This window comes from Tamandua tetradactyla, chromosome 24 (genome assembly GCF_023851605.1).
Source record: "Tamandua tetradactyla isolate mTamTet1 chromosome 24, mTamTet1.pri, whole genome shotgun sequence".
Taxonomy (NCBI): Eukaryota; Metazoa; Chordata; class Mammalia; order Pilosa; family Myrmecophagidae; genus Tamandua; species Tamandua tetradactyla.
Genome location: NC_135350.1, coordinates 22,682,474 through 22,815,569, shown reverse-complemented (window position 1 = coordinate 22,815,569; position 133,096 = coordinate 22,682,474). Strand labels below are relative to the sequence as shown.

General features: G+C 36.6%; 1 long non-coding RNA gene across 1 annotated transcript; it reads left to right on the top strand.

Moving 5' to 3' along the window:
- The first annotated feature begins 12,678 nt into the window (after positions 1-12,678).
- Positions 12,679-130,315, top strand: LOC143668415 (uncharacterized). Its single transcript, XR_013168433.1, has 3 exons — positions 12,679-12,777; positions 43,681-43,776; positions 130,248-130,315. It is a non-coding gene; the product is annotated as an uncharacterized LOC143668415 (long non-coding RNA).
- The last annotated feature ends 2,781 nt before the right edge of the window (positions 130,316-133,096 follow it).

Below are 133,096 nucleotides of genomic sequence, written 5' to 3'. Positions count from 1 at the left end.
AGCAATATTTTTTGATTATCTACTTAATAAACTCTAGGATGTTTCCAGGTATTACATTAATCTATACAGGATAAAAGGACCTCTTTCATATTCTGTGCTTCCTGTGTTTCAGTTATTCAAATGAGCTATACATATAGATTGAATTGGATTATACACTACAGTATAATCCAAATAAACCTTTCTTCCATTGGTCTCAAAGAGAATGTGTGGTTCTAAATTATAGACACTGTCTTCCTTACCCCTATGTTCTGAATTTCTTTAACCCCAACCTGTATGGCTTCATTCTTATCTCTAAATATCAGGTTATATATATAAAACAGCCTCTCAAAATCCAGAAGTAATAATTACCACTCCGGATTTAATGTGTCTGCTCTAAAAGCTTACAGTCTAGGCCCCTGTTTTCTTATAAACATTTTTGAAAAGTGACCATACCATTGTTGCTGCTTTGTTTCTGGCTTATTTTGTCTCACCAAATGTCCCATATGTTCGTTCACATCATTGCATGACTCACGAAGTTGTCCCTTTTTGTAGCAGCACAACTTTTGTTCATAAGTATACACCATCATTTGCCATTCTACTTCTCCATCAGTACATCCTTCAGCCACTTTTATGCTGGTCATAAAAGTAGAATCATACAATATTTGTCCTTTTGTGTCTGGCTAATTTCGCTCAGCATTATGTCCTCAAGGCTCATTCATCTTGAATGTGCTTCAAGACATCATTTTGTCTTACTGCTGCATTATATTCCCTTGTATGTATATACCACATTTTGTTGATCCACTCATCTATTGATGGGCATTTGGTTTGTTTCCATCTTTTTGTTTGCTTGTGTTATTGCTTTCAGCTCTTCTGGGTATATACCAATTAGTGCTATTGTTGGGCCATAGGGCAGCTCCATATTTAGTTTCCTATGGAACCGCCAAACAGTCTTCCATAGTGGCTGCACCATTATACATTCCCACCAGCAGTGTGTAAGTGTTCCAGTTTCTCCACATCCTCTCCAACATTTATAGTTTCCTGTCTTAATAGCAGCCGTTCTTATAGGTGTGAGGTGGTATCTCATTGTAGTCTTGATCTGCATTTCCCTTATAGCCAGTGAAAATGAGCATCTCTTCATGTGCTTTTGAGTCATCTGCATTTGCTCTTCAGAAAAATGCTTATTCATATCTTTACCGCATTTTATATTTGGATTGTTTGTTCTTTTGTTCTTGAGTTGTATGATTTCTGTGTATATACAGGAAATCAAGCCTTTGTCTGATATGTGATTTTCAAATATTTTCTCCCATTGAGTTGGCTGCCTTGTCACCTTTTTGACAAAGACATTTGAGGTGCAGAAGCATTTGATTTTGAGGAGTTCCCATTTACTATTTTTTGTTATCGTTATTGTTGCTTGTGCTTTGGGTGCAAAGTTTAGGAAGCTACCTCCTAATGCTAGGTCTTGAAAATGTTTCCTTACATTTTCTTCTAGAACTTTATGCTGCTAGTTCTTACGTTTAGGTGTTTGATCTACTTTGAGTTAATTTTTGTGTAGAATGCAGATAGGGGTCCTATTTCATTCTCTTGGCTATTGATATCCAGTTCTTCCATACCCAGTTATTCAAAAGACAATTTTGTCTGAGTTCAGAGGATTTGGGGCCTTGTCAAAAATCAGTTGGCCATAGATTTGGTGGTCTATTTCTGCACTCTCAATTCAATTATATTAGTGAATGCTTCTATCTTTGTGCCAGTACCATGCTGTTTTGACCACTGTGACTTTATAATAGGTTTTAAAGTCAGGACATGTTAATCCTACCACATCGCTCTTCTTTTTTAGGATGCTTTTAGCTATTTGGGGTCTCTTTCCCTTCCAGATGAATTTGGTAGTTAGCTTTTCCAAATCTTCAAAGTAGGTCGTTGGAATTTGGATTGATACTGTGTTGAATTTGTAGATCAATTTGAGGAGCATTGACATGTTAGCTATATTTAGCTTTCCTATCCATGAACAGGGAATGTCTTTCCACCTACTTAAATCTGCTTTGATTTCTTTTAGCAATATTATGTAATTTTCTGTGTACAAGTCCTTTACATTCCTAGTTAAGTTCATTCCTAAATATTTGATTCTTTTAGTTGGTATTTTGAATGGATTTTTTTCCACAACTGACTTCTCAGCTAGGTCATTGCTTATGTATAGAAACATTACTGATTTTTGCACATTAATTTTATATCCTGCCACTTTGCTGAATTTGTTTACTAGCTCAAGTAACTTTGCTCTAGATTTCTCAGAATCTTCCAAGTATAGTGTCATATCATCTGCAAATAATGAGAGTTTTACTTCTTCCTTTCCAGTTTGAATGCCTTTTATTTCTTTGTCCTGCCTGATTGCTCTAGCTAGAACTTTTAGCACAATGCTGAATAATAGTGGTGACAGTGGGCATTCTTGTCTCATTCCTGATCTAAGGGGGACAGCTTTCAATCTCTCTCCATTGAGTACGATGCTGGTTATTGGTTTTTCATATATTCCCTTTATCATATTGAGGTAATTACCTTTGATTCCTACTTTTTGGAGTGTTTTTATCAGAAAAGGATGTTGAATCTTGTTTAATGCTTTTCAGTAACAATCGAGTTGATCATGTGATTTTTATCTTTCGATTTGTTAATGTGCTGTATTACATTAATTGATTTTCTTGTGTTGAAACATTCCTGATATAAATCCCATTCACTTGTGGTGTATAATTCATTTGATTTGTTGTTGGATTCTATTTGCTAATATTTTGTCGAGAATTTTTGCATATATGTTCATTAGGACGATTGGCGTGTAGATTTCCTTTCTTATAGCATCTTTACCTGGTTTTGATATTAAAATGTATTAGCTTCATAAAAGAGTTAAGTAGAGTTTCTTTTCCCTTAATTTTTTGGAAAAGTTTGAGCAGAGTTAGTGTTAGTTCTTTTTGGAATATTTGATAAAATTCTCCTGTGATGCCAACAGGCCCTGGGTTTTCATTGTAGGGAGATTTTTGATGAATGAAATGCCTTACTTGTGATTGGTTTGTTGAGATCTTCTATTTCTTCCTGAGTCAATGTAGTTCATTTGTGTGTGTCCAGGAATATGTCCATTTCATCTAAGTTGTCTAGTTTGTTTGTATAATTATTCACAGTATCCTCTTATGATCTCTTTTATTTCTTAAAAGTCTGTGTCAACGCACCCCTTCTCATTTCTGATTTTGTTTCTTTGCATCCTCTCTCTTTTTTCTTTGTCAGTCTTGCTTGTGGGGTCATGTATAGTGCACACAGTCCACAGTCCATCAGCACTCTCAATTTTAGATCATTTTATTGTTCCTAAGAGAATGAAAACCAATAAACTCACCCTCACCAAAATAGAAAATCTAAACCTCCTCTTAACTCTTGTCCCTCCCCCATTATTTACCTCTGCTGTTGCTATGGTAGTGCTGATGGTTTCCTTTTGAACATTGCTCATAGCATGAAATAGCAGTTTTCTCCCTGTACCCTGGACTTCAACATTCTTTGTACAAGAATCATATCTTTGAAGTAGTTCTTGTGAGAACTAATTCATATTTCTAGTGTTAATCAGTCTATTAGTTCATTTGTAAAGTTGCTTAACTTCTCTGCTGACCTGTCTGGTTGTTCTAGCTATAAAGGAGAGTAGTGTATTGAAGTCTCCTACTATTATTGTTGAAACATCTATTACTCTCTTCAGTTTAGCCAATGTCTGTCTCATGTACTTTGGAGCTCCTTGATTGGAAGCATAAACATTTATGATCATTACATCTTCTTGGTGAATTGACCCTTTATTAGTATATAGTGTCCTTCTTTGTCACTTATGATGTCTTTACATTTAAAGTCTATTTTGTCTAATATTAGTATAGCTACAACAGCTTTCTTTTGGTTATAACTTGCATGGAAAACATTTTTCCATCCTTTCACTTTCAATCTATTTGTATCTTTGTGTCTAAGATGAGTTTCTTATAAGCAGCATATAGCTGGATTATTTTCTTAACCTAATCTGCCAATCTGTATCTTTTAATTGGTAAATTTGGTCCATTAACTTTCAAAGTTATTAATGAGAAGGCGTTTCTTGATTCCACCATCTTATCTTTTTTATTTTATTTGTCAGATCTATGTATTCATTTCCCTCTTTCTCTTTGTATTCTTTAAATTACCCTTAGTGGTACTCTTTAATTCTATTGCTTCCTCCAGACCTCCCTCTCCTGTCTGTTTTTTTCAGCTGGCACAACTCGTTTAGTATTTCTTGTAGGGCCAGTCTCTTGTGGATGAATTTCTTCAGGACTTCTTTGTCTGTGAAAACTTTAATCTCCCCCTCAGTTTTGAAGGACAATTTGGCTGGGTATATAATTCTTGGCTGGAAGTCTTTCTCTTTCAGGATCTTGAATATATCATACCACTGCCTTCTCGCCTTCATGGTGCTAGTTGAATAGTCTGAATTCAGTCTTATTTGACTTCCCTTGTATGTAGTAGATTGTTTTTCTCTTGCCTCTTTCAGGATTTTTTGCTTCTCTTTAACATTTGACAGACTGATTAGTATGTGCCTTGGGGAAAGCCTATTTGGATTTATTCTGTTTGGAGTTCTTTCAGCTTCTTTTACTTGTTATGTCCCTTATGAGGGTAATATCCTCAACTACTCTTCTTAGCCCTTTACTCCTCTCTTTTTCTGGGACACCAATGTTTCTCATATTTGAACACTTTATTTTGTCTGTCATTTCCCTGAGTTCCCATGCAGTTTTTCCCATCTTTTGTTGTTTTGAATCTTCAAAGTAAATTATCCTGTCCTCTATACTACTTATTCTTGCATCTGTCTCTCCAAATCTGGTGTTGTGTGCCTCTAGTATGTTTGTTATTTGGTCAACAGAGTCTTTAATCTCTGTAATCTCTGCTATTTTTCTATTTATTCTTTAAAATTCCTCTTTATGATCTTCTACTGTCTCCTTGTTCTCCTTTATGTCATTTGCTGTCCTAGTTATTTTGTTAAATAGAGTTGTATGAACATCTTTAATTAGTTGTTCCAATGTCTGCATCTTCTCTGATGTTTTAATTTGGTCATTAGGCAAGGCTATATCTGTCTGCATTGTGATACACTTAGTGATCTTCTGCTGTCTTCATGGCATGCTAATATCTTGATTGATTTACTTTGGGAGTTGATTTCTTTCAGTAATCTAAGGCTTTGTGTTTGTGGGATGGTTGTACAGCAGAGAACAAGGCATGGGGTAGAGCACTCAATAATTTGATTTGTTTCAGGGCAAGTATGAGCGCATGCTGGGATTGTTATGCTGTTGCTTGTGTACATGGGTGCCCAGTGGCAAGGGAGGATGTAGCTGTGTGGGTGCAATGGTCTGGGGGCATAACCCTGGTGTGCACTGGTCTAAGGCATGGGGCCTTTCGTGCACATGCATAGAGCTATGGCAGCAGGTTGTCATTACACATTCATGCACTGGGGGCAGATTTGACCTGGCTGTGCTGTTCAGCACTTTCCCAGAGCTGAAAAGTGATTCTGAGGGCTGTGTGCATGTGCAATTCTAGGACTGCTGTAAAGAGCGGTTCCCAGAGCTGAATTACATGATTGGGTGTCCATGTCATTGTGTGGGCATGGGAGTACCATAAATGAATGCACTCAGCTCAGCAAGGGTGGGGTAAGGCTGTACAACATTATGGGTAGGGGGGCAGGTGTAGCCTAGGTATGGAGGTTAGTGCCTGCAACCTTTATGTGTTGGCAACAGCCTACAGGGAACAGGCAGGGGGATGTAGTGCTTAGTAGGGTTGCTGGAGAGGTGGGTTGGGCTGCACTTGGGGTGGGAGTGTGGGGTAGGTACGTGCACTGGGGTCTGGTGGGGCGAGGACAACTGGAGCTTGGGGAATGGGATGGTGATGGGTTTCAGGTGCATGGGGTATGGGGTGAGTAGCTGGTCATGGGGCTGTACTGGTGAGGGTAGTGCTCCTAAGGAATGCGGCCTGGCTTACTTCCTAGTTCTGGGTTCCTGTCTGTGAACTCCCAATGGCTCCACACCTCCATACCTCCGTGCCAAGCTCCAGCTTTCTGCCTTTCAGTTCCTCAGCCTCTGCAACCAGGGCTGCCATATGTGGTGCAGAAGGCTCTCCCAGGTCAGCCACACTGTCGAATTTGCACCTCAGTTGCCCTCCTCTCCCTTCTCTAACTTTTCCGTGAAACAGGTCTAATCTCAAGCTACTCTACTTGGCCATCTTCCTTCTTCATGCTTTTCTATGCCTTTATTTCATGCCCATGTGTGCCATTCTAATTCTTTGCCATATCAGATCCTGAAGTGAATATCTCTTTCACTGTTTCCTGAAAAATTCAATATCAGTCAGCATTTTGTGATTGCGTGAACTTAATGAATACTTGAAGGGTTTTGAGGAAGGACCGCTTCACACATTTCACAATATTCTACTATCTTGCTAGCTCCTTATTTCTCCCTTTCCATTTTGGCATCATCCAAAGCCTGGACCTCCTGCATTGGTTCCCCTCTTTGGCATCATAGCTCCCTTCTCCAAATAAGAAAGAGAACTAGGGCTGTCAGGTTTACTGCCTTCCCATCCCCACCTAGAATTCCAGTGAGTTCACTTTTTTCCCTTCTTCTAATATTTTAATTACATTTTTTAAAATAATTCCTTAATATTAGGCAAAAATCCTTTAAACCTTTTAGAGTAAATATTACCTTCTTTTCATTTAAATCAATTCTAAAATAAGACATCTGAACAGAGAAAAACACATAAAATCTAACCAAAATTATTTAATAATGTAAAAGTCACAAAAAGAGGTGGAAGTATTATCCGATTAAAAATAAGATCTCAGTCTTAAGAAATATCCACAACTATGTTTAATTTTCAATAAGGAGAGAAAAAAAGACTTCGAATAAAGGGCAAAATGAATGAAAGATTGTGAGATGCTGTGACCTATGGAGTAGGAAAAGAAGACTGACTTTTTCTGTGGGCAGACAGAATGAAATACATCTTGCAAGGTCAAGTTTCTTTCTGCAGCGATTAAAAAATAAATTCAGAGAGACCAAAAAAAAAATCCCACAAAGTACTAAGAATAATAAAGCAAACCTTCATGCAGCCAATACAGATATGAGAAATAAATCATTATAAATACAATTGAAGCCTCCTGTGCAATCTCCTTATTACATTCCCCTGAATTTGGTATCACTCTTCTGAATGTTTTATCTTTCTAATACATATACATGAATGCCATGAATGTATATATATATATAGTGTTATTTTGCATGTTTTAGAAAATATAGAGATGCTACTATCTCTATATATTCTTTAGCAGCTTTTCAACATTGTTTTTGAGCTTTATCCACATTTATACATTTAGTTCTAGTTCTTTTATCCTAACTACTCTATACTTTTCTGGTATATGAGTAAATGGCTGTTTATCTATAGTCCCACTGATAGACATTTAATTTCCTGGTGGGTTTTGTATGTGTGCAACACATTTTTACTACAAACAATTTTTTAATGTTAAAACCAACATTGTTGTGAACATTATGGTAAAGTCCTTTTTATGTTCACATATGGATAGTGTATACCTAAAAGTAGAACAACTGGGTTGAAAGGTAAGTACATCTTCAATTATATTTGATATTCCAAATTTCTTTCTAATGTAGCTGAACCAATATATACTCTGCCAGGAATTTATACACCTCATTAACACTTTTAATTTTACCTAATCAGATGCATGTAAAATAGTGTCTTATTGTGTTATGAAATTGCAGGGTTTTGTTTTTGTTTTTGTTTTTTAGTAAATGTGAAATTCAGCATCTTTTAATATGGTTACCAGCTGTTTGGTTTCCTCTTTGTCATATCCTGTGATGGTTTTGTACTATGTCAACTTGGTTAGGCTAGAATTATGTTTCCAGAATCTCCTTCCCTATATAGTTCCATTTAGAATTGGCCAAAAGGGAAATTTCCATGAAATCTGGAAGGTTAGAAATAAGTATCAGCTATTTTGCTTTGAAAGTCACCATGATTATAAGTAGTAAGAAAGAGACACAAAGTACTGGTGGATTCCAGCTTGTCTGACCACGTGATTCCTGACCATGATGACCAGTGACGATCCTAAGCCACCCGCCAGATCCAGAAGCAACAGCCATCCCTAAGTCCCTTTACCAACACATCTTTGTTCTCACTCCAGCAAATGGACACGCCTGGCTTCTGGAAAGCTTGTCAGTGACTTTTTTCTGATTCTCTTTGATCAACCAACCAACCACTATGTAAGTTATTATTACTGTAATAAACCCTCAAATAGACAAAATAGTAGAAAAACTGTAAAGAATAGAAGACATGATGACCAAAATGATCGATATTGTATGATTCCACTTTTATGACCATGGTAAATGACCACAAGCTTATAATACAGAATATAGGGGACTTAGAGATACATGGATGCTTGAGATGGGTGAACAGTTAGCTAATGAGGTTGAACTTAATTGGAATAGATAGAAATGAAGGCAGTTCACAAGTGAATTTATAAATAATATTACCATATTGAAGGTGAGCATGAGGGTTGTACAGACTCATGTGTCTCACCAATTAACACTACAAACATAAATAAGTTCTTGCATGAACTACTGCAAAGGTATGAAGCTTGTACAAAGATTCATATTTATTATATTTGCGGTATGGGGGAAAACTGCTATTGCATGCTGTGGGCTATGTGTAACAGGAAACATCAAGAGTATCTCAGCAGCCAAGAGGCACATGAAGAGATGCTCAATGTCCCTGGCCATTAGAGAAATGCAAATCAAAACCACAATGAGATATCATCTCACACCCACCAGAATGGCCATTATCAACAAAACAGAAAATGACAAGTGCTGGAGAAGATGCGGAGAAAGAGGCACACTTATCCACTGTTGGTGGGAATGTCAAATGGTGCAACCACTGTGGAAGGCAGTTTGGCGGTTCCTCAAAAAGCTGAATATAGAATTGCCATACGACCCAGCAATACCATTGCTAGGTATCTACTCAAAGGACTTAAGGGCAAAGACACAAATGGACATTTGCACACCAATGTTTATAGCAGCATTATTTACAATTGCAAAGAGATGGAAACAGCCAAAATGTCCATCAACAGAAGAATGGCTAAACAAACTGTGGTATATACATACGATGGAATATTATGCAGCTTTAGGACAAGATAAACTTATGAAGCATGTAATAACATGGATGGACCTAGAGAACATTATGCTGAGTGAGTCTAGCCAAAAACTAAAGGGCAAATACTGTATGGTCCCACTGATGTGAACGGACATTCGAGAATAAACTTGGAATATGTCATTGGTAACAGAGTCCAGCAGGAGTTAGAAACAGGGTAAGATAATGGGTAATTGGAGCTGAAGGGATACAGACTGTGCAACAGGACTAGATACAAAAACTCAAAAATGGACAGCACAATAATACCTAATTGTAAAGTAATCATGTTAAAACACTGAATGAAGCTGCATCTGAGCTATAGGTTTTTTTGTTTTGTTTTTTTACTATTATTATTACTTTTATTTCTTTTCTCTATATTAACATTCTATATCTTTTTCTGTTGTGTTGCTAGTTCCTCTAAACTGATGCAAATGTACTAAGAAACGATGATCATGCATCTATGTGATAATGTTAAGAATTACTGATTGCATATGTAGAATGGTATGATTTCTAAATGCTGGGTTAATTTCTTTTTTTCCGTTAATTAATAAAAAAAAAAAAAGAGTATCTCAGCAATACCAAGGATAAATAATGAGGGGAGGGACAGAGTTAGGGGGACGCTTGGATTTCCTATTTGGTGAGGGTGTGTTACTGGTTAATGGAAGCAATGAAATTATCTAAAATTGAGAGTCTTGATGGACTGTTAACTTTGGATGTTATGCATGAGGCCCAGTAGATGGAGGTGGCTGAAAGATGCACTGACTGAGAAGTAGATTGGTGAACAATGGTGTGTATATATGATCAAACATTGTGCTGCTACAAAAAGGAATAAAGTTATGAGGCATGCAAAAAAGTGAATGAACCTGTGGAATATTCAGTGAGGCAAAACAAGCCAGAAACAAATGAGCAAATATTATATGATCTCACTTAGAAAATACTTATAAGAAACCTGGGGCCTAACTTGTAAGCTCTTATAACAGTCACGTTTAGTCCAGAGCAGTAATCGCTATTTCTGGATTTTGAGAGGCTGTTTTATATATGTGTAACCTGGTATTTAGAGATAAGAATGAAGCTGATCAAGTCAGGATTAAGGTAATTCAGAATACAGGATTAACATTGTTGGTATTTTACAGCTTCACCTACTCTTTGAGAACAAAGGAAGAAAGGTTTATCTTGTTCAGAACCTAACTTTTCTGTAGCACATAATCTAACTCAACCTGTCTGGATAGATCATTTAAGCAATCCAAACACAGGGAACCCAGAATAAGAATGAGGGCCTTTAATCCTGTATAGCTTAAAGTAACACTTGGGTACATTCTAAAGAATATTAAGCAGATGATCAAAAAGTACTGGCAAGGTCCCTTCAGGGATGGGAGAGAAAATGTGGAACTATTAAACTTTACCACTGGGGAAACCCTGGATACTGTGTCAAATATTAGAGACACCCAAATCTATAGGTCAAGCCCTTGATCTTGAGGCTCACTCTTGCAAAGCTTATGTATGTAGTAGAAAAGCTTAGTGTACCTATAAGTATACCTAAGAGTCACATACAGAGGACCTCTTTTTATTGCTCAGATGTGGCCTTTTACTTTCCAAGCCTAACTCTGCAAGTGAAGTCAGTGCCCTCACCACTACATGGAACATGACATCCAGGGATAAAAGTCTCTCTGGCGGCTTGGGAGATGACTCACAGGGGTGAGCCTGGCACTGTCACCATGGTATCAACAATGCCATCTTGACCAAAAGGGAGAAAAGAAGTGTAGCAAATTAAGGTATCAGTGACTGAGAGAGTTCAAATAGAGTCAAGAGGCCATGCTAGAGTTCCCTCTTATGCAACCTTCAGTTAGACATTGCTACCTATCATAACTAAATTCTAAAGAACACCTAGGGAGTTATATAAGATTCTACAAATGTTCCATGCACTAGGGTAACATTCCAGAAACCTACAACCTCCAGATGGGTCCCTGGACGAGATAACTCTTGAGATGCAGAGAGGTCAGCCTTTTCAGAAGATCACCTAGTTCTATCCCCCATCCCATATTACTGACAGTCCCTTCCAACATGAAAAAGATAGGATGGGCATAGCCCAAATACCCCTAAATAGTGGAGAAAAGATCAAAGGTGATGGTGGAGTTATACAGAGAAGATAGGATTTAACAAATAAGTATGATCCCTGAGTCATTATATTGATTTCTTTTAGTCTCCAGTACCTTAGAGCAGCTGAAGTGAAAACCTAAAATTATGGCACTGTAGCCCAGACCAAACTCTGAAATCTGTTCTACAACTAATTGTTGCAATGTTCTTTGAAATTTATTGCTTTTTTGTATATATGTTATCACAAAAAGGAAAAAAGTTAGGAGTATAACAGAGAAGATAGGATTTAACAAATGGATATTACTGCTGCATCATTATATTGGTATTTCTTTTGGTCTCCAGTGTCTTGGAGCAGCTAGAAGAAAAAATTTAAAATCATGGAGCTGTAAATGATACCAAACTTTAAAATTTTTAAATATGTTCTATAACTACTTGTTAAAATGCATTTGGAAATTTATTGCTTTTTTTGTATATATGTTATATTTCACAATTAAAAAAAAGTTAAAAAAAAAAGAGTGGAAGAGGTGATGAGGTAGTGAGGATCCAATAGGCCAAGATCTGTGAGAAAATTAAGCACCTGAAATAAGCCCAGCACTTGGTACTCTATAGTCTTTTGCCTCAAAGCATTTGTGAAGTCATAAGTATTGGTCCAGATCTCAGGGAGATGACTGTATTGCAAGCAGAGTGGAGAAGCCAGGTAGAAAAAGCCATGAGGATAGCAAAGTTTTAGGCAGTCTTGTGGAGCTGAAGAAGCATCAATAATTAGAGTTCAGGTTCTCCAAGGAGAAGGGACCATTGTAAAAATGAACTTCATTTAAGATAACTGAAAGGCACAACTTAAGAATAACTGTTAACCAGAAATAGAAATAGAAGAGAATTTTCCAACTGAAGCCCAACTTCAAATTAATTCAAAGACAGATCACATTAAGGTAGTTTACATTATGCAAATTATCTGATTGAAGCAAAAATAAATCCTTTGTAGAGAAAGATAGCATTATCCTGCTCCTCAAATTATCTAAAAATTTTCATGCAATATACCCCACATACCAAAAAATATAACCAAACAAGCAAAAACTGATAGAAAAAATAAAAAATAGAAACAAACCCACATATATATACACACACACACACACACACACACACACACATATATATACACATATTTATAGTTATCAGATAGGACTGTTAAAATAACTTAAAGATATTTAAGAGAATAGAAGAAAATGTGAAGATTTCATCAGAAAATGAAAATTTATCAAAAGAAATGACAAAAATATTATAGCTGGTTTCTGGGAAGATGCCCAATTATGGTAGATCAAGTTCAGTCCTGCTCCAAGGAAATGTTAGAGAAGGGACAGGAGAGTGATTGAGATGGCAATTCAATAGTGCAACTGACTGTAAGAACCTTCTGTACCACATAGTTGCAAAAGCTGAGGAACTGAGAAGCAAAAAACTGGAGCCTAATGCAGAAATGCAGAGTCCACAGGAGTGCACAGACCAGAGGACAGAGACTAAGAAGTAAGTCAAGCTGTGTTCCTTGAATACACTACCCTCATCAGTGCAACCCCGTGACCCATGACTCAACCCACACCTCATGCACCTGAGCCCCGTCACCTGTCCCCATTCCCTGTGCTCCAAGCACCTTTGCCCCACCAACCCCCAGCGTGGATACCCACCCCACACCCCCACCCCAAGTGCAGCCCAGTCCACCTTCTCTGCACCCCTCCATAGCACCGCCTCCCCCTCCTTGCAAGCTGTTTTTTTTATTTTTAATTTTTCAATTTTTTAAAAGCATAGCAACACACAAACATGAACTTTCTTACCATATGGTCATTCAACTTTTGGGATATAACCAGTAACTCACAAAATCGTCACACAGTTGTATGTTTATCACCAGGATAATTTCTTAGAACATTTGCATCAATTCAGAAAAAGAAATTAAAAAAAAGAAAAAAACTCCTACATACCATACCCCTTACCCTGCCTTCTCATTGACTGCTAGTATTTCCATGTACCCAATATATTTTAGCCTTTGTTTCTCCTATTTTTTCTATACCCCTTACCACTTCCTTTCATTGATCACAAGCATTTCAATCTACTACATTTATTTTAACATTTGTTCCCCCATTATTTATTTATTTTTAATCCATATGTTTTACTCATCTGTCCATACCATAGATAAAAGGAGCATAAGACACAAGGTTTTCACAATCACACAGTCACATTGAGAAAGCTATGTCATTATACAATCATCTTCAAGAAACATGGATACTGGAACACAGCTCTACATTTTCAGGTACTTCCCTCCAGCCCCTCCGATATACCTTAACTAAAAAGGTGATATCTATATAATGCATAAGAATAACTTACAGAATAACCTCTTGACTCTGTTTGAAATCTCAGCCATTTATTTTGTCTCATTTCTCTCTTCCCCCTTTTGTTGAGAAGGTTTTCTCAATCCCTTGACGCTGAGTTCCAGCTCATTCTAGGATTTCTGTCCCATGTTGCCAGGAAGGTTTACACCCCTAGGAGTCATGTCCCATGTAGAGAGGGGGAGGGCAGTGAGTTTACTTGTCATGTTGGCGGAGAGAGAGAAGCCACATCTGAGCAACAAAAGAGGTTCTCTGGAGGTGACTCTTAGGCCTAATTTTAAGTAGGCGTAGCCTATCCTTTGTGGGGATAAGTTTCATATGAACAAACCCCAAGATTGAGGGCTCTGCCTATTGCTTTGGTTGTCCCCACTGCTTGTGAGAATATCAGGAATTCTCCACATGGGGAAGCTGAATTTTTCCCCTTTCTCCCCATTCCCCCAAGGGGAAATGCAAATCGTTTTTTTTCACTGTTCAAATCACTCTGGGATTTATTGGAGCATTACTCTGGATAAATCTACAACATCTCATGCCTTACTCAAGGTTCCATGTACTTATAGTGCTCAATTAAACTGTCCACATAAGTTATATTAGGAAATGCTGTAGTCAAAATATAAATTTTGTACCAAATAAACATCTCTTGCTTTAGTCTCACACATAAGTTAAAGTTTTAAAATATGAGTTACCATCTATTTCAACACCCTGCAATATTGACATACCTTTGTTCTTCCTCATGCACAAACATTTTTTAAATTTGTACATTTAGTCACTATCATTGTACACTCTAGGCATTCCTAGATTATACCATCTCATCTTTATTGTTTATCTTTCCTTCTGATTTCATTTGTACCCTCATCCCTCATCCCTCTATCATTCTCACATTCAGCTTCATTCAATGTACTAACATTATTGTATTACACTTAGGTAGCATTGTGCTATCCATTTCTGAATTTTTACAATCAGTCCTGTTGCACAATCTGTATCCCTTCAGCTTCAATTACCCAATATCTACCCTATTTCTATCTCCTGATGGTCTTTGTTCTTAACTGAAATCTTCCAAATTCATTCACTAATGTTAGTTGACATCAGTGAGACCATACAGTATTTATTCTTTTGTTTCTGACTAATTTCACTCAGCATAATGTCCTCAAGTTCCATCTATGCTGTTACATACTTCATAACTTTATTCTGTTTTATAGCTGCATACTATTCCATCGTATGTATATACCACAGTTTGTTTAGCTACTCATCTGTTGGTGAACATTTTGGCTGTTTCCATCCCTTGGCAATTGTAAATAATGCTGCTATAACATTGGTGTGCAAATGTCCATTTGTGTCCTTGCCCTCATGTCCTCTGAGTAAATACTTAGCAATGGTATTGCCAGATCATATGGAAATTCTATACTTAGCCTCCTGAGAAACTGTCAAACTGCTTTCCACAGCAGTTGTAACAGTTTACATTCCCAACAACAGTGAATAAGTGTGCCTCCTTCTCCACATCATCTCCAGCACCTGTCATTTTCTGTTTTATTGATAATGGCCATTCTGGTGGGTGTGAGATGATATCTAATTGTGGTTTGGATTTGCATTTCCCTAATAGCCAGGGAAGTTGAGCACATTTTCATGTGAATTTTGGCCATTTGTATTTCCTCTTCTAAGAAGTGTCTGTTCATGTCTTTTGCCCATTTTGTAATTGGGTTGTTTGTCTTTTTATTGTTCAGTTGAACAATCTCTTTATATATTCTAGATACTAGAACTTTATCTGAAATATCATTTCCAAATATTGTCTCCCATTGTGTAGGCTATCTTTTACTTTCTTGACGAAGTTCTTTGGTGCACAAAAAGTGTTTAATTTTGAGGAGTTCCCATTTCTTTCTTTTTATCTTCAGTGCTTGTGCTTTTGGTGTAAGATCAAGGAAACTGCATCCTATTATAAGATTAATAAGATATTTCCCTACATTTTCTTCTAAAAGTTTGATAGTCTTAGATTTACTGTTTAGGTCTTTGATGCATTTTGAGTTAATTTTTGTATAGGGTATGAGATATGGATCCTCTTTCATTCTTTTGCATGTAGATATCCAGTTCTCTAGACACCATTTATTGATGAAAGTGTTCTGTTCCAGGTGAATTGGCTTGACTGCCTTATCAAAGATCAATTGTCTATAGATGAGAGGGTCTATATCTGAGCACTCTATTCGATTCCATTTGTTAGAATATCTATCTTTATGCCAGTACCATGATGTTTTAACCACTGTAGCTTCATAATACGCCTTAAGCTCAAGAGGTGTGACACCTCCAACTTCATTTTTATTTCTCAGGATACTTTTAGCTATTTGGGGCACCCTGCCCTTCCAGATAAATTTGGTTATTGGTTTTTCTATTTCTGAAAAGTAAGTTTTTGAGATTTTAATTGGTATTGCATTGAATCTATAAATCAGTTTAGGTACAATTGTCATCTTAACTATATTTAGTCTTCCAATCCATGAACCCAGTATGTCCTTCCATTTATTTAGGTCATCTGTGATTTCTTTTAGCAATTTTTTGTAGTTTTCTTTGTATAGATCTTTTGCATCCTTAGTTAAATTTATTCCTAAATATTTTATTCTTTTGGTTGCAATAGTAAATGGCATTTTTTCTTGATTTTCCACTCAGATTGTTCATTACTAGTGTATAGAAACACAACAGATTTTTGAGTGTTGATCTTGTAACCTGCCACTTTGCTGTACTCATTTATTAGCTCTAGAAGTTTTGCTGTGGATTTTTCAGGGTTTTTGACATACAGTGTCATCATCTTCAGACAGTGAGAGTTTTACTTCTTCCTTTCCAATTTTGATGCCTTGGATTTTTTTTTTTTTTTTTTTTTTTTTTGTCTAATTACTCTGGCTAGAACTTCCAACACAATGTTGAATAACAATGGTGATAGTGGGCATCTTTGCCTTATTCCTGATTTTAGGGGAATTGCTTTCAGTTTTTCCCCATCAAAGATGATGTTAGCGGTGGGTTTTTCATATATTCCCTTTTTCATGTTGAGAAGTTCCCTTCTATTTCTATCCTTCGTAGTGTTTTCATCAAGAAAGGATGTTGAATTTTGTCAAATGCCTTTTCTGCATCAATCAAGATGATTGTGTGGTTTTTCTGCTTGATTTGTTGATATGGTGTATTACATTAATTGATTTTCTTATGTTGAACCATCCTTGCATAACTGGCTTTAATCCTATTGGTCATGGTGTATAATTCTTTTAATGTGCTGCTGGATTTGATTTGCAAGAATTTTGTTGAGGATTTTTGCATCTATATTCATTAGAGAGATTGGTCTGTAATTTTTTTTTCCTGCAATATTTTTGTCTGGCTTTGGTATGAAGGTGATGTTGGCTTCATAGAATGAGTTAGGTAGTCTTCCCTCCTCTTCAATTTTGTTGAAGCGTTTGAGCAGGATTGGTACTAATTCTTTCTTGAATGTTTGGTAGAATTCACATGTGAAGCCATCTGGTCCTGGACATTTCTTTTTTGGGAGCTTCTTAATTTCCAATTCAAATTCTTTACTTGTGATTGGTTTGTTAAGGTCGTCTATTTCTTCTCAAGTCAATTTTGGTTGTTCATGCCTTTCTAGGAAGTTGTGCATTTCATCTACGTTGTCTAGTTTATTAGCATAAAGTTGTTCATAGTATCCTCTCATTACCTCCTTTATTTCTTCAGGGTCAGTGGTTATATTTGCTCTTCCATTTCTAATTTTATTTATTTGCATCCCCTCTCTTCTTCTTTTTGATAACCTCACTAAGGGTCCATTAATCTTATTGATTTTCTCATAGTACCGAATTCTGGTTTTGTTGATTTTCTTGATTGTTTTCATATTCTCAATTTCATTTGTTCCTATTCTAATCTTTGTTATTTCTTTCCTTTTGCTTGTTTTGGGGTTGTTTGCTGTTCTTTCTCTAGTTCTTCCAAGTGGACCGTCAATTCTTCAATTTTTGCTCTTTATTCTTTTTTTATATAGGGATTTAGAGCAATAAGTCTCTCTCTCAGTACTGTCTTTGCTGCATCCCATAAATTTTGACAGGTTGTGTTTTCATTTTCACTTGCCTTGGGATATATACTGATTTCTCTTGTAATTTCTTCCTTGACCTACTGGTTGTTTAAGAATGTGTTGTTAAGCCTCCATATATTTGTGGATTTTCTGGCCCTCTACCTATTATTGATTTCCAACTTCATACCTTTATGATCTGAGAAAATGTTTTGTATTTCACTCTTTTTAAATTTATTGAGTCTTGTTTGTGACCCAGCATATGGTCTATCCTTGAGAATGATCCATGAGCACTTGAGAAAAAGATGTATCCTGCTGGTGTGGGATGTAATGGTCTATAAATGTCTGTTAAGTCTAGTTCATTTATTGTTTTATTCAAATTCTCTGTTTCTTTATTGATCCTCTGTCTAGGTGTTCTGTCCATTGATGAGAGTGAGGAATTGAAGTCTCCAACTATTATGACAGATGTTTCTATTTCTATTTTCTGTGTTTTCAGAGTTTGCCTCATGCATTTTGGAGCATTCTGACTTGGTGCATAAATACTTATGATTGTTATGTCTTCTTGTTGAATTTTTACTTTTATTAATACATAGTGTCCTTCTTCATCTCTTTTAATTGCTTTATAGTTGAAGTCTAATTTGTTGGATATTTGTATAGCTACTCCTGCTCATTTCTGATGTTGTTTGCATAAAATATCTCTTCCCAACCTTTCACTTTCAACCTATGTTTATCCTTGGGTCTAAGATGCATCTCCTGTAGACAGCATACAGATGGGTCTTGCTTTTTAATCCATTCTGCCATTCTATGTCTTTTGATTGGGAATTTTACTGCATTAACATTTAATGTTATTACTGTAAGGGCAGTACTTTCTTCTACCATTTTGCCTTTTGGATTTTATATATCATATCTAATTTTTCTTCTTTTTACCTTTACTGATAGTCTTCATTTCTACAGTCTTCTCCACACCTCTCTCCTGTCTTTTCATATCTGTCTCTAGTGCTCCCTTTATTATTTCTTGCAGAGCTGGTCTCTTAGTCACAAATTCTCTCAGTGATTTTTTTGTCTGAAAATGTTTTAAATTCCCCCTCATCTTTGAAGAACAATTTTGCTGGATATAGAATTCTTGGTTGGCAGTTTTTCTCTTTTAAAATTTTTAATTTATCATACCACTGTCTTCTTGCATCCATGATTTCTACTGAGAAATATATGCATAGTCTTATTGGGCTCCCCTTGTATGTAATGTTGCTTTTCTCTTGCAGTTTTCAAGATTCTCTCTTTCTCTTTACATCTGACATTCTGATTAGTAGGTGTCTTGGAGTATGTCTTTGGATCTATTCTGTTTGGGGTATACTGCACTTCTTGGATCTGTAATTTTAAGTCCTTCATGAGAGTTGGGAAATGTTCAGTGATAATTTCCTCCATTAATTTTTCTCCTCCCTTTCCCTTCTCCTCTCCTTCTGGAACACCCACAGCAACGTATACTCATGTGCTTCATGTTGTCATTCAATTTCCTAAGTCCCTGTTCAAATTTTTCCATTCTTTTCTGCATATTTTCTTTTGCTTGTTGGATTTCAGATGTCCCAACCTCCAGTTCACCAATCCTATCTTCTGCATCTTGAAATCTAATATTGTAGTTTTCCATTGTTTTTTTTTTTTGTCTTTTCTACTGTGCCTTACATCCCCAAAAGTTCTGTGATTTGTTTTTTCAGACTTTTGATTTCTTTTTTTTTTTTGTTCATTCTTTGCCTTCTTTATATCCTCCCTCAATTCATTGATTTGACTTTTGGTGAGGTTTTCCATGTCTGTTTGAACATTCTGAATTAATTGTTTCAACTCCTGTATCTCATTTGAATTGTTGGTTTGTTCCTTTGACTGGGCGATATCTTCAATTTTCCTAATATGATTCATTATTTTTTGCTGATGTCTAGGCATTTAATTCTAAATTAGTTTATTCTGGGGATTGTAGTCACTCTTTTACCTAGGATTTTCTTGCTGGATGACTTTGTTGTCTATCTGTTCTTTGACATTCAGTACAGCCTATTCTAGACCTCTAACTCAGGTTTTGTTTAACAGATCAGAATTTTTCATTTTGTTTAACAGATCATAATTTTTAAGTGCCTTTTTTTCCCTCTTAGTAGGGTCTACTTAGGTATTATAGACTCCAGCCAGATTTTCCCAGACCAAAGTGGCCTCCTCTCAAGAGGAAAGAGTCACCTGCATCAATTTTCCCTGAAGGTGAGATCCAACAGGTTGAAAGACTTTCCTATAAAACCTCTGACTCTGTGTTTTTCCTATCCTGCCTGGTATGTGGTGCTTGTCTGCCTGCAGGTCCCACCACCATAAAGTGATGTGGTACCTTTAACTTCGCAGACTCTCCCCGCTGGGGGTGTGGTTGAGTCAGAGGAGAGGTTGTAAGCTGGCTTTAATTGCTTCAATTTTCCAGACTCTGGGGTATGAATTCCTTGAGGGAGGGATTCTACCTGAGCTGGGCCCCACCCCTCTCCTGGGGAAGGCACAGTCTCCAGACAAATTCTCAAACAAGCTTAATTCTGCCCATACCTGGAGCAATTAGAGCCTGAGAAATCCTGTAGCTGTATTCAAAGAGCAGTCTAGCCACAGAAACACAGCCACAAGAAAGGAAAGGAAAAAAAAATCCTTTTCAGAGCAGGACCCCAGTTCCTAAGTTTTGCCAATCAAGAGCTTAAGTGGCACATTGCTCTGTATATCACCAGGTCCTGTGTGAGCCCTCCTTGCCTTCAGGCCCCAGATCCTTTCAAGTATTTTGTGCTGTCCAGTCCAAAAAACCCTCTCTTTTTTTTTCCCATCAGCCCTGCCCTTTCTGCACTGGGGCAAAAACCAGCAACCTCAGCTTTTACTCGAGGTTCAGCTGAGCTGGGGGCCTATTTTTAGTAGTCAGAATTTGCTAATTAATTCCACAATTGGAACTTGGTTGCACTCAGCCCCTGCTGCTGGTAAAGTTTCTTTCTTATCCCCTCTGGAAAGTAGCCTATGGGGGAGGGGTGCCAGCTCCATAGCTTGGGGAACTCACAGTTCTAGGTGGGGTCACAGCCAGTCCAGCTTTTCCAGACTGTGCTATGCTGTGTCTCTGGTCACTGATGCGCCCCCAGCAGTTGTTCTGTATCATTCCTGGCTATTCACTAGCTGCTCTGGATGACAAACTAAATCCCACACCTCACTAAGCTGCCATCTTGGCTCATGTCCCTCTCTGCAGGCTGTTACCAGTGCATAAATGCTGTGGGTGCAAACTTCCACACCCAGGCTACTCCTACCCTCTGCCCATAGTATCGCACAGCCTCACTCCACCTTCCTCTTTGAGCTCTGCACATCAGTTTATGGGACTCCTAGATGTGAATGGACCACAGTCATGTCCTTCAGCTTTGGGAACTTCAATTTATAGTACTGTTAGATGCGAGCATTAGCACAACCCTCTGAGAAAGTGCTGACCTATGCACCTGGGTCACATCTGCCCCCAGTCCATGAAGGCATAATGCTGACCCACTGCCATAACTCTGCACATGCATGCAAAGGGCCCCATGCCCTAGACCAGTGTACACCAGGGTTATGCCTCCCAGACCTGTGCACCCACTCACACAGTGATATCCTCCCTGGTTACCGGGCACCCACATTCACAAGCACCAGCATAATATCCCCAACCTGCACCTATACCTGCACTGCAAAACATCCCTGCATTGTTGTGCCCAACTCTGTACCCTGTATCCTGCTACACATTCACCCTGAAAACACAAGGGTTTAGGCTATTGAAGGAAATCAACTCCCAGAGTAAATTGATCAAGATATTTACATGTGACAAAATCCAAAGAAAATCACTAACCATATCCAATGCAGAGAGATATAGCCCCATTGGGACAACCAATCAAAGATGTTTGTACAACTCCACTTAATAAAGATAAGTGGGATGGCTAATGACATAAAGGAGTTCAAGAAGACAGTAGAAGAGCATAAATAGGAATTTGAAAGATTAAATAGAAAAATAGCAGATATCACAGAATTACCGGCTCTGTTGACCAAATAAAAAACATACTAGAGGTACACAACAGCTGATTTGAAGAGACAGAAGAAAGAATAATTAATATAGAGGACAGGATGACTGATTTCAAACACTCAAAATAGTGAATGGCAAAAAAGGTGGAAAAATTTGAATTGGACCTCAGAGAAATAATAGCCAAAACAAAGCATACAATTATAGGAATCATTGGTGTCCCTGAAGGAGAAGAGAGGAGTAAAGGGCTATGCAGAGTAGTTGAGACATAATGGGGGAAGACTTCCCAAACCTTATAAAGGACATAAATATACAAGTCATAGAACCCCAAAGAACTCCCAACAGAATAAATCCAAATAGGCCATCCCCTAGACACATACTAATCAGTCTGTCAAATGTTGATGAGAAGAAGAAAATTCTGAAAGTGGCAAGAGAAAAACAATCTACTACATACAAGGGAAACCACATAAGACTGAATTGATACTGCTCAGCTGGCACCATGGAGGTGAGAAGGCAGGGGTATGATATATTTAAGATCCTGAAAGAGAAAGACTTCCAGCCAAGAATTATATACCCAGCCAAATTGTCCTTCAAAACTGAGGGACAGGTTGAAATTTTCACAGACAAACAAATCCTGAAAGGATCTGTCAACAAGAGACTGTCCCTACAAGAAATACTAAAGGGAGTTCTGCCAGTTGACAACAAAAAAGAGGGAGGTATCAAGGAAGGCACAGAATTGAAGCATGCCAATAAGGGTAACTTAAAAGATATAAAGAGAAAGAGAGAAAAAAATACATAAATCTGACAAAGTAAAAAGGATAAGATGGTGGAATCAAGAAATGCCTTCTCAGTAATAATTTTGAAAGTTAACAGACCAATTTACCAATTAAAAGATACAGCTTGGCAGATTGGATTAAGAAACATAATCCAGCTATATGCTGCTTACAAGAGACTCATTTTAGGCACAAGGATACAAATAGATTGAAAGTGAAAGGATGAAAAAATATTTTCCATGCAAGTTGTAACCAAAAGAAAGCAGGAGTAGCTATACTAATATCAGACAAAATAGACTTTAAATGTAAAGACATCATAAGAGGCAAAGAAGGACACTGTATACTGATTAAAGGGTCAATTCACCAAGAAGATATAACAATTATAAATGTTTATGCTCCCAATTAAGGAGCTCCAAAGTACATGAGACAGACATTGGCAAAACTGAAGAGAGTAATAGATGTTTCAACAATAATAGTAGGAGACTTCAATACACTACTCTCCTTTATAGCTAGAACAACCAGACAGGTCAGCAGAGAAGTTAAGCAACTTTACAAATGAACTAATAGACTGATTAACACTAGAAATATGAATTAGTTCTCACAAGAACTACTTCAAAGATATGATTCTTGTACAAAGAATGTTGAAGTCCAGGGTACAGGGAGAAAACTGCTATTTCATGCTATGAGCAATGTTCAAAAGGAAACCATCAGCACTACCATAGCAACAGCAGAGGTAAATAATGGGGGAGGGACAAGAGTTAAGAGGAGGTTTAGATTTTTTGTTTGGTGAGGGTGGGTTTATTGGGTTTTGTTCTCTTAGGAACAATGAAATGATCTAAAATTGAGAGTGCTGATGGACTGTGGACTTTGTGCACTATACATGACCCCCAATGAATACAGGTGGCTAAAGGATGCACTGACTGAGACATAGATTGGTGAATGATGGTGTATACTTATGAATAAATGTTGTGCTACTACAAAAAAGGAATGAAGTTGTGAGGCAAGCAACCATGTGAATGAATGTGTGGGACATTTGGTGAGGCAAAATAAGCTGGAAACAAAAGAATAACCATGGTATGGTCTTCTTCAAAAAATGCTTACAAGAAAACAGAGGCCTAGATTGTAAGTTTCTATAGCAGACATTTAGTCCAGAGTGGTAATTATTATTTCTGGATTTTGAGAGGTTGATATATGTAACCTGATATTTAGAAATAAGAATGAAGACAATCAGGTTGGGGTTAATGCAATTCAGAACATAGATAGGGGTAAGGAAGGCAATGTCTATATTTTAGAACCACACATGCACTTTGAGACCAAGGAAGAAAGGTGGAACCAAAATTTTCTGTAGCATAATCTAACTTAACCTATCTGTATAGTTCATTTGAACAACTGGAACACAGGGAGCCCAGAATAATAAAGAGGTCCTTTAATCCTGTATAGATTATTATAAGGCCTAGATACATCCTGGAGTATATTAAGCAGATAAAAGTATTGGCAAAGTCCCTTGAGGTATGGGAGAAAAAATATGAAACTATTAAACTTTACCATCAGGAAATCCCGTGATACTGTGTCAAACTATAGAGACACCCAAATCAGTAGGTCATGCCCTTGATCTTGAGGTTTACTCCTGTGAAGCTTATGTAGGTAGTAAAGAAGCTTAGCCTACCTATAGGTATGCTTAAGAGTTATTTCTGGAGGACCTCTTTTGTTGCCCATATGTGGCCTCACTCTCTCTAAGCCCAACTCTGCAAGTGAAATCATTCTTTCCCCCTACATGGGATATGACATCCAGGGATGAAAGTCTCCTAGAAATGTGGGTGATAACTCCCAGGGATGAGTCCAGCCCTGGCACCATGGATCAACAATTCCATCCTGACCAAAATGGGGAAAAAAAGTATAACTGATAAGGTATCTGTGGCAGAGAGAGTTCAAATAGAGTCAGGAGGCTACTATAGGTTGCTCTTATGCAAACTTCAGTTAGACATTGCAACCTATCATAGCCTGCCAAACCCCAACCAGGATACTTAAATGTAAGCCAATCCTAAAGAACACCGGGGGCAATATATAAGATTCCACAAGGGTTCCACACATGAGTGTAACTTTCCAGAAACCTACAACCTCCAGATGGGCAAAGTAAGTCCTGAAACCTAGAGGGCCCAGCCTCTCCAGGACATCAGATAGTTCCATCTTCCTACCCCATAGTAGTGAAAGACTCTTCCAACATGGAAAAGTTAGAATTACCGTAGCCCAAATACCCTTAAAGAGAGAAATGGAAAGATCAAAGTTGATGGTGAAATTATACAGAGAAGATAGGATTAACAAATGAATATGATTGCTGAATCATTAAATTGATATCTTTTAGTCTCCAGTATCTTAGAACAACTAGAAGTAGAAACCTAAAGTGGAATTGTAACCCATTTCAAACTCTGAAATATGTTGTACAACTAATTGTGGAGCTGTGCTTTGAAATTTATAGCTTTTGTATTATATGTTATTTTTTGCAAAAAAAAGTCGATTGTGATGATAAAAAATATTTAAGCGCTCTAGCTTCCTATATTCTGGAGCAATGAGAAGGGAAAATCCAAATATCAGGCATTTTTTTGCTAAGCATCTTCATTATTATGCTTTAAAGAAAAATGTATAATGTCAAAGTATATAATGTCCAATTTTATTTCCTCATTTTAAATTGTATGCCTTATTTTAAAATTTTGTTTGTATATTATATTGGTTAGGAACTCTGAAAAAAATATAAATCAAATTACTGAGAGCACATGTCCTAGTCTTGTTCCTAATTTGCAAAGAAATAATTCTATGCTTCACCATAAAAATTGTGCGTGATCCAATATTTTGTAGATACATTTATCAAGTTGTGGAAATTTTCTCCTGTTCCTAGTTGTTAAGAATTTATTTATTTTTTGTCATATATAGTGTATCAAATTTTATCAAACAATTAATCTTCATCTGTTGCATTATTTATTTGATTTTTCTTCTTTAAAATATTGTTAAGAATCATTGAATGAAGAAATTATATAGATTAATGTTAAAGCAACCCTGCATTCCAGGGACGAACCCAGCTTGATGACATGATATATCTACAAATAGTGCTCTGTGTGTGTGTGTGTGTGTGTATGCATGCATGTGTGTATAATAACACATTTCTGGGTTCAATGAGCTAATATTTTTTAAGGATTTCTGATTTTTATATTTATATTTTACATGAGACTGGTTATTTAATGTTTTTCTTTTTTCTCCTAGTCCTGGCATCAAGGTTATACTAGTCTCAAAAATAATTGGGAAATTTTTCATTTGTTTTTATTATCTGGAAAAGACAGCGTATTAGCTAGGGTTCACTAGAGAAACAGAATCAGCAGTAAATATCTGTAGTTGTAAAATTAATAAAACTGTCTCACATAACCATTGGAACATAGATTCCAAAATCCTTAGGGCAGGCTGTGAAGCTGACAACTCTGATGAATGGCCTGGATGAACTCCACAGGAGAGGCTCGATGACCGAAGCAGGAAGAGAGACTGTCTCTTCTGAATCATCCTTAAAAGCCTTCCAGGGATTAGATTGTGTCAGTCATTGCAGAAGATACTCCCCTTGGCTGATTACAAATGCAATCAGCTGTAGATGCAGCCAACGTGATCGTGATTTAATTCTATGAAATGCCCTCATAGCAACAGACAGACCAGCACTTGCCCAACCAGATGAACAGGTATCACCTCCTGGCCAAGCTGACACATGAACCTGACCATGACAGTCCACCCCTTGTCAACTTGGCAGCTATACACATCACCTTAAACCATACTTAATCTCTAAATAGGAAACAATAAACGACACATTTTTTTCCTCACTTAACAACACTCAACTGTCCTGCGTACAACTGGAAGCACATTAAATACCCCCACAATAGGGTGCAAGTCCTTGGTTAATGTTCATTCTTAATTTGATATCTTACAACTTAAATACTATAACATGAACAAAGCAGCATTTCAGTCCTCATTTCTGTAACTGATTACTTGTTCGTAGTTCATATTTATCACTACTTTCTTCCACTACCCATTCCACGTTCCCTTTACCCTCAGCAAGCAATTCAGCTGGCCATAGTTCTTTGCCTGGTGTGGTAACTCAAACCTTCATTCCTGAAGTTTCAGAGCCATTGATAGTCCTGCCTGGATTGGGTTGTTGCAGTTTCCCATCGATTTTAATCACAGGGCCTTGTAGTACTAAAAGAAGCCCTAGGGGATCTCCTATACTCCAGGAAAGCTCTTCTTTACCTCCATTGTGTAATTGCAGTCATATTTCCCCCTGATAGTCAGGGTCAATCACCCCAGCCAGTAAAGTAATGCCCTTCTTGGCTTATTGATCCTGGGGTATGAGTAGCCCAAAGTGACCAGGTGGCAGTCTTAGACTCCAGTTCAATGGAAACATTGTTGCCTCTCCTGATGGAAGCACTTCCCCTTCTGAAACTAAAACCTGTAGACCAGCAGAGCTCAAGGTCACAGGGATAAGAAGCAAAAATTTTCTTAGTAGGTTGCTAGGGGTAATAGTGAGTGACGCTACTCCCATTTCTACCCCATGGATCCTGGCTATGGGAGAAACAGCACCATACAGTAGGCATTGATTCAGAGCATGCACAGCTTCTTGGAGAACATTACCCCAGCCTTGCAAGGTATTGCCGCCTAGTTGGCACCATAATTGAATTTTCAAAAGGCCATTCCACTATTCTATCAATCCAACTGCTTCTGGATGATGGTGAACATGGTGAGACCAGAGAATCCCATGAGCATGTGCTCATTCCCACACTTCATTTGCTGTGAGGTATGTTCCTTGATCAGAAGCAATGCTGTGTGGAATATCATGATGATGGATAAGGCATTCTGTAAGTCTATGGATGGTAGTTTTGGTAGAAGCATTGCATACAAGGGAAACAAACCCATATCCAGAGTATGTGTCTATTCCAGTTAGAACAAATCACTGCCCCTTCCATGCGGGGAGTGGTCCAATGTAATCAACCTGCCACCATGTAGCCAGCTGGTCACTTCGGGGAATGGTGCCATATCAGGGACTGAGTTGGGTCTGCTGCTGGCAGATTGGGTGCTCAGCAGTGGCTGTAGCCAGGTCAGCCTTGGTGAGTGGAAGTCCATGTTGCTGAGCCCATGCATAACCTCTATCCCTCCCACCACGACCACTTTGTTCATGAGCCCATTGGGCAATGACAGGAGTTGCTTGGAAAAGAGGTTGACTGGTATCTGCAGAACGGGTCATTTTGTCCACTTGACTATTAAAACCTTCCTCTGCTGAAGTCACCCCCTGGTGTTCATTCACATGGGACACAAATATTTTTAGCCCACTCAGAAAGGTCTATCCACATACATCTTCCCCTGACCTCTTTGTCACCAATTTTCCAATTATGGTCTTTCCAAGTCCCTGACCATCCAGCCAAACCATTAGTAACAGTCTATGAGTCAATATACAAATGCACCTCTGGCCAATTCTCCTTCCAAGCAAAATGAACAACCAGGTGTACTGCTCAAAGTTCTGCCCCTGGGAGGATTTCCCCTCAGTACTGTCCTTCAAGGACACCCCAGAAAGGGGCTGGAGTGTTACAGCTGTCCATTTCATGTGGTGCCTGCATAGCATGTCGAACATCTGTAACCAGGCCCAAGTTTTATCTTTCTCAGTCAATTCACTGTAAAGAATTCCCCAAGTGGCCATAACTCTGGTCTGGAAAAGAAAAGGTAATGTGGTAGGAGTGGAGACCATGGGCATTTGGGCCACTTCCTCATGTAACTTACTTGTGCCTTTAGGAACTGCTCTGGCCCTATCTCATATATACCACTTCCATTTTATGATGGAGTGCTGCTGTGCATTCTGAACTTCATGGCTTGGTGGGTTAAACAACACCCAGCTCATGATAGGGAACTCAGGTCTCATGGAAACTTGGTGTCCCATAGTTAAGCATTCAGTCTCAACTAAGGCCCAGGACCAGGCCAAAAGCTGTTTCTCAAAAGAAGAGTAGTTATTTGCAGCAGATGGTAAGGCTTTGTTCTAAAATCCTAAGTGTCTGCATTATGATTCTTCTATAGGGGTCTGCCAAAGACTCCAGACAGCATCTCTATTTGCCACTGACACTTCCAGCACCATTGAATCTGCTGGATCATATGATCCAAGTGGCAAAGCCGCTTGTAGAGCAGCCTGGACTTGTCATACAGCCTCCTCTTTTTCCAGCCCTCAGTCAAATTAGCAGCTTTTCTGGTCACTTTATAAATGGGCTAGAATAGCACATCCAAATGAGGAATATATTGTCAACAAAATCCAAGAGACCAACTAGGTGTTGTACCTCTTTTTTGGTCATAGGTGGGGCCAGACGCAGCAACTTATCCTTCACCTTAGAAGGGATATCTTGACATGCCCTACACCACTGGAAACCTAGAAATTTCACTGAGGTGGAAGGCCCCTGTATTTTTGTTGGATTTCTCTCCCATCCTCTGACACGCAAATACCTTACCATTAAATCTAGAGTAGTTGCTACTTCTTGCTCACTAGGTCCAATCAACATGATATCATCAATATAATGGACAAGTGTAATGTCTCGTGGGAGGGAGAAATGATCAAGGTCCCTACAGACAAGATTATGACATAGGGCTGGAGAGTTTATATAACACTGAAGTAGGAAAGTAGGACAGTGAAAGTATATTGCTGACCTTGCCAGCTGAAAACAACCTGTTTCTGGTGGTCCCTACTAACAGCTATTGAGAAAAAAGCATTTGCAAAATCAATAGCTGCATACCAGGTACCAGGGGATGTATTGGTTTGCTCAAGCAATGATAGCACATCTGGAACAGCAGCTGCAATTGGAGTTACCACCTGGTTAAGCTTATGATAATCTACTGTCATCCTCCAAGACCCATCTGTTTTCTGCACAGGTCAAATAGGAGAGTTGAGGGGATCTGATAGGAATGACCACCACTGCATCCTTCAAGTCCTTAAGAGTGGAAGTAATCTCTGCAATCCATCCAGGAATCCAGTATTGCTTTTGATTTACTATTTTGCTAGGTAGGGGCAGTTCTAGTAGCTTCCACTTGGCCTTTCCCACCATAATAGTCCTCACTCCATGAGTTAGAGAGCCAATGTTGGGATTCTGCCAGTTGCTCAGTATGTCTATGCCAATTATGCATTCTGGAACTGGGGAAATAATTACTGAATGGGTCCAGGAGCTTACTGGACCCACTGTGAGATGAACCTGAGCTAAAACTCCATCCATCATCTGACCTCCGTGAGTCCCCACTCTGACTGGTGGACCAGAATGACATTTTAGGTTGCCTGGAATTAATATCACTTCTGGACCAGTGTCTAATAATCCCAGGAATATCTGATTATTTCCTTTACACCAATGCACAGTTACCCTGGTAAAAGACTGGTCTCCTTGGGGAAGACTTGGAGGAAGATTAACAGTATAAATTTGTGGCTGTATAACAGAGTCCTTTCCCAAAGGGACCCGGCTTCCCTCTCATTCCAGGTGCTCTGGGTCTGTAAACTGTCTCAAGCCTGGAAATTGATTAAGGGGCCATGACTCTCCATTTGGATAGAGATTAATGTTCCTTAATTCTGAAAGAACACTGTAAAATCATGTGATCTAGAGTTTTATTTATAGATTTAAACTATTGTGTCAATTACTTTAATGATTATGGGCCTATCCTCCTATAAGTATGTTTTGTTGACAGAGTTCTGGTAAGAAATTTTTTTTTCTAGCAATTTGTCCATTTTGTGCAATTTTGAAATATGTTGGTATAAATATATTAAGGTTAAATCTCATCTATGTATTCCTTTTTAATATATAATTTTTATGAGTGTCTTCTCTTATTTCTGGATTTTCTTTCCAAAAGTTTGAGTCTTTAATAGTTTTCTCAAAGACTCTGTTTCTGGCTTAATTGACCTCTATATTGTAGTCTTAGCTTTATATCTCTTTTTTTTCTCCCAGTATTTTTATTATCATTTTCTTTTTGCTGTCTTTAGAATCATTCTTATGGTATGTATTTTAAATATCTGAGTGCCCATTTGTCTCTAATTTTTATTATGTTTTTCTTTCTTATATATAGTTAGGCTATACTTTTTATCTAAATTCCACACTAACTTCTTCTCAGAAGTTTTTATGGATACTACTTACATTATAAAGCATTTATACTTTTATATTTCCATTATAATTTTTCCTTTTATTTTTTATTTTAAAATTTCAAAATGTGTGTTATTTCATTTTGTTTCCTATTTGCTGCTAATTTTCCCACCAGTTTGTACTGGGGTCAGATACCCATTTTAATGGTCTAATATTTTGGTCAGTTATTGTTAATGTTTCATGTGTGCTGGAAAAGAATAGGCATTCTTTTTTGTTGACAGCAGAGTTGCATATATTTCTATTAAATCAAACTTGTTATTTGTTATTCCAATCTCTATTTATCTTATGAAAGAGGTATGCCAAAATATACCCCTATGTTTGGGAATTTGTCAGATCCTTATTTTAGTCTGTCAGTTTTATATATATATCCATGTATTTGAATTGTTATGTGTTTCTGCTTAGTTTTTCTTTATTCTATAATATAGAACTAGTGTTTACCTTTAAAAATCTTCTTTGGCTGAATGTCTATTTTTGTCTGATATTAATATCACTACCCGCATAGGATTTGCTTAATATTTTTTCATTCTTTTATATTCATCTTTTTTTGTATCTTTAAGTTTTAGTAGTTGCTTTTACAAGATCACATACTGTTGTAGTTTGCTAGCTGCCGGAATGCAACACACCAGAGATGGATTGGCTTTTAATAAAAGGGGATTTATTTTGTTAGTTCTTTAGAGGAAAGGCAGCTAACTTTCAACTGAGGTTCTTTCTTATGTGGGAAGGTACAGGACGATCTCTGCTGGCCTTCTCTCCAAACCTCTGGGTTCCAACAACTTTCCCCGGGGTAATTCCTTTCTGAAACTCCAAAGACCTAGGTTGAGCTGCTAGTACTGAGATGAGGTATGCTGAGCTGCTTTTGCTGTGCTACATTGAGCTCTCTCATTTAAACACCAGCCAATTAAATCAAACGTTATTCATTACAGCAGGCTCGCCTCCTAGCCGACTGCAGATGTAATCAAGAACAGATGAGGTTCACATGCTATTGGCTCATGTCCACAGCAATAGAACTAGAACTAGATACCTTCACCAAGTCGAGTTGACACCTGAACCTAACTACCACACATATCTTTCAAAAAAATCCAATTATATAATTTTTCTTTTTACGATGGAATATTTATTTATATTTATTGTGATGGCTGATACAGTGTGATTTAATTGTATTTTATTTTATGCTTATTACCTGTTTTGCTATGTTCTTTGTCTTAGTCTAACTACCTTTGAATTGATCATGTTTTATTTATTCTCTTTATTTTTATCTGTTATGGTTATGGCAGTTACACCTTCTGCTTTTAATTTGGTTATCTTAAAATATTGATATAAAGAGACAAAGTTTAAATTTAATCACTCTCCAGAACAATGTAAAGCCTTTTAAACTTTCTAACTCAATCACCTTTGTATTGTCTTACATTTTTTTTTACTCATTATTTATTGCTGCTATGGGTTTATTTTCTCTAGTTTTTAGTATGTGCTTAGCTACATTTAATATTTGTTTAGATTCATGATTGCCAGTTTTTCTTTATCCATTCTTTCTTGCTTTTTGGTCCTTCCTTCTGTGATTGACTTTCCTTGTCCTAAATTACATTTAGAGGATTTGTTTAAGCTAAATTCTCTTTTTTTCTGAGAATATATTTATTTAGTATCTTATTTTTAGGATAGTTTAGTTGGATAAAACATGCTAACTTAGTAGTTATTTACTTTTGGACTTTGAAAATATTACTTGCACTTTTTCTGACCATTGTAGCATTGAAAAAATCTATTGTAATTCTAATTTTCTTTTCCTTATAGAGAATCTACCTTTTTTCTTTAAGATCTTTTCTTTGTTTTCAGTGATCAGGACTTTCACAAGGTATTTAGACTGTATGCAGGATTTGGCTTTGTAAATCATCATTGAAACTCATTGTGTTTCTTGAAACTGAGGAATCATGATCTCCACTGTTTTTGGAAATTCTTGGCCATTATCTCTATGAATATTGAGTTTCATCACTCTTCATTTTCACTCCTTTTGTAATACCTAATTAGATGTATATTGGACCTTCCATTCCTATCTTTCATGCCACTTATTTTCTCTTTCACACTTCCTATTTCTTTTCCTGCATTATGTTGCATTCTGTGATTTATCCAAATGTACATTCTACTTCATTAAATTATTTTCAATTTGAATTTTAGTCTAATCCTTGCCTCTGAATTTTTATCACTCATTACATTTTTCATTTCTTACAATTCTATTTATTATTACAAATTCCTTTATCCTTTTGGACAATATTTTATTTGTTTCCCATTCTTTAATCTCTTCTGTCATTTTAAATATTTTCATTGATCATATATATATATATATATATATATATACGATCAGTCTTTCATCTGAATGCGTTTTACGAGTTGTTTCTTTTCTACTGACTCTGGCTCATGGTGGATTTTTACTTTATGTAATTGTAGACAGTGTACTGACGTTCAACTGATGTTACCTGTTAGAATTCCAGAAGGATGGCTCAATGACAGAACTCCACAGAGAAATTTGGGGTTTGCATTTCCTAGACTTCTTAGCAACATTATCACTTTGGGAAACGCTTCTTATGTTAATTTTCCAAATCATGAAAATTGTGTATATTTGATCCCAAATTTTATTAAAGTATATCTTTGGACACAAAGTTTCAGTGGAGATATGTTTTTTTTTCATTCAGCACCAGAAAGGATATACAGTTCTTTTTCTTATATCCATTTTCAAGTAGACAGATTTTATTAAAGTTCACAACGTTCATCATGGATTATGTCTTTCAATGTCTTAGTTGAATGAGTCATCTTCATTCCAACTCATCAACTCACAGGCGCCCAAGGCTCCCTGTGGCCTTTAAAGGCCAAGCCTCTTGATTACTCAGTCCAGAAAATCCTCTAGGACTGCCAAATTGCCAATGACTGAATATGATACTAGTTTTCAATTCTTTTACTTTGGGAGGCATTAGAAATTTTCTTTAGTTACTTCTGAGCTCAAACATTTATTTAAAAGAAGTTTATCCACTAAATGAGGGTTGCTTTTATATCATCAAATACACAAAATTCCTGGAAAGAAAAGTTGACCTTTTCAAAACTCCTCAGTGCAAAACATAGACTAGGTTTTTCAATACTTCTTGATCATTGCTGAGAAATATAAAGTATTGCTGAATTAAGAAAATGGCAATATATTAAGCCTTTTTCTTGTACTACCTACTGTTTTTACTGGGCAGTAATAAAAAATAACAATATAATTTATTAAGATTGTAAAGTCTTAAAAATTATTGAGAACCTTAAACATATTTTGTTTTTGTGGGTAATAGTGACCACTATATACCATATCATAAATTAAAACTAAGAAATGTTTAAAGTTTTAATTTATTAGTTTGTTTAGTAATAACAAGCCCACTTATTACATATTAACTTAAAGAGAAACAAAAAGCACATTCTTATGAAAATGAAATTACATTTTCTAAAATTAAAATAAAGTGAAAAGAGTGAATTGTTTTACATTTTTGCTTATCTCAATGTCTGGCCTAATAGAAAACATCTAGATTCTTATGTATTTTCTGCATTCACTGTGCTGCAATATGTTTTTTTTATTGAAATATATAAGGAAAATCTAGTTTTTCTTACTACTTACATGCAATTAGAAAAGGGAAGAATATTTTAATTGCTTTCAGATAAATATGAATAGTCTACTTTGACACAATGCCACATCTCCAAAGATAGCAGTTTCTTTAATCTCAGTTGTAATTGTGAAATCTAAAACCCTATCAATAAAAGTTTTTGTCTTGTTACGTTAAAATCCACTGGTATATTCTAATATTTCAATGGCTCTTTTACCCACCATGATTTGATAGCATTAGGAATGGATCAATTAGTAAAAATTAGTTCTTGTTTTTTATGCAGATCTTTCAAATGCTGACACATTATATAACATAAAAATTCACCACCTAATCCATCAGCAAAGTGAGGGGTTTACATCATCCATTTTTGAGTAAATAACACCAAATACCCAAATCTAACGTCTTTATCTGCTAGTCATTCTGTAAAGTAAAAATGGTATTCAATGAAAAAAGTTATCAGTTTAGCTCCATACCTAGAATGATAACACAGAGGCTTTTCTCTGAGATGGCTATTCATTATACCATACTATGCAGCAGAAGTGCTTTATGTGTACTTCTCATTTTGGCTCAGAATATTAAAAAGACCTGTAAATATTTGACAAGATTAATACTTCCTACTGCATCATGAAGACAATTCTTAAGCAAAACTGACTTAAAAATAAACAACTGTGAGTATATAGAAGGTGAAAAATACAACTACTAATATAGTTAGTACCACTACCTTGATATTTGCTATGACACCAGCAAATTTACCACCATTAGTTTTGCAACAAGCATAAAAATATGAACTTGATAAAAAAATCACTTTTTAGCATTATTATAAAAATATTTCTGACTTGATGGACCCTCCAGAGTCATAGGAAATTCCATTAAACTCAAAAACAATATTTGAGAATTCTTCTTCTAAAAGAAGACATATGCATCCATACCAAGAAACAGATATTTTAACCAAGAATTCAAATACATTTTTATTGGACTTTCTCATTTTTTTTTTGTCGGCTCAAAATCTGTACCCTTTCTTCTGTATGAGAAATTCATCTATTTGTTTGTTTTTTGGGTTATCGTTATTGTTGGAAGGTAGAGCCTATATTAGCTAGGGTTCTCTAGAGAAACAGAATCAGCAGAAAATATCTGTAGATATAAAATATATAAAAGCATCTCACATAGCTGTGGAAATGTAGAGTTCAAAATCGTTAGGGCAGGCTGCGAAGCTGCCAACCCTGATGAAGGGTCCGGTTGAACTCCACAGGAGAGGCTCACTGGTCAAAGCAGGAAGAGAAACTGTCTCCCCCGAATCCTCCCCAAAAGCCTTCCAGTGATCAGATTAAATGTCCCCCACTGCAGAAGACACTCCCCCGGCTGACTACAAATGCAATTAGTCGTAGATGCAGCAGATGCGATCATGATTCAATTCCACGAAACGTCCCCACAGCAACAGACAGGCCAGCACCCGCCCAACCAGACAAACAGGCACCACCACCTGTCCACGTTGACACATGATCCTGACCATGACACAGCCCATCTCCAACTAGAAAGTAGAAAGATAGTGTTCTTTTTTTTCTTAGTTTCCCTTGCAGCTTGAGCTAGACTGCAGAGCTGGTTCAGTCAATCAGAAGTACTCAACTAGACTGTGGATTGGGAGCTAATGAAGCCAATGAACAGCAATGAAGAAGAATGAATTTTGACCCCAAGGCTGTGGTAACATTGCTCCATTTCAAAAGGCAACAGAGATCACAGGGACTGAAGAGTCTGCAGGACAGGGTCCAGGGTCCACAGGGATATCAGCATTGCCATCATCAGACAAGTTAGAGACATGGTGTGGCTGTGATGCTGGCTGAATAGCTTCCCTCGTTTCTAGAATTTTCTGAACCTGGTTCTCCAGCCTTACTAAAATATCAATGAGTTGAGCAACATTCTTTCAATAAATTCCTTTTTTTAAAAAACACCAAACAGATCCCCGACTGTGGTGATGATTATGAGGTTACTGCTACTCCTGAACAAATTAAGAAGCTAATTTTAGGATAGTAAGTTGCCAAGAAAATAATGAATGATCTTAAGTGTTATTCCCAGGTGATTAAAGAGCATTAAGAAGAAACAACTAGTCTCTGTGCTTGAGTTCACATTCACATTCAGAAGCAGATAAATGTGTTTTTTCCCTTAAGAGGAAAGATAAGAGGAGAAAAATCCTTGATTGACTTGAAGAGAGGCAAAGTTGTTTTGATTTGATGTTTATAATTTATACATTGTAAATTGTCATTTTATCTCTTACTTTGCCCGTTACCTCCTTACTCTTTTTCTATATTTTTAATCATTGAACATGCACATTGATCAGGAGGCCAGGTATAGTTCAAAAGGTGTCACTATATAAAACAAAGCAAAGAAAAAATAGTTATCATTTTTGATTTTTTAGTTCTTTTTTTTTCTTTCTTTTTATACAGGCAGGCACTGAGAAATGAACCCAGGTCTCTGGCATGGCAGGTGAGAACTCTGCCCGCCCCCTTTTTTTTATTTTTTCATGGAAGTTTCAGAGAGGTCATCCCATGCACTGTTATGCTAACTTGTACCTTCCTAAGTAGTTACTTGTGATGGAGATGTTAATTTGTTAAAGAAAACATATATCAGCTTGGAAAATAAGGGAGTTGAGATCATTGTTCTGGAAGAGAGAAATACTGAAATGAGTCCACTAGAATTCTTCTAATGTTCCTGACAACATGGAGAATAGAATTTTGAGGCAATAATAGTTACTTATGGGGATCAGGTTTTTGACAGTCTAATGCCCCTCCAATCTTGGGTTACCTTCTACTAGTCATCATTTGTCTGTGCTGGCTACTACTAAGAGACCTGTTGTTGCAATTCTTGTGGTATTTCAGGTATGGTGGATCTGCTTTTTATTTTTTGAATCTGGGAGTGACTCTGGACCTAAGACCTACACTTTCTAAGTGCATTTAGCAGTTTTCCCTCTCAGGTCTTTTCACAATTCTTGGACAGTACATCAAGTCAAATGTGTGTTCCTGAGAATCTAGAGCCTAACTTAGACCCTTAGCCCACTTCTCTCCTTGCCTCTAAAGGAATTAATATTTTCCTTTATATCTTTCTAAGACCCCTACCAACATTTTCAATGAGTTTATACAATTTCAGAAAACAAGAGCCACTGCATTCAAGTAACCTCTTTCCATCCTACAGAATTCGTGGGGACATGGGTAGTACTGGGCTGCCTATTTAGAACAGTGTAGAGAGGGAAATAGAGATAAAATTACCCTACACTATTTGTCCCTGTAGTTATGTAAAAAATGGATGTTGCAAAGGTTTCAAAAGCTTCTTATTCACTTTAAAGCTTTCTCTTCTCTGTCTTTTCCTCTATTCCTAGAACAAGTCCTGAAACAAGACAAGAAGGCAAGGAACTAGATGGTAGAGAAGCAAGAGAGAAGATAGTCACAAATACACAAAGGATAGAAGAGGGAAGTTACAGATACACATAAGGAGAAATGTTTTTCTTAAATTCATCATAAAGAGAACTACTTTCATAGAATATCAAGTACTATAATATAGAAAATGTTAGCAAGGTATATTCACATTATTTTGTTGGTAAATGAGGCCTAAGGAAAGGATGGTAGATACCCCTGCCTATCCTCACTCCAAAGATGGAGGTCTGCCCATGGATTTTTCCATAGAAAGTAAATCATCATATGATGATCATTCATGGAGGCGTCATGACTCTTTCAGAATTTATTTATTTTCTTAGCCTGTTTTAGCTTTTAGGATATAATAAGCCATACTTTATTTCCCTACTGTATAAACTAAATCATTTTTCATTCTATATGTTTACTTATATCACATTTCAAAGTGAAATACTATTTCATACTAATATCTCATTTCTACAAGTTAGGTTTTATCTTTGGGCTCCAATCTAATTCAGCATGTCTTCTATCCATGAATTCATTCTAGATTCTCATTCCTGGGCTTCATTTCTCTTGTGTCTTTGTTTTTCACTTTGGGAAATACCAAGATTTTTTTCTAATTTTATTTTAAGAATAAATTTCGTGGGGGGAGGGTTAAATATCATAGAGAATAAATTTCTTTGAGAGAGTGTTTATAATGATGGTCTAGTCCTTTTTCTGGATAGTTGTTAGCTCCAAGCTAAAGTCGGGATTATCTTTCCATAGAAAGTTTCTTTCTGGATTTTGTTATATAGAAATACATTTTCCATTTTTATACTCTTTCATATGAAAAGATGTTTCTTCAGTTTATCTCCTTTAGCCTAGAAGTTCACTGCACTAGAAGCTTCCACTGGGTGATGTCATTGACATGGTAACATAAGATATCCCCTGGAAAAGCCTCCCTTCAGAATCAACCAATAAAAGGGCAAATCCCACTTGTTTCGAACTGGAGGATGGCAGAGACTGGGGATGGACTACAAAATGCTGAATCTAAGAAGAAGAAAAATAATCTTCAAGACAAGTTAGGAGAATTCCTTCCCAGACCCACCAGTCCACAACCCTTTCCTTCACCTGGTCCTGTGCAGCTTGGGAATTGCACAGAGACAGCAAGTCCCAGGTCTCTCTTGCCACAGATGCAGATTATAGAGCCATTCACAGCAGCAAGTTAAAACCTCACACATATCCAGGCATAGGGACCCAAGTCCACAGAGACCCAGGTCAGAATGCAAGTGACCGAGGAGTACCACATAGAAAAGTGCCACTGGTGGGGAGGGGAGAGACCTTGGCAGAACTGTAGGTAAAAGGAGCAAATAGTCAATACAGTCTCCATTTGCTGGACCACCTGCATGAAAAACAGACCTTTTTAAATTCACCCAACTTTCTGGATTGATCCCATAGGAGTTCCTGGGGCAGGATACCTAGAAGCGGGTGAGCCACTGTGGCTCAGCAGGCAGAGTTCTCGCCTGCCACGCCAGAGACTGGGTTCAACTTACGGTGCCTGCCCATGTCAAAAAAGCAACCAGAAGCAGAAAATCTCACAGTAAAAAAAAAAAAAAAAGAAAAAAAAGAGGAAAACAGAGCTACTGTAAGATAGGATAGGTCCATTAAAAGGAAAAGGGGACCCTGAGTGAGCTAGAGAATTTCAATAAACCATAGGAGCTGGGGAGAAAATTCTACACAAGCACAAACAAAATAGATCAAGATTCCCAGAGAAGCAACAGAAGAAAAGAAGCTTTCTGCAGGATCTGAAACTACTGTACAAAAAAGGTAATGAAAAAATTACCAGGGCAAGAAACAGTTGAAGAAGAGCTGAGAAAATCTGAACACTTAAACATGGGCTACTCTGAAAGTCTAGAATAAGTTGGACCAAGCATCAAAGAGCCTAACACAAAGCCAATTAGCAATAAAATCTTAGACATAAGGGATAAACTGACCTTCAGAGTTAGTACATCAAAATAATCAGATGCCCAGACAATAGCAAAATTTACAAGCCATACTAAAAAAATAAGAAGATATGGCTCAGTCAAGGGAATAAATTAAAAGTTCTGAAAAGACATATAATTTGAAAGAACTACTCAAAGAAGTTCAAGCAAATCTCCTAAATAAATTTAAAGAGATAAAAGAAATATGGATATAGAGATAAAGAATATAAAGAAGATAAAGTGTGAGTAAGAATTTGAAAGTTTAAAATGAAACATAGTAAATTATAGGGATGAAAGACACAAAAATGGTGAGTAAAAATACAGTGGATTTGAACAGACAGAAGAACCACTGAACTAGAAAACAGAAGAATCAAAATCATACAGTCAGAAGAATAGAGAGAAAAGAATGGAAAAAATTGAGCAGTGACTCAGGGATTTGAGTGACAGCAAGAAGCACGTGAACATATGCATCATGGGTGTACCAGGAGAAGAGAAGGGAAAGGGAACAGTAAGAATATTTGAAGAAATAATGACTGAAAATTCCCAATTTTTATGAAAGGCATTCATATGCATATCCAAGAAGTGCAACGTACCCCCATAAAAATAACCCCCAACAGACATACTCTGAAACACACACTAACCAGAATGTCAAATGCAGGAGATAAAGAGAATTCTGAAGGCAGCAAGAGAAAAGCAATTCGTCACACGCAAGGGATCTGTAAAAAGATTGTGCTGATTTCTCATCAGAAACCATGGAGGTGAGAATGCAGTTGTATGATGTACTTAAGGTGCTGAAAGAAAAAAACTGCCAGTCAAAAATTCTTTATCAGGCAAAACTGTCCTTTAGATATGGGGGAGAGTTAAAAAATTTTCATGGTGGGGGTGGTGGTAGTGGTGCAAGGGTAGTTCAGTGGTAGTATTCTCACCTGCCATGCAGGAGACCCGGGTTTGATTCTCTGCCTACGCACTTCCCCCCCCAAAAACACATAAGTAGGCAAGCAAACAAACAAAAATTCAACAAATGGTGCTGCAGTAATGGGATACTCACATGGAAAAAGAATGAAATGTGACCCCCGCCATTCTGCATACCTGTGAATATATATAGGTAAACAGAGATTGAAAGAGTTCATCAACAAAAGACCTGCTGTACAAGAAATACTGAAGGTTGAAAGAAAAGGCCAGGAAAGTGGTTTGGAGTAGTGGGAAGAAGTGAAGATCTTTAGTAAAGTTAACTAAAAGATTAAGTGCAAAACAATAGCATTGTATCCTCAAGATATAAGTCTATATTTCATTCCTATATGTGTCAGAATAAAATTGAACAAAAAAGGGCATATTTCCTGATAATGAACACATGAAATATAAAGAAGTAATGTGCAATGAAATCAAGATGAAGGGGGGAAACAGAGGGAGATAGGAGCAGAGAAGGTGTATGCTATTGAAACTAAGTTGGTATATCATCAAATTGATGCATTACAGTGATAGATTGTATAATACAAACCCCAGAGTAACCACAAAGAAAGTATTTTAAAAACACAGAGAAAAAGAAATGAGAAAGAGACCATTCAAATAAATCAGAAAAGATCAATAATACAAAAAAAGAGGTTGCAATAAAGGAAAAGAGAGCCAAAAAGAAGACACGACATATAAAAATCAAGGACAAAATGGCAGAAATAAGTAATGCCTATGTAGTGATAACACTGAGTGTTGATGGACTGAACTCCCTAATCAAAAGACAGTAATTGGTAGAGGAGGTAAAACAAGCATGCTCTAAGGATATTTTGTTTACATGATACTAACCTTAGACCCAAAGACGCAAATAGGTTGAAAGTGAAAGAATGGAAAAAGGTATTTCATGCAAATAGGAATAAAAAAAGAGCTGGAGTAGCTATACTAATATGAGGCAAAATAAACTAAGTCAAGGGACAAACAAGGACACTATATATTAATAAAAATGTCAATCCACCAAGAAGAAAAAACAATCATAGACATTTATGCCTCTAACTGGTGCCCCAAAATACGTGAGGCAAACACAAGCCAAACTGAAGGGAGAAATAGGTATTTCTACAATAATAGTTGGAGAATTCAATGCACCACTCCCATAAATACTCAGAACATCTAGCAAGAAGATCAATAAAGAAGCAGAGAACGTGAATAATATGATAAATGGACTATACCTACAGACATATAAAGAACATTGCTCCCCAAAAGAGCAGGATATACATTTTTCTCAAGAGCGCATGGATCGTTCTTCAGAATAGACCACACATTGGGTCACAAAATAAGTCTCAGTAAATCAAAAAAGATTGAAATTATGCAAAGTATCTTCTCTGATCATAATGGAATGAAGCTGGAAATCAATAGCAGGCAGAGAACCAGAAAATCCACAAATATACAGAAGTCAGCATACTCTAAACAATAGTGAGTCAAGGAAAAAATTACAAGGGAAATGAGTAAATATCTGGAAACTAATGAAAATGAGAACACAACATATCAACACATATGGGATAAAAAAAAAAAACTTATGGGATGCAGGAAAGGCAGTGCTGAGAAGGATATCTGTAGCCCTAAATATTTACATCAAAAAAGAAAGAGGAGTTAAAATAAAAAAACCTAGCTGCACTCGAGAAAGGAACTCGAGAAAGAACAATAAACTAATTCCAAAGGAAGCAGAAGGAAAGAAATAGTAAATATTAGAGTGGAAATAAAGGAATTAGAGAATAAAAATAATAGAGAGCATTAATAAAACTGAAAGTTGGTTCTTTGAAAAGATCAATAAAAAAAGGCATATATGAAAAACCCACTGTGGACCTCTTATTCAATGGTGAAAGACTGGAATCTTTCCCTCTAAGACAATGCTCACTGCCACCACTGTTAATCAACATTCTACTGGAAGGTTTTGCCAGAGCAGTTATGCAAGAAAAATAAATAAAGGGCATCTAAATTGGAAAAGAAGTATTTGCAGATGATATGATCTATATGAACTATTTGCAAATTTTATGGTACTACATAAAATCTGAAAAATCTGCAATGCTATAAGAGCTAATAAACAAACTCAGCAAATTGGCAGAGTACCAGATCAATATGCAAAAAATCAGTAGTGTTTTTATATACTAATAATGAGCAATCTCCTCTTCCTTGAGGAGAAAATCAAGGAAAAATATTTCATTTACAATAGCAACAAAAAGAAGCAAATATCAAGGATGTTGAGGACTTATGCATAAAAATCTACGAAACTTTCCTAAACAATCTAAGATCTAAATAAATGGAAGGACATTCCTTGAGCAAGCATTGGAAGGCTAAATATTGCCAGGATGTCAGTTCTACCCAAAATGATCTAAAGATTCAATACAATCCCAATAAAAATTCCAACAGTCTACTTTGCAGAAATTAAAAAGCCAATTATTAAATTTTTTTGAAGGGTAATGAGCCCCAAATAACCAAAATCATCTTGAAAAAGATGGTGATGTTAGCACAATTTTGTGAATGTAACTAACCACTGAATTATATATGTGAATATAGTTAAAAGGGAAAAATTTAGGACATATATGTGTTACTAAATAAAAATTAAAAGATAAAACACAGGACTGTATCACACAGTGAATTCAATTGTAAATGATGAAGTATAGTAATAGTACAATTATAAAAATGTTTTTTTCCTGAATTATAATAAATGTACCACATTGATGGAAAGTTTTAATGATAGGCTGGTATATGAGTAAAAAATACTCCTTCATATAAACTATGGACTACAGTTAATATTATAATTAAACTATTCTTTCATCAGTTACAACAAAGTTACCACACTAATGCAAAGTGTTAATAAATGCGGTGGTAATATAGAAATGCTATACTTTTAACATGATTTTTCTGTAAACCTACAACTTCTCTAATTTAAAGAAATTTTAACTTTTAAAAAATCCAAAGAACTGAACTACACAAAGAGTGCCCTAATGTAAACTATGGATTTAAGTATTAATAATGTATCAATGTTTTGGTTTACTAAAGCTGTCAGAATGAAATATAACAGAAATGGGTTGACTTTTAATAAATTGTGATTCATTAACTTATAATTTACAATTCTTAGGCTGTGAAAATGTCCCAACTTAAGGCATCAACTGGATGATACCTGGACTTTGAAGACAGCATGCTGGCATCCAGGACACCTCTGTCACATGGGAAGGTACCGGCATGGCATCTGCTGCTCCTTCTCTCCCAGATTTTGTTGCTTTCAGCCTCCAGCTTCCTCTCTGTTTTCAGTGTCCTCTCCCAGTTCCTCCAGGGACTTCTCTTAAATTCATTTCTAGCTTCTGTATGTGCTTTATGCTCTTATAAAAGACTCCAGTAAAAGGCTTAAGGACCACCTTGAATGAGGTAGGTCACATCTCAATTGAAACAACCTAATCTAAAGTTCCCATCTAAAATAGGTCTGCACCCAGAAGAATGAATTAAAAGAACATGGCCTTTTCTGGGGGTACATAACAGCTTCAGACTACCACAATCAATTTTAGTTCATCAATTGTAACAAATGCACCGCACTAATGTGAAGTTAATCATAAAGGTAACTGTATGTGGCTATACGGGAATTCTGTAAAACTGCTGTAAAAAAAAGTTTATTTTATACATAGAAAAAAAAAAGCTTACACCTTTTATGGACTTAGAGATTCGACAATGGGCTACTTCATCCAAATTATTTATAAGTTCATTTAAAAAGGCAATAGGGATGAGTCGATTTATCATTTTTCTCTAATTCCTGTACATTTTAAAACCATCACTCTGATCATTTGGCGATTCAATGTATTTTCATAATATTTGGTGTACAAGTATACCTAAAAATCTAAATCAAATATAAATAATGGTTCTCATTTTGCTTATGCTATTCCAAATAAGCACCAATTTCTCTTAAAAACCCCAATGTTATCTTTTATATAATACATACATTATATGGTATATAAAGTATGTATATATGTCACTACCCTCAACTAGGCCCTGGTAACCTATATTCTAGATTCTAACCCTATGAGTTTGTTTATTTTAGTTATTTCATATCAGTGAGATCATACAATATATATATTTTAATATATAAAACCTTATATTTTCAATGCTCCAAGACTTTAAATTCTAACAACCTGTGTGAAAAGGGAAGAGAGAGCCAGTAATCAGTAGCTCTTGGTATTTCCTCTGGAGTCCTTGTTATAAATGGTTACCATATTGGAAACTCACCAGCTGTCTTTATAAAGCTTCAACATTATGGAAAATACTCCACAATTACACACCTTAAATATTTCCAATTTCATAGGTCAGTGCCAAACAGTTGAATTATCTGTATTTTATTAATGATTTGGTCTGTAATAATCTACAGTCTTATTTTCACATAATTTAGAAATTCCAAATGTCATTTTCCAGAAGCAATTTGGGAATGAGCAGCTTCTAAACTTTGCCTTAGTAAAGACTTAGACAAATAACTTCTTATTCTCTAGCCATTCTCTCTTTTCAACCCCAAATTCTCCTTCTATGGTTTGATCTTCAAGTAATTCCATGAATTTCCTGCCTGAATTCCTCTTTTTATTAAATTATTATTAATTTAGAAAGTCCTATAATAGATTTATCAAATTATATTTTGTTCTACCTTATTTGAAATTATAACTATTTGAATTAAAAATGGAAGTGAAATTACGGTATTGACACTGGAAGAAATAATAAGGGCAGAGCAGGGATCTCAGACATCCATCCCCACCTCTCTACCCTGATGCTCACTAGAGTTTGGAAACCACTGATTTAGAGACTCATTTCCACTAACTGAAAAGTAGGCAATGTTCTAGAGTAATGCTTTTAAAACATTATGTGCCTAGACATTGTAAGTACAGGGTGGGACTAAAGAGTCTACATTTCTAAGAAGCTCCTGGGTGCTGCTTTAGTCTATCTATGAGTGGAAAGGCCAGTGATGAAAGCTAAGGACAGAACTTATAAAGAGGTGCCAAGAAAAACAGGCTAAATGGAGTGACCTTGATGAGTTTAGTTCAACACCAAGGGACATTGCCTAGACTTGACGTTATTAGGAATCTTGATAGCTGACACAAAGGAAGGCCTTATCCTGAATCCAGGATTTTAAGAAAGGTGATCTGGCACAAATGGTCACTAAATAAGGAAACGAGAGTGTGTAGAACTTTGATCCAACACCAGATTATGTTGTCTGGCTTGATACTGCATGGTGTACTATATATCAGTTTATATAGTACTTTATTCAACTTTCCAGAAGCTATACTAAGTAAACACAGTGAAATAAAGTCTACTAATAGAGAAGGTGAAGCAGACCTAGGTAGTGTGGATGGAATCCAGTTTAGAAAGACTTTGGTTTGGGGACTGTTGATGACCTTGGGCAGATTACTTAGCAGCTTTGTTCTTGAATTTTCTCATGTCTAATATGTGGATAGAAATAATATCTATATTACAAAATTTGTGAAGGGTTAAATAGTTAACATTTCTAAGGCACCCAAAAGAGTACCTAACACATAGTAAAACTTAATAAATTATTTCTTCTCCTTCATCTGCATCTTGCTTTCACTTTCCTATCATCATTATTATTATCTCTGCCATGTACATCTTTCCTAGTGAATGTAGCAATGAGGCTGAAGAAATTATGGGTATCAAGATAATAAGAACTTAGATGGTATAGAACAAATTAAGATGCTTGAGAAAGTACTCATTGGGAAAGGGGAACATTTACCAAAATAAATTCTTATGTCAAATATTTTCATATAAAAAACTGAAAAGCTTTTATTTTATGATGAGGTCCCATTAATGCAAAGTGACTGCCATGGGAGTTGCATTCAGAATTGTTGAGGGGTAGTGTTTTAATGATACATAAGAGAAGTAGCAAATCTTACCATTAGTTCACTTTTTTTTTGACTTTCCTCAGGTCATCCATGGGTCAGATTACCTCTCCAATTGAACTCTTGACATATGAGCTGCTAAAGAAAATGAAGGTTCCTCTGGGGAGTGTATCTGTTGATATAGTTGCTGATTTTTCATTCTTTCAAGCAGAGTCATTAATATATCAGTCTGCTGCAGGAAAGGACTGGCAAAACTGGTTCTGTACTCACCTCCCAGAAAATGAGAATATAGTACGTTATGTTAATAGGGAGAAAAAGAGGACTTTTCTTAAAATTTTGCCCTTAGTATTTATGTATCCCTGATTATTTATTTACTATTGAAGTCACCAGACTTCATTTCTAAGAAGAGAAATTTATTGCCACAAAATAGAACTGAGAATTTTTTATACTCAGTTTATTGATCTCTTAAAATTTTTTTCTATTCAGAAAATATTTCAGTCTGAAAATAACTAGCTTAATAAATGTACATGTGCCACTAGTCTCCCACTCTCCCTTTCCCTCTTTTTCTCTCTCTCACACACACACATTTGAACACATAATATTATTGGTGAACTCTTGGCAAGGTGCACAAGTGCTTTCAGCATATTGTGTGTTTGAAATCTCAATAAAATAAAATAAAACCAAAAATTCTTGAAAAATATAAATCAGTCAGGAGTTTTTAGACTTCATTAAATTCTACACAATATAGGACTTTAAAACTAATTTTCAGCATTTAATGTCTTTAAGAGATGCACATGTTTGATGCATTGTTACAAAGAATTTCCTCACTGCCCTCAATGAAAGCAGTGGAAGGTTAACAATGCACGTAAATCTTTTTCACCCAAGCAGAACTGTTGCCTTGCCCAGTGGTTCAAACAGCCAGTAATATTTAACTTGTATGCTTCATGTAGCAATAAAACAAATAAATTGCTCCCTTAAAAGTTACATCCTGTATTATATAAACATTCCTCTCCAGCACGTTGTAACCTACCTAGCCACAGAATGCTGTAGCCTTCCTAGCCACAAAGTAAGCATTCTCCTTATTGAAGCCTAGACATTTTCATCATAACACAGTGAAATAGTCTGTGCCAATAAGTTAGGCAATAATATTTGATTAAGATCCCCCAAAGCATCTTATTACCAATTAGTCTTTAGCAGTAGCAAATGCAATGGATGTTGCTAAATGTTTGTACTTCATATATATAGGTGGAATGGTGACAAAATAATCTGCTCTGGTACAGCATTTATTTAGTTAATGTCCAAAGCTCCCACAAGTTCAGCAGAAGAATTTTGAGCAACTCATAGCACCTGGCTATACGAGTCAGGTCTGGTTCTACCTCCCTTCTGTCATGCATTGATGCCAAGAAGAAGCCTGAGGCCACAGAACATAAAACAAAGAAACTATGGCCTCTTTTTCTTTGTAAAGAGAAGCTAATAAGAGTGAAAGTGTTTAGGAGATTCTCCTAGTGGTCTGTGGAATTATAACAATGAAATCTGATGGGGGTGGGAGGAAGGAGGGGTGGAAAACAAGTGATATCCTGTCTGTAGCCCTGGTCTTCTGTGACTCATTATTCTTTTTTCTTTTTCTAACTTGGTTTTACTCATGGACATAAAATATGCAAAACAACACCTACAACCATCTCTTCCTTGGTATTAATAAATATAAGTAAAATGGCTTGAACTTCTCAAACTATATATAAAAAATGGAGTAAGCTTTGCTGCTAGAACTGTTTATTTTATTTAGGCCTTGTGACTTTATTGCTTGTTTATTTTAAAACATTTTTTATTGTCAAATATGACATCTATATAAAGAAAAGAAAGAAAAAGCAATGATTTTCAAAGTACACTTCAACAAGTAGATACAAGGAGATACAGAACAGATTTCAGAGTTTGTTGTGGGTTACCATTCCACTATTTCAGATTTTTCTTCTAGCTACTCCAAAACACTGGGGGCTAGAAGGAATACCTTATTTATAAAAAATAGCATATATACAAAAAAGCAATAAATTTCAAAGCACAGCACAACAATCTAGAACAAATTTCAGAGTTTGTTGTGGGTTACCATTCCACTATTTCAGATTTTTCCTTCTAGCTACTCCAAAACACTAGGGGCTAGAAGGAATACCTTATTTGTAAAAAATAACGTATATACAAAAAAGCAATAAATTTCAAAGCACAGCACAACAATCTTTAGAACAGATTTCAGAGTTTGATATGGGTTGCAATTCCACCATTTTAGGTTTTTACTTTAACTGTTGTAAGATGCTGGAGATTAAAAGAAATATCAATATAATGACTCAGCAATCATACTCATTTATTAAATGTTACCTTCCTGCAAAACTCCACCATCACCTTTGATCATTCTCTCACTCTTTAGGCGTATTTAGACTATGCCTACTCTAACTTTTTCATGTTGGAAGGGGCTGGGATATTATGGGATAGGGGATGGAACTAGTTGATGTTCTGGAGAGGCTGGCCTCTCTGCATTTCAGGACTTTTTCTGATCCAGGGACCCATCTGGAGATTGTAGGCTTCTGGAAAGTTATCCTAGTGTATGGAACTTTTGTAGAATCTTATATAATGCCTTAGGTGTTTTTTAGGATTGGCAGGAATCATTTTGGTTGGGGTTTGGCAAGTTATGGTAGGCAGCAATGTCTAACAGAAGATTGTGTAAGAGTGACCTCCAGTGTAGCTTCTCAACTCTATTTGAGCTCTTTCAGCTGCTGATACCTTTTTTGTTACACTTCTTTTCCCCTTTTGGGTTGGGATGGCATAATTGATCCCAAGGTGCTAGGACCAGACTCATTTCTAGGGGCCTTCTCCCACGCCATTAAAGCATCATGACTTTTGATCTACAAATAACCAAGGTGCTAATTAAAGTAATAGCACCATTCTAGAATACCAAGAATGCATGGCAAATTTATAAGCCTGGGATAAGATCAAATGATCCATGTTTTTAAGAAATCATTAAAGATGAGAAAAGAAAAGCATATGGTTATTAAATTATCAGGTTCAGCTTGGTCACTACCCTCAAGACTTGGGTTCATGTTTGGTACTTCACGCAATGGCAGCTATTAATCCTCTGAAGATACCCCATGTTAAGTCTGCTTATGTTATACCCTAGTTCTGTAAATGGTGCTTCTGATTTGTTCCTTAGTATCCTATCTGCATAACATCTCACTGAGCCTTTGTTTTTGTGCTAGCTACCAAATCCTTTGTGAGTGACCTGTTTGGGACTCCAGCACACTCCCAGGCTTGAAGACTGGCCATGCTCTCAGCCCATCTCTAGCGGTCCCTTTGAGTTGAGATCCTGCTACCCAATGATTGGTCTTTTTGAAAGAGAAGCTGTAACAGATCTGGGAACCAGTCTTGGCCTTACCAGCTACTAACAGTATGACCTCAGACCAGTTACCTATCTCCAAGTCTCTTTCTTCTGCTAAATTGAATTTACAATACCTAACTCACAGTGAAATTGTAGGTTTTAAATAATAAGTAGTAGGTAAAGTTGACCGGCACTATAATTGGCATGTAGTGCTCATTTTATTATAATTCTTTCCCCAACTGCTGCAGCTAAGCTTTTCCTGATGCCAACTGCTTTCTTGGATTTTAAAATATTGTACCCTGCATTCCTTGTTGAGGCTCTTTGCTCTCTTCTAACCATCTTGTACTACTTAATCTTGCATACTTTTCCCCAACAGCTTGCTTATAATTTGACCTGGATACAACTTTTGATGTTAGGTCTTACACTGGGTTGATTAGTGTCTCCCCAACTTTCATGTCCACTCAGAATCTCAGAATGTGACCTCATTTGAAGAGGACTCATGGAGACACAGCCAAAAGTGTGATGTGAAAATGGAAGCAGAGATTGGAGTTAATTAATATAAAAAGTTAATTTAAGAAATGCCAGGATCCACCAGGAGATGGAAGATGCAAAGAAGAATTCTCCTCTAGAGCCTTTATGAGTAGATGACTCCTTGATTTTGGACTTCTGGCCTCCACAACTGTGAGAGAATAACTTTATGTGGTTTTAAGCTATCTGCTTTGTGGCAATTTGTTATGAAATGGAACAGTTTTAAAAGTGGGTTTTATAAAGTTGCAAATTTAATTTTCAGGGCATAAAAATGTCCAAATTAAAGCACCAAGAAGAGGTTACCTTCACTCAAGAAAGGCTGATGTTGTCTGGAATACCTCTGTCAGCTGGGAACACATGTGGCTGGTGTCTGCTGGGGTCTTTGGCTTCTGGACACCTCTCTCAGCTGGGAAGGCACATGGCAATGTCTGCTAGCTTTCTCTCCTCATTTCATAAGTCTTCCCTGGGGGGTGTTTTCCTTCTATATCTCCAAAGGTCTCTGCTGCATGGGCTGTTGTCCCTAAAGCTTTTCCCAAAATGGTTCCTTCTTAGAGGACTCCAATACGCAATCCCATCTTGAATGGGTGGAGACAAATCTCCATGGAAGCCACCTAATCAAAAGTTATCACTCATAATTGGGTGGGTCACATCTCCATGGAAACAATAAAAAAGATCCCACCCTGCGATATTGAACAAGGATTAAAGAACATGGCTTTTCTGGGGTACACAACAGTTTCACACTGGAACATTTTACCCTCTGGAACCCCAAAAGACATCTTCTTTCCTTATACAAAATACTTCTTTCCATAACAGTATCAGAAAGCCTTAAGCCATTTCAGTAACAATACAAATACAGTACAAAGTCAAAAAATGGTACAAAATCTCATCAAAGTCAGCTACAGGCATGGTCTGTTCTAAGGCAAAAATTTTCTTCTGGCTCTGTACCTGTAAAACTCAGAACAAGTTATCTGTCGCCAATAAACAAAGGAGGGACAGTCATAGGATACATGTGGAACACTGTTCAGAAAACTTGTAGAGCAAACTCTATTAGATTTCAAAGTCTTAGAGTCATTTATCCTCAGGGCTTTAGGAAGCGGCAGTCCCACCCTTTCCAAGGGCCTATGCAATGGCTCACCCATCTCCATATGCAAACTTTGGGGACACTGGGGAAACCAACTTTTTCTAAGCTCTGCCTTCTCCAAGCATCAGGCAGCACCTGGGCTCTGCTATCTCTGGGGCACTGCTCAACCTACCAGTACAATGGGGTTGCCACCAGGCTCTCCCCAACCCCCAAGGAATGTTTTCCATCCTCTCTAAGGCCTGGGGTGGTACAACGCTTCCTGAACGTTGAAGTTGAAGGGCCACCCTCTCCTTCGGGGCAAACCCACTCTTTCCGAGTACATGGGTGGGTCTGCTCTTCTGGCCAGAGGTTTCCTGGCTTCAGACCTAGGCTTCCATGGTTCTTCCTTTGAAGTTATTTTCCTCCAATTTGTCCCTTTTCTGTCCCTTTTAGTCCAGACTGGCAGTGGTTCCATTTATTCAGAACCCACAAAAATCTTGTTTTTCTATTCAGTGTGCAGAGATAATAACCATCAGACATAGGACTTTCTACAAATTCTTCTTGGTTAACTCCATCTCCAATCCTGGCTTTTTCTGAAAAGGCTAACTGGTTCCATGTTTGGTTAAATCTTAATATGAGGCAATATTTTCTGGGGTCTCCCTTTCTGGAAGCCCAGAATTTTCAAAACCATTAATTATTGGTTTCTTTGTACTCAAAATTTCAGTTCTCAGCTTATCTCTTTCCTGTAACATTTTACTATAAACTGCAAGGAGAAACGAGGCTGCCCTTTCCACTTTTAATTTGGAAATCTTTTCTGCTAAATATCCAAGTTCATGACTTTTAAAATCTGCCTTCCATCCCAAACCAGTAGTCAATTTTGCTAAATTTTCTGTCACTTTAAAACAGGGATCACCTTCTTTCCAGTTTGCAATAACTCATGCATCATTTCTATCTAAGGCCTTATCAGAAGAATCTTTAGAGTCCACATTTATACCAACAGTCTCTTCAAAGCATTCTAGGCCTTCTCTATCAAACTCCTCACAACTCTTCCAAAGTTTAAATTTAAATTTATTCATTTAAAAAGCCATTCCAACATGTTTTATATTTGCAAACCCCAGCACCCTACTTCTTTGGTACTGAAATCTGTTTTATCTTGCTAAAGCTGCTGTAATGCAAAATACCAGAAATGGAATGGTTTTTAAAAAGGGAATTTATTAAGTTGCGAATTTACTTTTAAGGCCATAAAAATGTCCAACTTAGGGCACCAATAAGAGGTTACCTTCACTCAAGAAAGGCTGATGCCGTCTGGAACACCGCTGTCAGCTCGGAACACATGTGGCTGGTGTCTGCTGGGGTCTTTGGCTTCTGGACACATCTCTCAGCTGGGAAAGCACATGGTGACATCTGCTAGCTTTCTCTCCTCATTCCATAAGTTTTCCCTGGGGGGTGTTTTCCTTCTATATCTTCAAAGTTTCTGGCTTTGTGGGCTTTTGTCTCTAAAGCTTTTTCCAAAATGGTTTCCCCTTAAAGGACTCTAGTAAGCAACCTCACCCCGAATGGGTAGAGACACATCTCCATGGAAACTACCTAATCAAAAGTTACCACCCACAATTAGGTGGGTCACATCTCCATGGAAACAATAAAAAAGATCCCCCCCAGCAATATTGAATGAGGATGAAAGAACATGGCTTGTCTGGGGTATTGACAGTTTCAAACTGGTACAGAAGCCCGCGTAAACTAATTACAGGTTACTACTATATAAAAAATAATAATTTAAAAAAATTTTACTTAAAATGTCTGTACTAATCTCCCAAACTTGCATTGATGTTTGTAGCCATATCATCCTCTAGTTACTTTAAGTTTCCTATGTAATAATAGACTTTTTTTCCTCTACACTGTTCGATACATACCAAAAACTGGTATGTATTGTATTTTCCATCGATGGTAGGTGAGTTACCCATACCATTCTGTAGTGTATCAATGACAGCAAACTGTTTGCTCAGCTTCTCGGAAATCATTCACTCTGAAGCATTTACTGAATATGTACATTTGGAAAATGAGCTGTATTGGGTAGGGTGGATTAAAAATACTGACTCTGCTCTTAAGACTTTATTGTCTTTTATGGGTAATAGAGCTTTAATTTAGCTTCCTAAGCCACTTAAAGCAGATATCATGAAGTGAGTTTGCTTAAACAATGGGAATTTATCAGCCAACAGTTTGAGACCAAGAAAATGTCCAAATCAAGGCATCATCAAGACAAAGATTTCTTCCTGAAGACCGACTGCCAGTGATCCTTGTCTCCTCTGCCGCATGGCAAGACACGTGGCAGTGTCTGTTGGTCTCTCCCTTCTCTTCCATGTTTCATCAATTTCAGTTTCTTGATTCTGTGGCTTTCTCTCTTTTTGTCTGAATTTTATTCTCTTATATAGGACTCCAATAAAAGGATTAAGACCCTGTTATCCACCTGAATGAGGTGGATAACACCTTAACTGAAGTAGCCTCACCAGAAGGTCCTACTTATAATGGGTCCACACCCATAGGAATTGATTAAATTTAAAAGCATGTTTTCTGGGAGTCATACAACCTCAAACCATCACAGACATGTACCCAATTAACTCTATTACTAGCAAGAATGTGGTAAGTACAATGAAAGAGGTATGAACAAATGTGTTACAGTAATTCAGGGGAAGGAGATATTGCTTCCAGGAGTTGTGATGATGGTGGTGGGGAGTGGTATGGGAAGGTTTTTTTGGAGGTGGTTTACTGAGAAGTAAACATGGTACCTAGAATTTTAGTAGGAAAATGAAAAAGAAGACACATAGGAGCTAATGCAGACTGTCAGAGATGAGCAGAACATACCCAGAAACAATAAATAGTCCAGTTTAACTGGAATACAGGATAAATGATTATGTGTAAGGTTTGTGAGTTACAGACCATATAGGACTTTGAATGCCAGGATAAAGTTGCACTTTATCCAGTTTATCGGAAAAGGAAAATTATTTTGATCAAAGTTGTAGGGTATTTAAAGTATTATTTGATTAGATTATATAATGGGTTGATTGGTTGGTAGAAGTGGTAACAGGCAGAAAACATTTGCCTTAGACTAATCTTTTAGAGAAATTTATTCATTATATGGTACTTCAAACCAGGGGTTATGTGCCCTGAATAAATCGAAGGCTGTTACCGATGACTGCTGATGGGAAATTGATGTCGGAATTAATGTAACTTGGCCCCTGATAAGTGGTAGGTGACTGGCAGGATGAGAACGAGAAAGGTGACATCACTGTCTGCATTTGAGGCGCCAGTGGGTTACCAAGGATTTTAGGGCCTTTGAAAGTGTGTGTCTATGTGTGTGCATGTGTCTGTGAGGGAGTGGGCAGGGCAAGGTGAGTGAGGGGCTTAAGGGAAAAGTCCAGGAGGTTATGATGAATGGAAGTTATGCTGCAAAGGGTTAAAGAATAAATGAATGAATGGCAAGGAACAGAAGACAGCAAGTATGGACTCCCCTTTGGAGAAGGTTAATAATAACAGGAATTAAAAATGGGATATTAGGACAGAGGAGAGGATAATAGTGTTGAATGAAAATGATGTTTTTATTAATAAGGATAACGAACAGTTTTGAAGGCAGAAAGCCAGAAGCTAGTAGAATATTCAGCTGTTAGTATAATTGTTGCTTCTCTGTAGATGATCTATCTTTTCTCTCATGCTGCTTTTAAGACCTGACCTTTTCTTTGTGTTGTTCTGCTGTTTGATTATGATGAGTCTAGTTGGATATTTTCTTTCTTTCTTTTTTCATTTTCTTGAGGTGGTGGGGAGTAGCTATTATGATTTCTAAATTAGAGAAGCCATGTCTTTTATTCATGTTTGAAATTTTCTAACTGGTTACTATTTAATTGAATAGTCCTTTGCCCTATTTTTCAATTACCTTTTTTGGTAAACCCTGATTAAACAAATGATTCTGATAAGTTTTGGCTCCACTTTCCATGTCTGTTGACTTCTTTTCTGTTATTTTCCATTTCTGTTTCTCTGTTTGGATTCTGGGTAATTGTTTAGAACTATGCTCCTATTTATGAATTCTAAATTCAGTTACATCAAAAGGGCTGATTAATGTTCCTAATTATTCCTTTATTTGAATTATCTATATTTTTAATCTCTAAAAGGTTTGATTCTTTTTTATATTGTCCTGGCTATTTTTAATAGTTACTTGGTGTATTAGTCAGGGTTCTCTTGGGAAATAGAACTGATAGGAGATATCTGTAGATACGTGACATTTTTCTAAGAATTGTTTCATACAACTGTGAGGCTGGGTAGGTACAAATTCTGTAGGGCAGGCCACAAACTGGTAACTCTGGTGGTTTTTGATGAATTCTCCAGAAGAAGCTCGCTGGCTGAAGTAAAGACAGAAATGCTTTTTGCTGAAATAGTCATTTCTTATAAACCCTTAACTGACAGGGTGAGACTTTTCTGATTATTGAAGGCCATCTCCTCAGTTGACTGTAGATATAATCAGACATAATTGCAATCAATCACCTTACTGATTATTTAAATCCCTGGAATATCCTCACTGTAATAATCAGTCCAGCGCTTGTTTTACCAAGCAACTGGACACCATCACCAGACCAAGTTGACACATAAACTTAACCATCACACTTGGTTCTTGTGTTTTCAATTTTCTTTTATTTTTAAATGTTTTAAGTATAATCATTTTATGTTCTCTATTTGATTACTTCAGCATATGAAGCTTTTATAGAGCTAAATTTCATGTTTCTTTTTTTTCCTGATTCTTGCTTATGGTGACTTTTTCCGTAGGTCTCTCTCTCTCTCTCTCTCTCTTTCTCTCTCTCTCTCTCTGTGTGTGTGTGTGTGTGTTTGTGTGTGTGTGTGTGAGAGAGAGAGAGAGAGAGAGAGAGAGAGAGAGAGAGAGAGAGATGGAGAGAGAAGTGGGAAGAGTTTTGATTGTAGATTCTGCCATGATTTCATTTGCTTCTGTCAGGTAATTGGGAGGATTTCTAATCCAGAATGACTTTGCAATAAATTTTCAACCTGAGTTTATTTTGTACCACATAAGTAGTGTGAATTTGGATTGAAAGTCTGTATATGGTTACTAATTCTAAGAAATGTTTCTCTACCTAATGTCAAGATCAAAGTAGGCAAGATTATTTTTATATCCCTTTTTGATGATTAGTTTATTTTGTAGTTCATTGTTTTCTATGGTAAAACACTTTGGGTCCCAGGATTATATCTAATATTTGAATCCCTGTTTGTGTGGGTCCTGGCTTTGTCTTCTAGCTCTTATGCAGGTGTGAAGACCTGTATCATCAGGGATTTTAAGATGTCCTTAGGCTGTCAATAGCTTCAAGGTTGGTTTCATATTTTTTGCTTTATTTTTTCTTTTAAGGTACCCTCACTTTCCAACCAGGTGAGAAATATATTTACAAACTTTTCAAAATATTTTGCCCATAGTTTTTAGGTTTTTTTGTGATGAAAGTCAAATTTGCCAGCTTTGTGCACACAGAAAATCTGAGAAACTTGTTAACTATTTCTCCTCTTTCTGTGGACTTCCCAACACTGAAAATAGTCACTCAGAATATCTCTCCAAAGTTAACTCTGCCCATACCTACTGGTCATAGCTATCTCTAGGGTCTCAAAAAGACTAAATGAGAATAAATCACAAGCTCCAGATACTGTAGATTGGCCTCTGACTAGTTGGATTAACCAATACCTCCCATTTCCTCTAAAAAAACATACTGACTGATGCTCACACAATACTGAATTTGCTCTGCTGCCATTCTGCTTTAATCATTTGACTTTTTTTACTTACCAAGAATCAGTTTTGTTCCCAAACATTTATGCCTGTTTTATTAATTATAATAAAATAATTTAATTAATATTACATCTTCCAGTGAAATAAGAGTGGGAATAAAGAGGTGTTACTATGAAAATGAAGTTCCATGTTTTGAGGAAAAAAACAAGAAATGTATAAAGAACAAAAGACTTTTTTTATATTCTTTAAGACAACTTAAATATAAATGATAGAAAAATAAATTGTGGATATGGTTTAATTCATTCGTATTTTCTAAGTAAAAAAATTTTTAATTAAAAATTTTTAAAATTTAAACAGATACATGTGTTGGGACACAATTCTCCATGGGTTTCTCACATTTCTGCATACATATTTAACAGAAGTATTGACAGCTTTTGTCTTTGACTATCTTTTCAAGGCTGTTTGTATAACAAACTACCTTGGAAGATAGTATCTTCCTTTGGGGAAGGATGTAGATTTATTTGCTGTCTAGGATCATAATGAAAATATCTCTCTGGGTCAAAGTTTGGGCAGTTTTGTTAGCAGCCCTCTTATAACAGGTTGGGGTTTACTAAGCTGTATATTTCCACTATAATGCAAACCTACTCTCTGTACAGTATTCTCCTTGGTCATTCAGCATCATCCCTCCCTCCCCCCACACACCCTGTGGGACTTGTGAGGAAGACAAGGGGAGCCAATATGAACAATTAAACTTGTACCTCCTGTTGTGCTCTGGTTAATAAAGTCACTTCCGACCTAGGAGACTTACCTTCACCAGCATCTATGAAACTGTGACAGGCTAACTTGTTATTTGTAAGGAAAGTAAAATCTCAGAGCTCCACACTATGTACTGAATGAATTATTATATGATTCTTTGTTTTAACTTCAATTTTAAAATTACCCTACCAACTGCTGAACCTAATCATATGTGATAAAAGCATTTTTTCTGTACTCTCTATGGTTGTATGCAGCCTTTTGTTGAAAAAAAAAATGTACTGCATTTAGAACACTGTTGACCAAGTGTTTCAATAATGACCCTACTCCATGAACCCTTCATTTAGTGATATATCTTTATCTATATGATAGCTCAATTAGTAAGTTAATAATTCCTGTTTGACAACTTCTACCAACCCTTCCATTCTTGAGCCACCAAATCCCAATTCTTTTCCCAAATCAGTTATTAAAACACCAGTGGTTGAGTTATTAAAACAAACGCCTGCTTCTAAATTTGTGTGAGAGTATTTTTGGCTTTCCAGAGGTGGATAATGTAATTGAAATTGAGTTATTATTAAGTCAATGAGGATGAGACATGGTGGAGTAAGGGAGAGTGAATAGAATATCCAGTTTAAATACACAGTTTGAAAGTTCAATTATATTAGAGGATTTAGGTCATTGCCTGGAAAAATTTTATGAGTACTACTAGGAAATATTTTTATATGCTAAATAGTGTATTTTTAATTATCATGTCACATCACATTTTGGCCTTACTTTGCTGTCTTGCAACTTTTCTATACTCAAATAATTTTTGGAAGCTTTTGTGGAGAATTACTTTTAAGAGAGGAGCCCTAGTTTAAAAAAAGTTATCTTTTTTTAACATTAAAATGCAAATGTAATTTCTTCTTGTGTCAAATCTTTATTTTGCCCTCAATCTCCTTTTTAAACCTGTCCATTGTCGTATTTTATCAACTTTCCACCAGTCTATCTTCTCAAATATTTGTATCCCTTGCTCTCTGAATAGTTTTAGCCTATGTTCTAGTTTGCTAGCTGATGGAATGCAATATACCAGAAGCAGAAAGGCTTTTAAAAGGGGGAATTTAATGAGTTGCTAATTTACAGTTCTAAGGCTGAGAAAATGTCCCAATTAAAACAAATCTATAGAAATGTCCAGCAAAGGCATCCAGGGAAAGATACCTTGGTTCAAGAAGGCTGATGAAGTTCACGGTTTCTCTCTCAAGTGAGAAGGTACATGGTGAACACAGTCAGGTTTTCTCTCTCATCTGCAAAGGCACATCATGAATATGGCCAGGGTTCCTCTCTCATCTGGAAGGGCACATGGCGAACATGGCATCATCTGTTAGCTTCTTCTCCTGGCTTCCTGTTTCGTGAAGCTCCCTGGGAGGCATTTTCCTTCATCTTCAAAGGTCTCTGGCTGGTGGACTCTGCTTCTCGTGGCTATGTTGTTCTTCTCTGGCTCTCTCTGAATCTCTTTCATTCTCCAAAATGTTTCCTCTTTTATAGTACTCCAGAAATTTATCAAGACCCTCCCAAATGGGTGGAGACATGTCGTCATCTAATCCAGTTTAACAACCACTCTTGATTAAATCCCATCTCCAGGGAGATGATCTGATTACAGTTTCAAACATACAGTATTGAATAGGGATTATTCTGCCTTTATGAAAGGGAATTTAGATTGAAACATGCTTTTCCAGGGGACATACATCCTTCCAAACCAGCACAGCCTGCTTTTAAAAAAAGCAGCCAGTTTTCCTGGAGAATTTTAACCCATTTTTCTTTTCTTTTCTTTGCCACTCCATAGTCTGCCCAGAGATGATTACATGATTCAGAAAATGAAGGAAATTTTTGCATTTGTGACCAAGAGTTTGTCATAGAGAATTGGGTAGAGCTTGCAGGTTTGGGGTGATGAATTGAATTTAATTTATGAATGTTAGAAATGTCACAGAGTAATAATGTTTGTCCAAGGAAGAAAAGTCCAGCTCAGAATTATGCTGAAAGGTAGAAATACTGAAAATATAAAGAATCTCATTTTGGTTGAAAATTGAAGAAAGACAAGAAAAAATAATGAAAGAGAGAGCAGAAAGTAGAGGGCCTGTTGAAGAAGAAAATGTATCATTGGGTGCCATTTGGGAATTTACATTAGATAAAACAAATATTTAAAACTCATAGATGTCCTATAAATTTAGAGAATCTGGATCACCTCATCATGATTACTATACAATGTTTTCCCATGTAAATTGCCACTTCTTCCCACTCATTAAGCTCTTTTAGCTCAACAGAGAGGAATTCTGCTGAGTAGTTTTTAACTTTCATTTTTCCTTATAACTTTCCATTACTCCTGAGTTTTCCTTATGCCTAATGCCAAACACTTATTTTGTTTTTATTTCCTTCCAGAAAATTCCCTAGCTTAAATAGGAGTGACCATTTCCTACTTTTAAGCATGTTGTAGAGAAAAGCATGGGAAAGAATCCTCTGCAGTTCTCAACTGGGATTTCATGCTCTTAATTCTGTAAGCCTGCTGAAGCATTTCATTTCTTTGACCTCTTTTTAAATGAAATGTTTTATAGTACTTTCCAGATTTATTGCTGTACAACTTGAAGCTAGTAAACAGAATATAATTTGTAAGCCATGGTCTACCTACCTGAACGTGTTAATACTTTGAGGTTAATTGAACATGTGGTGTCTGGATAAAACATACATGTATAAGGTACATCAGGCTAGTGCATATAATTTTTAAAATTTTGAATAAAAGCTTTATTAAGACATAGTTCACATCCATAAAATTCCCATTTTTTAAGTGTACAATTCTGTTGTTTTTAATAAATTCACAGAGTTGTACAACTATAACCACTTTATCACTTAGGAAATTTTTCCTAACCATACCCCAAAAGAAATCCCATAGGCATTAGTTGTCACTCCCATTCCCTCCTGCCCCCAACCCTGACAACCACTAATTTACTTTCTGTTTCTATGGATTTGCCTATTGTGGACATTTCATATGAATGGAATCATGTTATAGGTATCGAGCAGAGCTCCCCAAAGAAACATAAAAACAGGATATATAGAGAGGCTAGAAATTCTGGTAAGAATGAGTTCAACTTCCTTAGGCTGGAAACTCAGGAAGGAGTGGAACGTATAGTCTTGAGGCAGAATTCCTTCTTTTTTTCCAAAGTGCTCAGTTTTTTTCATTTAAAATCTCCAACTGATAGAATGAGACCCACATATATTATCAAAGGTAATTCGCTTTGCTTAAAGTCAACTGATTGTAGATGTTCATCCCATTTACAAAATACATCCACTGCAACATCTAGTCCAGTATTTGACCAAATAACTGGACCCCCAAACCTAGCCAAGTGAATATGCAAAACTAACCATCACAATATATGTGGCCTTTTGTCTTTCACTTAACCTGGTGTTTTCAACTTTTACCCACACTCTACTTCATATCAATAACTTATCCCTTTTTATTGCTGAATCATATTCCTATGCATGGATAAACCACACATGCTTATTCATTTGTCTGTTGATGGGTATTTGGTTTGTGTGCCAAATGCAATGATCAGATAATCTTCTCATTTCAAGATCATTAATCTAATCACATATGCAAAGTCTCTTTAGCCACATAGGGTAACATATTCACAGGTTGGGAATCATCATTCTGTCTACTATATATTGTAACTCTGTTTATGATTTGTAGTAACTGCCAAACTGTTTTCCAAAATGAGCATCATTTTAGATTCTCACCAGAAATGTATGAGGATTCTAATTTTTCCATATCTTTATCAATACTTTGCATTGTATGTACCTTTTATTTCAGCCATCCTGGTAGGTATGAAGCAATAACACTGTAGGTTTGATTTGCATTTCCCTAATGACTAAAGATGTCAAGCATGGTGCACATAATTTTATGCAGCAGCTAAACGATTATTTTTTAAACTGAATGCAGTTTTTAAAAATAAACAGATTGAGTCTTTCAAAGATGGGTTTATTCCCATTAATTTTGCAGTCAATTTTCATTTAAGTACTCTTGTGAGATTCTTTCCTCACTGGTTTCCAGAGTAAGCCTTTCTTTGGGAAGCATGGTGGAATAAATGGCTAATAGATGTTTATATTTTTATCTCACTGTGTACCCATTTGAGCCAGGCAAATATTGACGTCATTTGCTTAGGAAAAACCCAGAGAATTGATATTTTGTGAGGCTAGCAGTCATATGTTGTTTTGTTCTGCACAGCGGCTCCTCCTTAGAGAACACCCCACCTTACCCAAACCCCATCAGTTCATGTGGTCCTGATGAGGTTGATAATTATACCCATTCCTTTCCCACCTGTGGCTTCCCCCTTCAAGCTACAGAGATGAAACCATAACCCTAATTTGGCTCATCATAGTGTCATATATATTTTTTATTTCACCTCATTTTTTGACTTTATTGTCAAGGTTTTTGTGCCTATCAAGAACAAGTTTGGCTGTCTATGAAGGCAATACTAGAAAACTATTAAATTTTGTATGATTTTAGGGAGATCACAAACACCATACATCTCCCATTCAATCATGCCTCCATGTCTCATTGCATAACTTGTGCCTTTTGGTGATGATGTTGACTGTCGATAATGCTAAAATATTATCTCAGAGGGACTATTTATTTTCATTCAGCAACCCTCCACACAGACAACATAGATTCCTTGGCCTTCACTCTGATTGACAAATATGTTTCAATTCTTCATTTCTGTCCCTGAGTGATAGAAGTTAATGTGATTTTAAGGTCTATATTAAATATATATGTTCATACTGTTGGACAAACTGTAATATCAGATACCCATAAGATAACAGATGATTTAAAAAATATCAGGAGCTCTACAGATATATGGTGTCTATAAGAGAATGAGATACATGCTTTTTCATTCCCTTAACAAGGGAAATTGATCATATTTGTTCCTTTCTTGAATTGCTAATGAGCAGTCTAGCAAAGCAAATGGATGGGGATGGGCCACAGTCCTGAGCCAAACACATAATTTTATTTTGTCTGTTAAAGAACCCTCTGAGAAAAGTGTTATGAAACGATTTCATAGATTAATAAACCGATAAAAATGAATTGTTAAAGATCTTAAATTCATCAATCTTTTTCTTCTCTACAAATGTTTCACAAATGCCAAAGTGTAAGTAGATGCAATGCTGGCTGCATGAGGGTTATCCTGGTGAAATTCCTTCAAATATAAATTTTAGGGCCCTGCTGAAGATGTTAGTTTGCTTTGTCTGGCTTAGGTCCAGTGATTCTTTTTCATACCAAAATGATTCTGTAATACAGCCATGTTTTGAACCTCTGTTCTGTACCCCATCATCTCAGACTAGTTCCGGAAGGTAACAAGATCTCATACCTTATACCAAGTGAAATAGATTGGTAAAGGTTTTTAGATTCCTGTGCTGAGTGGATTCTGAAGCTGATGAGAAACTGTCATCCTCTAGTGGTGGCTGTGATGGGTCTATGTGGGGATAGTAGAATCCCACTGCCAGATCTTAACCAACTCTACTCCATATTGGGACGGTTGGTTGGTGGGTGAGAAGAGAAAACACGAAATTAGAGAGTATCAGTTATGTTTTGATTAAAATTTGCCCGAGAACATACTAAGTATTTTATACAGCTATATACAACCCTCTTTAATATAACATGAACCTAAACAAAGCACTTGGAAAAATACTAGTGATAACCACCGTATGGAGAACCAGCTGAGGAGAGGCACCAACATACACTTGAGAATCTCTGAGATGCTGCATTCCACCACTGCCCAGCCTTTGGGATGGCCTATGCCAGGAATACTGGGGGCCTTGTGTAAGAGCAACTTCCGTATGCCCATGTTCTTTTGTTGAAATCCCATTTCTTGTGGCAGAAAATATCGTACCTCTAAGAATTTCAGCAACAGATCAAATATTTCTTATGCTTTCCAAACTTTCAAGGAGGGAGCAAATATACTTTTCAGGCTAAATTGTGTACACTTATTTTTAATATTAAATTACTAAGTATGAATTTTGGATATATACATTCTTTTTGGAAAAACAGTTTAGAAGATGTGTCTGATACAAAGTGTACCCATGCAGATAAAGGTGCTGTCATTTACTTAGATACAGTTAAAGAAAGATTATGAAAAAGCTATGCCAGTCCACAGAAAGTAGCTTCCTTTTAAAGTTTAATTTTCCATGCTAATGTTGCCTTCTTTAAGAGAGAACTCCATACTTGGACTTCATTTAGTCCAGAAGAATTGTGTACACAGCTCCTTGCTGTAACACTAGCAATCAGGTTTCCTGCAGTTCTTATTATTTTAGTAACTGTCAGCAAGTAATCTGTGGCACATTGAAAAGAATCTTAAGATTCTCAGTGGGTTCTCCTGTTGCTTTCCACTCTTTTGAGGACATTGAATTTCTTACTGTTCATTTAGAGATGAAAGAAAATGATGTGTTACGTTACTTTCCAAATTCAGGCTTGGGGATGAACTTGTAACTCCTTGGTCACCCCCCTGCTTTTAGACAAGTTGTGAGAAAGACATAATGCAAATTTATAGAGGAAAATGTTGCCATTGAGTTGTGATGGCTATCTATCATGAGCCCAGAATTGGAAGTGGCAGTACGTGGTTAGCATATTTGACATCTTTGGTTCAGATCAATGCAGTAGCTAAGCGGATGAGAAAAAATAAAAATACATTAGGTATGATATTGCTATTATCAGTATGAAGGTAGGAACATGAAAGAACTGGACAAAATGGATGAAATAAAGTACCTGGACATTTTTCCACAAATGCCAAACTAAGTCTTCATAGTTCACTCTAGTGCCACAATTTTGGAAAATTAAAAATAACTGCCTCAGATACAAGAACTGCTAAATGCATTTAAAAATATATAATTGACTTTGCATAATTCTGAATTATACATGACATTATTTCTCTTTGTTCTTACAGATGTTCCCATTAGAAAATTCATAAGATATGATTTCTTAGCAAAAGGAAGTTAGAAAAATACTTTAATTCTTTGTCATTCATTCATTAGGGCATGAAACTTGGTCATTGCTTTAGTTCACATTCTGAAGGTCTGCATTTCTCAGTTTATTGTTGTAACAACTGAGCCTCAGTGTTTTAAAGATAATTAAATTTATTACATAAGCCTGCTGAAATGTGCTGAATAATTGTCATTGCTTCAGAGATTAGATTTGTAGTGATGTATTTTCTGCTAGCACTGCACTGAGGCGCTTCTGATAGACAGAGGTGCAGAACTACTAAAGAATTGTTAACAGCTTTTTGTGAGAGGGACTTTTACATTTATAAACAATACTTGCTTTACCAAAGCAAATATTAAAGGGTTATTTTACCCTCTTATACATGTCATTATGCAGCCCTGATATATTCTGCGAGTGGGAGGAGCAGGATGAAGAGTTTAATATAACAGACCAAGATAAGCCTAGAATTTGGCAGAATGAAAGACAAGGAACTAAAAAAGTAAGGTCAGACAATAAAGGTATGTTCTCTATTCAACAATGAGGTGGGATTTTAACTGCGGATTCCCATTAACCCCAAACTCTAAGAAACGCACATAATTCTTAATATTTGCTGAAGACAGAGAACTCATTTTTTCTTTTTGTTTCTATGAGATGATTAACTTTAGGGCAATGAGCAAAATAAAGAAACCCTGAAAACTGCTGAATAGAAAACTAAGCTAAAGTCAAGACACGTATTGAAATCAGGGGTAATATTACTTTACCACTGCTTAATTTCTATTTTCTTATTAGTTGTTATACATGTGTTTCCTGTTATGCTTTATTGAAAACAATATCAGATCACATTCCCCGCAAATAACAATCAAGATCTAAGTTACCACCTTGCAAATTAACTTCTAAGTGTGATCATGCATTAAGTTTAATAGGAAAAGAAGTAATTATTCAAGAACTAGTGCTGTGTAATTAATTAACTACATGGGCCTCCCTTCGTATTGTAACAAAATGAAACAGAGAGAGAGAGACAGAGAGAGAGAGAGAGAGAGAGAGAAAGAAAGGAAGGAAGGAAGAAAGAAAGAAAGAAGAGATGGAAGGGAGGAAGGGAAGAATGGGAGAAAAGAAAGAAAAAGGTAAGAAATTCCAGAATGGTTCAAGAAGCAAAGGCTGAGCAGAAAACTACAGGAAAAAAAAAAAGAATTTGGGTGAGTATTTAGCTTATTTTGGAATAAGGAACTATGTTCCAAGTAACAAATTCCTGGAAAAAATAACTTGGCTACATAAAATTTAAAAAAAATACTTTTTGTCAAAAACAGAGCAAATTGGTAAAAAGAAACAACATTAAAACGAAAAAATTACCATTTTAAATATAACAAGCTAAAGATTCATATCCTGATAATATAGAGCTCCTAAAAATAAATAAGAAAAATAATCTTTAGATCTTAAATAAATACTTAAAAAGTGATGGAATATTTCACTTCACTGGTAATTAAAGAAATATTCATTGAAATAATATATTATTTTGACTAAACACTTAGAAAATATAAAATATGCAAAAGAACAGAAAGGATTTGGTAGAAGAAGAGCATTACATACAGTACAAATTAGTATAGGTTTTCTGGATAAATTTGGCCTCACTAAAGTCTCCAGTGGTTCGTAACTTTTAAACCGGTGATTTCCATTATAGATGTCCATCCTACGGAAATTGTAATGTATAGAAATTTTCACTCTACTTCTATTTATAATGTTAAAAATCGAAACAACCCAAATACCCAACTATAAGAGAATGTTTATATAAGACAGTGAGCCACTCTCTGGCCTCCAGATCAGAAACATCAGCATCACCTGGCAATTTGTTAGAAATGTGCATTCTTGACCCAACCTGAGACCTATGGATTCAGAAAACTCTGAATTGGGTTGGGGCCCAGCATTCACAAAACTTTCAAGATAATTTTGACACATGCTAAAGTTTGAGTATCACTGAAGTGATGCAATATAAGAGAAATTAAATTTGTTTTCAAGGAACACAGCATGGAAAATGCTTACAATTAAGTGAATGAACACAATAAAACTTGGTCATATTTAATATGATAGTATATGAATTCTATATAATATCATTTCCATTTTTAAATACATATGAGTATATATCATATATTTTCAAAATCATGGGCATTCATATGTATGTTTATATATACTTACACACATATGCTAGCAAAAAATGCTACACTTAGTTTATCAGAGGACACAATTTCAAATTACTTCTTTGCACTTCTATGTATTTTTCTAAATTCTCTTCTATGATCAAATTATTTTTATTACTAGAAAAGATCTTGGCTACAAACATTTTCTCATATATGTGTAGTGGTTGCAGTGCTCAAAGCCCCAAGTTTCCCATAATCCCTGATTTTTACTAATCTTTCATAGTGACACTGGTTTATTGAAAAGAGAGAGGCCCTCTTCTTCAATAGCAGGTGATGTTTTATTATTCAAGAAAACAGTAAGATGTGGTACTTGGGTTGACCTAGCCACAGGCAGGATGTGGCTGCCAGAGCAGTGCTCTAAGTCTTTGAGCAACGAGCCACATCCTCCTCCGAATAGTTCTTTTTTTAGCTGATGGCAACTCCCTGGATTCTGATGTTAACCAAAGCTCACATCTTTTTGCATTACCCTCATTCCTTTTTCATCACTATTTCTCACAATAATCTTAGTACAGGGCAAAGGGTGTAGAATTTAAGGAAATATGAGGCAATAGAAATTTCAAATAACCAAGGTCAAAGTGGTCAACACTGGGGAAACCAAGAAAAAAAGTGATAGTCAAATGGCACTTGTAATCAAATAATAGTTAATTACCCAATTATCCTCCTATGTTAGAAATTATCTGTTTCTTGTTATCTAAAAAACAAAAACCTGTCAGGATTTCTTCTGTGGTTGACGTTAATTTGCAACTATCTGGGCACACAGAAGTTCAACCTGTTCTACTAGTCTCTGGACAATGCAGTGAATTTGACATTGTTTACAATGGTCTCGAAAGCCCTTAGGCATTGGTAGCATATGTCATAGAAAATAAATATTGTAACGTCTCTTTACCTGTCTACATCATTGGAACAAGATAACTTCATTTTTGCTTCCTGCTCATGTTTCTGTCAATGGTAAGATTAGGTGGCAGCCCCCAACTGCTCCAAATTGGCAGCTGCCCTCAATTAGGGTATTTATGAACTGAGACAAGGCATCATTTAGCTTCTATGCTGTGACCTGTTTCAGCCTCCATAGCTTATATTGGAGAAATTCTATAGGCAGAAATACAATTTTACTCCTTGAGTAGGTGCAGAAATTGCTATGATTTGGAAGAATAGTAATATGCTTAAGAACAGTGATTGTTAAAAGAAATATCTGAAATTCTCATAGAAAATGGGAATTAAAGGTATAATTTTAAATAGTGATCTTTAAAAGTAAATCAATGTACTAAATCTACTCATTGGCAATTAGCTACTCAAAGAAAATTAGCTTCCTAATATTTGTTATTCAGAATGTACGAGTATATGAGTAGGGCCAGAGACAAATGTTGAGAACCTCAAACCCCTCAGGTGATGGTTTATATTCTGTGGAGTGTAGATGCTGCCATGGAATACCATGACCATGCTCTCAAGTCTTATTACCAAGGCCATTCCTGGGGCTTCCTACAAATGCACTTTGTGTCTCTGAGATAGACTTGTAAAGATTTGACTAAATTTGGCAATACTCAGAAGGTTTTTGAAAGAAAAGTACGTGAAAGTATGGAAACTAACTGGAACATGTGAATGCTGCAGATAAGGTGATCTTCTGGAACACTGAACAAAATTCAATAAAGCAAGCATCAGGGTGGAATTCTCAGTCAAAAATGAGAAATGTGAAACACCTGTGTTTTGTCAACAGTGGCTTGGCAGCTAAAATAGGAAGGGGAGAGGAAGTAGAACCCATGCTGGCTTCCAAGACCAGGCACAAAATGAATGCTTAAGACCAGATGGCTTTATAGCTTTAGTAAACAATAGATTTGCATAATACTTCCTTAATAATTCTGTCAGGAAGAGTGTGGAGCCACAATGTGCAATTGTGGCTTTTTGAAAGACTAGCTCTCTTAACTTCCAGTTGGAAGGCCACAGTTCATAAAGGAATATTTCAGATCATCTTGACTAGTAGGTAATTATAAATGCCACCATGTTTGGAGGTATTAGGTCCCCTAGTAGCTACATTATAGAGTGATCATCAAGCAGGAATAAGGGCTTCTCTGATTTCAGGCACCACCTCCCTAAAGTTTCCTGTTTGCTCTAATTTGTAGCTTCCTTTGACTTTGGCTTCTAAGGTTTGGGGGAATGCCATTTGGTTTTTCCTCAAGAAGAATGAACAATGCACTTACTATTGAATTCTTTTTTAGTATGCACATGCATCACAACTTCCTATTGATTTTAGCATGTGGGGTCTTCATGCACTGTTTCAGCAAGTAGATGGGAACTCTCATCAAATTCATTCATTCAAAAGGTTTAATTGGCAACAATTATTCCCACAGGTGATTTTCCACATGCAAATACATGTTTCTACTTTTTAAACATCTGAGCCAGAAACGAGTGAGGGAGAAATAAACCATTAAAATTCACCGTCATCACCCCAAAACCTGGCAACACTCCTCCCTTTTTAATTAAATACCAAGATATTGGTCTTAAGTTATAAGATTTACAAATACAAAAGCCTAAAGTGCTTAGAAGGTAACATAACTAACTGCAATTGAGATTGAAGGGGATAAATAGCAGTAATAGAGAATGCCTAAGACTGTGGTGAAGTGGCATGCCTATTTAAAAAAAAGTCAGAAGCTCTTCAGTTCCAGATGATTATCATTAAAATTAGAAATGTCTAATTTTCAAGAAAAGGTAAAAATTCAATTTTTTGAGAATACTAATAATTTTTCAAAGTTGGCAAGTAAGTTAAAAAATACTGTAGGGGAACTTGTGATTGGCCAAGATGGAGGTGTAAGATGCTTTACAGTTCCTTTCCACTACAGAATCATTGAACAACTAACAAAAACTGGCAGAACCATCTTCCTCAAAGCTCCAGAAAGCAAAGGTTTTCAGTAACTGAGTGAGTGCAGAATCAAGAAAACACACCTTTAAAAATGGTAAAAGCTCCTGGTACTTTCTGGCTCCTTTCCAAACTACTCCCCAGCACTAGACAGTGGATCAAAGCAGCATAAAGAAATAAAGGTCTCAGGTAAAGGTAACCATATGGGAAATTGTGAATGCTAGTAATACTGTATTTTCTCATATGGAACTTTACATTCTATTCCTTACTGGTAGTAAAGTACATATACAGAAAAAGTAATGTTAAATCTATACTTTTGGATATAAAATGTATAATAAAGATATAACTTGTAATAAGTACAACAAAAAAGGAAGTGGACAGCAGAGTAATAGAAGAGTGTTTGTGTATGTTTATTGAAATTGATGTTAAAGTAAATGCAATTGCTTTAGGTTTAGGGTGTTAAATTTAAGACCCCTGGTAACCACAAAGAAAACATCTGAAAAATAAATAAAGAAGGAAGTGAGAAGAGGCTCAAAATGGTACACTAGAAAAAAAATCAAATAAATATGAAACTAGTCATTTATAGAAGAATTGAGGGACAGAAAAAAGGTATCCAATGTACAAAGACTGAATGCAAAGACCAAGTAGCAAAATGATAAGACAAAGACCTGCATTATCAGTAGTTACTTTCAATGTAAATGGACTAAACTTCCAGTCAAAAGGCAGAGATTAGATGAGTGGATTAAAAAACGCATGACTCAACTATGTACTGTATACAAGACACCTTAAAGTCAAAGACAGAAGTAGGTTGAAAGTGAAAGGATGAAAAAATAATCCATGCCAGCAGTAACCAAGAGAGAGCTGGGGTAGCTGAAGAAACATCAGGCAAAAAAAGACTTTAAATAAAAAAACTGTTATGAGAAACAAACGTCACCATATACTGATAAGGGGGTCAATTCAACAAGAAGATATAAAAATTATAAATAAATATACACATAACAGCAAAGCCCCCCAAATATAAAGCAAATATTGGCAGATTTGAAGGGAGAAGCAGATGGTCCTGCATAAGTAGTAGTAGACTTCAATGTGCCACTTTCAATAATAGGTAGAACATCTGGACAGAAAATCAAAAAGGAAATAGAAGACTTGAATGATAGTATAAACCAATAAACTTAGCTGACATATGTAAACTATGTCACCTAACAGTAGCAGAATACATGTTCTTTAGTCCATGTTGGTCATTCTCCAGGATAGGCCATAAATTAGGTTACATAACAATTATGTAAGGGTGTCCCATCACAAGAAAATCAATGTAATATACCACATTAATAGAATGAGGAAAAACATATGAACATTTGATGCAGAGAAAGCATTTGGCAAAATTCAGCGCCCCTTTTTGATAAAACACTCAACAGAAGGAAACTTCATCATGATGATAAATGTTGTCTAGTATTCCAAAGCTTAAGATGTCTGATGTGCCTTATAGAGACAAATGTGTGTTAAATAAGTTTCTTTCAGGCATAAGTTGTAGTGTTGTTGACTGTGAGTTTAGTATTAACAAATCAGTAGTATATACATAAAATAAGATGTCTTTAAACAGAAGCACACATAAAACAAGGTTATGAATTGATCAGTTGACAAAAATGTTGTGAACAGAGACACATAAGAACCTAACCCTGTATTTTTCCTAAGAGCGGTGGTTCAGTTTTCATAATTTCATCATTTGTTGTGACTTTATAGAACCTTAAAATGAGTTCAAGACTTGAATGTGTATTGCCATTGTACCTTTATTATATTCTCTATTTTTATTATTCTGTCCAAAATATTTTCTAATTTCCATTATGATTTCTTCTTTGACTTATGGTTTACTAGGAAATGTGAATTTTCTAGGTATGTTTAGGCTATTTATTTTTACATCAATTGCATTGCATCAATTTGCATGATCTCAATCATTTGAAATTTCATGAAACTGCTTTACGGTCCCCAAAGTAGTCAATATTTGAAAATTTCCCTATGTATTTGAAAACAATGTATACTCTGCAGGTATGCAATTTTTTATATATGTTCCTCAGGTAGAATTGCCATACATACAGATAAAATATTTTATATTCCTGTGATAAATAATTTTGAAATTATATTTTAAGTACACATAAAATCTATTGCTAATAAATTCCTGTCATTAAGCCACAAATTGCATGGTATTTTTTAGTACCTGGGAAACTAAACTGTTTTGGGTACTGGAAAGTGAGGTGCTGCTATGATAAATACCTAAAATGTGGCAACTGCTTTGGAATTGGGTAATAGGTAGAGGCTTGAAAATTTTTGAGGCACTTAATTAAAAAAAAATCTATATTGCTTTGAAGGGATTGTTACTAGAAATATAGACATTAAAAGTACTTCAGTGGGCAGTGCAATGGTGGCTCAGTGGCAGAATTCTCGCCTGCAATGCTAGAGACCTGGGTTCGATTCAAGGTGCTTGTCCATGCTAAAAAAAAAAAAAAAAGAATACTTCCAAAGAGACCTTAGAAGAAAATGATGCCTGTGTCACTGGAAATTGGAAGAAAGGCAACTATTGCTATAAAGTGGCTGAGAAGGTGGCAAAATTGATTTCTGATGTTGGATGCAAGCCAAAACTTGAAAGTGATGAAGTTAGATATTTAGTTGAGGACATTTCCATGGTAAGTGTGGAAGGTAAAGTCTGGTTTCTTCTAGAAGATTATAGTTGAGAAGAGGACAATAAACTGAGAACTGAACTCTTAAGTGCAAAGTAATCAGAAATTGATGGTTTGGAAAATTCTTGGCCTATCCAGATGGTATACTCTGAGACTAAGGCCAGAAGCGGCTCTTTCACAGACCTACTAGAACTTTGGGGAAGTGAGTTCCCCGAGGACAGGGCACCATGTGAGGGTTTAACTGAACAACCTTGTGCTAAAGAAGGCGTGGCTGACATGAGTTCAGTCAGCCATTTCAGTGGAAGTCAAGATCATAAATGCAGTTATTCAGGAAGGATCTGTGCATAGTTCTAATTTCTGATGGTTTGTATCCACTTGAAATGCAAACAAAGCCAACAAATTTTGCAAAATGTGTATGAGCAGAACCACCAGCAACCTGGTCTGAAAAGGACAGAGAAGAGATGAATTTCAGGAAGCATGACTTCAAGGGAACACCCATGCAACAAATGTCTGAATTGAAAAGATCTCTCAGACCAAGAGAGCAGGCCCAACGATGTGTGTAAAAAGGGCATGTCCACCCCAGCACTTGGAGGAATTAGGCCATTTTCCCTGGAGCTTGGATGGGGCAGGCCTTTTGCTTCATGTTTATGAGACATGCTGCCATTCCAATGTTTGGAGATGATGGGGCCTATGCCCTGGTAATTTTTTTTTCTAAGTTTTCAAAATTTTTTATTAAGATTTTAAGAAAATTTTTATAAACATTACATATTCACATACCATTTAATCATTCAAAGTGTACAATCAATGGTTCACAATATCATCATATGGCTGTGCATGTACCATCACAATTTTTTTTCTTTTTTGTGAAAAATAACATATATATATATGAAAAAACAATAAATTTCAAAGCATATTACAACAATTAGTTGTAGAACAGATTTCAGAGTTTGATGTGGGTGACAATTCCACAATTTTAGCTTTTTACTTCTAGCTGTTCTAAGACATTGGGGACTAAAAGAAATATATAATGATTCAGCAATCATGTTCATTTGTTAAAGCCTACCTTCTCTGCATAACTCTACTATCACCTTTGATTGTTCTCCCAATCTTTAGGGGTGTTTGGGTTATGCCCACTCTAACTTTTTCATGTTGGAAGGGGCTGTCAATAATATGGGATGGGGGATAGAACTAGTTGATGTTCTGGAGGCTGACCCTCTGCATTTCAGACTTATCTCATCCAGGGACCCATCTGGAAGTTATAGGTTTCTGGAAAGTTACCCTCATGCATGAAACTTTGCAGAATATTATATAATGCCCTAGGTGTTCTTTAGGATTGGCCCGAATGGTTTTGGTTGGGATTTGGCAATCTATGATAAGTACCAATGTCTAACTGAAGCTTATGTAAAAGTAACCTCCAGAGTAACCTCTCGACTCTATTTGAACTCTCTCAGCCACTGATACTTTATTTGTTATACTTCTTTCTGCCCTTTTGGTCAAGATGGCATTGTTGATCCCATGGTGCCAGGGCCAGACTCATCCCTGGGAGTCATCTCCCATGCTGCCAGGGAGACTTTCACCCCTGGATGTCATATCCCATGTAGGGAGAAGGATAATAATTTCTTTTTTTTTCTTTATTTTTTAATTAAAAAAAATATATAACAGCAATCAAACACAAACATTCTTAATGTATGATCATTCCATTTTACATATACAATCAGTAATTCACAATATCATCACGTAGTTGCATATTCATCATCATGATCATTTCTTAGAACATTTGCATCAATTCAGAAAAAGAAATAAAAAGACAACAGAAAGATTCATACATACCATACCCCTTACCCCTATCTTTCATTGATCACTGACATTTCAATCTACTAAATTTATTTTAACATTTTCTCCTCTATTATTTATTTTTATGCCATATGTTTTACTTGTCTATTGATAAAGTAGATAAAAGGAGCATCAGACACAAGGTTTTCACAATCACATAGTCACATTGTGAAAGCTATACCATTATACAATCATCTTCAAGAAACATGGCTACTGGAACACAGCTCTACATTCTCAGGCAGTTCCCTCCAGCCTCTCCATTACATCTTGACTAACAAGGTGATATCTATTTAATGCATAAGAATAACCTCCAGGATAATCTCTCCACTCCGTTTGGAATCTCTCAGCCATTGACACTTCATTTTGTCTCATTTTGCTCTTCCTCCTTTTAGTTGAGAAGGTTTTCTTAATCCCTTGATGCCGAGTTCCAGCTCATTCTAGGATTTCTGTCCCATGTTGCCAGGAAGGTTTACACCCCTGGGAGTCATGTCCCATGTAGACAGGGGGAGGGTGGTGAGTTTGCTTGTTGTGTTGGCTGGAGAGAGAGGCCACATCTGAGCAACAAAAGAGGTTCTCTTGGGAGTGATTCTTAGGCCTAATTTTAAGTAGACTTAACCTATCCTTTGTTGGATTAAGTTTCATATGAACAAACCCCAAGGTTGGGGACTCAGCCTATTGCTTTGGTTGTCCCCACTGCTTGTGAGAATATCAAGAATTCTGCACTTGGGGAAGTTGAATTTCCCCCTTTCTCACCATTCCCCCAAGAGGACTTTAATGCCCTGGTATTTGCAGAGAATCTGACTGCCATTTGAATCCTCAGAGTGGTTGGGGTCTACACCCCAGTGTTTGTGGATAGCATGGTTTAGAAACCTTTGGAAAGGGTGGGGCTGTTGCTCCATCAGGCCCTGAGGAGAACACATTGATCCATAAATGACTCTCAGACTTTGAAATCTAATGGAGTTTTCTTTGTTGGACTTGGGACTTGTTTGTGTCCTGTGGACCTTGCTTTCCTTTCAAGCTCTCTTTTCTGGAATAGGACTGTCTATTTTATGTCTGTCTTGTTATGTATATTAAAATTTCTAGGTTTTACAGGTGCATAGACAGAGAGGAATTTCACCCTAGGACAGACTAAGCCCATAACGATTTTGATGGGACATTGTACTTTGTACTGTTACTAAAATGTCTTAAGACTTTTGGGATGTTGTCACAGAATGAAAGTACTTTTCATGTGGTAAGAACATGTTTTTCTGCAGTTATATACCCCAGAAAAATATGTTCTTAATCAGTTCATTCCTGTGAGTGTGAACCCATTGTAAATAGCATCTTTTGATGAGGTTATTTTCACTTAAGATGTGGCCAATTGATTCAGAATGGGTGTTAATCATATTACAAGAGGGATTTTAGAGAATGCCACAGAGATTGAAACCAGAGGAGCAGTCAGAACCTGGAAGTCAAAAGAACCCAGAAGAGAGGAAGAATATACTACCAAGTTCATTGCCATGTGACAGAAAAGCTCAGGAACCCCAAACACTACTGGCCAGCCAGAAGATATTGATCCAGGGAGGAATCAAGCATTTTAACGTTGTGAGCTAATAAATTTCTGCTATTAAACCAATTCATTGTAATGTATTTGTTTCAGCAGCTGTGAAACTAAAACAGATGTTATCTTGGTAATGGGGCAGCAGATGCCCTTGAATAAAATGGGTTCCTCAAAGAACTTCAGAATTGTGAAAGCCAATCCCAAGTAACCAGAGGCTGTAAGCTCCATGCCCCAGATAAAAAGCATTGTGGCTGTTAACTATTGAGTCATTGGATTCCTAAGGCTGAAATAGGTGGTCAGCCATGAGAACCTTGCTACTTTATGTAGAGCTTTGTGAGGATGCAAAACATTTTTTAAAGGCACAAGACCACCATCTCCTGCCCATCCCCAATCTCTCTTCTTGTACTCCTACTTTAAAGAGTTAATTAGAGGTGGGACTGATGTATCCCTGTCCCCAAGGGGGTTTGGAGGCTATATGTACCTTTCAAGTATTCTGGAGAAATTTCAGAGAGTTAAGGAAACTCAAACCTTTATGGCTATATTAGATATAGGAGTCCAAGTCACTTTTTACCAGCATCTATTGAAGGAAAATTTGCTCAGGTTCAGAAAGTAAGTTTTGTCAAGTGTGCTAGTTTGAAGCTGTTGTATATCCAAGAAAATGCCATGTCCTTTTAATCAATTCTTGTGGGTGAAGACCTATTAGGAGTGGGACCATTTGGTTAGGTTAGGTTATTTCAATTGAGCTGTGACCCAGCACATTTAAGGTGAATCTTAGAACTTTTACTGGAGTCCTTATGAGAGGATAAAGTACAGAAAGAGCCAAGAGAGCTTAGAAAGTAAAGCCCTAGAGGAACTAAGAGAGGACCCACAGAGAAAGTGACTAGACCCGGAAGCTGAAAGCAATGAAATCTGGGAGCAAAGAGACCAGCAGATGCAGACCATGTGCTTTCCCATGTGCCAGCAGCCTATCTTCAGAGTCTAGGTATCATTCTTTTAATGCCTTAATTTAGATATTTTTATGGCCTAAGAACAGTAAATTGTAAGTTAATAAATCCCCATTGTAAAAATCAACCCATTTCTGGTATATTGCTTTCTGGTAGCTTTAGCAAACCAAAATAGTAGGGTTCAAAGTGGGGATGGATATTAACGTTACCTTGTGGGTAGGATTCTTTAGGACAAATCAATATTCTATTGTAGTTGCCTCTATGTTTGAATATATGATAGGAATTTATGTGTTATATGCTTGTACTTCTATGTCCCAGAAGGGATTTTCCCAGTGGAAAGACCTGTACATCAAAGAGGCTGTTTGGAGCTGCCTCTTAGGTTTTGGACTTATCTCCATTACTTGGTTGTTAGGTAGATGTTTGCAAAAGCATCTTTAGTTTGCTCTTGGGCTGTTGTGGAAACTGAAAGATGGACCCATGAAGGCACTGGGACTCTTTCTAGCCTAACATTCCAATTTTAGAGTGGTCAACTTCAATGAGGGTAGGAAAGGCCCCAGAGCCTTGTTTGTTAAACTGAACGTTATATTCAGGAACGGAACTGAGCTCTTCCTAGTGACATCTTTTTCTTTTTTTTCAATCTACTCAATTTATTTCAATGTTTGTTCCCCCTATTATTTGTATAATTTTTAATACATATTTTTTACTCATCTGTCCATTCTGTAGATAAAAGGAGCATCAGACACAAGGTTTTCACATTCACACAGTCACATTGTGAAAGCTTTACCATTATACAATCATCTTCAAGAAACATGGCTGCTGGAACACAGCTCAACAGTTTCAGGCACTATTCTCTAGCCTCTCTAATACACCATAAACTAAAAAGGGATATCTATATAATGCATAAGAATAACCTCCATGATAACCTCTCAAATCTGTTTGAAATCTCTCAGCCACTGATACTTTATTTTGTCTCACTTCTCTCTTTCCCCTTTCAGTCAAGAAGGTTTTCTCAATCCCTTGATGCTTAGTCCCAGCTCATTTTAGAATTTCTGTCCCATGTTGCAGGGAGGTCCACAGCCCTGGGAGTCATGTCCCACATAGAGTGGGGGTGGGCAGTGAGTCTGCTTGCTATGTTGGCCGAGAGAGAGACAAGCCAAATCTGAGCAACAAAAGAGGTTCTCTAGGAGTGACTCTTAGGCCTAATTTTAAGTAGGCTTAGCCTGTCCTTTGTGGGGATAAGTTTCATATGAACAAACCTCAAGATTGAGAGCTTGGCCTATTTTTTTGGTTGTCCCCACTGCTTGCAAGAATATCAGGAATTCCCCAAATAGGGAAATGGAAAGATGTGATAGCTATCCCTTTGGAGAAAATGTATCCCCCACTCTGCTAACTGCAGCAAAGCCATCGGCCCAATAGGGTCTTCAATTTATTGAGATTTCACTAAATGCCTGGGTCTGGTTCACTGACAGTTCAGCTAAGGTGAAACTTGATGGTTTCCACTAGGCTCCTGTGACTGTTCAACCTCAGTGCCACCTATGCAGAACTAAAAATGGGCCTTGTGGCTCCCCACAGTGGGAAGAACTAAAGGACATTCTCATATCTGAGGCCAATAATTCCCTTGATGAACCTTGTCTCTTTTTTTTTGCACTGAATCTTTGGCTGTTGAAAATACCTTAATTTTTTGTTGATCTGTGGCACTCAAATGTAACTATGAACTACTTGATACAGTAGGATCTTATGAAGGTCAGGTGATGGATGGAACTTTGGCCTTATTCTATCTCCCAGTTTTATGACTAGACAGACTGCAGGCCTGTCCTGTTGTTATTTTTCATGGTCCCAGTATGGATGGGGGAATACACACACACAATATCTGTCAGAATCACCAGCTTCCCCGACCCATCGAATAAGAGCTATTATGGTAGGAAGGATCAAGAGGAAGTTCCTGTAACTGTCTCCAACACCTCTCACCAAAGTAGTATATTCAAAATAGGCCTGCATCTCCGAGGAATGAAATTAGTCCCATCACCAAAGACTTGACAGATGTACAAGTGATGACTTCAGGCCTATCCCCTTTTAAGTCAACTGTTTGACTGTTATCTGAACACTTAAAGTCTGTGATAAATCAAAGTACATCATCACACATGTGATCAGGTAATCATGCCAGCCACAGCTGTAATTCCAAATCTGATGTGTTTACTGGAGCAAATAAACACTGTCTCTAAAACTTGATTTGCAGCTGTTGATCTGGCAAATGCTCTTTTTTCAGTTCCCATCAATTAATAAAATCAGAAGCAGTTTGCATTTACATGGCAGAGACAACTATACTTTTATCAACTTTCCCCATGACTTTGTACAATTTTGTGCTCTTCTTTGCTCTTAAGATATAGTTTAGGGCTCCTAGATCATCTTGGTATCCACTACATGATCACACAGATTCATTACAGTAATGTCAGCACATTACTTAGACCCAGTAGGACTAAAGTAGCAAACACTTAAGATACCTTAGTAAACTCATGTATGCCAGAGGTGGGCAATAAAATGGTGCAAAATTTCAGAGATCTGCTACATTGGTGAGGTTTTCTGGGATGCAGTGTTTGTCCCATATCATTATATTATTTCTAAAATGACAAACTTGTTCTGCACCTTGATTCACCTACCACAAATAGTGAGAGACACACCACTTTATGGACCTATTTAGGTTTTGGAGGCAACATTACATATTTGGACATTTGTATCTAACAGATTTACTACGTATTTAGTAAAGTTGCTAGTTTTGAGTATGGCCTGGAGCTAGATAGGGCTCTGCAGTAGATGGAGGCTGTGGTGCATGCTGTCCTATTACTTGTTCTTTATGACTTAATGGATATAATTCTATTGGAAATGTTGACAAAATGTTGAAATAGTTGACAAAATGTTGCTGTATAAAGTTACTGGAAGACTCACAAAGAGAATAATATTGTATACTTTAAGGGTTTTGGAGTAAACTTATGCCCTCTTTGGCCAACAATCTCACCATGTCAAAAGTAGCTCCTGGATTGCTATTGGGCCCTGGTAAGGACAGAACATCTGACTACAGAGCATCAAATAACCATGTGCCTGGACTTTCCATCATGAACTGGGTATCATCTGATCTACTGAAACAAAAAATTACATGCACAGCAGCATTCCATTATAAAACGGAAGTAGTTTGTATGAGACTTGGCTTAGGAAGATCTGGCATGTAAGAGTAAATCATATAAATATGTGATTTATAGTCTCCTGTATCTGTTCATTCAATGTATCCTCAACCCACACCCATAGTTTAACAGTGGGTTCCAAGAGAGCAGACAATGAAGAATAAGGAATAATGGGCCTGATTTATGGATAGATCTGCATGGCATATCATCCTCAGGTTGAAATTAATAATTTTCTGTATTTTAAATTCTTTTGGGAGTGACCCTAAAAAGAGAGTCAGGAAGTAAAATTCTTCACTTAGGTAGAATCTCTGGCAGTACCACTGGTTGTCCACTTTGTGTGGAAAGAAACACGATGTGAGGCATTTACCTACATTGGCTTGTGGATATTAGCTAATTGGCTGGCTAATTAGCTAGTGAACCTGGAACAAAGAACACTGAATGACTGCTGATCAGGAAGTATGGGTGAAATGTATATGGTTGTACCCCTCAGACTGGGAAAAGTATGCATACATATTTTATATTCTATTTCTAAAATTCATTAGAATTATCCACAGTAGACAAAATTCTGAATAATTGGAATTACAAAATAATTTGGCTTCCTTATGTCAGCCACTTTTTTACTCAACCAATCCATTGCTTGCTCTATGAGCCCATGGACAAATGAATATGATGGTAGGGATAGAGGCAATGTATGGGTTTAACCAAATGGTCTTCATCCAGATTTGGTTTGGCTATTGTTATTGTCATATGCTCAAAACTTACAGCAACAGAGGCCAGTGCTGAGCCCCAATATGGGGTCATTTCCGGGGTATAACATTTGGCTAGTCACCATTAATGTTGGACTCCTCCCATTAGAGGGAGGAAGCATGTTCCTCACAAGAATAGACATATTTTTTCAGATTTATATTTGCCTTCCTTACCCACAAAACTTCTTCCAGCACCTCAATTTGTGGACTGTCCAAATGCCATATTCTGTACAAACATGCCTTCAACCAAGGCACACATATTACAGCACACATATTGCAACAACGACCTTATGCTCATGGAACTCACTGGTCTTGCCATGTGCAATATCATCAAGAAGCAGATGGCTTAATAAAACAGTGAAATGGTTCACTGAAGGTTTATCTATGACTTCAGCTGTTGATAAGGCCTTGGAAATTTATGACATATCCCTTAAACCAGTAGGCTGTTGTCATGCAATCTCTCCTAGAGCCAGAAGCAAGGATTTGACATGAAAATAGCTCCTCTCAACATAATATCAAATAACTAATTTTAAGAAACTTTGGTTCTTGGCATCATAGCTTTAGGTATGATGGATACGGAGGAACTAATACTCAAAGAAATGAAAATTTTGAAAAATTAGGGGCTTTTAGCCATAATAGCCACAGCATGGCCAAATAAGAATCGATCCCAATTAGTGGGAAGAGTAGGTTTTTCATATACATTGGAAGAAGGACTATGCCTGGAACTCAGGAGCTTCACAGGAGATGTTGTGTTACTTTTGCATTATAGTTCTGATCAAGAGAAACTGGGATCATCCCAACAAGGATAACACAATCAAGGATTGCTATTCTACAATAATAAAAATTTGGATCACCCCAGGAGGTGATGAAATCAGTCTAGCTAAAGTATTTAAAATTGTGAGGGAAATAGGATGGATGGTAGAAGTACACAAATTTCAATAACAACCTATGTCTAAATTGAGACAATTGCAGCTACACTTACGTTACTTGATTCTTTATTTTATCCTATTTCCCTTTCTAGCATATTCAGAACACTGAAAGCAGTTAAGTTTCAGGTAGCATTGTGACAAAATGGCATTACCCCAAAATGACATGGCAGATGGGACTTTGTCCCTTGGACTACTGAAATGATCTTTACAACTGGATGAAGGACTAGGGTGGATGCACTTTTGCCCTCCGTATTCTCTCTGCACCACCTCCACTCAGTCATATACTCGTGCAGGCTGATATCTATGATTGACAGCAACAAGCTCGCTAGTCCTTTGGTCTCTAATTAGCTCTAGAAAGACATCTGAAGAGAAAAGAGAGAGCAGTTGGGAATTATTTCTCCAGATGCCTCCCTATGAGGTCACATTAGGCCAGCTGTGTCCCTTCACAGCAAGTCACTGCACCTTTCAAGTCTGCCTTCTACAGTGCTCTCCTCTTCCAGGTTCTGGAGAGCACTCCACTCCCTTAAAACTCTGATGTTGGGGAGTTAGAGCTGAATTATTACTAGCTGTGGTGTACTGAACTATTCTTTTTTTGGCTTTCCTACACCTCCCCCCACAACTCTGTAAATATTATTTCATCAAAAATCCCTCAAATTATCCTTATTTGTGATTGCCATTTGTTTCCTACTGAGATTCTGACTGATTCATACAGTGAAACTATTCACCGCTCTGTCTCCATGCATTGTATGCCTATCCCACTGAAACTATTTAAATTATTTTCTTGTTGAGAGTGTATCTGTCTGGAATTTCTTTATACATATACAAGAAAATTTCATTGTATATTCTTGTTTTCCATACTTTCATGAAAAGATTGCATGTTACATACAGTAGTCTGTACTTTCTTTTCACTTACAATATTTTTGAAGTCTTATCAATTCATAGACCCCTGTTAATGAGCATTTGGATTTTTTTCAAAACATTTGCTATTATAAACAATGCAATAGTAAACAATTGTACAAATGTCATGTCATGCATAAGCTAGTATACAAGTTGGAAAAATCCTCACAGTTGGAATTGCTGGGTTAAATAGTATATGTCTTTCATAGTTTTTGCAAATTCACCTCCATTGCAATGATCACATTTCCAGTTTCTCCACAGCTTTGCCTTAAGTGTTTGTTAGCAGACTTTTAGATTGCCAGAGAGCTGAAAACCATCAATCTGTTTTTTAAAAATTTTCAATGCATTATATGCTTATGATTCATTTTAGTTTAATTTATTGTAAATTGTCTTTTCTTACCATTTGGCTAGTTTTGTAAATTGTTGTTCTTCCTCTTATTGATCAGTATAGCTTTCTACATATTAATTTAATATATGAAATTAAATTCATACATGCAAATATTTTCCCCAGGTTTTCAGTTGCACTATACTTATGTGTGTGTGGGTTCTTGTTTTGTTTTGTTTTTTGCTACGCAGCAGTATTTAAAAAACTGTTTTAAAAATTTTATGTCTTAAATTTGTCAGTCTTACACTGTGTGGTCTGTTTTCTTTACTTTTTGTATGAAGTTCTTATTAGAAAAGTTTATACATTTGATTGGTGGTTTCTTTTAAAATTATAACTGTGTATAAGTACCTGTCGATTTTCTGTTGTCAGCAACTATGAAATTAACATATTGTCTCCTCTTTTTCCTTCTTTTTATATTCTATATCCCCAATATTAGATAATAATATTATTTTTCGTAATGTTTACCTTACGGTTCTGAATAATTGATTAATCTGCCTTGAATTTCTTTTTTACTCCAAGCTGTTACAGATAAGTTGTTTTGCTAATGGACTCTGCCACCTTCTCTGACCTTTCCCCATCCTAACTTCTATTAATTATATCATTCTTATACCATTCAGCCATATAATACTCTATTTTGTCATTCTAATTCTCACAGTTATTTCTTTCTCAATCAGCTTTGTTTTTCAACTCTGGATGGTATTATTCTTGTCGTATGTGCTGTACTAGACATCTACGTAATAAAACAGGAAACCAACTGCTAGTTTAAAATATTTTTGCAGGTATATGTATTCCAGAAGTCTAAATATCTGACCCATAATGAATTTTAAAACATAGTATGTCCCTAAGTAAGAGCATTCCTGTAGAATGAATTCACTCAAAAGTATCCAAGGGCTTGTGTTCTGGGAAACATTGTTGGTTTGACATTGAAATGCAAAGAGAACTTGATGCTTGGCTAAGATAATTAAAAGAGAGACTTTCTATAATATTTCATTTAATTTTGTTTTAAATATAAAAATTATTATTGTTATTATTTACAAACAATATCTTTTTAAATGTATTAGTGAGATTTGCCAATTTTCGTCTCTCCATTTGTCATGTTATCTGAGGGAAAAGATGAAGAATATCTTTTTACTCCAAGCTGTTACAGTGTTTAAGGCTGAACATTCTCCATTGTTCTCAATTCTAAGCAAAACAAAAATAAATCAAACCATATCTGAACATTTGCTCGATGGGCCAACCACGACCACTCTGCTTCCACAATGAGAATGGAGGGGAGAGAGCAGTCCTCTTGAGTATGTGAAGACACTTTGCACTTGAAACCCATCTTGCACTGCTAAAAACTCCTCATGCTTTGATAGCTACCACCAAATTGTTCTCTCATCCTCTTGTCAGAAAAGATGGAAGTTGCATGAATAGACTAATTCCTCCCTGTTTCATTTTGAATTAGTTCTCAAATGGTTGTGTCTAATTAGTGGAATCAAATATATATATAATTGAATTCTAGCTTCAAGGGAATTTGGGAATGAGTTCTGACTCCATTTGGGATGCAGCACTCCTAACCTAGGATTATCCCTAATTAGAAAAAGGTTATTGAAAGGATCATCTATCCTGAGGTGAGAAGCCTGCTGCCAATCTGATAGGGACTGTCTTTTCTCTTAGGCGGCTTTTGAGATTTTCTCTGAATCTTATTTGTTCTACAATTATACTATCATAATCTCTTTGTGAATTACAAAAATATTACTTCACACTTATTTCATTCAATCTGATAATTTTTTTTTTTCAAATTTGGAATTTTATCGACCATTATTTGTTCCAATAATTTCTTTCTCCCAGTGTGCTGGTTTGAAAGGATGTATGTCCCCTAGAAAAGCCATGTTTTAATCAAAATCCCATTTCATAAAGTCAGAATAATCCCTATTCAATCTGTATGTTTAAAACTGTAATCAGATCATCTCCCTGGAGATGTGATTTAATCAAGAGTGGTTGTTAAGCTGGATTAGGTGACGACATGTCTCCACCCATTTGGGTAGGTCTTGATTGGTTTATTGGAGTTCTATAATAAAGAAAACATTTTGGAGAATGAAGGAGATTTGGAGAGAGCAGAGAATGCTGCAGCACCATGAAGCAAAGAGTCAACGAGCAAGCAACCTTTGGAAGAAGGTTGGAAGAAGGTTGGAAGAAGGAAAACGCCTCCCAGAGAGCTTCATGAAACTGGAAGCCAGGAGAGAAAGCTAGCAGATGATGCCACGTTTGCCATGTGCCCTTCCAGATGAGAAAGAAGCGCTGACTGTGTTCACCATGTGCCTTCTCACTTGAGAGAGAGACCCTGAACTTCATCGGCCTTCTTGAACCAAGGTATCTTTCGCTGGATGGATACCTCTGATTGGACATTTCTATAACTTGTTTTAATTGAGACATTTTCTTGGCCTTAGAACTGTAAACTAGCAATTTATTAAATTCCCCTTTTTAAAAGACATTCTGTTTCTGGTATATTGCATTCCGGCAGCTAGCAAACTAGAACACCCACCTTACTACCTTATCTTCTGCAACTCTCTTAGAAGTTTATTGGACCTAATTCAGCAATTTTAGAATCGTTTTCTCTTTCAAATTTTCTTACTCTATTCTTTCTGCTCTGTTCTAGGTGGTTGCTTCAATTCTAGTTTAAAATATGCTAATGCTATCTTCAACTGTATTTAATTGTGATTCATAGTTACTTTTTCAGAATTTCAAAGAGGCAGTAATCAGCTCTTTCATTCATTAAAGAAAATAAACTCCTATTTTTCATTCAAAGATTATTTCCTCATTATCAATTTAAATTCCTTTTCAGATTATTTCATTATTTCATTTCTGTTGGTATGGATTCTTCTGGTTGATGTGTTTTCTGACAGCTGTTCAAGGTCTTGGATTTGTTTGTGTACAGTATGTTGTAATTTGTGTGTGTGTGTGTGTGTGTGTGTGTGTGTGTGTGTGAGTGAGTTCTGCTAACTCACACAGGGCATTACTGATATAGGGCCTCTCAGTCAATGGAATAATATGGTGAGCTTGTTATCAGTGATCCTATAGGCCCATTTTCCACTCCTTTCATCAGAGAGAAGATTGTTTTCCATTCTGAGCTGGCAGAAGCTGCTTTACAATGGCAGGCGATTGTTTAGAAAATGTTGAATGGTCTTTAAAATGGTCTTTTCATCTTGCAGAATGGGACACAAAGAGGTTCTGTACCCCTCATTTCTTATTCATATGTGTTTCTAATAATATTATTAGAAAAGTGATTTTATTAATAATGTTATGTCCTATGCAGAACTTCTTTTTCTGGCTCTTGTCGCTGCAGGCCCTGACTTGCTACACTCAAACCCTTATAACCCTTGCAATGACTAGAAGACATCTTTACTGTTTGGTTATTGTTAAGTGAGTGCCATGTCATTGTACATGTGTGATGCCTAGTCATATTAATATAATTATTTGAAAGAGTAATAAATGTGTCTGGAACCCAAATGATGAAGTTTGATATTATGCTTTGCTGAAAGCAGTTTCTGCAACCATATTAGATAATTATGCTGAAGCTTCATCTGATGTGTTTAGGGGTTTAAGAAGGCCTGTTACTCCCTTCCCTGGGACTTTTGCAGCTTGGCAGGGCCTCTCACTAAGCTGCCAGATCCTAATCCTAGCATATTCATGCAACATCTCCCAACCTGACACTGCTTGTTCTCTTTTACTTAAATGGTTTTCCTTCCTTTGCTATATTGTAGGAAATTAGAAAACCCTAATCCAAGTCCTGTGCAGGACTACCATTCCCTAGGGTTAGATAGATGAAGGCAAGAGATAAAATCTGTGTCACTACTCCATGTCTAGCAAAGGGCCAGTTCATAGCAAATGATTAATTTTGTGTGTGTGTGTGTGTGTGTGTGTGTGTGTGTGTGTGTGTGTAAAGTTTTTACTTAACATAAAGTCTAGAAATTGTGAATACCAGAATGGAGATACTCTATGAATTCTGGCTGAGCTGTAATGTTTAACATTTGTTTAATGGCTAGCAGATGAGCATCCTTCCAACATCATTGTAAGAACAGAATATTCTTACTACCTAGATTTTGGAAATTGAATCTTAGTGGCATTTGGAGGGCACTAATATTTTCTAATAAAAATGGAATGATTTTGTAAGTACTGCATGTTTTATTTAGGATAAATAATTTAAATAGAGATGGGAGTAAAATTAAATCAGATCATAATAAAATTAATCCAAAAATTTTCTTCTGAAATTAGCATCGTACACATTAAACATCAACTAAGTTTTACTAAAGTTTTCCACAAAAGAAACATCACCAACATTTCTATATTATTAGACAATTATTGTTAGTGACAGTTCACAAATTTTACTGGTTAGACTGCTCTTTTACACAGATTACTCATTTGAGTTGTCAATGTTAGGTGGGATGGAGTCTTTGACCCCCTTGCTTTTCCCAGTTAGTGAGTAATGAAGAAATTAAATTTCTTGGCACATTCACATTCTACAAGGTGAGGTCATTATGTATGAAAAGATAGGATTGTACATGACAATATGGTATGTTCTCATTTTTAAACTACTCTTACTTCTCTAGATCTAGTGCCTAAGCAAAAACCAAAATCACCTTTGGATTTTTATCGTGAGCATGTTATTATTAACACACAGAAAATAAAAGAATTATTTTCCTAATAGAGCTGGTGACTGATATCTGATAGATTTGGAAGCAATAGCTTGATAAATGAAAAATGCATTCCATATAAATACTTAAGGAAAGTTAAAAGAGATCTACTTATTTGGAGATCTGTAAAGAGGACTATTCCCATTTATTTAGGGAAAATCTGAGAGTATTTGGTTTTTATTTGCTGTAGGTGACTACATGTTCTTTATTTTTACCCTGTACTTGTTGGGAAGGGATAATGTCCAGTCACTCCTTTTTACTTATTTATTTCCATCTCCAATTACTGGGTAATCTTTCTGTCACTGCTAGGTTTAGGGGTGATGAGCATAGAAGAGGAGAATGGAGAGTTAAGTGGGAGCAGGAAAGTTCTTATTTGACTATATTACATAAAAGATAATTTTTTCTTTTATGCAGCATTTATGTGGCTATGTGGAATCCTCCTCCAATTCTAGATATCCCCTATATGAAATTCCCTCAAATTTGACTACTTTGTCTGTCTGGTTGCTTACCCTCTCTACAGCTTCAGGGTGTTCTCTCCAAAAAACTCGTCCTCAAAAACTCCTCACATAATATGACTCAACACCTTGTTGTGGTCAAGGAGTTCAAGAACCACATAAAAAATTTTTTTTGAAGTTTAGCTGCTTTGTAAATTTGGCATTTTGTCTAATGCCTCCTTTGGAATACAGTGTCCCAGCTTAATCATACTTTCCCTCATCAAGAAAGCACATTTGAAGCTTACATTGAGGAAAACCTCTTTTACTACAATTAGCAAAGCTTTGAGCCCATGGGGCCCCATGATTTCGCTAATGATCATAAGGTTTTTTTTCTGTTCTACTTTGGGACCTGACAGAATCGTAAAAGAGCCTCACTTCCTGTTACCTAAAGAGTGTTCAATTGTCAATTATGTTCACTCAACTCATTGGTTCTCCCCTTTAATATGGGTGGAGTGTGGACAGAGAAAAGGGGTTTAAAATTGCTCTTTATTCTTTTCACATGACATTTTATTTTCATTTTTGAGGACAAAAATATGCCCAATTTTTTAACAGGATAATTAAGAGTTCTCCATAATGAAAAAATCCAATGAAAACACTTTTTTTTCTTACAAAGTTACCGATAACTACTTATGATTTTGCTTTTTCTTAGGACCTATTCCCTAGGTCACTTATTTTTTTCCCCACATGTTTCTTTCAAGTTGCCTGAATAATTGTATTCCCAAGTGATCTTAAGTCATTCAGACCTTCTATCTACACTGCATTTTGCCTCATGAGAATAACAGACACTGACAAAAGTGCAAGCCAACCATAGTTTTAAACTGTCTTTTGTTTTAAGAACTGTCAAAATGACTTTCCATTGTAAGACTAGAATGTCAAACAGAGAATGAAAAAAACTAAAATCCTCATTGAAATGGTGCATGTACAGTTTTCTCCCTACTTCCCCAACTGAATGTTGATTTAAACTTGTAGAGAATGACTTATCCTCTCGCTCTCTCTTTTTTTGTTGTTGTTCAGAGTTATTTTATATTTATTCATCTGCTATTTTCAGTTGAAGACGTGAAGAAGGCTACATAAATCTCTGAAATAGAACAAAGAGTGCTGTTTGCATAAGAACAGTTTCTACTAATTCTGTAGGGAGACATGCTGTCAGTCAACTTTTCCATTTGCAGTAATAATGGATTTGGCCAAGGAAAAAATAAGGCATTTTATTGGCCTTATTATACTATTTGAGCTTTTTTCCCTCCGAATATTTAAACCTTCCTTTTACTGAAATGTATTGTAAGGATTTGCCCTCTTCTCTCTTCCTTTCTTTTTCTTCCTTCTTTCCTTCCTGCCTTTCTTTTCTTTTCTTTTTTAGTCTAAATTTCAACTTCAACATTTGATAAAAATGCCTGTTTCTTTAACTATAAAATTTGATAATATCAAGACTAGAGATGAAGATAAAATGAAGCAATGCACTTAGAGGGCTTACATGGTACTATGTCTTACTTTGTATAGTTAACTCAAAGCTAGCCCTCAATACATATATTGCCTGCACATGCCTTCATGTTTTTGTGAGTATATACTTCAATTGCATGATTTTCCTTCTCTTTTCAAAGAAAGTGTGTGCCCTCTTCTATAGAGATGAACAGACATTTCGGTTTTACTGGCTTCCTTGAGTTTCTCATTTCTGAAGTGTGCTTCTTTGATCTTGTAGATCTTTCATTTGATAGATCATCTTACTTGGAGGCAGCAAAGAGATGGGATGGGCAAAACTGGCCTGACTTTGATACTTTGCCTTTGTCTTCCCATAATTAAGGCATCAAGTTGTGCAGTTATAAGTATGTTTTCTTTGCTGAAAACTTGAAGCAATTTTGGAATAAAGTTATAACATAAAAGGGGAAAAGATTAAAGTTCTTGTTGTCTCAGATTTGTCCTTTCATTCTCTTCTTTCAAGTTATTCCATTTAAAATCTTATCTCTTTTTTGGGGGGAAAATTCTCACTACCAATGTCTTGGAGTTACCCAAAATGTGTAAGTATCCTTCTTTTTCCTGTGAGAAGCAAGCTTAGGGCTTCTAGTAAATAATTACTTGTCTCCTTTCTTCTCTGTGATAGACTGTTAATTTTCCTCAGTATTCATTCTTTCCTTGTTGATTTTATAAACAGTATCTTGAGTTTTTTTTTTTCCACTTTTAAAATTCTATAGTATAACGCATATACAAAGCAAAGAAATAAGAAAGCAATAGTTTCCAAAGCACTCTTCAAAAAGTGTTACAGGACAGATCCCAGAGTTTGTCGTGGGCTACCATACGATCCTCTCAGATTTTTCCTTCTAACTGCAGAGAATACAGGAGGCTAGAGGGCTTAACTATTTTTTTATCATCACAATTGACTTTTTTTCCTTCTTTTTTTGTGAACAATAACATATATACAAAAAAGCTATAAATTTCAAAGCACAGCACCAAAATTAGTTATAGAACATACTTCAGAATTCCACATAGGTTAAAATTTTAGGTTTTTACTTCTAGCTTCTCTAAAATACTGGAGACTAAAAAAGATGTCAATTTAATAATTCAGCATTCATATTCATTCATTACAGCCTATCTTCTCTGCATAACTCCACCATTACCTTTGATCTGTCCATCCTCTCTTTAGGGGTGTTTGGGATATGGCAATTCTGAATTTTTGATATTGGAAGGGTCTGACACTAATATGGAGTAGGGAGATGGAACCATCTGATGTTCTGGAGAGGCTGGCCTAGGTTTCAGGACTTAATTGGATCAAGGACCCATCTGGAGGTTGTAGGCTTCTGAAAAGCTACTCTAGTGCATGGAACCCTTGTGGAATATTTTGCCCTACATGTTCTTTAAGGTTGGCTGGAATGGTCCTGGTTGGGGGTTGGCTGGTTATGATAAGTAGCAAGGTTTACCTGAAGCTTGCATAAGAGCAACCTACAGAGTAGCCTCTCGACTCTATTTGAACTCTCTCTGCCACTGATACTTTGTTAATTATACTTCTTTCCCCCTTTTGGTCAGGATGGAATTGTTCATCCCACAGTGCCAGGCTTGGAGTCAATCCTGGGAGTTATCTCCCACATTACATAGAGAATTTCACCCCTGGATGTCATGTCCCACATAGCGGGCAGGGCAATGATTTCATTTACAGAGTTGGGCTTAGAGAGACTGAGGCTACATCTGAGCAGCAACAGAGTTCCTCCAGAAGTAACTCTTAGGCATGCCTATAGGTAGTCTAAGCTTCTCCATTACCTACATAAGCTTCACAATTGTAAGCATTATGATTGAGGGCATGGCCTATTGATTTGGGTGTCCTTAAAGTTTGACACAGTATCAGGTGATTCTCTGATGGTAAAGTTTAATAGTTTCATATTCTTTCTCCCATCCTTCAGGGGACTTTGCCAATACTTTTTGATTATCTGCTTAATATACTCTAGGATGCATCCAGGCATTACAATAATCTATATAGGATTAAAGGACCTCTTTCTTATTCTGTGCTCCCTGTGTTTCAGTTGTTCAAATCTGCTTTTCTGATAGGTTGAAACAGATTATGCACTACAGAGAATTTCAGTTCCAGACCAAACAAAACTTTCTTCCTTTGGTCTCAAAGAATATGTGCGGTTCTAAAATATAGACACTGTCTTCCTCACCCCTATATTCTGAATTATATTAACCCCAACCTGTTCAGCTTCGTTCTTATCTCTAAATATCAGGTTATATACATAAAACAGCTTCACAAAATCCAGAAATAATAATCACCACTCCAGAATTAATGTGTCTGCTCTAAAAGCTTACAATCTAGGCCCCTATTTTCTCATAAGAATTTTGTAAAGGTGACTACACCATTGTTGTTTTTTTATTTTTGGCTTCTTTTGTCTCACCAAAATGCCCCACATGTTCATTCACATCATTGCATGCCACATTACTTTATCCCTTTTCTGTAGTAGTACAACATTCATTCATAAGTATACACCATCGTTCAGCAATCTACTTCTCTGTCATTCGTTCATAAGTATATACCATCATTCAGCAATCTCATCTTCTTCATGCATGATGATGCATTCATCAGGCATCATGTAGAGTGCCCAAAGTCCAAAGTCCATCAACATTCTCAATTTTAGATGATTTCATTGTTCCCAAGAGAAAGAAAACCAGTAAACACAACCTCTCCAAAGAAGAAATCTAAACCTCCTCGTAACACTTGTCCCTCCCCCCATTATTTACCTCTGCTGTTGCTGTGGTAGCGCTGACGGCTTCCTTTTGAACACAGCTCATAGCATGCAATAGTAGTTTTCCCCCATATCCTGGACTTAAACATTTTGTACAAGAATCATATCTTTGAAGTAATTCTTGCCAGAACTAATTCATATTTCTAATGTTAATCAGTGGAACACATAGTTCTACACAACCACTTTCAATCTTGTTCACCTTCAATATGGTAAGATTACTTCTAGACCCACTAGAGAATCATTTTCACTCCTATCTATTCTCTTATATTGGCGTTCAACCTTATTGGCTAACAGTTCACCCATTTCTAGCATCTATGTATCTCTATGTCCCTTATATTCTGTATCATAAGCCTCTGATTATACCATTATACTGGTCATAAAAGTGGAATCATACTGTATCTATCCTTTTGTGTCTGGCTAATTTCACTCAGCATTATGTCCTCAAGGTTCATCCATCTTGTCAGGTGCTTCAGGACGTCATTTTGTCTTACTGCTGCATAATATTCCATCTTATGTATATGCCACATTTTGTTGATCCACTTGTCTGTTGATGGGCATTTGGTTTGTTTCCATCTTTTGACAATTGTGAATAATGCTGCTATGAGCATCAGTGTACAAATGTCTGTTTGTGTCATTGGTTTCAGCTCTTCTGGGTATATACCAAGTAGTGCTATTGCTGGGTCATAGGGCAACTTGATATTTAGTTTTCTAAGGAATCGTCAGCAGAATTACATAGTGACTGCACCATTATATATTCCTACTAGCAGTGAATAAGAGTTCCAGTTTCTCCACATCCATAGTTTTCTGTTTGATTAAAAATAGTCATTCTTATAGGTGTGAAGTGGTATCTCATTGTAGTCTTGATCTGCATTTCCCTTATAGCCAGTGAAAATGAGCATCTCTGCAGTGCTTTTGAGCCATCTGTATTTGCTCTTCAGAAAAATGCCTATTCATATCTTTTATCCATTTTATAATTGGGTTGTTTGTACTTTTGTTGTTGAGTTGTATGATTTCTTTGTATATACAGTAAATCAAACCTTTGTCTGATAAGTGATTTACAAATACTTTCTCCCTTTGAGTGGGTTGCCTGTTCACCTTTTTGTGAACAGTCAAAAAGACTGTTGACAAAGTCTTTTGAGATGTAGAAGCATTTGATTTTGAGGAGTTCCATTTATCTATTTTTTTTCTTTATTGCTTGTGCTTTGGGTGTAAAGTTTAGGAAACTATTTCCTATTACTAGGTCTTGAAGATGATTCCCTACATTTTCTTCTAGAAGCTTTTGGTGCTGGTTCTTATATCTAGGCGTTTGATCTACTTTGAGTTAATTTTTGTGTAGGGTGTAAGATAGGAGTCCTCTTTCATTCTTTTGGCTAGTTATATCCTATGCCCAATTATTGAAAAGACTATTTTGTCTAGTTCAGAGGCCTTGTCAAAAGTCAGTTGACCATAGATTTTGGTGGTCTCTTTCTACACTCTCTATTCAATTCCATTGGTCAATGCTTCTCTCTTTGTGTGAGTACCATGTTGTTTTGAACACTGTGGCTTTATAATAGGTTTTGAAGTCAGGAAGTGTTAATCCTCCCACTTCATTCTTCTTTTTGAGGATGTTTTTAGTCATTCAGGGTCTCTTTCCCTTCCAGATAAATTGGGTAATTAGCTTTTCCAAATCTTCAAAGTAGATTGTTGAAATTTTGATTGGTACTGTGTGGAATCTATAGATCAATTTGGGGAGAACTGACATCTTAATCATATTTAGCCTTCCTATCCATGAACAGGGAATGTCTTTCCACCTACTTAGATCTGTGATTTCTTTTAATGATGTTATATAGTTTTCCATGTAGAAGTCCTTTACGTCCCTAATTAAGTTCATTCCAAAGTACTTGATTCTTTTAGTTGCTATTTTGAATGTAATTTTTTCTTAACCGACTCCTCAGCTAGCTCACTGCTCATGTATAGAAACATTACTGATCTTTGCACAGTAATTTTGTATCCCACCACCTTGCTGAATTTATTAGCTCAAGTAAATTTGCTGTAGTTTTCTCAGGATCTTCCAAGTATAGTATCATGAAATCTGCAAATAATGAGAGTTTTTCTTCTTCCTTTCCAATTTGGATGCCTTTTATTTCTCTGTCCTGCCTGATTGTTCTAGCTAGAACTTCTAGCACAATGTTGAATTATAGTGGTGACAGTGGGCATCCTTGTCTTGTTCCTGATCTTAGGGGGAAAGCTTTCAGTTTCTTTCCATTGAGTATGATGTTGATTATCGGTTTTTCATAAATTCCTTTTATCATATTGAGGTAGTTACCTTAGATTCCTATCTTTTGGAGTGCTTTTTATCAGAAAAGGATGCTGAATTTTTGTCAAATGCTTTTTCAGTTTCAATTAAGATGGCCATGTGATTTTTATCTTTCGATTTGCTAATGTGCTGTATTACATCAATTGATTTTCTTATGTTGAACCATCCTTGCATTCCTGGTATAAACCCCACTTGATTATGGTGTATAATTCTTTTAATGTGTTGTTGGATTCGATTTGCTAATATTTTATTAGGAATTTTTGCATCTATTCATTTGGGAGATTGGCCTGTACTTTTTCCTTCTCATAGCATCTTTACCCTATTTTGGTATTAAACTGATATTAGGTTCATAAAATGAGTTAGGAAAAGTTCCTTTTCCCTCAATTTTTTGGAAAAGTTTGAACAGGATGGCATTAGTTCTTTTCAGAATGTTTGATAAAATTCCCCTGTGAAGCCTCTGGCCCTGGGCTTTTCTTTGTAAGGAGATTTTTGATGACTCATTGAATCTCTTTACTTGTGGTTGGGTTGTTGAGACCTTCTATTTCTTCCTGAGTCAGTGTAGCTTGTTTGTATGTCTCCAGGAGTTTGTGCATTTCATGTAAGTTGTCTAGTTTGTTGTCATAAAGTTGTTCATAGTATCCTTTTGTGATTTTTTTTTTTATTTCTTCAGGGTCTGTGATAATGCACCACTTCTCATTTCTGATTTTGTTTATTTGCATCCGCTCTCTTTTTTATTTGTCAGTCTTTCTAGTGCCCCGTAATTTTATTGATTTTCTCAAAGAACAAACTTTTGGCTTTATTGATTCTTTCTATTATTCTTTTGTTCTCCCATTCATTTATTTAATCTTTGTTATTTCTTTTCTTCAGTTGCTTTGGGGTTAGTTTGCTGCTGTTTCTCATGTTCCTACGGGTGTGCTGTTAAGTCCTTGATTTTTGTTCTTTCTTGTTTTTAAATGTAGACATCTAGGGCAATAAATTTCCCTCTGACCACAGCCTTTGCTGCATCTCATAAATTCTCATAAATTGTATTCTCATTTTCATTTATCTTCTAGATAGCTACTGATTTCTCTAATAATTTCTTCTTTGACCTACTTGTTGTTTAAGAGTGTGTTGTTTAATCTACATATATTTGTGAATGTTCTCATTCTTTGATGATTATTGAGATCCAGCTTCATCCCAATGAGATCAGAGAAAGTGCTTTGAATAATTTCAGTGTTTTTCAATTTATAAAGACCTGTTTTGTGCCCCAGCATATGTCTTATCCTGGAGAGTACTCCATGAGTGCTTTGGGGTGCAATGACCTATATATGTCTGTTAGGCCTAATTCATTTATCAAATTATTTAATCACTCTATTTCCTTGTTGATGTTCTGTCTGATTGTTTGATCTATAGAGGAGAGTAGTATACTGAAGCCTCTCCTATTTTTGTTGAAACATCTATTGCTCCTTTCATTTTTGCCAATGTCTGTCTCTTGTACTTTGGATCTCCTTGATTTGGAGCATAAACATTTATGATTGTTATATCTTCTTAGTGAATTGACCCTTTAATTAGTATATAGTGTCCTTTTTTGTCTCTTATGATGTCTTTACATTTAAAGTCTATTTTGTCCAATATTAGTATAGGTACTCCTGTTTTCTTTTGGTTACAACTTGTGTGGGAAATCTTTTTTCCATCCTTTCACTTTCAATCTATTTGTATCCTTGTGTCTAAGATGAGTCTTTTGTAAGCATCATATAGATGGATTATGTTTCTTAATCCATTCTGCCAATCTGTTGCTTTTAATTGGTAAGTTTAGTCCATTAACATTCTAAGTTATTACAAAAAGGCATTTCTTGAATTCACCATCCTATCTTTTAAATTTTATTTGTCAGATCTATATATTCATTTACCTCTTTCTCTTTGTATTCTTTAAATTACTGTTAGTGGTACTTTTCAATTCTGTGCCCTCCTCCAGACCTCCCTCTCTTGTCTTTTTTTTTTTTTTTTTTTCCAGCTGGCAGAACTCTTTTTAGTATTTCTTGTAGGGCTGGTCTCTTGTTCAGAAATTCTTTCAGGACTTCTTTGTCTGTGAAAACTTTAATCTCTACCTCAGTTTTGAAGGACAATTTGGCTGGGTACAGAATTCTTGGCTGCAAGTTTTTCTCTTTTGGGATCTTGAATATATCATACCATTGCCTTCTCACCTCCAGGGTGCTAGTTGAGTAGTCTGAACTCAGTCTTATTTGGTTTCCCTTGTATGTAGTAGAATGTTTTTCTCCTGCCAGTTTCAGGATTTTCTGATTCTCTTCAACTTTGACAGACGATTAGTATGTGCCTTGGGGAAGGCCTATTTGGATTTTTTCTGTTTGGAGTTCTTTGGGCTTCTTTGACTTGTATATTTATTCTTTTATGAGGGTTGGGAAGTTTCCCCCCATCATATCCTGAACTATCCTCCTAGCCCTTTACTCCTCTCTTCTCCCTCTGGGACACCAATGATTCTTATATTCATGCACTTCGTTTGTCTATCATTTCCCTGAGATCCAATGCAATTTTTTTCCCATCCTTTTGCCATTTGCTGTTTTGAGTCTTTAAAGTCAGTTATCCTGTCCTCTATATCACTTATTCTTTCTTCTGTTTCCACAAATCTGGTGTTATGTGCCTCTAGTATGTTTTTTTATCTGGTCAACAGAATCTTTAATCTCTGTGATATCCACTATTTTTCTATTTATTCCTTCAAATTCTTCTTTAGGCTCGTCTACTGTCTTCTTAATCTCCTTTAAGTCATTTTCTATCCTACTTGTTTTATTAACTAGAGTTGTATCAACATCTTTGATTACTTTTTCCAATGTCAGTGTCTCCTCTGGTGTTTTCATTTGATCATTAGACAGTATATCTGTCTGCATTGTTATATACTTAGTGATCTTCTGTTGTCTTTGTGGAATGTAAGTATCTTGATTGATTTACTTTGGGAGTTGCTTTCTTTCAGTAGTCTAAATGTTTGTGGAATGGTTGGACAGCAGGAGCAGGGTACAGAGTGGGGTACTCAGTGTGGTGATTTGTTTGAAGGCAGGTATAGGCCCAGGTTGGGGATGAACACTGATGCTTGTGAATTTGGGTGCCCAGTGGCCAGGAATGATTTAGCTGTGGGGGTGCACTTGTCTGGGGGTGTGTAAGCCTGGTGTGTGTTGGTCTAAGGCACAGGGACTTTTGTGTGCCTGTGCAGAGCTGTGGCAGCAGTTTGACCTTATGCCTTCATGGATTGGGGGCACATGATGACCCGGCTGTGCAGGTCAGCACTTTCTCAGAGGCTGAGAACCACATGCGTGGTTGTAGGACTGCTGTAAAGTGCTGTTCCCAGAGTTGAATGACATGATTGGGGGCCAGTGCACATGTGTGGGTCTAGGAGTACTGTAATCTGATGTGCAGAACTCATGGGGTGTGAGATGAAGCTGTGACACACTATGGGCAGTGGGGCAGAGGTAGCCTGGGTATGGAGGTTAGTGCATGTAGCCTTTATGCACTGGCAATAGCCTGTAGGGTACAGGGGTGGGGAGGTAGTGCTCATGAGGGGTGCAGGAGAAGAGGTTTGGGGTGCACTTGGGGCAGGGATGTGGGGTTAGGTATGTGCACTGGGAGCTGGTGGGGTGGGGTACCTGGGGCATGGGAAATGGGAGTGGGTGGTGGGGTTCAGGTACATGGTGTGTAGGGTGAGTAACCTCTTGATTTTTATCTGAGCATGTGGCTGCTGAGCTAGAGACTATGTTTCCAGGACTCCTTTGCAGTTGTGTGTACAAGTGACCTAGTTGGGATATGAAATTTGAAGGGAAGAGATGGACGTTCTAAATCATGTCTATGAAGAGTTGCTTCTTCCCAACCCTCACTTTCTTTATTCCCTCAAGCCAGAACATGGATTTGGTACTGGGAAGCCAATTTCAACCGTGCAAATAGGATACAACTCTAAAAGAAGGCTGAGAAGCAAGGTAAAAGGAACTTAGATTCTTGGACAAACTTTGTGAAGCAGAGTTGCACTAGCCTTTTTGATGGCCTGTCTACTGGACTTTTGTGGAAGACAGAAATAAACTTCTGTCTTGTTTGAGCCTTTGTTGTTGTAGAGTCTTTGCTACAGTAAATCAACCTATCCCCTAACTAATAGATTGCCAGGTGGAAGGCAGGACTGATAGACAGGAGAGGAGATATTTCAGAGTCCACAGTCGGTGAACATTTATTTCTGTGTAATTTCATTTTTGCATTCTCACCAGTGTACGCTATAAGAGTCCAAAGACTCTCAATCCAACCCAGTATTTGAGGGCCCTCTGATAAAGTTATGGAGGAAACTAGAGATGCCATAGAAACATTGGGTAAGGCCTCAATTCAGTTTTGTTTTTGTAAGCCTATCATTTGGTGCCTCCATGCCAGTGGAGTGTACTAAGGTTTCTGACTAGGTTCCTCCTTAGTTCTCTTATTTTCTGTCATGGGTTGGAATCCAGTCTCATTGACTGGGTCCTTGACCAACCTGTCTAGTCTCTGTGAGCAGGGGTCATAGACTTATCCTGGTCTACTTCAAATTAGATAAATCTCCCAGAATCATAATTGTGTCTTCTGCTTGATGAGATAGCTGAAGATCATTTGGTGACTATGGCCATATTTTCTTACACTAGATATTAATCCTTGCTTAAATCCAATACAAGTTTATGTGTGATTTATGTTGTTTTAAAAAATAGGTAGAAAATATGATATTTGAATTATAGGGAAGTTCAAGGAGAATAAACTAAATAACACAAATTATTCACCACTCAGATTCAACAAATGTAAGGATTTAGCCACACATATTTCAAGTTCTTAAGGTGACTATTAAAGACACAAATTAAATTCATCCCTATCCATCCTATTTCCCTTTTTCCTTTCCTAGAAGAAACCTCTCTTAAATTTGTCTATATTTTTTCTATTTTAAAATTTAGTATATTCTCATTGTTGACATTTAAAATTTGCAGATGTGCTATTATATGGCATTTATCTCTCTGAATTTTTGTATATTTCCATTCAAGAGTGAGATTTATTACAAATTATGCCTTTAGATCTGTTATTCACTTTAAAGAATTCAAACTATAGAATCTTAATCAGTATATATGTGTGGATATTTGAGTTCCCACTAGCTTTTCACTATTGCAAATAATGCTGGCAGTAACATTCTGACATATAGGTTTTCTTGGCATATATGCAAATATGTGTATTCCAAAGTGGAATTACTGTGTTGTTGGGCATATATACCTTCAGACTTTCCCTGGCATGGTATTAGACTGAGTCTTCTCTACCACCTGGCTGCCATGTTTGGCTGGTCTTCCAAATGAAAAAAGAAAGCATTTAGTATAAACTGTACCTGGTATGTTGTACTGGAGCAACAGTGTAGCAGGAACTCGGTCCTTAGTCACCATTTTCATGGCACATTCATTCCAAAAGAACCTATGCAATTCAGATATTAACATCACACCTTGTGGTAGTTAGATTCTGTTGTCAGCTTGACCAGGTGAAGGCACCTAGTTCTGTTGCTGTGGACAAGAGCCAATGGTATGTGAACCTCATCTTTTCCTGATTACATCTGCAGTCAGTTAGGAGGCGTGCCTGCTGCAATGAATGATGTTTGATTTAATTGACTGGTGCTGAAATGAGAGAGCTCAATGTAGCACAGCCCAAGCAGCTCAGCATACCTCATCTCAGCCCAGGCCTTTGGAGATGCAGAAAGAAATTACCCCGGGGAAAATTGTTGGAACCCATAGGCCTGGAGAGAAGGCCAGCAGAGACCATCCTGTGCCTTTCCACATAAGAGAGAACCTCAGTTGAAAGTTAGTTGCCTTTCCTCTGAAGGACTAATGAAATAAATCCCTTTTTATTAAAAGCCAATCCATCTCTGGTGTGTTGCATTCCAGCAGCTAGCAAACTAGAACACACCTAGTTAATTCATTTTGCAAGGGTTTATATGTCCTGACTAGATTAGAACTTTACTAGTTTAAAAATACTGTTATCCAGTGGGTTTTGAGAAGATAAAACATAGTCTCTTATTTTCCTTGAGATTAGGAATAATTGATTAGCAGGCTGTTGTCTAAATAATGAATTTTGTTAAAATCATGAACACAAGTTAAAAATAGACAAAAATCTAGGATTTTGTCATCTGGTTCTAAAATTCGATTGTTGGTTAACATTTACTGCATATAATACAACTAGATCACAGCTAATCACTCACCTATTTCAATATAAATGTTAATTGTTTTTCAACAGATAATGGTTTCTTAGAATAAAAAGAGTGGTTGAGTTTTATGCAAAAAAAATATATCCAAATAACTTGTTGTATTTCAATTTATAATAGTCATTGAATGAACATGATTGAAAAGCACTGATCTCGGATTAAGATGTTGATGAATGTTTGGGAAGCAGAAAAGTACTAAAAATAATAATTTATATTTAAAAATATTTAAATGGATAAATAAGTACATGAAATACCTTTTAGAGACAAGATAAAGTCCAAGTTATCTTTGTATTTTTTATAATATCCAATGTGGGAAAGTGCTAAATAACTATTGTGGAATGAATGAATTAATGAATGAACAAATGATATTTGAGGTCATGACAAGGACTATGCAGATTTATTTGCTTTCTCATTAGGAATAAAATCAGGTGATGGAATATTAAAATTAGAAAATAATCCTGGTGTCATATTTTACTCTAATTTAAAACTGTTTCGGTATTGGATGTTTTTTGTTGTTTCAAATGTGGAGAGGAAATCTCTTCTGCAAGATGTAAAACCCATTTCCCAAAGTAATATTTGTTTCTACAATTTGAAACTGTTAGCAAAATGCCTATCTGACATCCATGGCATCATTTAAAAAAATGTTCTGGGGACTTCATTGTAATTCTCCTCTAAGCTTTTCTGAGCTTAGCTAAAACCATTACTGAGTCCCCTGGGGTTTTGTTATCACTGTGTGCTAGGATGTGACAGATGTTTGGATAGCTGTGACCAAGCAGACTGGTCACTTCAGGCTTTGTTTGAGCCACATGTGAGAGAAAACATAATATTGAGACAGAACACAGAAAAATATGTGAAGCATGAAATAAATTTGATGGGTTTATGACCAACATTATTATTACTAATGAAATAAAATAATCAGAATACACTGCACATAAAAAGAATATTGTTTCATGAAAAATATGACTGTGTATTCAAATATAGGATCATCATATAGAATATATTTCCTCCCATGAATTGCAATAAAAATATTTGAAGGCCATTCTCTTAAAAGACAGAAGGGGACAGGAACCTTCAAAAGTGAGGACAAGAAGTAGTCAAAGGTTAAAATCAAAATGTTGCATCATGGAACCCTAAGGAAAGACGGCATTTTTAAAAAGGAGGGAATGGTCAACTGTCACATGCTGCAGTGAGATCCAGCAATAAGGGGACCAGCGATGATTTTCTTTCATTTCAGTAATTTGGATTTGGGGCTAGTAGGTTAAGGAGTGGATAGTATTAAGGAAGTAGAGTCATACAACTTGACAATGCTTAAAAATCTTGATTTTTGAAGGCAGGAGAAAAAGGGAGGTAGAAACAATTTACAAAACCTCTCTAAATCTCAGTTTTCTTATATAGAAATTAGATTTAGGAATCCTTATATTAAAAGTCTGAAGTACAGTTTGGGCATAATGTATATAATATGCCAGACAAAATACCTAGACAACATGTGCTCCGTAAATGAAAGGTAACATCATCTTCTTCACCATCTTAATCCTCATCATTTCCTGAGGTGATTTATTTTCAAAGGTTATATGTATATAACCTTTGAAAATAAATACATATATATATATATACACATCCTATCGGTCATTCGGTAGTGCTAACTCCATTTTTCTCACCTACTACTGTATTATTGTGATATAATATTTGATAATTCTGTATGTTCAGAAATAGGGTGGACAACAGTGAAGGTGATATAACATTATTAGCTCAGAAGGGGATTAGACTAGGTTATATTGTATATCAATCCAAATTCTCTGTAAAGATTCTGAGGCACCAATAATATTTATTGAATGTTTATTATGTGCCAGGCACAGTTTAAAGCATTTCACATTCATTAATCCTTATAATCCTCCTGTGGGGCAACTGCACTGAGTACATTTTCATTAGATGGTGTTTTGGTTTGCTAAGCTTCTGGAATGCAAGATATCAGAAATAGGTTCACTTTTACAATGGGGTTTTATTAACTTACAAATTTAAAATTCTAAGGATGTGAAGTGTCCACATTAAGGCATCAAGAGGAAGAGACCTTCACTGAAGCAAAGCTATCGGCACCGGGGTTCCTCTGTCAGATAGCAAGGCATATGGGCAGTGTTTGCTGGTCTTTTCCTCCTGAATTTTGTTGCTTTTAGCTTCTGATTCTAGTGGCCTCATCTCAGAGCTTTTCTGGGTCCTCTCTGAGCTTCTCTGGGGCTTTTCTCTAAGCTCTCTCAGCTCTTTCTGGCCTTTATCCTCTCATAAAGGACTCCTATGAAAGGATTAAAACCCACCTTGAATGGTCTGGGTCACATCTCACTTGAAATAATCTAAATCTTCCCACCCACAATAGGTCTGCACCCACAGGAATGGTTTAAAAGAACAGACCTTTTCTGGGGAACATAACACCTTCAAACCACCACAGATAGGTCACAGAGGGTCACTAAGAAGTTAACTAAGTACATAGCACATATTCTTGTAGGTAGCTGTGGTTTAGGTCTTTTTGGAAAAGGTTAAAACTGCCGAGAGGGAGGGAGGGAGGGAGGGAAGGAGGGAGGGAGGTAGAGAGAGAGAGAGAGAGAGAGAGAGAGAGAGAGAGCGAGAGAGAGAGAGAGAGAGAGAAATGTGCTGCATTTATGCTCTCTCTCCTATTTCTACTTCCTCTGTCCATGAGAAAGAAGGAGGTTCAGATTTAAGTGTTATGAATCAACCCATTCCTGTAGTATTTCTCAGTCATCATTTTTGTACATCATTTGAGTAGGACTCAAAATGCTCAGTGACGACTTTGCATGATTCCTCTGTCAATTGGGTAAGGGAGAGAAGTGTTTGCAGCACTGTTTTTTAGAGAGGCAAATCAAAAGTGTCTGTCTGTCCTACACTTCATCATGCACAGCTGATATTAATTGAAGTGATCAGTGCAAATGACCAGCGTTAGACACTATTACATGTTTGGGAGAAAGGGCAGGAGGTGGCTGGGACAACTACTGGCTGTGGAATTGGAAATACAATTTCACTGTGAAACATTTCCAAAAACACTGCAAGCTAAAATTTCAAAGTATCTCCAGGGGATTTAGTTTTATTACCTACGCTGATGTCAGTGGGAACTGGGCAGTTATAGCCTCGGCTGCTTCTGGAACTTTGCCTGACTATTCCTGTTTCAGACATTGGAAATTATTTGTTTCACAGTCTCTCTCTCTCTTGTCCCCTACCAAATAAACTAATCTCAAAGATTTGATGTTATGGTTATAGTAGAAAAGTAATCCTAAAGAACAGCTACTAGCCATGAACTGTCAAGTAGAGAATATGAATGAACATCTCTTTATGAAACAAATATTGCCTATGAAAACAATTCTCAATATATAAAAGCTGATCTTCTTGGTGACTTTCATTAAAAAATTGGAGACTTGATCCCCCAGAAAGTCTCTGACAAATAAAACAGAAACACTTTTAAAAGCAGAATTTTTTTAAAGACATTTAAAAAAATTAAAAATGCAGCATATATATGAAAATTTAAATAATGAATCTGAGATAGCAGGAGTTACTTTTGTGTTTCTTAAATCAGCTCCCTATGGAAAAATAAAAATATATCAGTTCAAACAGAAAAATCACACGTCTCAAAAGTCAACTTCTTTCATTGTCTGTTCCTTCACACTGTGCAACAGAATATAGCCTATAGTTCTACTTGATGAGACAGACTATTCTTCCTGATAGTTGGAGAAAAACCCTAGCTTATTATTATTTTGTTTTAAATTATAAGCATGCTTATCTGGTGTAAGTAGAAGACGACTATCCAGAAACATTACAGAAACAGCAACTTAAGTTGTAAAAAAGGAAATAGCCATATTCACTTTCCATATTCTCTACAAAAGGCATTGTGCTAAATGATAGGTTAATTCGGTAGGGTTTTCATTTGATCCTTACTGTATCTGCATTTGGGATGAAACTGTTCCTTCTAGACTCAGTGATGTTAGACTTAGCACTGGGTTACCTTGACTTGTTTCCCCACCTCATTTTGAGTAAACATTTCTCTTGATTTCCATTTTTTTCCTCTCCTGCATTCTTGCACTTGAAAATTCTGATTCATATTTAATTAGCCTGCAATTTGTCCCCAGGACTTTAACTGGTAAGCAGTATTGGCTAGTTAACATTATCTATGGCTACTTAAGGTTGCTAGGCAAAATATGCTGGTGTCCAGAGAGAACCCAATACCCCTCACTGCTGTCTACTCACTTCATTCTTGGGTATGCTGCTATGAATATTTTATGTTCAAGGATTGTGGTGAACTAAAGATGGTTGGAGATTCTATTGTAGTTGATGTTCCTTTCTCTTATATCTGTGCTGGCCCTATGACAGCTGTTCTAGTTTGCTAGTTGCTGGAATGCAATATACCAGAAATGGAATGGCTTTTAACAAGGGGAATTTAATAAGTTGCTGGTTTACAGTTCTAAGGCCGAGAAAATGTCCCAATTAAAACAAGTCTATAGAAATGTCCAATCAAAGGCATCCAGGGAAAGATACCTTGGTTCAAGAAGGCCGATGAAGTTTCTCTCTCAAGTGAGAAGGCACATGGTGAACACAGTCAGGGCTTCTCTCTCAGCTGGAAGGGCATATGGCAAATACAGCATCATCTGCTAGCTTTCTCTCCTGGCTTCTGGTTTCATGAAGCTCCCCAGGAGGCATTTTCCTTCTCCATCTCCAAAGGTCACTGCCTGGTGGCAGATGTTCCTCTAGAAGAACTAGAAACAGTACAGAACAGCTCCTGGAGCCACGACAGAGACCAGACACACAGCGCACCCCATTCAGGACCGGCTGGACTGGCTAAGAGACTCCGCTGTGGTGAGGTCCCCAAGAGGCGCGCGCTTCCCTGGGCCGAGGCAGCTGGCAGCTGGAGCCCCTCCCTCTCTCCTTCCCAGGCCAGCTGGGAGCTTTGGATCGGGTTCCCCAAGCCATGGCGACCGGAGCCCCTTCCACACACATGGCTTCCTGGGCCAGCTGGGAGCATCGGAACAGGGGTTCCCCAAGCCATGTCGGCCAGCGACACTCCCACATGCGCGGCTTCCCGGGCTGGCTGGTAGCCTCGGAACAGCAGTCCCCTAAGCCGTGGTGGCCGGCGGCCGCAGCCCCTTCCACACATGCGGCTTCCTGGCCGGTTGGGAGCATTGGAACAACGGTTCCCCAAGCCGTGGCGGCTGGTGACCCTCCCCCACAGGTGACTTCCCGGAGGGAAAGGAAAGAGTCTCCAACAGTAGTAGAGACTGAGCCCAACCTAACACCAATAGTGGCATTAAGGAACAACTTCTGACTACTAAAAATAGGCCCTCAACTCAGGCGAAACTGATCAAGGCGGAAGTCACCGATTGGGCTAACTGAAAAAGAGGAAAGGGGGCATAACAGAGCCTTCTGCGGCTGTTTCTATGGAGGCTTCGTTGCCTCTGGGCTCAGCGCTGGGATTACATAGATTACAACTGCCCCAAATGCAGAAACAGGCTGCTTTTAGGGCTCTCTACCATCTGAACCTTCCCGCGGGAGGGGGGAAATGCAACTCAGGTGGAATCCCTCTCTCAAGGAATTCAGATCCCAGGACTTCACAATTTGAAGCCATTAAAACCAACCTACAACCTTTCCTCTGTCTCCACCACAAACCCAGCAGTGAGAGTCTTCCAAAGTTAAAGGAGCCACAACATCTTTTGCTGGTGGACCCACAGACAGACAAGCACCATGTACTGGGCAGGATAAGAAAAACAGAACCCAGAGACTTCACAGGAAAGTCTTTCAACCTGCTGGGTCCCACACTCAGGGAAATCTGATTAAATGCCCAGAGCCCACAAAAAATAACAAATCACACCAGGAAAATTGAAGATATGGCCCAGTCAAAGGAACAAACCAATAGCTCAAATGAGATACAGGAACTGAGACAACTAATTCTGAATATACGAACAGAAATGGAAAACCTCTTCAAAAACCAAATCGATAAATTGAGGGAGGACATGAAGAAGGCATGGAACAAAAAGAAGAAATGGAAAGTCTGAAAAAACATATCACAGAACTTATGGGATTGAAAAACACAGTAGAAGAGATGAAAAAAACAATGGAAACCTACAACGGTAGACTTAAAGAGACAGAGGATAGAATTAGTGAACTGGGATGGAACATCTGAAAGCCAAAAAGAAACAGAAACTATAGGGAAAAGAATGGAAAAATTTGAGCGGGGACTCAGGGAATTGAATGACAATATGAAGCGCACAAATATACGTGTTTTGGGTGTCCCAGAAGGAGAAGAGAAGGGAAAAGGAGGAGAAAAACTAATGGAAGAAATTATCACTGAAAATTTCCCAACTCTTATGAAAGACCTAAAATTACAGATCCAAGAAGTGCAGCACACCCCAAAGAGAATAGACCCAAATAGGCATTCTCCAAGACACTTACTAGTTAGAATGTCAGAGGTCAAAGAGAAAGAGAGGATCTTGAAAGCAGCAAGAGAAAAACAATCCATCACATACAAGGGAAACCCAATAAGACTATGTGTAGATTTCTCAGCAGAAACCATGGAAGCTAGAAGACAGTGGGATGATATATTTAAATTACTAAAAGAGAAAAACTGCCAACCAAGACTTCTATATCCAGCAAAATTATCCTTCAAAAACGAGGGAGAAATTAAAACATTTTCAGACAAAAAGTCACTGAGAGAATTTGTGACCAAGAGACCAGCTCTGCAAGAAATACTAAAGGGAGCACTAGAGTCAGATTCGAAAAGACAGAAGAGAAAAGTATGGAGCAGAGTGTAGAAAGAAGGAAAATCAGATATGATATATATAATACAAAAGGCAAAATGGTAGAGGAAAGTATTACCCAAACAGTAATAACACTAAATGTTAATGAACTGAATTCCCCAATCAAAAGACATAGACTGGCAGAATGGATTAAAAAACAGGATCCTTCTATATGCTGTCTACAGGAAACACATCTTAGACCCAAAGATAAACAAAGGTTGAAAGTGAAAGGTTGGGAAAAGATATTTCATGCAAATAACAACCAGAAAAGAGCAGGAGTAGCTATACTAACATCCAACAAATTAGACTTCAAATGTAAAACAGTTAAAAGAGACAAAGAAGGATACTATCTACTAATAAAAGGAACAATTAAACAAGAAGACATAACAATCATAAATATTTATGCACTGGATCAAAATGCCCCAAAATACGTGAGGAATACACTGCAATCACTGAAAAGGGAAATAGACACATCTACCATAGTAGTTGGAGACTTCAATTCGCCACTCTCATCAATGGACAGAACATCCAGACAGAGGATCAATAAAGAAACAGAGAACTTGAATATTACAATAAATGAGCTAGACCTAACAGACATTTATAGGACATTACACCCCACAACAGCAGGGTACACCTTTTTCTCAAGTGCTCATGGATCATTCTCAAAGATAGACCACATGCTGGATCACAAAGCAAGTCTCAACAAATTTAAAAAGATTGAAATCATACACAACACTTTCTCGGATCATAAAGGAATGAAGTTGGAAATCAATAATAGGCAGAGTGCCAGAAAGTCCACAAATATGTGGAGGCTCAACAACACACTCTTAAACAACGAGTGGGTCAAGGAAGAAATTACAAGAGAAATTAGTAAATATCTCAAGGTGAATGAAAATGAAGACACAACATATCAAAACCTATGGGGCGCAGCAAAGGCAGTGCTAAGAGGGAAATTTATTGCCCTAAATGCCTATATCAGAATAGAAGAAGAGGCAAAAATTCAGGAATTAACTGTCCACTTGGAAGAACTGGAGAAAGAACAGCAAACTGACCCCAAAGCAAGAAAAAGGAAAGAAATAACCAAGATTAAAGCAGAAATAAATGAAATTGAGAACATGAAAACAATAGAGAAAATCAATAAGACCAGAAGTTGGTTCTATGAGAAAATCAATAAGATTGATGGGCCCTTAGCAAGATTGACAAAAAGAAGAAGAGAGAGGATGCAAATAAATAAGATCAGAAATGGAAGAGGAGACATAACCACTGACCTCACAGAAATAAAGGAGGTAATAACAGGATACTATGAACAACTTTACGCTAATAAATACAACAATGTAGATGAAATGGACAAGTTCCTAGAAAGGCATGAACAACCTACTTTGACTCAAGAAGAAATAGATGACCTCAACAAACCAATCACAAGTAAAGAAATTGAATCAGTCATTCAAAAGCTTCCCAAAAAGAAAAGTCCAGGACTAGACGGCTTCACATGTGAATTCTACCAAACGTTCCAGAAAGAATTAGTACCAACTCTGCTCAAACTCTTCAAAAAAATCGAAGTGGAGGGAAAGCTACCTAATTCATTCTATGAAGCCAACATCACCCTCATACCAAAACCAGGCAAAGATATTACAAAAAAAGAAAACTACAGACCAATCTCTCTAATGAATATAGATGCAAAAATCCTCAACAAAATTCTAGCAAATCGAATACAGCAAGACATTAAAAGAATTATACATCATGACCAAGTGGGATTCATCCCAGGCATGCAAGGATGGTTCAACATAAGAAAATCAATTAATGTAATACACCATATCAACAAATCAAAGCAGAAAAATCACATGATCATCTCAATTGATGCAGAGAAGGCATTTGACAAGATTCAACATCCTTTCCTATTGTAAACACTTCAAAGGATAGGAATACAAGGGAACTTCCTTAAAATGATAGAGGGAATATATGAAAAACCCACAGCTAATATCATCCTCAATGGGGAAAAATTGAAAACTTTCCCAAGATCAGGAACAAGACAAGGATGTCCATTATCACCACTATTATTCAACATCATGTTGGAGGTTCTAACCAGAGCAATTAGACAAGAAAAAGAAATACAAGGCATCAAAATTGGAAAAGAAGAAGTAAAACTATCACTGTTTGCGGACGATATGATACTATACGTCGAAAACCCGGAAAAATCCACAACAAAACTGCTAGAGCTAATAAATGTGTACAGCAAAGTAGCAGGTTACAAGATCAATGTTCAAAAATCTGTAGTGTTTCTATACACTAGCAGTGAACAAGCTGAGGGGGGAAATCAAGAAACGAATTCCGTTTACAACTGTAACTAAAAGAATAAACTACTTAGGAATAAACTTAACTAAAGAGACAAAAGGCCTATACAAAGAAAACTACAAAAAACTGTTAAAAGAAATCACAGAAGATGTAAATAGATGGAAGGGCACACCGTGTTCACGGATTGGAAGACTAAATATAGTAAAGATGTCAATCCTACCTAAATTGATTTATAGATTCAATGCAATACCAATCAAAATCCAAACAACTTATTTTTTGGAAATAGAAAAACCAATAAGCAAATTTATCTGGAAGGGCAGGGTGCCCTGAATTGCTAAAAGTATCTTGAGGAAAAAAAACGAAGCTGGAGGTCTCAAGCTGCCGGACTTTAAGGCATATTATGAAGCCACAATGGTCAAAACAGCATGGTATTGGCATAAAGATAGATATATCGACCAATGGAATCGAATAGAGTGCTCAGATATAGACCCTCTCATCTATGGACATTTGATCTTTGATAAGGCAGTCAAGCCAATTCACCTGGGACAGAACAGTCTCTTCAATAGATGGTGCCTAGAGAACTGGATATCCATATGCAAAAGAATGAAAGAGGACCCGTATCTCACACCCTATACAAAAGTTAACTCAAAATGGATCAAAGATCTAAACATTAGGCCTAAGATCATAAAACAGTTAGAGGAAAATGTAAGGAGATATCTTATGAAACTTACAATTGGAGGCGGTTTTATGGACCTTAAACCTAAAGCAAGAGCACTGAAGAAAGAAATAAATAAATGGGAGCTCCTCAAAATTAAACACTTTTGTGCATCAAAGAACTTCATTAAGAAAGTAGAAAGACAGTCTACACAATGGGAGACAATATTTGGAAACGACATATCAGATAAAGGTCTAGTATCCAGAATTTATAAAGAGATTGTTCAACTCAACAGCAAAAGACAGCCAACCCAATTACAAAATGGGAAAAAGACTTGAACAGACAGCTCTCAGAAGAGGAAATACAAATGGCCCAAATGCACATGAAGAGCTGCTCAATGTCCCTGGCCATTAGAGAAATGCAAATCAAAACCACAATGAGATATCATCTCACACCCACCAGAATGGCCATTATCAACAAAACAGAAAATGACAAGTGCTGGAGAGGATGCGGAGAAAAAGGCACACTTATCCACTGTTGGTGGGAATGTCAAATGGTGCAACCACTGTGGAAGGCAGTTTGGCGGTTCCTCAAAAAACTGAATATAGAATTGCCATACGACCCAGCAATACCATTGCTGGTATCTGCTCAAAGGACTTAAGGGCAAAGACACAAACGGACATGTGCACACCAATGTTTATAGCAGCATTATTTACAATTGCAAAGAGATGGAAACAGCCAAAATGTCCATCCACAGAAGAGTGGCTAAACAAACTGTGGTATATACATACGATGGAATATTATGCAGCTTTAAGACAGAATAAACTTATGAAGCATGTAATAACATGGATGGACGTAGAGAACATTATGCTGAGTGAGACTAGCCAAAAACTAAAGGAAAAATACTGTATGGTCCCACTGATGTGAACTGACATTACAGAATAAACTTGGAATATGTCATTGGTAACAGAGACCATCAGGAGTTAGAAACAGTGTAAGATAATGGGTAATTGGAGCTGAAGGGATACAGACTGTGCAACAGGACTAGATACAAAAACTCAAAAATGGACAGCACAATACTACCTAATTATAATGTAATTATGTTAAAACACTGAATGAAGCTGCATCTGAGCAATAGTGTTTTTTTTTGGTTTGTTTGTTTGTTTGTTTTTTATATATATTTTTTGTATTCTTTATTTTTATTTTTTTCTGTATATTATCATTTTATTTCTTTTTCTGTTGTCTTGCTATTTCTTTTTCTAAATTGATGCAAATGTACTAAGAAATGATGATCATACATCTATGTGATGATATTAAGAATTACTGATTGCATATGTAGATTGGAATGATTTCTAAATGTTGTGTTAGTTAATTTTTTTAATTAATAAAAAAAGCTCTATAGTTATTCAATCACCTTCAAGAATAAAGGCAATTCGATTATAGTTCAGTAGTTTCAGGTATTTATCCCTAGCTCCTGAACTACACCAAAAACTGAAAAGGGTATCTATGTACTGCCTAAGAATAAGCTTCGGAATGACCTCTTGACCCTATTTGAAATCTCTCAACCACTGATACTTTTTTCATTTCTCTTCCCATTTTTGGTCAAGAAGACTTTCTCATTCCCACAATGCCAGGCCCCAGCTCATCCCCAGGAGTCATGTCCCACATTGCCAGGAAGATTTATACCCCTGAGAGTCACGTCCCTCGTAGGAAGGAGGGCAGTGATTTCACCTGTGGAGTTGGCTTAGAGAGAGCCACAAAAGAGCTTCTCTGGGGGTGACTCTTTGGCATAATCATAAGTAGGGTTAGCTTCTCCTTTGCAGAAATAAGTTTCATAAGGGCAAACCCAAGATGAGAGCCTGGCCCATTAACTTGGCAGTCCCCAATACTTGCAACAATATGAGGTCTTCCCCAGGTAGGAAAGTTTAATATTTCCACCTTTTTACCCAGTTCCTCAAGGAGACTCTACAAATACTTTTTTATCTTTTGCCTAGATTACTTTGGTATGTATTGGGGTACCATACTAACCTGTACAAATCAACAAGTTCTCACTCCGTGTTCTGGTTTGAAAGGATGTGTGTAACCTAGAAAAGCCATGTTTTAATCCTAATCCCATTTTGTAAAGACAATCCTTTCTTCTAATCCCTACTCAGTAAATGATGGAAACTTTATTTGATTATCTCCATGGTGTCATGACTCAATCAAGTATGGGTATTAAACTTTATTACGTGGAGATATGTCTCCACCCATTTCTGGTGGGTCTTGATTACTTTACTGGAATCCCTTAAAAGAGGAAACATTTTGGAGAAAGCTTCAGAACACTGCAGAACCATGAAGCAGACAGTCTACCAGCCAGCAACTTTTGGAGATGAAAAATGAAACCACCTCCTGGGGAGCTTCATGAAACAAGAAGGCAGAAGAGAAAGTTAGCAGACTTTGCATGTGCTCTTCCAGCCAAGAGAGAAACCCTGAACGTCATCAGCCTTCTTGAACCAAGGTATCTCTCCCTGGAGGCCTTGATTTGGACATTTTTATAGACTTGCTTTAATTGGGACATTATCTTGGCCTTAGAACTGTAAACTTGTAACTTATTAAACTCCCTTTCTTAAAAAGCCATTCCATTTCTGGTGTATTGTATTCCAGCAGCTAGCAAACTAGAACACTCCCTATTCAATTTTCCATGTAATTGTGGTGTTCAAATAAAGTGACCATATAAATGTTGAATTAGATAGTGTGCTGCAGAAAATATAAAATTTTCTCCAAATAAACATCTTTTCCTTTGTCTCACATAAAAGTTGATATTTTAATATACAGTCAATATCATTTTTTACCCTTTAGTCTGATTTACTTAGTCCGAACCAGATCAGCTACGTTCATATCTCTAATTGAAGTCTGATAACTTTTTCAGTGTTTTTAACAGTTGCTGTATGGGGTAATGCTCACTTTCATAGCTGCATACCTCTAGATCTGAGTCTCAGGTGTTGCACAGATACTCGAATTCATGTCCATGCTTTCAGTTCCACCGAGTATACACCTAACAAAGGGGTTGCAGGTCGTATGGCAAACCTACATCTAGTCTCCCCTGGAGCCACCACACTGCCCTCTAAAGGGGTTGCCCTCTCTACTTCCCTACCAACAGTGACTAGGCACATTTCTCTCCACATTTTCACCAGTATTGCTATCTCTGTATTCATTTTTAAACACTTTAATTCACACAGTATACAATCCAACCTAAGTAAAAAATCAGTGGTTCCTGTATAATCACATAGCCATGCCTTCACCACTACCATCTACATGACATTTTGATTTTTTTTTGCAAGGAATCTCATACTTCTCCCCCATATCCCCTATTAATTGACATTTAGCTCTGGCATATTGCCTTTATTACATTCATTAAAACATATTGCAATGTTACTGTTAACTATAGACCCTAGTTTGCATTCATTGTATTTTTTCCATATACCATCCCATTTTCAATACCCTGCAATGTTGACATTAATTTGTTCTCCCTCATGCAAAAACATTCTTATATTTGTACATTTAACCCCCATCATTGTCCACTCTAGGTTTTGCTGAGTTATACTGTCCTAGTCTTTAACCTCTAACTTACCTTCTGGTGGCCTACAGGCACCCAGCCCTCCTCCATCAACCATACTCACACTCAGCTTCTTTCAGAGTACTTACAATATTGTCCTATCATCAGATAGTATTCTGTTATCCATTTCTGGCTCTTTTACAATAGATCTTGTGAACATTCTGTACTCCTTTAGCATCAAATACCCATGCTTCACCCTCTTTCTATCTCCTACTAACCTATGTTTCAACTTTAACTCTCAAAGCTCATTCATTAATGTTAGTTCATATTAGTGAGAACATACAGTATTTATCCTTTTGTTTCTGGCTAATTTCACTCAGCATAATATCCTCAAGACTTAACCACATTGTTGCATGTGTCGTGACTTTATTCTGTCTTACATCTGTGTAACACTCCATCGTATATGTATACCACGGTTTGTTTAGCCACTCATCTGCTGATGGATATTTGGGCTGTTTCCATCTCTTTGCAATTGTGAATAAAGCTACTGTAAACATTGGTCGCAAATGTCTGTTTGTGTCCCTGCCTTCAATTCCTTCAAATATATACCTAGAAATGGGATTGCTGGATCATATGGCAATTTTCAAACTGTCTTCCAGAGAGGTTGCACTACTCTACATTCCCACCAGCAATGAATAAGCATGCCTCTTTCTACATAGCCTCTCCAACACTTGTAGTTTTTTTTCTTTTTTTTTGTATAATTGCCATTCTAATTGGTGTGAGATGATATATCATTGTAGTTTTGGTTTGCATTTCTTTAACAGCCAGTGAGGCTGAGCATCTTGTGAACCATTTGCATTTCCTCTTTAGAGAACTGTCTATCTATGCCTTTTGTTCATTTTTTAAATTGGTTTGTTTGTCTTTTTGTTGTTGAGTTGTGGAATCTCTTTATATATTCTGGATATTAATCCCTTATCTGATATATGGTTTCCAAATATTGTCTACCATCATGGAGGCTGCCTTTTTAGTTTCCTGAAAAAATTCTTTGATGCAAAACAGTGTTTAATTTTGAGGATATCCCATTTATTCATTTCTTTTCTAATTGCTCCTGCTTTGAGTATAAGTTCTAGGAACCATCTCCTTCTAGAAATTTTATTGTCTTAGTTCTAATGTTTAGGGCTGGTTTTGTTGATTTTTTCTATTGTTTTCATGTTCTCAATTTCATTTATTTCTGCTCTTATCTTTGTTATTTCTTTCCTTCTGTTTGCTGTGGGGTTTGTTTGCTGATCTTTCTCTAATTCCTCCAGATGAGCAGTTACTCTTTAATTTTGCTCTTTCTTCTTTTATAATACAGGTATTTAGGGTAATAAATTTCCCTCTCAGCACCACTTTTGGTACATCCCATAAGTTTTACTACATCATCTTTTCATTTTCATTTGCCTCAAGATATTTACTGATTTCTCTTTGTAATTTCTTTCTTGATCACTGGTTAATAAGAATATGCTGCTTAGACTCCTTCTGTTTGTGAATTTTCCAGCCTTCTACCTGTTGTTGATTTCCAACTTCATTCCATCATGATCTGAGAAAGAGTTTTGTATAATTTCAGCCTTTCTAAATTTATTGAGACTTGCTTTGTGAGCCAACATGTGGTCTATCCTGGAGAATGATCCATGAGCACTTGAGAAAAATGTGTATCCTGCTGTTGTGGAGTATAATATTATGTTAATTCTATTTTATTTATCATACTATTCAAAAATCTGTTTCCTTATTGATCTTCTGTCTAGAAGATCTAACCATCAATGAGAGCCAAGTATTGAAGTTTCCAGCTATTATTGTCAAGGAGCCTACTTCTCTCTTTGGTGTTGTCATTGTATGCCTCGTGTATTTTGGGACACTCTGGCTTGGTACACATATATTTATTGTTGTTATGACTTCTTGAAGAATTGTTCCTTTCAGTTATACATAGTGTCCTTCTTTGTCTCTTTAAATTGTTTTACATTTGAAGTCTAATTTGTCAGATATTTGTATAGCTACCCCCCACTTTTTTCTAGTTGTTGTTTGCATGAAATATCTTTTCCCAATCTTTTACTTTCAACCTATTTTTGGTTGAGTCTGAAGTGAGTCTCCTATAGACAGTGTATAAATGGGTCTTGTTTTTTAATCCATTCTGCCAGTCTATGTCTTTTGACTGGGGAGTTTAACCCATTAATATTTAATGTTACTATTGTACAAGCAGTACTTTCTTCTACCATTTTGTGTTTTGGATTTTATGTGTTCTTTTCATTTGCTAATGCTGCCAGAATACAATACATCAGAAATGGAGTGGCTTTTGTAAAGAGGATTTATTAAGTTATAAGTTTACAGTTCTAAGGCCTTAGAAATGTCCAAACTAAGGCATCCAGAGGAATATAACTTGACTCCAAAGAAATATAACTTGACTCCAAAGAAAGGCTGATATCTGTCACATCAGAAGGCCTGTGACTGGCATCTGCTGGTCCATGTTCCTTGTTCTGTTGCTTCTAATTTCAGTGGCTTCCTCTCTAAGCATCTGTGGGTCATGACTTAGCTGATCCAGGGAAAGATTTGGGGTTTCATCTCTTGGTTAAGCATCTCATGGAAAGGTACATGGTGATGTTTGCTGCACCCTGGTTTCTGTTAGCATCTGTTGGCTCTCTCAGCTCCTGTTGTCTCCTGGAGCTTTGAGATTTCCAAATGTATGCATCTAGGTATCTTCTCTCTCTGTTGGCACTCCAAGCATCTCCCTTGGCACTCCAAGTGTCTCCAAATGTCTGTGTCTATGTCACTTCTTAACTCTTTCTCTCTCTGTGAGCTCTCTGAAAGACTCTAGTCAACAAATTAAGACCCACCTTGAATGAGCAAAGTCACACCTCCATCTAATGAAATGGTCCAACCCACAATTGGGTATGACACAATCCAATCAAAGTTTCTACCCTAAGCAAAGACCTGCCCTTTTTCCCTTCTCTTCTCCTCTAGGACACATATAACATGTATATTTGTGCATTCATATTGTTATTTAATTTCCTGATATCCTGCTCATGTTTTTAAATTTTCCCCTTATCTATTCTTTTGCATGTAGGATTTCAGATGTCCTGTTCTTTGATGTCCATTTTAACTTACTCTAGACCTCTAGCATAAAAGTTTCCTAAATAGGACCTTTTTATTTTGAAGAGGAGCTCCCTAGATATGTTCAACACCAGCCAGATTTTCCTTGACAAGATAGGCCTAAGGTGGAGTGTATAACCAGTATCCAGTTTCCCTGAGAATGTGACCCAGAGATTCCTGTGAAAAGCATTTTCTGTGCTTTGCCTATTCTTTCCAGCATGTGGCACTTGTCAGCTCACAGATCTCCACTGCCATAAAGTGGTGCCTTTAATTCTAAGCAGATCTTATGCCTGCCAGGGGTGTGGTTGTGTCAGATGCTGCAGTAGAAAGACAGCTTAGGGCTTAGCCCTGTGGTCTGAATTCTCTCATTGAGGGCCAACATTTGAACTGGGCTCTGGCCCCCTTTTCTTAGGGAAAGATAAGCCCTTAAGGAAATTATCTCCTTCACTTGACTCATCCTTTGTCTCTCAGACCTACCTTAACTCTATCCTTGCCTTGGTCAGGGCTGACAAGTAAAAATGCTTGAAGCTTTCTCTTACAAGCTACTAAGAATAGTTTAAAAAAAGAAAAAAAAATCCCTTTACAGAGCCAGTCCCCAGACCCCAAGTTTTACCTGTTAAGAGCTGGAGTTGGTAGCCAACTCCATGTGTTCTTTTCTTGGGGCATAGCCCTTTTCCAGTATTCTGAGCCTTACCAGTTCCAAAAGTCTCATTTTTATTTTTGTCAGCCCCAACTCTTCTCTGCTGGAAGAGACCTCAGGATTCTTTTCCTGCTGCTTTTGGTTTATCTGTGCATGGAGTTTGTTTTCAGTAGTCCAAATTTGTTAATTAAAACTGCAATTGGAGTTTGGCTGAGCTGCCCTCCCTTGCTCCCAGAAGGGATTACTTATTTTTCCTCATGGGAAAATGTCTCCAACTGAGCCTCGTATACCAATGTGGTAAGAGTGCCATCCTCCAGAGTTTGGGGGCTTTACTAACAGTTCTGTGGTGTGATCTCAGCCCTTCCACCATTCAAGAGTGGTATATGATGTGTGTCTGATCATGGATGTCCCCCAAACAGTTTTCCAGAAAGTTTCTGGCTATTTGCTAGCTGCTTTAGGGAACTCCATACCTCCCTACACCACCATCTTGCCCCACACCCCAATATGTGATTTCTGGAAGTATATTTCATTTTATTGTTTTGATTGTAGTGCAAAAATAAAAATGCCAATCCATACTGTTAAATCATCATTCTTTTAAATTATCCTTTTTGTCCTTGATCTTTCAATCCACCATTAAAAAAATAGACTTACCATTTTGGTCTTACACATCATCAATTCAACTCTCATTATGTTGGTTTGTTATTAACAACACACCAAAATTTTAGATGAAATGGACTTTGTTTTGGTCCAGATGTTTTATTGACTTTCAGCAAACCATGAAATAACTCTAAAGATTTTCTTCATTTAACTTTTAAGTTCCAATTTATATTTCCACCCTGGTCTGTGCCCTGGGGGCTTCACTGTAAAGATTAAATCAATGGACCTCCTAGCTGTTAGTTTTTCCCTCTTGGTTTCAGGGAAGCCTCTGGCAGGAAATCAGAGGTTATCAGAGGATGAGAAGATAAATATGCCCTGGTATATCTCTCCCCTTTAATCTTCCCTCTATGTCTGCTTCAATATAGTTTTTGCTTTAGTTTTATTCCTATACCAAAGGACATAGCTCCTGAAGTGAGGTTCTCTCTGAGAGTTAGACATCTTGTTATTTCTGTTAAAATAGCTTCTTACAGTTTCTAGCTCTAGGATTTTTCACTCTTCCTTCTTTGTTTTGTATAAGTATATCTGTACCTTGTCAATTGTTTCTTCATTAAGTTGTATCCAATTACTCCTATGGTGGCATCTATTTCTTTTCTCCTCTTTTTTTTTTTAAATTTTAAGCTGCTTTATTTGCACATCATACAATCCAACCTAAGTAAATAGACACCATAGACTGTATGAAGACATTTTCTTTTCTTCTGCAAATAACCCATACCCCTCCCCTATAACCCCCACGTGTTGACATTTAATTTTGGGATGTTGCTTTTGTTACAGTCACTAGAAACATATTACAGTTGTTACTGTTGACTATAGACCATAGCTTGTATTGATTGTTCTTTTTCCTGAATACCATCCATTTTCAACATTTTACAATGTTAAATTCGTTTGTTCTCCCTCACGCAAATATGTTTTTATATTGTATATTTAATCACTATCATTGTCCATTCCAGGCATTTTTACACTATCGCTGTCTTTATCCTCTATCTTTCTTTCTGGTTTCATATGTGTCCCCTGCGCTTCACCCTCAATCATACTCACATTCAGCTTCATTCATTGTACTAATATTATTGTACTACAATCAGGTAGGATTGTGCTATCCATTTCTGAATTTTTACAATCAGTTCTGTTGCACAGTTTGTATTCCTTCAGCACTAAATGTCCAACCTCTGTTCTCTTTCTATTTCCTGATAATCTATATTCTTATCTTCAACTCTAAAAGTTCATTCACTAATTTTGGTTCATATTAGTGAGCCCATACAGTATTTGTCCTTTTGTTTCTGGCTATTTTCACTCAGCATAATGTCCTTGAGGTTCAGCCATGTTGTTACATGCTTCATGACTTTATTCTGTCTTACAGAATATGTATGCATCATGTGTATATACCACAAATTGTTTAGCCACTCATCCATTGATGGACATTTGCACTGTTTCCATCTCATGGTCATCATGGATGCTGCTGCTATAAACACTGTGTGCAAATATGTGTTTGTGTGCCTGCCTTCAGTTCCTCTGAATATACACCTGGTAATGGGAATGCTGGATCATATGACAATTCTATACTTAGCTTCCTGAGGAACTACCAAAATGCCTTTCAAAGGGGTTGTACCATTTTACATTACCACCAATGGTAGATAAGTGTGCCTCTTTCTCCACATTCTCTCCAACACTTGTAGTTTCTGCTTTTTTGATAATGGCCATTCTAGTAGGTGTCAGATAATATCTCATTGTAATTTTGATTTGCATTTCCCTAATAGTTAGTGAAGTTGAACATCTTTTCATGTGCCTTTTAGCCATTTGTGTTTCTTCTTCTGAGAAGTGTCTATTCGTGTCTTTTGCCCATTTTTAAAATTGGGTTGTTTGTCTTTTTTTGTTGAACTGTAGAATCTCTTTATATATTCTGGATAATAAACCCTTAACTGATGTGTGGTTTCCAAATACTGTTTCACATTGCATAGACTGCCTTTTTACTTTCGTGACAAAGTTCTTTGATGCACAAAAGTGTTTAATTTTGAGGAGATTGCTTTTATCTATTTCTTTTTTTCAAGGTTTGTGTTTTGGGTGTAAGGTCTAGGAAACTGTCTCCTATTACAAGATTTATGAGATAATTCTCTACATTGTCTTCTAAAAGTTTTATGCTCTTAGCTCTAATGTTTAGTTTTTTGATCCATTTTGAGTTAATTTTGTGCATAGGGTTTGAGATATGGATCCTTTTTCATTCTTTTGCATATGGATATACAGTTCTCCAAACACTATTTATTCATATTGAATTTTGCCAATGCCTTTTCTGCATCAACCAAGATGATCAGGAGGTTTTTCACTCTGATATTGATATGATGTATTACATTGATTTTCTTATGTTGAACAAGCCTTGCATACCTGGAAGAAATCCCATTTGGTCATGGTGTATAATTCTTTTAATGTGCTACTGAATTTGATTTGCAAGTACTTTGTTGAGGATTTTTACATCTATATTCATTAAAGAGATTAGTCTGTGATTTTTTTTTCTTGTGGTATCTTTGTCTGGCTTTGGTATTAGGGTGATGTTGGGTTCATAGAATGAATTAGTTAGCTTTCCCTCCTCTTCAATTTTGTTTTTGAAGATTTGAGCAGTATTGGTACTAATTCTTTCTTGAGTGTTTGGTAGAATTCACATGAGAGGCCATTTGTTCCTAGACTTTTCTTTTTGGGGAGCTTCTTGATGACTGATTCAATCTCTTGTGTTTGGCTTGTTGAGGTTGTATATTTCTTGTTGAGTTAATGTCAGTTGTTCATGCTTTTTTAGGAAGTTGTCCATTTCATCTATATTGTTTAGCTTATTAGCATATAGTTGCTCATAGTGTCCTCTCATTATCTCCTTTATTTATGCAGGGCCAGCAGTGGTTATGTCTCTGCTTCCATTTTCTGATTTTATTTATTTGCACTCTTGTTTTTTGGACAACCTAGTTAAGGGTCCATCGATTTTATTGATTTTCTCAAAGCTGAATTTGTTGTTTTTGTCAATTGTTTTCATATTCTCAATTTCATTTATTTCTGCTCTAAACTTTGATATTTCATTACTATTGCTTGTTTTGGGGTTAGTTTGCTGTTCTTTCTTCAGTGTTTCCAAGTGAATAGTTAATTTCTTGATTTTTGCTGTTTCTTCTTTTTAAATATAAGCATGTAAGGCAATAAATTTCCCTCTCTGCACTGCCTTTGCTGCATCCCATCAATTTTAATATCTTGTATTTTCATTTTCATTTGCCTTGAGATATTTGCTCATTTCCTTATAATTTCTTCCTTGATCCACTGGTTGTTTAAGAGTGTGTTGTTTATTCTCCATATATTTGTGAATTTTCTGGCCTCTGCCTCATTGATTTTTTTTTTTAACATAGGCAGGCACTGGGAATCGAACCCGGGTCCTCTGGCATTGCAGGCAAGCATTCCTGCCTGCTGAGCCACCGTGGCCCGCCCTGCCTCATTGATTTTTAATGTCATTCCATCACGATCTGAGAAAGTGTTTGAATTATATCAATCCTTTTAAATTTATTGAGGCTTGTTTTGTGACCCAGCATATGGTTTATCCTTGAGAATGATCCATGGGCACTTTAGAAAAAGGTGTGTCCCGCTGTTGTGGGGTGTAATATTCTGTAAATATCTATTAAGTCTAGTTAATTTATCATATTATTCAAATTCTCTGTTTCCTTATTGATCCTATTTAGATGTTCCATCCATTGATGAAAGCAAAGTATTGAAGTCTCTAACTACTATTTTAGAAGTGTCTACTTTTCTCTTCAGTGTTTGCCTCATGTTTTTGGAGTACTCTGACTCAGTGCATAAATATTTATGATTGTTAAGTCCTCTTGTTGGATTGTTCCTTTTATTAATACATAGTGTCCTTCTTTGTCTTTTTAATTGTTTTACATTTGATGTCTAATTTGTTGGGATTATTTGTTGGATATTAATATAGCTACCCTTGCTGTTTTCTGGTTGTTGTTCACGTGAAATAGCTTTTCCCAGCCTTTCACTGTCATCCTATTTTTGTCCTTGGGTCTAAAATGAGCCTCCTGTAGATAGCATGTATAAAGGTCTTGTTTTAATTCCATTCTGCCAGTCTATGCCTTTTGATTGGGAAGCTTAATCCATTAACATTTAATGTTATTACTGTAAAGGCAGTACTTCTACCATTTTGTCTTTTGGATTTTATATGTCACATCTAATTTTTTTTTCTCTTTTTACCTTTACTGGTAATCTTATTTCTTCAGTTTTCTCCAGACTCTCTCTCCTGTCTTTTCCTATCTACCTGTAGTGATCCCTTTAGTATTTCTGGTAGAACTGGTCTCTTTGTCAAAAATTATCTCAGTGACTGTCTGTTTGAAAATATTTTAATATCCCCCAGTTTGTTGGGTATAGATTTCTTAGTTAGCAATTTTTCTCTTTCAGTGTCTTAAATATACACTACCTCTGTATTCTTACTTCCATGATTTCTTTTGAGAAATTCATATATAGTCTTATTGAGTTTCCCTCATATATGTTAGATTGCTTTACTCTTGTTGCTTTCAGAATTCTCTTTTTGTCTTGGCCTTTGACCACCTGCTTAGTAAGTGTTTTGGAGTAGGTTTGTCTGGATCTATTCTGTCCAAGGTACACTGCACTTCTTGGATCTGTAATTTTATATCTCCCATAAGAGATGGGAAATTTTCAGTTATTATTTCCTCCATTAGTTTTTTTCCTCCTTTTCCCTTCTCTTTTCCTTCTGGGACACCCACACATGTTTATTCATTCACTTCATGTTGTCATTCAATTCCCTGAGACCCTACTCATATTTTTTCTATTCTTTTCCCTTTATTTTATTTTGTGTGTCAGATTTCAGATGTTTAGTCCTCTAGTTCACTGATCCTTCCTTCTGCCTCTTCAAATCTATTGTAGGTTTCCATGGTTTTTCATCTCTTCTACTGTGCCTTTTGTTCCCCCAAATTCTGTGATTTATTTTTTCTAACTTTTGAATTCTTCTTTATGTTCACCCAATGTCGTCTTTATATCTCCCTTAATTCATTGATTTGATTTTTCATGAGATTTTGAATGTCTGTTCAAGAATCCTGAATTAGTTGTTTCAACCCCTGTATCTCATTTGAAAGTGTTTATTTGTTCCTTTGACTGGGCCATATCTTTGATTTTCCTAGTATGACTCATTTTCTGCTGGCATCTAGGTATTTAATTTCCTTAATTAGTTTACTCTATATTGTTTTCATTCTTTTACCTAGGGTTTCTTGCTGGATTGCTTTGTTCTCTATCTGTTCTTTGACATTCAGTTCAACTTATTCTAGACCTCTAACATACATTCTATTTAATTGATCAGAATTTTTCAGTTCTTCTTTTTCTGTTTCTTGCCATGCCTATATGGAAACTTTTTTTTCTTTTTGAGGATGGTCTTCTCAGGTATTATCAACCCTAGTTAGATTTTCCCAGACCAGACAGGCCCATGTCTCAGGAGGAGAGAGTAGCTAGCATCACATTTTCCTGAGAGTGAGACCCAGCAGGTTGTCAAACTTTCATATGAAATTTCTAGACTCTGTGCTTTTCTTGTCCTGTCCAGCATATGGTGCTTGTCTGCCACTTTGCCAGTGTGAAGTGATGTGGTGTCTTTAATTTCAGCAGACTCTCCTGCTGCTAGGAGCATGGTTGAGCTAGAAGCTGTGGTAGCAGCTGGGCTTTCATTGCCTCTGTTTTTCAGTTCCTGGGCCTAGATTCTGAAAGAGGGCCTTCACTTGAGCTGGGCTCTGGCCCTCTTTTCTTGGGGGAAGATACACCTTTTAAGGAATTAACCCCTTTCACCTGACTAGGAGCTTCCTCTTGCAGACATGCCTTTGTTCTGCAGTTGCCTGAGGCAGTGCAGGAGCCTAACAGTGCTTATTGTTCTATTTAGTGAGTTGTTTAGAGGTGAAAAACAAAGCAAAAAGCATTTTTAGAGCTAGTCCCTACTCTCCAGGCTTGCCAGTCAAGAATTTGAGTTTGTATGTGGTTCTGTGTATCCCCAGTCTCTGTGTGCCCTTCTTTCTTGGGGTTCAGCCATTTTCCAGTATTTTGTGCCATGCAACTCAAAAAACCTCTGTTTTATTCCCCATTAGCCCCACCCTCTCTGCTGGGGTAAAAACTCCTGGTTCCTTTAGCGCTTACTCCTGGTTTAGCTGTACTTGGGGCCTGTTTTTAGTAGACCGAATTTATTAATTAATTCCACAACTAGAGCATGGTTGAGCTAAGCTCTTGCTGCTAGTAAAGTCTGTTTCTTTCCCCCTCATGGAGCCAACCTGCCATGCCCATGGGAGAGGGGCACCAGCTTCCATGGCATGAGAGACTTACAAATCTGTGTGGGAATGCAGCCATTCCACCCTTCCAGACTTGTAGATGCTGTGTGTCTAGTCATTGATGTCCCCCCAGCAGTTATTCTGTACAATTCCTGCCTATTTATTAGCTGCTCTGAGGATGAACTAAATTCCACACCTCACTATGCTGCCATCTTGCCCCACCTCTCTGGCATCTATTTCTTGTCAGGAATGTTGAGGGTTAAAACTGTAAGTATAGTTTATTAAGCTATCCTCAATTCTTAGATGACAGAGAACTTTGAATTGTATATTCTGCAAGAGCTAGAGCCACCCCAAGTGACTTAGGTAAGATCTTGGACAACATTTATGCTGGATAGTGAATATTAAAAATTATTAACCTCACCTTGTTCCAAATCAGTATAAAAATAACCCCAGGGATGCCCATTTTCTACTATGTCTTTGTTGAACTTAGCTCACCTGCTTCTAACAAAGGAAATTACTCTTTTCATATAGCTCTAGTGTGAATCATGTTTATTCCTCTCTCCCTTGATGCTTCATCCTTGCCCTTTCATTTAAATGTCCCCTAGTATATGAATGTCCATGATATAATCCCTGGGTTGAAGATCTCATGTGAAAATACATATAAAATTATGTCATTTAGTTAATTTTTTTTTTTTTTTTTGGTGTTCGCGATCTGCTCTAGTTTTCATAAAGCTCTGTATTTTGATCAGTTATTTGTACTTTTAAGTTATCTAGGGCTTCTGATGACTACAGTAGCTATGATCCAAGCTTGAGGAATTGTTCCTTTTCTCATTTAAGATCAGAGTGTTTTTTTCTTTCTCAAAGTTTCAACCTGCTTTTGTGGTCAGGTTGCACATTTCTTTGTTTTGCTGTTTCAGAGAATTTTTCTCACTTTCTTTCCAGCTTTCAAGGGGCTTGTTACCCTTCCTTTTATCAAAGAACAGTGTTTCAATCCTTTTGTCATTTATTTTCAGAATTTGGTGTGTGGGGCTTGTAATAACTAGGTATAATACAACATATTTTACATGTTACAAAATGACTTTCATCATCCAATCCAGAGCAGTTCTAGAATCTAGGCAACTTTATTAAAAGTACAGTGATATAGGATTATAGAAGAGATATTTTAAAGTCCAATTTATACTACAGCAATCTATATTTATATAATGTATATATATCTCATAAAATGTATAATGTATATTTAAATTCTGGTCAGTTTGTAGGCCATCTCATTTGCTCAAAACCCCAACTTTCCTGCTCTGATTATGAATAAAAAATTCATAGACTGTTCAGAGAAAAGAGTTGAATTTTCATGGAAACCAGATTCTCCCTGGGTATACCTGGGTATAACCTTTTTTTGATATTCTCCTAACATTTTTCTTATCCTTTGTAGAATTTTTCTAATTCAGGTTCATTACATCAGAAGAGGATATATCCTTTTCCTTCATTCACACACACTGCATACAAACATACAATCATATACACACATGAAACTCTTATTTCTATTATCATCTTGAACACTGTCATTTTACTTGGCTTCAGTAATTTGAAAGACTTTTTTTCTCTCATTAGGAGAAAAACACTATTTTGGAAATGTTAAGGAAATGGTGAGTGTTTGATGACATGCTATATTAATAATATTCTGAATTCTTTGTATGACAGGCATTTCTAAATAACAAGGATATTATTATTCCACCAAAATTAAAGGAACAATTTCTGCTACAAGTAACCATTTTCACAACTATTCTTTAAGTTAGAACCTTCAGTAGCTAAATACTGGTCATGTATAGTTAAGTGTCTCAGAAACATTTAAAACTACATTTTCTTCAGTCTTTCAAATTCTTACCTGCTTAGCAAGCTTAATTCTGGAAGCAGTCTAGAAGAAAAGTGATTCTTAGATGCAAATAGAAGAAATCCATTTTACTATGCCAAGAGTATAATGCCCATAGATTTCCTATTCTAAATGAATGGCATCAAGTAAATTAGCATACTTGTCTCAATAAAAGTCGCAGCACTTTTCTTCTTCTTCTCCATTTCCATTAAACAAAATGCATAATTTTCAGTTTAGGACATATAACAGCATGTTCATAGGTACCTTTTAAAGCACTCACAAAACTCTTTGTACAAACATCAGCTCTGGACAACAGTTACTATTGCTACTGTCTTCAGCTTGAAGTGGGGGAAGCCGTGACTAAGATTGTTTAAATACTTTCACTGAAGTCACACACTAAAGAAGAGGCCAAGCTGAATTCCAAGCAGGGTTGACTGATTCCAAGACCAGTGCTGTTTCCAGGTCATCCTAGTGGATGTATAAAAAAAGACTGATCTTTTTCATGAACTTTTCAACCTCACAAAGGATTCTAAAGAGAATAACCTTACTCTTTAAAAATAATTTGCCATAATGGAAACAACTTGGGTGATGGGCAATTGCTCTGGAGTTTAACTTAGTGGTGGGGAGTTATGTCCACCTATCTAAATACTTAATTTGGCACCTTCTGGAGAAGGAAAGTGCAGTAGGATCTTCATTGCTGCCATGTCAGCAATGCATAGTGATACTCTGGAATACTTGTTTGACTTCTTCTTTTCTCTCTGATAGTAATAATATGTTATACTATTGTTTTGAGCTGTTGATTTTTCTGTTTCTAAAATATCTGTGTTTTGCTGTTTACCTGGGCTTATATTTTAGTTTGGGGAAGATGGTAGAGTATGGCCCTGTATCCAAAGAATAAAGATTTCTTGTTACTTCTTCATAGCACTTTTCTTTGTCTTCACTGAGTCTTGCCTTTCCTGTTCACTCCCACTTTACCAGTTCTGAATTCTCTTATATTTAATCATGATCTCAGAACTTACACAGTAAAGACCCATATTAATATTAATTCTAGAGGACTTAAGTCCAGACCTCTTTACCAACCAAATTATGAGCTTTCCACTGAAACACATGTAAATCATGTATCATCCTCCACCTGCTACATATACTTCACCCTACATGCCTGATTTCAGGGAAGATGCATATTTTATTTTCCAAAATATGGTATTCAGCTGGTTTTTATAATCTTCAAAAATGATTTCCTAGTCATTTTACCATCTACCTTTAGAAACTGATTAAAATCCTTTTTGGTAGTATCCCAACTTTTATTTAACAGCATCCTAGCTTCAGCCCATTTTCTAAAGGAGAGTTTTAATCAAAGCACTCATTGTTGGATTTCTAATTACTTCCTTTTGGGTCATCTCTTTGCCACCTATCTTATCTTTCTTCTTACTTTTGTTCTTCTAACTCTAGAGGAGAAGTGAATTTCAAAATCAAATTCTAATTTTGAGCTCTTAGGGGTTTCTGGATAGAAATACAGATAAATAGTTTTCTGCTATCGCGGTCTATTTTCATACCTGCTCCGAAGGGAAACTTCTTTGTTCACCCAAATCCTTTGCTTCCACGTACTAGTAAGAGCAATGCATATGCCATGAACACTCTGCCTGTACTACACAGAACTTGGCAGGAGTAAAAGTCTCTTTACTTCAAGGAAAGTCAATCAGACTTAAATATAGATAAAAGTCTGGTTCAACAAGAAAAGCTGTTTGGTAGTTAATGCTTCAGGGTGGGTTCTGACTAATAACTTAACACGATCTGTGCAGGGGGTTTAGTGGCCCTGGGCAAAACACTTGATGGTCAGACCTATCTTCCTATCAAGTCTGAGATTCAACATTTCATACCCAGTTCCTTATATGGGACATGGCATACAGTAGAAGTTTAGTGAATGTTTGATGACCTCATGCTCCCTTGCTTACCATGCTTCAAGACTACCTTGGACAAACACTTCATTTTCTACTTAATTTGCATTCCACCATCAAGTTCTATAAATTTTAGTGGCTCTGTAAATAAAAGGGGCTCAAAGAATCTGCTTCATGTGAAAATTGATCATTTCTATTTAATTCATCTAAGTGAAATGAATTGAGTGAATGTATAACATTTTGTCCCCTCTCTTTTCCAGTTGTATACATTTAGCTTGGAAGTGGGGCAAAATATATGTCTAAAAGAAATTTAACTCTGGGGACTAATCTTTTGGTCTTTTATATTTATATTTATGAAATTTATGTATTTATGAAATCCTAAGTATCATTTGATTTAAATTCCCCATAAAGTAGGAAACTGAGGTTCAGAGTGATAAGGGGGAAAGAGAATTAACAAACATGTGGGCATTATGTTTATATGCCATACATGAATTGTCTACTTTTACAGTTTCAGGTTAACTCTAATTTTATAAACGAGCCTCTACTCAACTTTTTATTCCCTTGGCATATAAGATAATATTTTACGAAGAATTTGGCAGACGTGTTATTGAGAATTATATTAATCACCAGAGGAATTGATACACTTTTTCAGAATTTATGTCAAAATAGAGGACGATTAAAAGCTAATCAACAGAGTGAGATTTTGATAAATGTACTATATATTATTTCCCCCATTTTGTTGATCCAGGATATAGCTGTTAACATTCTTCTTTATCAAATTTAGGAGTAGTGCTTTTTTTTTTTTAAGGAGTAGTGGTTTTAATTCATAAAACACAATGACATTTTGAATTAATATATAGAAGCTGACTGTCTTGTCAAAATTCATAATCTCCTTCTTCAATAGTTTCAGGTAGAAACACATCTTTCTAGACTATTATATTTCCTAGCTTTTGCAACTAGGAGATGTCAACAGAAGATCCTGGGTGGGACTCATTGGAAAACTATGTTTTTGCTTTGTCCCTTTTTTTTTTGTCACCCATCTGATCACTGGAGTTCCAGAAGGATAGAGAAAGCATGGTTTCCTGATGGCTGTGAAAAGCTGCCATACTGGTTTTAGCTGCTCATCTTCTAGATGAGAAAATGAATCCTCACATGTTTAAACCACTGTTGTCAGATTTCTATTACTAACCACAGTTCCCAACTGATACACAAGCTATGACAGATAAAGAAGGGTTCTTTAGCATTTTAGAATTGTGCTCCCACATTTTGTGGTTTCTATGATACTGTCTACAGGGTCACCTGGGAAGGGTTTAGAAGACGGAAGGCATGATTCTCAACGGCTCTGTGTCTTTGCAATGAAAACATCTCTATTCCATTCATTTTATTACTTAGACGTCTGCATGACATTTTATTTGAATCAAAGTTCCACAGCTAGAAGCAATTTGAAAATCACTGAGTTACAGACCAAAGTTGTCATTATATAATTGCTAAAACGATTACCATGTTTCAGGCATTCTTCTTAGTGCTTAACATATGATAAATAATTTTCTCTTTCAGTAACTCTATGAAGTGTGTTCGAATACTATTCCCATTCTGCACATGAGGAAACCGAGGCACAGAAACAGTAAGTAACTTGTGCAAGATTAAACAGCTAGTAAGTAGTAGAACTGAAATTCCATCCAGAAAGCTTGCCCCCAAATCCTAGATTTTTAACCACAATACTGCCTCTGCAAATTAATAGTAAATTAATGCCCACAAAGTGCAAGAAATTTGATCAAGTTTCAACAGAAAATTTGTAAGAGGCCTGAATCAAGCACTCAGATCTCTTAACTCTAACCTAAAATTCTTTCCAGAACACCAAGCAAAGTCCTCCTGTTCTGTTAAAAACAAACAGACTTTTTTCATATGTGGAGTAAATAAATTGTAATTCACCTTTGTAGCTGCTGAAGTTGCAAATTAATGACACTTATCACAAGTAAACTCAACTTCCAGCTTCCTGCTTCTTTTTAAAAAGTTAGTTTTCCTGAAGAGTGTAATAGTGGCCCCATTGTGTACTAAAATCTGTTCTACCTCCAGCATTCTTTTAATCATTGATCTCATCTCTCCTCATGTACTATAAACCTATTAGTTCTTTCCCTTATAAAACTTTGAGTATTCTAGAATAAGAGTAGTATAGTTTTAGACAGCTGGTAAAATCTTCTTGAGACTCTGACTCTGATGCACTACTCCTACTTAAATTAGCCCAACATCAGCTTTTATGCCTCAGTTGCTACCATTTCTTCTACTAATCCAGAAGCTGGTTTCCTTACAAAACCAGCAAGCTTCAATATCTCACAGCATATTTGTCAGAGTTTAGAATTCTAATTCTATTAGAAATTATGATTGCATACAAGACAAGGAACTTTGGTTTTCTGGGGAAATGCAAGCGTTTCTCATAGATATATATATTTTGCTCCTTTTAATTTTAATCCACAGAATTTTATGAACTCAACAAAAGTATCCATTTGATTTTTTTTTTTGATTCAATGATTAAGATTTTTCTTGGACCTTTCATTCACCTGAAATGTTGAATGTAATTCTCTAGAACAATATAAGAAATTTCAAGATGAGAGAAACAACCTACTTATTAGAATGGTACAGATATCAACTCTTAGCTATTCTTCTCTAATGGTCAAAGACAGAAATTTTGTTATCATGTATCTGTTCTAAGACTATGATAGAAGGGTTCTATTTTATCAGGTTATCATAAATGTGCAGTTAGATTATCTTTATAATCTTGCTGAGTAACTTTTTTGAATGTTGTTAGATATACAGAAATAGTGCTAGGCAGATGACCTTGTAATTTTCTATAAGACCAACTTAATTTCAATTATGTCAATTTTCAAAGATACTCACTTCATTTTATAACTTTGTGAGAGTTACTGGTGAGTTATTATTCATATGTAAAAGGTTGAACAAGTTCAAAGAATGGATTTATTAATTACCCAGAGCTGCATTTTCCTGACGAGGGTAATCTAATTATCAGAATCATCTAAGAAGTTTTAGAAGTACAGATTTTGATAGGGCTCCAAAACTGCTGATTGAGAACATTTAGAGGTGAGACCCAAACTTGTCAGATTTAGAGAAAAATCTTTCTTAGTAATGAGAAATTTAGACTATTCTAAAATAAAGATTCATTATATAAAAAATCATGCTTAAGACAGGATTTCAGATTTCATAAATTTCAATACTATGGATAATTTATAAATATGAATGCTTGCACCTGACAATTATATAAATTTATGTGCCAAATCTTTTCCAATAAGTCCTTCATTTTAAAACAGTATTTTGTCCATAAAGTGTTTAAAATAGGAAACAGTCATTGAAAGGGAAAGACAAAGGGTGTAGCATAAAAATGAAATATGAAGAAAGGAGAATTGAAAATCAGATCCATTTGTGTATCAATTCAATAATTTTTTCTTAATTACAAGAGCAATATGGGTTTATTACAAAAATTTTAGAACACATAGATTTGTTTAAAAAATTAGCATATAGAAGGAAAGCTTATTTTGTCTGGAACCTAAATTTTCTGTAGCACATAATCTTTCTTAACCTGTCTGGATAACTCATTTGAACAATTGAAACACAGGGAGCTCAGAATAAGAATGAGGGTTTTTAATCTTGTATAGCTTAATATAATATCTGGATACATCCTAGATTATATTAAGCAGATAATCGAAAAATGTTGGCAAAGTCCCTTGAGGGATGGGAGAGAAAATATGGAACTCAAACTTTACACCAGGGAAATGCTTGATACTGTGTCAGACATTAGAGACACCCATTCAATAGGTCAAGCCCTTGATCTTGAGGCTTACTCTTGTGAAGCTTATGTAGGTAGCAGAGAAGCTTAGCCTACATATAGGTATGCCTAAGAGTTACTTCTGGAGGACCTCTTTTGTTGCTCAGATGTGGCCTCAGTTTCTTTAAGCCCAACTCAATACATAAGTGAGGGGGAAAAAGATAGAAATCTTCATCCTTATGGTGTATATATGCTAGTTGTAAGGAGATTGGACAAACATTAAAATATGTATGTTAAACACATAATAAGTTAGATGACGGTAAGTGCTCTGGAAAAAACCTGAAGCAGTGAGGGAATAGGGAGTGGGGAAGTATGATGGTGGTTGCAATTTTAGGTAGGGTCATTAGGAAAGGGTTCATGGTGTGGTTCTGTCAACTTGTAGGTTCTCTTGCCAGATTTTTGGTATTTTGCAGATATTTAATTTAGAGATTTTTAGGCAGAAGAGGGAATCCCTGGTTTCATTTCTTGCCCTTATTATGGTGAGAAAAAATGTATTTTTAATATTCTTCAGCTCTTTGTGGTTCTTCCTTTGTAAGAAACTGAATTAAAAATAAAAAATAAAACACGC